At 39.3% G+C, this 134908-nt stretch overlaps 5 protein-coding genes across 5 annotated transcripts; 1 reads left to right on the forward strand and 4 right to left on the reverse strand.

Annotated features, from left to right (window-relative positions):
* The first annotated feature begins 7545 nt into the window (after positions 1 to 7545).
* On the forward strand, positions 7546 to 54773 carry LOC139709011 (amyloid-beta A4 precursor protein-binding family A member 1-like). The gene is made up of 10 exons (XM_071620978.1): positions 7546 to 7795; positions 22372 to 22517; positions 32038 to 32064; positions 37952 to 38038; positions 39145 to 39339; positions 41942 to 42121; positions 45334 to 45546; positions 46384 to 46503; positions 47656 to 47796; positions 48723 to 54773. Exons 1-10 carry the CDS (start codon positions 7546 to 7548, stop codon positions 48792 to 48794), a joined length of 1431 nt encoding a protein of 476 aa, XP_071477079.1. The 3' UTR covers positions 48795 to 54773.
* Positions 54774 to 57457: 2684 nt separating this feature from the next.
* Positions 57458 to 64380, reverse strand: LOC139709015 (S-adenosylmethionine-dependent methyltransferase Rv2258c-like). The gene is made up of 4 exons (XM_071620983.1): positions 64181 to 64380; positions 62975 to 63186; positions 62045 to 62167; positions 57458 to 61528 (listed from the first exon to the last, which is right to left on the reverse strand). Exons 1-4 carry the CDS (start codon positions 64372 to 64374, stop codon positions 60963 to 60965), a joined length of 1095 nt encoding a protein of 364 aa, XP_071477084.1. The 5' UTR covers positions 64375 to 64380; the 3' UTR covers positions 57458 to 60962.
* Positions 64381 to 72040: 7660 nt separating this feature from the next.
* LOC139709016 (S-adenosylmethionine-dependent methyltransferase Rv2258c-like) lies at positions 72041 to 80611 on the reverse strand. Its single transcript, XM_071620984.1, has 5 exons — positions 80467 to 80611; positions 78680 to 78882; positions 77313 to 77524; positions 76205 to 76327; positions 72041 to 75746 (listed from the first exon to the last, which is right to left on the reverse strand). Exons 1-5 carry the CDS (start codon positions 80536 to 80538, stop codon positions 75181 to 75183), a joined length of 1176 nt encoding a protein of 391 aa, XP_071477085.1. The 5' UTR covers positions 80539 to 80611; the 3' UTR covers positions 72041 to 75180.
* A 14133-nt stretch (positions 80612 to 94744) lies between these two features.
* On the reverse strand, positions 94745 to 97872 carry LOC139709012 (uncharacterized). Its single transcript, XM_071620979.1, has 3 exons — positions 97848 to 97872; positions 96065 to 96247; positions 94745 to 95028 (listed from the first exon to the last, which is right to left on the reverse strand). Exons 1-3 carry the CDS (start codon positions 97870 to 97872, stop codon positions 94745 to 94747), a joined length of 492 nt encoding a protein of 163 aa, XP_071477080.1.
* Positions 97873 to 104137: 6265 nt separating this feature from the next.
* LOC139709013 (uncharacterized) lies at positions 104138 to 107155 on the reverse strand. The gene has a single exon (XM_071620980.1). The coding sequence runs from the start codon at positions 107153 to 107155 to the stop codon at positions 104138 to 104140; it is 3018 nt and encodes a 1005-aa protein (XP_071477081.1).
* Between the last annotated feature and the right edge of the window lie 27753 nt (positions 107156 to 134908).

Below are 134908 nucleotides of genomic sequence, written 5' to 3' on the forward strand. Positions count from 1 at the left end.
TAGGAGAAAAATAAGACCTGATTGACCGGAGTATGTATGTATGGTGAAAGCCTTTCTGATGCTTCCTGAGTATTTGTCCTCAGGAAATGCATCCCATCTCTGTCAACATTCATATATTTCCACATTTGTCAGCTCACCATCTTATATTCTCTCTCTCTCATGTTTAAAAGGAAAGAGGAAAGATGCGGTTGCCAAGGGGATAACACTAAAGGGAAAAAAGGGGGAGGGGGGGGGGGCAGTGGGCTGGAGTGTACTTAGCCTGCAAGCAGTATATATATCACCTCATCAAAGGGTTGAACTGTTCCTCCAGGCTCTGATGTACAGGAGTAATAAGAAGATATTGCATTAAGGTTTAACGCCCATAGTATCTCGTGGCAATAATGTACTTGGAGACTGGTGGCATTTTGGACCTGTACATACCTGTGCTGGTAGTACACTGTATCCTAAACAAACCAGAGTAAACAAATAGATTGTATTTGCTCACACCCATTTCCTGTGGGAATGAATCAGGGATGATCTGCTTTTATCTGTCAGGACCCTTCCCTGTGCATAAATGATGTGTTCCTTGAAAGGATCCATGACAAGCTTTGTCTGGTAGTCAGTGTCAAAAGGACGTCCCTGCCTTCACTCTTACAGCCTTGTTTAGAGCAGAATGTAGACTGGCTTTGACTGACTCATAGACTTTTGCTGTTAAAACAACAACAACAACAACAAAACAATGCATGAACAGCATTTTTGGATTTCTGTTCTAGTTTGCTATGGAGTACACTTCTCCCCCCACCCCCCCCCAAAAAAAAAAAAAAATTGCTTGATGACATGAACTACAACATCTAAATCTGGTTGACAAAGACCAATCTCAGTTCATTAAAAGTTGCAGAGATACATGTATCTGTGTGGGATTTCTGTGAGATGAATAATACGTCATCGACTCCATGCAAAGGGCGTGTTTCTGTTATTTCTCTGTTTGGATTTGCTGGGATGTAGGGTTTTTTTCCCCTTGGAATGACTGTCAATTTGTCTCAGTTGACATCCATCAAGCATGCACAAGATCTTCTGACTCACCATGAAACATCTCATCTCAGCCACAATTTTGCAGAAGCCTGTGACCGGTAAACCGGTAATTTACCATGCAATGCCAGAGATGCTTACGTGGCCCAGTTTTGCAAGCTCTTCTGTCATGAGAGTTCCCAAATGATGTGATTTCTGAGAAACATTTTTTTTTTTGGGGGGGGGGGAGGGGGGTTTATTGTGCACATTCGGAGTTTTGTGCCATTTCAAAAAGAGAGAGGTGATGTGAATTGAAAACCAAAAACAAAAGAAATTGGGCATCATTCATGAAAGCAATTGACCATGTTGCCATTGTATCATATAAGTAGAATTGCAGTTACCTCAGAATCATAACACCCCCCGCCCCATGCACAAATGTCAAGATCATCAGTCCATGTGATGGCGCTTTGTTTTGTTATAACTGTGATGTAGCCATATGTACTGGGTTCCGCATATATTAGTGGCGTGATACTTGACCCTCCTTTACCCTCTTGAGGTCCTCTATCTCAAAATGTCATAGCTATTGTATGTGATACTCGCTTCCCCTGGCTATGATGGGGTCTATGAAATCCTACCTAAATGCTCCCTACTCCTCGAGGGTGTGGTAACAAAGTGATAAACCTCACGTCTCCTCTCAACATTGCAGTTCTCATAGGCATGAGCATGTGCGCCAAGTATATGTACAGTATATATCTGATTATTTATCTGTATCTATTCGTGGGTATTAAAGGAGAGACAGGAATTTATACAGGATGTATTTATAGTACATTTTATTCTTGAAAGGAGCCTAGGTTGTCGGTATGTTTTTGATGATGAGGTGGGCTAATACTCCAAATGCACTAGTCTTGTACAAGGCTTTTTTTCCCTTCATTTTTATCAACCATGTACATTGTACCTTGGCCATTGCACACCAACAAATCTGAGAGAAAATGTGTAGGGGAAGGCCTGCAGTTCATCCAGTGACTCGATATGGCCAGTGATTGTTGATCACTTGATAAGTGACTGCTGGAAGATACATGTACATTCGTTACCGATAATGTTTCTGTTTTCATGGGCTATAGGATATATATATATTTTTTTGTGGTCCTTATTAAAGATTATATACGGGCTTTGCATAGCAAAAGAATGAAATTTTGTTTACAGATAGTCCATTTGTATTTTGTTAATGATAACTCTTTTTTGGGGGGGAGGGGGGAGGTGGGGAGTTCCAGAGTTCAAAGGATTCAATTGGAGTGCAGGATGTGAAGTCTGTGAAATTTGTGGAGGATGAATATAATTAGGCTCCTGCATCTCATATCCATAAAAAGATGCCATGACAAGTTTTAGATAAAAAAGAAGCTCTATAGTCTCCCTGTATTTTGATTTCTCACTGTCGTATCGATTTATAGTGTGACCTGAGATTTGAAATACAGGGCTGTAATCCTGCAGTATCTTAGAATTATTTTTATCATCATTTTTGTGGGAATTTTGAAAGTATAAAAACAAACAACTTGATTCTATCCGGTAGATCCTTTAACTTGCTGTAAACATCTTAACTAGGATTCATGCATTCTGCTGCGCACAGAGGACTGGAAACTCCACAGCAAAGAAGAAGAAAAGGTCAATCTGAATAGCAGGCATCCATGTCACAAAGTCCGAGCTCAAGGCATGTATCACTTCTCGAGCCGGCTCCGTTTTGATAGCCCTGCAAAGCTATCATCGCATTGAAGGTATGTTCGCATTCCCGCATCGTCAAATGCGGGTGCTCTACTCGAGACGAGCGCTCCAACCCCGTTTACAACCTACATTGTACGTCGGCAGGGATTAAAAGCAATGATGAAGAGGAGTGGGAATGTAGAGGGAGATGAGTACTGACTAATTTCTTGATTCATCCTTCAAACTCCTTATATTAATAGGGAGGAGGGAGAGACATCTATATCTGGATGCAGATGGGAGTTAGTGGGGTTAAAGGCAAGGTATAGAGGATAGAAGCAGTGGAAAGGGGATTAAGATGGAGGACTTGAACTTTAAATAATTTCAAACTAAAATGTTCTGATATCAAAAAAAAAATATATATATATGGAGGTTTTGGATAGAGGAAAGGACAAAAAGAGGAGCAAGACAAGAGGGAAGTGGGATCAAGTAGAGATTAAAAGGCAGTCGATGAGTTAGATAAAGCCATAGAAGGATTAAGTAGGAAGAAAGGAGCACTTGATGATGTACTAAAATCATCTTTCAAATTCCCCACCATAGAAGATTAAAGGTCCTGTTTACCTTTGGGAGCAGTGATTTAAAAAATGTTCACACACTTTTGATGTGTGTAGGTTAGTGGTATTATAAAACATCCTACCATATAAATTTTTTGCAATAAAGCCTAAAATATAAGGAGATATCACTATTTTTCTCATTAAACCTTAACTGTAGACGGTTTAGTCTGGAAACATTTTTATAATAACTATTGTTCCCATGTTGTAGATTTCACAATATTTAACATCGATTATACTGGTTCAAATTTTTACATTGCTCGTTTCTATCCCTAACTCACATTTTAGAACTACTTTGAAGCACTAATGCTGGGTTTTTGTTTCATCTGCAAAGGGTAAATTATGCCTTTAAAAGTGGGGTAGATTATGAAAACGGTTGGGATAGGAAGTTTTGGAGTGAGTAAAAAGGAACTAGAGTAGAAAACTGGGCAAGTGGAAAAGGAAAAGGATTGAAGAGAGGGTTACTTGAGCGATAGGGATTGGGTTAGAGAAAGAGGCGGCATTGGGATAAGGCAGGTTGAGGAGGGATGGATTGGATGTGGGAAAGGGTGGAAGGAAAGATTGGAGAAGGTGGATGGGAGAAAGGAAGTTGTCTAGGGGAACCAGCATTTGAGGGAGGGATGGGATGAAGAATGAGCCAGAAAAGAAGAAGGGTGGAGAGGAAATAGGAGTCGGGATGAAAGAAGGTTGGAATGAAAGCCAAATAGAATTGGATGAGATGGAGGAGAAGGGGGATCTTGGTTGAGAGGTATGTAAAATACATAATGTAGAAGTCAGAGAGGAGGAAGGGTAGGTATAGAAGAGGAGACAGTAGCATGAAAACACCAGATGCGGTTGAAAGAGAAATCGAGATGATGGATGCTTATCAAACTGGTAATGGCTTTTTGTGTATACAACAGGCGACCAAAATATGATACTGTTAAAATATCTTTTTTGCTGTCATAAAAGGAAAAAGAAAAGGCTCAAGGAGATGATATGCCTTTGTATGTTTCTGTACTGAAAATATTATACTTTGCTGCTGCTTTTCCTAGGGCCATCATAAATTCGAGGGAAGAATGACATACAGATGATAAGCAGTATAAACATCAATGCCTCTTATTGAGCGCAAGAGTAAGCGAGCCAAGCAAAATTACAAAGTGAAGGCACCGTATCATTTTGCCTGATGAAGCATCCAGATAAGATCCAAGGAGAGACATTTAGACAGGAGAGTGGCTCGGAAAACTAAGCTTCTTAAAGCCTTCTGCCATGCCATACACCAGCGTGATGGCATTAGTACAGACAAATTCATCTGCACCGTTCCGGTGCCGTTGTTTCTCGTTGTCACCGCAGACACAAATTTTGGAGGGGCGCATCTCACCGTAGCAGGCATCTTTCTGCCGTGGACTGCCATCCCTCCGTTTCGTGCCATCTCCTAATTCGTATATTTCTGCCTCCTCTTATCTCTCTCATCCTCCTTATGTCTCACTACATCTCTTGGTCTGGTATTTTTGGCACAAGATGATTTAGGGATGAGATCTGTTGTGCAGATGGTTTCGCAAGAGCGGTGCCCACCAAGAAAAAAAAAAGTTGCAGATGGTCTATAAACCACATGTACCTGTCAGCTAAAGACAATTCTGAGACAGAGAGAATGCTGCAGCAATTTATGAAACTGAAAATATGAATTCCAGTAAATATTAAAAGCACTTTAAATGTGTCTTTTGATTTTTTAAAGTTAAGGTTAAAACTTTTTAACAGCATTAAGACATGTTTATTGATATTAGGAGTAGTACACATTTATTTTTCATGCTTGCCAAAGTAGCAAATTAAAGAAAGGGAAAATGGAATGTTCAAAGTAATTCAAAATTGTATGGGAAAAGATGGGAGCTAACATCATACAAAACTATGGAGTTCATACTTGGTTTATGGTTGTTAGATTTAAATGCCTGATAAATCAATTCAAATCAGTTCATTGTGCTATTTGAAGAACAGTTTTGTTGATGTTTGTGTTGTTTTTAGTGTCATGTTGTACAGTAGGCCTTTTTTTTTAAAATGCAGATTCAGATCGTATCTGTGATGGGAAATTGAAAAGTATTCATTCATGACGGCTGCACAGTGGGATGAAGTCAGCTGAGGCAAACCCAATTGTCTGATTGAAATATTGGTCAATTTTTATGCCTCCCATTGATGTTGGTCAAAGAAAAACAGAGTTTTGAAGAACAGCATTTATTATGATACTATATTTACCCAGTCATTGTACTTTAGTCTTTTGCCATTTGATTTGTTTTTTTTTTCTTTCTAAACACTTCCATTCCTCTAAGCTTTAAATCTTAGCCCTGACATAGGTGCCCTTTATAGAAAGGACAGTATTCAGAATTTTTTCACAACACACTCAAACTCTCGCTTTCTGCACCACTTCACGAACCATCAAGTGACAAATTCTTGTAAGCTCCTCTCCACAGCGCTCTATCTGCCACTACAATCTACCAGGAACCCCTTTAAATCACACTGACATTTAAGAAATATCAATACTTCAGGCTTCTGATTTCTGTACAGACTCAAAGTGATAAAGACAACAACAACTTCTTCTTTAGCACGAGTTGTGAAGCCATCATATTATAGTTACATGCAACCAGTTGCTTCATCTATTGCAGACTCCCCCTTTTTTGTTCAAGTGCAAACCTGTGTGCTAAAGTGCAGTGAGTGAAAGGAAATATTCAAGGCTGAAAGTGAGTCATTCGGTTTTCCACCAGTCTTTACTCCAACATCGATTAGCGCAAGAGGGTTTTAAATCAGTCCATGAATTAATTGACTTACGATGGGAATAGTCGGAGGGGGTTCTCTCTGTCATGTATGGCAAGTGGTGTGAACATACGAAAATAAACCATGCAAAATTTCTCTTTTGAATCTTGCTGCCATTATTACAGGGGAGAAGGGGAAAGAGAAGGGGAAAGAGGAAGGGGGGGGGGGGGCGGAGGGGTCACTGGACAGCACCGGTCCAGCACCCCAACTCCTTTTGACACTCCGCTCTCACCCTAATGCAGTCCATTTCTTATCACTCCGCTCTGATGCCACTGTCAGTGCAGCTGTATTATTCATCGACGACATCGCAGCCAACATTGTTATCGGTGCATCCAATGCCCCACCATCCCCGCTCGCGCCCATCTGTAGATCGGGGCGTAGCGCATCTCCTACGGGAGGGGCAGGGCAGATGCGGAGTAGTGCTAGGGGTTAGAGTGTGTGCACGTACTCCCCCCCAAAAAGCTTTCAGCTGCGTCCGCGTGCTTGTGTGGAGAGAAGGGCATAGAAGTGAGAGAGGAAGAGAGGGTGAAGGAAGGAGAGAGGGGACCCGTCTGTGTGTGTGCGCGTGTGTGTGTGTGTGTGTAGTAGGGATGCCGTGGATGAGTATAGCTCTCAGATGGTGGCTCAGTTCTGAAACATTGCGCTGCGATGCGTCCATGGAATGAGGAAGTGGTGACACAGGCTTCTGAGACTTTCTGAGAGGAAAATGATACCTTGGATGATTAGGAAAAGAGTGTTGCCTGTGTACTCGCCCTTTTCATCCCATCCCTGTTAATTTGGAGCGGTGTGTTTTTTCTTTTCTTTTCTATGTCTGCTTTTGAGGCATGAGCTTCGGTGAGAGATAAACCTGCATTTCAGTTGTGATGTGTGATATCGCGCTACTTGTCACTATAATGGAGGAGGTGCCATTGTCAGTGATTGGTGGATCGTATCTTTGGAAGAGCATTCATAGCAGCGTGTTGATGAATTTGGATTGCTTTCTCTCTTGAAGATGTGATGATAAGGAGTTCCTCCAGATCTAATGTGCCCATTTACCAGTGAGAGTCTATTGGAAAATAGAGATGGATGTCACATATTTCGGTTTGGAAATATACATTTTTGGATATATTACTCATCACTTGTGATTCACCGCAGTTTTCTAACAGAGTGTTTGGGCAGCAATTTGCATCCTACTGGGTAATTTGATGATATCAAATTTTAGGTCTGCTCTTGACGTACAGTGAACTCCATAAACGGAATCATCATTAAGTTGGAAACAAACTGTGAAATGAAAGGATATCTTTAACCAAGATTCGTGGAGGCCTACATGTTTTCTAGAGTCGCACCGATAGCTGGCCTGCTCGTCGGCAATGTGCCAGCAGTACTCAAGCAAATAGGGGAGGTGGAGGGCCGCTGGGCCGAGGTTGTCGTGGGCGCAGACCGCGGCGACACCAGCTGACAAACACCGGCTAACCACCGTACCAGCAGCATGCCAGCCATGAGTGCCAATGAGGTGATTCCCATGAGGGAGATCCCAAGTGTTAACAATAAGGACGGTTGCCTGGACGACGGCGTCAGCCGCAAGTCCAAACGAGATGGAGGAGATGGTGGGAGTGTGAAGAAGAGCAAAGAGGAGGAGGAGGGCGAGAACAAACCCCTGCCCTGGCAGAAACCAGTGCCTTCCAAGGCCTTGCGCACACAGGGCAACTACACCCTGAGGTACAAGTGCAGGAAACGACCTGGTGGAGGTGAGAAAGGATGTAACCTTGGTAACAGCCACCTTTTTTTCTTTCTTTTTATCCTTGACATTGTACAAATTTCGTCCTTTGATCAAATCTCCCTGATGATGTTCTAGAGCATGCAGGAAGATGTAGTAGAGTAAACATAAATGTCTCTTAAAGGCGCATAGTCCCGGTGGATTAGAGGGTGCTGTTGGATAATACTGCCAATCACCGTTAGCATGATATGAAGATAGCCGAAGTTGAGCTGTCATCAAGAGTAAAGCGCGTAGGTGTTGCTAGGTAACATTGCCTTTGTTGTCTTCTCTGCGCATCATGCAGTCTGTAATGATGCCAGGAAGCGTGCTTATGTGCTTCTTAGTATGACATCACAAAAGAAGTTTGCTAAAGCTGCCATCCCCCTCAGCCGAATCATGAGCCGAACTGTGATCGGACCCCTGACTACAGTGGATCGGACTTCTTCGGACTCGCGGAAATGGGCCAAAGCATAAGCGCTAAAGAAGAGTTGATAGCGTAGGTCTCTATAGGAAACTTGCGCCGTGCGCCCGCGTATGCATTGACTAAAACAACGGGACCGTGTGCCTTTAAAAGTACGGTAGTTGCACATTTACAGAATTAAGTGAGTTTTTTTTTTTTTTGGTTCTTTTGAGTGGATCTGGTACTATGCTTGTGAGGGTTGAAAAGTTGTACAATTACTGTGACTTGAAATTTGACAGGAACATTCTGTAAGTGTCATATTTACCATTTATTGAAATACATGTTTTTGTTTTGAACTTTGCAAAGTTCTGTCAGTGCTGTCATGAGTATGTATATCTAAACAACTTCAGTGTATAAGGTGAATCTGTCGGCTAAGGAGCTATGAAGCAGACAGAAGCATTGTGCAGTTTGTTGCTCACAGTAGTCTTGATCAAAGACTAGGCAGGAACTACTTTCAAAGATCAGAGTGGCGTGTGTCACGTGGGCAGCGTTAACTTCCTGTGTCAGAGACGTTGACTTGCGATCCTGAGATCTTCTGCAGCGTTATGGAAACACTGTATTGTGTTTTGTTTTTTGTCCGTCTCAGAGGAAGCGTTCTGTTGAATCACAACTATCTCACTAAGTGGGACTATTGCTACTTCCTCAACTTTCACTGTATCTGATGTGCATGTGTGTGTGTATGTATGTCTGTGCACTGTGTTGATTTGGAGCTGAAATTTGGCCAAACTGTGCATGTATTTCTCTTGTGTGGGATTCTCCCTTACGCCATACATCAACTCTTGCTTAGGATTGCTTTCATGCTTGCCTGTGTCGACCAGATGTTTTCCTTGTAACCAGCGAGTGAGGAATCTGACATCTGTGTTGCACATTCAGTACCTTTGACACTGAGGAAATGGGGACAGTTTGTGTAAAACTTTGGCGCTAGCTCAGGAGTTTGAAGTTCACCCGCTGGACATGTTGAAAACGAGCGACAACTACACATTAAAGTACAAGTGCAGAAAGAGACCGGGAGGTGATTATGAATTGAAGTACCTTCTCTTTGTGTGTGGGTGAAGATGCAAAATGAATGGAGAACTCCATTTTTCCTGCACCAATGTCATGGACTTATATACAGTGTAGTGATGTAGGTACAGCCAGGGAGGTGGCACACCTCCCTGGTACAGCCATAGTGGCAGTTCCAATTGTGTTCACATCTCTGTGTGATTATCCTGTAGTTATGTCTTTGAGTGCTTGTTTGCTTACGAGTATGCCAAAATTTGTTTGTGGCTGAAAATAGTGTTTCCTCTCACTCGATTGCAGTGACATAGTTAATATTCGGGGGAGAATATGGGATTCTGGTCACGTGTGATCAGCAACCTTGCACAGTTTAGTGCAACATGCCTTCTGGGAAATCCAACGCAGCGAAACTGTCATAGTCTGTAATGGACTGACGGAGGAAATGTCTGTCAGGCAGTAGCTGGATTGTCTTACCACATGGCACGTAGATCAAATGTCCCGTCCAGTCTCTCTATAGTCCTATAGAATGCCTGTACTACCGACAGCTAATGATAAATCCCATGTACACGCGTCATGGAAGGCCCCTTGCCAACTCCAGTGGTGTGGTACATGTTCCCCACTCTGTGAGTAGAATACACTGTACATTGATAATGCATTCTCTACAAGTTTTACGCAAATCGTGCGCAGAATGGATACTGTGTGTTCTACATTTCACTGTGGTAACGAAACCACAAACTTTCCAAAAAATAATTGTAAGATTGAAATGTGATTTTGCTCCGAATGAGAATGGCTACCGGTAATTTGAGAATGGAGAACTTGTGTGCCATGGGGAACCTCACTAAATTTGCTTGCAGGAAATGAAGTGGCAGCTCGTACTCAAACTTAGAAATATAAAATCCCTTTAATCTTTAAATTTGAACCAAAAAAAAAAAGTACCTTGTCGCATTATAGCAACTCAAAAAACAGTTTCTGTTTAGTTCTGTTCTGTTCATTTTTCATGCTGAAAATAAACTGGTAGGGTTTACTTTGGCTGGGAAAGATAATGCTTGGAATCTTCTCTTTTGTTTTGTTTTTTGTTTTTTGTTTTTTGTTTTTGAAAAAAAAAATGTTGAATGCACTTTGTCGTCATGTTACAGCAAGTCGATAAGATTTCTATTTGTTGTGCTCCATCACTGTTCCACGGTACAGGTGATGCATATCCTGTTTGACAGTTGACTTATCAAAATTCCTCGCCAAGCCGGCAGACACAGAGAGAGAGAGTTGCCAATTTTGTGAGGAAGGGGATACATTCCGACTGATTGAAATTCAGATATACAGCTGGTGATGTGAGGAAAGGTGGTGAAAGGGATGATGGGAAGACAGAGCATTCCTTGGACTATCCCCCCCCCACCCCAATTTGTCTACATTCATTAATGATTAAAAAAAAAATGACTGTCAAAGCAACAAGATATTTCAAGAAAGAATTGAAGAATATAGGTGTTGATATGATGTTTCTGTTTTACTGCTCTTCACTTACTTTGTGAGTATGAAATTTCATGGTTATCAACTATTTATCAAACCATGATTCTGACGAGTGTGCTAAGCCTGCAAAAACTCATTGTTGTGCTGGGCTTTTGTCTGTGCAACTACATACTCAGTTGCTTACTGCAGTCACATGTTCATAATGATGATGATGATCATCTTCATATCATAATTAAAATGTCAGTACATTATTTATCAGTGTGCCTCCAAACCCAGATTAATCCAAATGTTGTGAAGCTCCCCTGATGGTGACCTCTGTTTGTGCTCAGACATCGCAGCATGTTGTACGTGACTTTTTCTCTCCCTCTCTCTCGCGCGAGCGCTCTCTCGCTCTCCCTCGTGCTCCGAAGCTATTAGCTGCAATTACGCGTTGGGGCCGCAAGACGATTGTAGTCCATCTCATTAGCGTGGCAAGACCTTCCTTTTGTCACACGCTAATGCTTCATTTGTGAGGCTCATTGTGGGACATGGATGGATGTGGGTGAACAGCCAGAGTATGGGCTATAATATAAGATCCCATACCCCACCCAAACCCTTCCATACATCCTTTTGACGTCGGGAAAAATGTAGCATCATTTTTTTATTCCCCAATAACTTTCAGGATTCGATATATTCTGCATCCAGACAACCTTCCAAAGAGTTACAGAATTTCACCATGCCAAAACTGTGGTTGAGATATAATGTAGCTACCAAATAGAATATAAACAAGGAAGTAAGTATATCATAATATTCATTTTGGACAAAGTGACAACTCTACCTTCAGTGGTCAACATCCTCAGATTATAATGGAAACACACTTATTTTATGAGCACACAATTGCAAATTTCATTCCAGTAATCAGATGAGAAGTGTCTCGGTGTGCAATATATTTCTACTTTACTTCCTCTCCAGGCTATAATTCATAGCATGGTACTGAGTACATATCTCTTGCTATACTCCCTGTGTAAGCTATGATTTATAGTATGGTGGATCTTGTTATAGAAGATTCTGTGCAGTGATGTACCTTTGTATTCTGCTAGTGAATGAGTTGATAGTCGAAGGAGCTCCATATTTATTTAGGCATATGACACGCATGGGTTTCATCATGATATCTATTAGGCACTATGGCAATCTCTGACAACGTATAGCTCCCATCCCTGAGGGGAGGGATTCCTTGTCGAAAAACATTTCATTTGCCCTACAACTTGCAAGCAAAGCCCTGCTGCAGTCTTTAAAAAAAAAAGACAAAGAAAAAAAAGACAAAGAAAGAAAGGCCACCAAATATAAATCCATCCATGTCGGGTTGATTTGATGGAAGGCAGCACAGATCCTGCTGTTGTATTTGAATGAAGGAAAGCAATTTCCTATGCAGGATGGCGGGAGAAGAGATACCACTTGTTCATTCATATAGTCAGTCATATTCCTCTGCCCCACCCCCCTTTCTATTCCCTTATCCTTTTCCCTGTACACCCTATGCTGCTGCAAGCCACTGCCATTGGTGATCCGACAACCACTTTGAATCAATGGCACGGGCACCAAAGCAATGCCACAAATGCGTGTGCTTGTTAGTAGCCATTTGTGGCAAAAGGCCATTAGGCTTGATTACCCTGAAGATACTAAAAAGGAAAAGGGAGAGAGAGGGAGAGAGAGAGTGAGCAGAGTATAAAATAGAACCTCAAAATTGAAATACAGTGCATGCCATAGGGCATTTATAAGAGTCTGTTGTTGTTGTAGTAGTAGTAGTAATGATACTAATAATGGTGATGATGATGATGATAATAATAATAATAATAATAATAATAATAATAATAATAATAATAATAATAATAATAATAATAACAATAATAATAGTGATATCATTATCATTATTTTTATTAGTGTTATTATCATTATTATTATTATTATTGTCATTATTATAATCATTGGTAGTAGAAGTAGTAGTAGTAGTAGTAGTAGTAGTAGTAGTAGTAGTAGTAGTAACATTATCATTATTATTATTAGTTACTGGAGCTGGTTTTTGTTTGTTATCTGTTTGTTTTAAGCTGGAGAGAGTTTGATGCAGTTTGTCTGCCTACATACAACATGATACGTGGTTCTTTGTGTACATTGAAACAATGTTCAATACAGTTTTAATCAGCATAGTGTATTGACTCATGCCTTTATTGCATCAAACAAATTTGAGACGAATAATATCATTTATCTACCTACTGTATGTAATTGTGTCGAGTTTGCTGTGAAATCTGTACTACTACATAAACAATGTGGAATATGTGTACGAGATATGAAATGACATATAGGTTTGCTACTTCTGAGAATGCTCTGTCTCTTGTGTTTCTCATCATCACACATGCTGCGTGCAGTGGCTTCCGCAAATGAAAATATCAACGTCAATTCATCTGGTTAGCTTTCTCCCGCGCATCTCTCGCTGTAGACATTTGTGGCTAGAGGCAGGTACAATTCCCAAATGACCCTAAATGGGTGGTAATTATTAGCTGGCAAGTATTTTTGTTTGCTATTGTTCTCTGAACAGATTACAGGCAACTGAGATATCATACATCTCTGTGTGTCATAGGTTCGCGTCGAGGTCTGTCTGTACAGCTATTAAATGAGTGTAATGAGTGTATCAAAACTTTGATTTAAGACTGATTTCTGTACTTCAAGCACCCCAAAGGATGATTTTCACCTTTGTCATTTCTTAGAAACAGAAGAAAGGATGGTGTGAGCTGCACGATATTCATGGAATTGTATATAGCAAGAAAAACAAATACACTGCATATACTGGCGCCCACATAGTTATGCATACATACATACATACATACATACATACATACATATTTGCATGTGAATAAATGTATACTGTATGTATGTGTGTGTGAGAGAAAAAGAGAGAGAGAGGAGGGGGGAGAGAGGGAGACAGTGTGACATGTACTCTCTAAAAAAATTAAGTGAAAATATTCACTCTTAATGAGTGAATATAAAAAAGAGTGAATTTAGAGTGATATTGGAGTGAATTTTGAGTGAAAATGTTCATTTTCACTCATTTTGGAGTGACCTCAGGGATCACTCGAAGATTTAGGAGTGATCCCTGAGGTCACCCCAAAACAAGTAAAAATCAACATTTTCACTCAAAATTCACTCCAATTTCACTCTTTTTTGTAATCACTCCATTAAGAGTGAATACTTTCACTCATTTTTTTTTTTTAGAGAGTTATGATTTTTCAAAACTGCACATCCGTAAGTCCCAAGTAAAGCATATTCAAAATTGTGCTGTCTTTAGATATGAAGACAAAAAAGTCAGCCCTCTCTCAGTGATTATGAGGATGCTTAACCCAGATCTATCCCATCGGGTGCAGAAAGCAGATTTCGGGGGGGGGGGGGGGGGGGGGGGGGATGGGGTGAGGGAGTTTCTGTGAATTTCAGAGAAATGAATGACTTAAGAGAAGGCACTAAGCAGTGGTTGAAAAGTCATTCTTATGATCCAGACATGTTATTTAGAGATTACCTGGAGGTAATTCCTGGTAGACCATGGAAGTGATTGAAAAATGCAGTAGAGAGAGTGTCTTATTGCCTTGCCGAGTGTCAAGTGTTCGATTAATTAGCTCAGCATTACTTGCTGCGTGTTAAGAAGGATTGGGTTCTCCTGGTACCTGACAGCACTGTGGATCTGTCGATTAATGGCTTCTTGCTGTCTACATGATACGCCTATTCTGACCTTCCCCTGTTGTCATGGTGACCAGCATCCTGGAATTGTAGGAGCAAGGAGACTGGACAGGAGATAAGGTTCGCTAATGGCACGAGGGGCTCCAAACCAGGATTGGGGGGTAGTGGCACATTTACAAGTTGATTATAATGATTTGATGCGTGCCCAAAAAAGGAGGAGCTTTAGGGAATATGACAACACCTCAACCCATTTGGAGAGGATGTACAACCATTTGGGAGTTCTGGTTTCGCCTCTCACCATCAATCTATTCCTCTCTGTCTCTTACACAGACACACAGACACACAAATACACAGACACACAAATACACACACACAGACATACATATACACACACAAATGCACACACACACACACACACACACACACACATCATTTTTAACATATTTTATCTAGCAGAAACACGAGGGGGTGGGGGATGGACAAGCTTGAGTGCATATCGATTTTGGTCGTCTAAGAAGCACTTGTCAAACATTGAGTGTGATGGAGTTAGTGTTAGATGTATTTGAACTGGGGATGCTACTTTTTTTTTTATCTTCCCCCAGAACAGAAATCTGGGTTAGGAAATATTTGTTCGACCAGTTTGTCGTGGAGCAATACATGACATTTTCTGTCTTGGAGAACAGAAGGAAAAAAGACAACTTCTCCACAGTGCACTCCTTATATACAAAAGTTGTTTGTTCACATGTTCAAAATTTGCTTTATGAAAAGGTCAAGAGAGAATGAATGTAAGAAACGTCTGGAATGATGGGTAATATGAAAAAGAGATGAGAGTTGTTCATGTGTGCTAACTCTCAGATGATCAGCTTGAAGCCATGTAAAACCAACTTTGTATTAAAAACTAATCTCTGCTCAAGATGATCTCATTGGGTGCTATTGCTATGCTAAACTGGTCTATAATTGTTTTTTTTTTAAGAAGCAGGTGGAATATTGATATACTGTGCAAAAATATATAATAGCAGAATGTGTAGAGCAACAAAGACAAGACCTTGAGCTTATTCATAGCTATGGTGATTAAGTAGTCTTTCTGTAGGCAGGAAACAATTATCACTGTGAACAGTTAATGCAGATTTTTGTGAAAGTTCATATGCTTTAAACGTTAGGTCAAGTAGACAAGTTTTTGTCTTCATGGTGCATCATCTCTTGATCTTCGAAGAATTTTGCATCACTGGAAAATGTACAGCCGTGCTGCATGGTGTCCATCATAAATGTCGAAATTTGGAATGCAAAGTAGGTGACCACTTCAAGATTTTCATTTCACTGCCATATATCTCCCACTGCATGCAGTGGAGAGTTCCCTCTTACCAGTCATTCGGTGAGTGAGTATGGAGCAAAGCAGCGTTCACGTTATCACTCCTGTGGCCCATTGTATGCCCCACTGGCAACACGATACGCATCCAGACCCCGTTGTCACGGTTCTTCCCGTATCAGGGACAGGTGGCATTGGAATGACGCGCTGGCCTCTTTTTTCCCCCCATCTTCGGTCCCCAGGCACTCTCCATCAAGCAGCATCTCATCCAGAAAGGAGGTGTGTGATAACACCAAGTCTAGGCTGGGGGGGGGGGGGGGGTGGGGGTGGGGAGGGAGGGGCGATGGGGTGTACCAGAGGTGTTAACTACCCTTTGAATTATATAATAATTCTCATGGGTGCAGGGATATTACACCCCGAAACCAAAATGGTTGCCTTGCACCTTGTTTGGATGACAGCCCACTTCTCACAACCTCATTGCACAGAGTCATGAAAATTGCACAATTTGGGGTCCTTCTTGTACAGGTCATACATATGTATGATTGACTGCATCTTAAAATTGATACCTGTGCAGTATGTAGCTGGGAAAAACTTACACTAGTTGTAATGCATGAGTATGTATATATATATTACTGTAAAAATAGAGATTTTTGCGCATTTTGCGCAACCATAAGCTAGCGCAAAAATAAAAGCACGCGAATATTTTTGCATGCCATATGTTCCAGTAGTTGATGTCTTAATTCCATGGAATTAAAAACACGCGAAACTCTTTTTACCCAGCCAAGCGCGAAAAATTAGTCGCACGAAAATATCCACTTTTACAGTATATGAGTGTGTGTATTATAAGTATGTGTATGTATATATGTATGATAGTACATGGGTAGATAGATACCACACCTTGATATGTGAGACATATAGATGGCTGTATTGACAGAGAGAGAGAGAGAGGGAAAAAAAAGAAAGATGGAGAGATAAGGTGGTATAGATGATCTCATGTTGATATGTTATCCTCTTACCAGAACAGTAATGTGTAGGCAAATGTTGGGCACAATGATCTGAATTGCTAGTTTCTTAGAATATGACTCCATAAGAGATCAGTGTCCAATAATCCGTCATATATTTATTTGTAACTTAATAGCAGTTGGCCTGGGTGTCTTATGTACTCCTTGCAGAATATGTTAGCTATATACATTAACCCGTTGAGGACCGTTTGATTTTGCTACAACACGCATTTTCCATAGATGCTTGCCCGAGTATACTCGGAACTCGTCCTCAATAGGTTAAATTAAACATTGGGTTCACTCAGTGCTGAAAAAAAGAAGTAGCAAGTAATAAGGAATCCCAATGGTAAGTTGGATTTGACAGTGTTTTTTTCTTTCTTATAAACTGTTCCTCTTTTTTTTTCAGATTTTCTTAGTGTTTGCCTGTAGTAGGTAGTCTAACATAGTCTGAAAGTGAAAGCTAATTTTTAATACGTGAGGTTGACCTTTAACACAGGAAGAAAATGTGGTTGCTAGATGCTTTGAGGCTGAGAGAGAGAGACACATGGAGACAGAGGGACAGAGAGAAAAGAAATAAATGTGGTTTTGCTAATATCTACCTCCATCTTGCATTGAGCTGCAAAAAAAAAAGAAAAGAAAAAAGAAAATGTGTCACAAGCATACGATGAAAGGATGCTGCATTCGGACAGTCACCCCTGTTTTGTACAAGGGAATTTGAGAAGGAAGTTTAGCAAGCCAAGATGTTCTTTGGGAGGCCGCAGACATATTCCACGGCAAGAAATCTCATGTTCTCTCAAAATGCACGTACCGTCTGTTCCATATTGGTCCTACGGATGCCTTAATGTATTAAACATCTACCGCTGTGGGGGGGGGGGGGGAGGGGTCTGCCCATTTTGTAATGCCGATAACGGCATAACGCAGTGCGGCGTTATCATTTCAATATTCATCATTTTCAGCCCATGCAATATGGATGGCAAGGAGGGGAGAACGATCACATCCTTCCAGCCAATTGGCCGAACTCGACAAGAAATTCGTCCCCATATTCTGGGGAGGGTGCGCGGCTCTGGAGGGGTTAACAGAGAATCTGCGGCCAGTAATTGATGTCTTTATCGGTGGCTTATAATGCCTGACCCTGTCCATCCTATCGGGTTCCCGCCCAGGGGGATAGACGGAGAGTGAGAACGTGCAAAGGAATGAATTCAAGACGGAGAGATGCTGTGCCGGGAGGCCCGAGGCCCAAACCACCCCGTATTGAATCTTGCAATGTTGACAGAGATTTCTGTGTGGAGTTACCCATCCCCTTGGTCCATGTCCCTTTTGGCATCCCTGTGCACTATTTTCCTAGACCTGCCTCAGGACACATTGCCGTTTTGTAGGTCCCTTATGTTGAATGGATTTTGATAATGTGAGCTCCAGAATCCCAACGTAATTTCCTGGATGTGTATGGGCCTTGTACCCATAAAGTCATACCAGGTTTTTCCCTAAGGTATGATAAGGCATGATAAGACCTTTATAACCATTATTAGGTGTACAAATATGCATTTTTGTGTGTGCCTGTGTATGTGTGTGTCTGTGTATATGTATGTATGTGTGTGTCTGTATGTGTGTATCTGTGTGTCTGTACTTCTGTGGGTCACTTCGGTTTGCTCTTGAATTAGACATGTTTGTATGTAATGGGCAGATAGGTTAATGGCTCAGCATTATGAAGTGCATTACCTATTCAGAGGGCTATAACGCACTGTCAGACGGTAAGTTTATATATGAAGAATTTGAATGCAAAAACAGATGAACACTATTTTCAGAGTAAGATCATCATCAAATAGAGAAAAATTGAATATTTTTAATGATATTGCACTCATTACACAACATATTTTTGAAGATGTTATGAAAATCATCACATAAATTTTGATTACTTTCTTTGTATTTCAGCAGTTTGAATGTCATATATCTCAAGTTGATAAAAGTGAATATGTCGGTTTTTGCATTTAAACTCTTCACATCGCAATAGCTATATATATACTGCTATATACTGCTTTGACAAGGCAAGCTGATGGTAGATTTATAGCTTCCAAGATGATGCATGCTTATCTGTGCTTCAAAATGAGAGGTGGCAGGTGAGTCTATCCAAATACTCTCACATGATGGGAGAGATTCAGTCAGCCGATATTTCTTTTGTTGAGGGGACATTACGATGGCAAATCATTTGCTTTGGTAGCTCCGACTCATCCTTCTACATCTTCATTAGATTGCCATAAACATCTTGGCATTTACGGTAAACTGCCCTGGGTGCATCTGTTCATAGCACTTGGATCGGCGACGGTAAAGTATCATCATCGTCGGTTCCTCGATAACTGCTCCTCTTCCTACCAAGGACACGGCCGAGACAAACTTAACGTGGATTTTAAAAGGCTTGTGTGTGCGTTCAGAGCCATGTCCTTATAAGACATCACCTCATTTGTTCCTGCATTGAAACTGTGATATGGTTAATGACCACAACTTATTCCCATAAGATATGTCCACTTCACGTAACACATCTGCTGCTACCACAACTGCTACTACTGCTTCCTCTACTATGACAACAAGTACTGCTGCTACCACGTCAACAACTACTTCTCCTTCCTCTACTGTGACAACTACTACTTGCTACCACTACTGCTACTACCTCTTCTTTACTACTGCCACATGCAACATTACTGACATTTTCATCACTACTCTAACCGCAGTTACTACATTTATTTATTTTGCAACTTTTCCTACCAACTAGTTTTCTTTTTTAGTCATAACATGTTGTCGAATACAAACAATATTCATGCCACTTAGAAAAGTTAAGAACAATTATTGATGTGCCAACTTCATTTGCTGAGTAAAACTGATGATTGCTGTCCTGCTCATTGACATTGTAAACATACAATATTCACAATAAAAAACTCTTTCTTTTTCAGTCATCATAAAAGTGAAATTGACATTTAAAATGAAATTTGTTTAAAAAAAACACTACAACTTAAATCAATAAGGATGTCATTCACGCATCAACACTTTGTGAATGAATGTATCCAGTGTCATGCAGCGGGGTCTCAATTGAATCATGTCCCAGGTAGAATCGTTCCAGCGAGCGATGATTTGGAATAACCTTGTCACTACAATGTCCCTCGGCTCACCCAAAATGGTTGTCAAATTCAATCTTCGCCGTTTCTCGGCGATGGCGACACATCCTCACCATCACACAAGGTGCCAATGGCTCCTTATTTCCCCATTCATATCACATTTCTACCACTCCTGTTCTCACCCTTTTTTTTTTTCACACTCCTTTTTTTTTCTTTTACGTGTCGTGAGCAAACCACCCCTTCACCTTATTTCCCGTGGCAATAATTCTTACCCCAAGGGGGGAGGGGGGGGAGGGGACAAAATAAACAAGGGCCACAATAAAGGTGGCAAAAAATCAGGCAGGCTCAGAAAGTGCGGTGACATAAATGTCAGCATCATGTTGTTGTCTTTACGATCTGCACTCTCCTTTTTTTTTTTTTTTTGGTGTTATTCGAAATTTAATATGTTTTGTCAGTCCGCTATGCAGGAGTAATGTGGCCCAAATGCATTGACCCATTTACGACCCGCACACAACGAGGCGCCATCCGCACAGCAATACACGACTCTTGAGAACACCGCTCGTTCCACCACCCCTCAAGATGCTGTTTAGAGAGGATATGAAAATCTTTCTTCATCCGCAGTCCTCTTGATTCTCCTCCCTTCATATGATTTTGCCTTTTTATTTTTCTTCTCATTCTTGGAATTGATGTTATGTTTGTCTTTTTTTTTGTTCTGTTTTTTCTTCTTAAATGGTGGCTTTTTCATTTCTCTGTTCTTGTAGTGATAATGTGCATCATATTTTTTTTCTATCTTCTATTCTCTAGAGGATTCCCCTTTCACTCAGTCACATCCTGTTTGTGTTTATCTATCTTTTTAGTTCTCTGGGCTCTGTCTTTAATTTGTATACCTTGTATTCTCATTTTGCTTTTTAATTGTCATCTTTGTTTTAGCCATTCTTGTTTTGATTTTGATCTGTACCATGTTGTGAACATTGTTTTATTTTGGGGTTTGTTTGCTCTGCTGTTTTTTTTCCCATTTCCATATATGCAAGAATATACTTTCCCTTTTCTTCTTCATAATATGTTGGTGCTCACTTATTTCATTTGGTCTCCTGACCTTTCTATTTTTGGCATTCATAATGGTGGTGGTATTGTCAATCATCATAGATTGTGAATTAGATAGTCCCAAAAATCTATATGGTTTTGTTTTATGTTGTCTTCCTTTGTAACAAAAATATCATTTGTGTATGTGAGTGTGTGTACACAAATGATCCAAGATTACAGAGTTACTTGTACAAACAGTAGTCTGGCTAGGACATTCTAGAACGAGAATGTCAAACTGTTTAGTTTAAATGCATTGGAATCCGTCGAAATACATAATTCTGTGGGTCAAATATCTCTGGCATACTTTTAACTTGTAACATAGCATTTTCTTGCAGAAAACACAAGGAGAGACATGTAAAGTGAAGGGAGGGTCAAAACAAGATATTGTACTTGAAACTGTAGTGTAAAGAGACAAATGATATGGTCACCCGTCCAGCCTTGTTTAACCGTACTTCATGTGGGAACTGCATGATGTTGAGCACAAACTCTTTGGAAAATGACAATATCTCCACAGCAACAAGTTAAATTGTGCATCCATTGCACTCTCTTCCACCAAACGAGGACTAGGCTATGCACCATGAAGCAGATGTATATATATATATATATATTTTTTTTTTTAATCTCTCTCTCTCTCTCTATGGGCATCCCCATGTCCGTCAGATCACATTTGGGTATATAAATACTGGCCCAGAAAAGTGGGGATAGAGCAGGAAATTCACCCTCAGCTTTGTGCAGACAATTTCCTCCTTGCTATTTTGAGTTGGCCTGTAATACCCTCTTGCGTTGCCTAGCAAGTAGAATTAAGGGTGGGGGGAAGGGGGTAGTCTTGGAGAATCTCCATCCCTGAACTTTTGAGTGTTTCTTACTTGACATGAGGATGAAGATGATCAAGCTCCATATTAGCTAGAGTCAGTGTAGTTAAGTCACTGTGCTTGATATGTGCCCTTTACTTCCCATCTTGGTATTGTGTGTTGTTATTTGGAGGCTTTTGCATAGAGAAACTTTCATTAGATGCAGACATAATTTGCCGGCATGCCTCACTGTTACCGTGAAAATGTCTGCCCCCGCCGTCAGCTTTCACAATTCATTAGATCATCCCAGGCACTGCTGTTGCAACTGCAAGAAAGTTCATCTCACGTTGAACATCAGGCATAGAGAAAATGATGGTATTTGTGCACAGATGCACGCACAGCAAAGACAGCACAGCCTGATGATGTGATTTACACATTTCAAGATTTTCAGAGTTAACGCTGGGCCTCATACAGTGAATACGCTGATGAAAAACTAAATGGATGTCATTGCAAGTGCAAGCATTCAAGTTTGGTATTAGAATTCTGTGGCAGAATATATTGTGTAGACTTCTTGTGTCTTGTTTTAAAGCCCATGCAGTCAGATGATGACAATTTGCTTAGTAAACTTGGTATTCTTTTTCCCCTTCTCTCTCTATTTGTCCAACAGCCCGTGGCCCTCATGATGAAACAGCTTTGGGGCGGGGCATTATCTACCCAGCGGCCTACCTGGGCTCCACCCAGCTGGTCACGACCAAGCAGCCGACCAAGAAGGTCCGCATGCAGCAGGCACAGGAGGCCGTCAACAGGATCAAGGTGAGCCGTCAGTGTAGCTATGCTTATGCCAGGTGTAGGGCAAGGTGTCAGAACAAGACTTCAAGGTGCAATTCACCCTTGTGGGGTGTAATGCACCAGTGCTTGGTGTAGTACCATAACAAAAGGTGATGATGTAATACACCAACATGTTTTGTATTACAACTGATGCTTGTACTCAGTTACACCTTGTAAATGTATCTTGAAATATCATATACCTTTTGCAAGACTTTTGTTGAGGAAAGTGTGTTATGAGAAAAAATGAATTCATTCTTTCTATCCATCGCTCCTTCAGACCTGCAAATGGATGCTCATGAGACATCATGCAATGTTGTAAACTCATCCTATTGAAATGTGTTCCAATGAAGCTTTTGCAATACACATATTTCAAATTTAAAGGACAAGTTCACCTTACTATGTGTGTGGATTGAGTGAATGCAGCAATATCAGTAGAACACATCAGTGGAAGTTTGAGGAAATTTGGACAAGCCGTTCAAAAGTTATTAATTTTTGAAGTTTCTACGCAGTCACAGCTGGACGAGAAGACTACTACAGTTTATGATGTCACATGCGTAGAATAATAGAAGGAAAATATAACGAGAATTCAACAAAATTTAACATTTTGATAAAAAGTACACATTCCCTTGACTTGTTACTGACGTATAAGGGTAATATCATTCCCTATGCCTTCTAAAACAGGCAAGTCAAGTGCTGTTATCATGGGAGAAAAGTGAAAATGTTCAATTTTCTTTACATTTTCTTTATAGCGTTGTACGCATGTGACATGACAAGCCGTAGTAGTCTTCTCATCCAGCGATGTCAACAATGAAATTAAAAAAATTTATAACTTTTGAACAGATTGTCCATTTTTCCCCAAACTTTCACTGATATGTGATCTACTATATTGCTGCTTTTTCTCAATCCACATGAATATAAAGGTGAAATTTTCCTTTAATCAACTGAATGAAATGTAACTAGAAGTCCCACAGAGAAAACTGAAATAGACAGTCTGTGTTGCCAGGCTTTTATTTCATTTTTTGAATTCCAAGATGGATGAATAAGGAGAAGGCCTTTGCAATTAGTCCAAGAGTATTAGTTTTAACCTGGACATTTTTGGTAACAAGCTGATTTTTTCAGGATAAGTCCAGAAACATGTCTAGAATAACATACTAAAAGTCCTCATAAATCCTCCTTGAGCGTTTTCCGCAATCCAAGATGGCGTCCAAAATGGCCGCCATTTCCAGAAATTCTTGTAACTTTTCAACCAGAGAACCCAAATACAAAATTTGAATGTCTAAATATATGTTTTAAAGCATGAAGAACTCAATAAAATACGTATCAAGAGATGTTGATGCACGCAAGTACCGAAATCCAAGATGGCGTCTTAAATGGCCGCCATTTTCTGAAATTCTTATAGCTTTTCAGTCAGGTAACCCAAATACGAAATTTAAATGTCTAAATATATGTTTTGAAGCATGAAGAACTCATTGAAACACATATCAACAGATTTTGATGCACGCAAGTACCATAATCCAAGATGGCGTCCAAAATGGCTGCCATTTTCTGAAATTCATAACTTTTCAGCCAGGTAGCCTAAATACAAAATTTAAATGTCTACATATATGTTCTGAAGGATGAAGAACTCAATAAAGTACGTATTAAGAGTTGTTGAAGCTCACAAGTATCGTAATCCAAGATGGCGTCCAAAATGGCCGCCATTTCCTGATTTTTTTTTTCATAATTTTGCAAGTAGATGTCAACTGTACACACTTGGAATGTCGAAATATACGTTTTGAGTCTCAAGGAACCAAATATAATACTTATTCAGAGATTTTGAAACACAAATAAAGCACTTGAGCACTTCCAGAAATCCAAAATGGTGTCCAAAATGGCTGCCATTTCCTGTTTTTCTCATAACCCTGCAACTACGTAATTGCGATACGCACTTAAATGTATAAATATATATTTTAAGACATACGGAACCCAACGAAATACTTATTTAGAGATCATGAAGCACATAAGTACAAATAAAACCGCGTGAGTTCTTCCCGAAAACCAAATGTTGCCCAAAATGGCCGCCGTTTGTTCATCAAAATTTGCTGTTTTTAGCCTGTTTCAAGAGACAAAGAAATTCAACATAATGTTCGAGACTCAACAACTCAGAAGGTCCAGTGGAATCTTTCCCTTAAATGTGCACAAAACGGGTATAGGTTGGGTTGGATGCATCCCCCCCCCCCCTCCTCCTTGGGGAAGGTGGTGGCCTGTACAATCATTATTTTCCAAATATTCAACCTGAAGTATTTGCACTTTGTCATTCAGTTGCAATCATAAAAATGCTAAACGTCCCTCGCTCGGCCCCTTTTTATAGACTTTGTACACTTTTGAGATTAACAAATTTCCGAATCTGTCATCAAAAAGTGTGCACTAGATCCTTCACTTACAAAATGCAAAAGTTAGTTCCCTCATATTGAAGGGTAATTTGCCCTAACTCTTCAACCGCTCACTCCCCCAATATATATTAAATTCCCCTTTTGATTAACAATTCCCAAATATTCCATCAAATGTGTGTAAATGATATAATTATTTCATTTCTATTCAAGTGTATAAGCTCCTTCTTTTCGATGGGGGATGGGGATAATGAGACTATTATTATCTACTCTTCGAGAATGGATAATTTTCTCCATATAACACCAAGGGTGCATTAGGCCGTTTAATGACGATCATCGAAATGCAAAACTCCCTCCAGTCGAAGGTGATCCCCCCCCCCCCCACATCATCTACTAGCTCATTGCCTTGAATATGCTAGTCTTCATTCTACTTACACTTTTTAATAGAAACAAAAATCTAGTATTTCATCAACAGATCGCACCATAATAAAAAGGGGCTAGCACTAAATGTTCATCTCATGTGCTTAAGGTGACGAAAATAGACCATGTGGTAAACGGATATTGCCTTCTAGTAGGCTTTCTGTTTAGCAACAAATCTGTTGGTGAAATAATTTCTCTCGTAACAAGGACACACTCCTTGACGTTAACATGCAAATGCTTTTATTTGTATACTTTACACATAAGAACTATATCTTAAATAAAAAGTTTATTATAAAATATATTGACATTTATTTACATAATTGTGAGATAAAATTGGGACATTTTGCACCCCATTTTCCATATAAGGAAGAGCTCGAGCGTTAAAATCAGCACATTCGTGCGTCTAAATCTCTTAATATGTATTTTATTGAGTTATTCATGTTTCGAAACGTGAAAAGACACTTCATTGTGTATTGGGTTCTCTAGTTGAAAGGTTATAAAAATTTCAGGAAATGGCCGCCATTTTGGTTGCCATATTGGATTACGGTACTTGTGTGCGTCAACATCTCTTAATATGTATTTTATTGAGTTCTTCATCCTTCAAAACATATATCTAGACACTTAAATTTTGTATTTAGGTTACCTGGCTGAAAAGCTATAACAATTTCAGAAAATGGCAGCCATTTTGGACGCCATCTTGGATTTCGGTACTTGCGTGCATCAAAATCTCTTGATATGTGTTTCAATGAGTTCTTCATGCTTCAAAACATATATTTAGACATATAAATTTCGTATTTGGGTTACCTGACTGAAAAGCTATAAGAATTTCAGAAAATGGCGGCCATTTTAGACGCCATCTTGGATTTCGGTACTTGCGTGCATCAACATCTCTTGATATGTATTTTATTGAGTTCTTCATGCTTCAAAACATATATTTAGACATTTAAATTTTGTATTTGGGTTCTCTGGTTGAAAAGTTATAAGAATTTCTGGAAATGGCGGCCATTTTGGACGCCATCTTGGATTGCGGAAAACGCTCAAGGAGGATTCATGAGGACTTTTAGTATGTTATTCTAGACATTTTTCTGGACCTATCCTGAAAAAATCAGCTTGTTACCAAAAATGTCCAGGTTTAGGCCTTTTTTGACCTAATGCTCTTGGACTAAATGTATTCAGGGAATGAGTTGAATTTTAGTGCATAATGTATATTCTCTTGCGTGTGTGTTTGTGTGTGTGTGTGTGTGTGTGTGTGTGTGTGTGTGTGTGTGTGTGTGTGTGTGTGTGTGTGTGTTTTGTGAGGACAGGGAATGCAATGAAAAAATTCATTTCCATGGATAAATATAACATTAATGTGTATGTGCATGCGCATTAAATTTGTGTTGTGTGTGTGTGTGTGTATTAGAGAGTGTTGAAGTGAATGACTGTGCAAAGTTTAATCCTAAAAATAAAAAAAGATAAAAAAAAGGGACAAGAGACCTTGCAATGATTTGATTTGAGGTAATGCCGGTCATAGAAAGTGTGCAGAGTGATCTGATCAGCAGCAAAGGAAGATCAAAGTGACCACAAAAATATCTCAGAAATATGCCTGGCAGTAGTCGCATGAGGTGCAACCATACATTGTTGCGTTGAGGTCGGAAAAGGAAGAGAATGGCTGTTTGGGGTGTGATGTTTCCCCTTAAGCAAGCAGAGGATCACGGAGAGACGATGTGGGTATGTGCAGCCCTGTACCGAGCCATCTTGTTTGGATGCGCAGCCAGCCGTAGCATTCCATCCGTCTCTCTCGTTTTCTCCCACTCCGCCTGTCTATCACGCACTGAAGCTTGGCGTAAGTAAAATAGGAGCCGACACGTGCCGTGATGATCGTTAATCCAAACCCTCCACGGAGATGGCAATAGAAGATGTAAACAAACTTTGCGACTCAAAGTTTACCCAAGTTTACGCTTTTCGCACGTCCAGAAAGTGACAACAGTTGCCCCGCCTTTTAACCAGCAAATCCACCAATATATCCAAGAGCCAGTGAAAGACATCCCATCAGAGGAGAATTTTTCCTTCAACATTAGATTTGTATCTCGCCTGATATCCCGACAGTGAGTGTATGCATTTATTACATGTCTTTTCTTCCACCGTGCTGTGACTAGGCAGAATGACTTCTTTTTTTTCCCAAAGTGCATCAATTTTATATGAATAAAATTGGTATTTTATCATTTTCTTTCATGGATCTTTTATATCACAAAATATTGTGGGTAAACTTTACTAGAGAATTAAAGACATTTTTTAGAGGTATCTTGTAAACAGCAGTAGACAATCTATATTGTGCCAAAATTTGATTGTTCATTTTTTGTTTTGCTTTGTTTATTATGGACTGTGCAATAATTTTCTCATTCCATAGTAAAAAAGAACTTGAGCATATGATGTCCCATAGTAATACACTCCCTCAGCTGTATGCCTTTGTTCATAGTCTATCATGTAAAGATTAATACAAACTGACTGTGTGGTTTGTTTGGGGTACTTCTTTTGCTGTATATTAGTTCTCATTCTTTAGTTTCATACACTGGGCAATGTGTCAGAAACTATGAAAAATCATCTCAAACAGCAGATTGTTTGACTGTTTTCATTTTACTTCATTCATATCAATTGTGGCAACACATGAACTCCTACCCCACTGTCTAGTTTGACCTCAGTAAATCATTACACAGGGTTCCTGTGATCATGGAAAACATGGAAAAGTCAGTGAATTTGGGAAATGTTTTTCCAGTTCTTGAAAAGTCATGGAAAATGCAGAATTAAAAATATATCATGGAAAAGCCTTAGAAATTTGTGGATTTTTATACTTTTTGCCTTTTAGTGATCTTCTTTTGTGCAAAGTTATTTTGTTTTCAAGGAAAACATTTAATCAAATAAAATTTGACTACAATCGTGTAAGTCCTCTTCCGCATGTAGTGTTGATGTGTGGTATCAACATTTTACATCGGACACTATTTATCTAATAGTAATTTCCATTTATTCAACACCAACCACTTTTGTTCTTATGAAATTACTATCCAAATAATGGTCCTAGATTTCTCAATTTTTGCATGGAGAAGTCATGGGAAAATTCATTAAATTGAATTTTTCAAACAGTGCAGGAACCCCGATTAAAGTAGTCAACAAGAAATTAACCCCTAGTGCTGGTGTTTATCATAATCAGGATATGATTCCTGCATATACGTAGATATTTCTTTTTCTTTCAAAATAACAAAAATAAACTTTCCCAGAACATGCATGTTTTATATTGAAAAGAAAGAATTGAATGAAATAATGAATTGCTCTTTCTTGACATGAAAAAAACCAAAACAAAACAAAAAAAGGCCCTAACTAATAAAGTGACTAATGGCAACATTTGTCATAGCAAATTGCCCTGCCTGGAAGAAGCTATAGTAGCTGACAAGCTGATTGGGTTAGTTTATGCTATCCCCTCGGTGCCAGCCAAGCTAGGTTTGATATATTGTTCTCTCCTCCAGTTATTTAAGTAATGGGTTCAGACAGTGCCGTCAGCGAGATAAGATTTTTTTTCCCCTACGATGTACATAGATAGATACATTCTTCTTTTCCTATAATGTAATATGATTTAGTTGCCAAACATTTACAGAAACATCGGCCACATGAAAGGTCACATTTGGCAGATCGCAAGAAGAGCTGTTGGACTGCTCAGGCGGCGAGCTCATTTAGAATAACAGAAATTAGTCATTGGAAAGATAATGTTTTTCTTGCTTCTGCATGTGTACACTTAATGTCACAATCTTCCCTTGAGAACGGCGAGAACATGCTTGCCGAAACGTCGGGATTGGGTAGGCCCTTTTCAGGGCCACTCACATACTCCAGAAAGAATACGTGGTGCACCGTGAAGCCTTCTACCACCCAATCTTGCTGTCCCTTTTTTATTTCTTTTGAAGTCACATTATTCAATTCCTATAATGCATTGTTCGTACAATGTTACAATGTTTCTACAGTTCAATTTTAATTTTCTCAGTTGTTTTCAAGTATTATCAAAAGGGATTTAAAATATGAATAGAGACAAAGTATTATTCATGTCAAATTGGTTAGATATATAATTCTTCCCTGTGGTACAATGCTGCATAATTTCTCATAAAAGTCATTTATAATTCACCGCATACAGTGTGTCCTGTACAAAGTGTATTTGGCTTTCAGAATCCGACGGGGTATGGGTTCATCGTCACTCCCAGGAGTGATAAGGTAGAGGTGTTAAAGTGATTACTATCAGCATGACGTACTCTGAATAATGTCAAATTTGATAATTTTCATATTGTTTATAAAGGCTGGCAATTTCATGCACACATTTTTGTTTAATAAACCTGAACCTGAGTTTTGTTTTGTTTTGTTTGTTTTTTTTTTGAGGGGGGAGAGAAGTAATGACTGCTACTTTAAAAATAACATGCTCAAGCCGAGATCAGTCAATGAATCCAATGAATGTAACAATCACACAGTAGTCAATCTGATTGTCAGTGTGGCGTGACACTTCCAAGAATGATCCATTTGAAAGCTACTTCTGGTGTATCACTGTTTTGTTGTTGTTGTTTCTCTTTGGCGATTGAGAATCCAGTAGTGTGTCACATCCGGCTCCTGACGGTATTAGTGTAATAGTGCACTGACGTCAACGGGGTGGCTCCTATCAACATCATCTTCTTTAACCCTCTTACGACCATAAGCTGAAATATTATATACCATTGACGATGTGAATATGCAGGTTACCTGCCGGAATCCAAGGGTTATATTGGTGGCTGGTTTAATCTTATTTCTGCTCAGTGCAGCTGCAGTCTTTCTCAGATGTACAATTCATATTTCAGGTGGAGTTTTCTCTTTATTTTCCCCTACCTTTTTGATACGAAAACACACGGTTCTATTTGGCTTATGTTGAGAACTCACAAGAAATACTTAAGTTTTCTGTTTCCAATGTTCATTTTATCTTGTTGTCTTTCAAAGTGGAATTCATTCATGAGTGGGTGTATCCTTGCAACAGCCAAATTGTCTAAATGCCTCTAAGATTATGGGCTTCAGGGTTTACACATTTATGTATGAATGATTTGAGGACTATCAAAAGATTTGACTGCTGATGCTCACATCAATTCATCTTTTGGTCACTGCTGACACAGGTGGTAGTCATCGATTATTACCACTTTTGAGATGTGTTGCACATTATGTCCACTCATCTGTCTGTTTATGGTATACTCCACAAAGATTGAGTGTGACGATTGACTTCGGTTGATGCATGCTACATGCCTCGTCTGGTGGTATGCTATGATATTGGCATGACCAGCTATGACCAGTATGTACATGTGTATGTAGCTATGTATGTATGTATGTATGTACGTATGTATGTATGTATGTATATGTCCCCACCCCTCAGACTGCCAGCTTGTTATTGCCGTGTCCCACACTGACCCCAGGTGACAGTTAAAGGGAAATTCCAGGCCAGATTTGTTGGTCTGGTGAGAAAGAGTAAAATCTAACAAGCACAACAGTGAAAAATTTGATCGAAATTGGATATAAAGATTAGGGAAGTTATGAATTAGTGAAGTTTCACTAATTTCTGCAAAACAGTTCTCATACAGTTTGATATGAATATGCAAATGAGTGAGCTGATTGTGCCATTACCTCATTGATCGTGTAAAAAGAAATAATGAAAAATAATATTTTCTGGTACAAATGTAAAACAATGTTATTCCTGGCTGTCTACCTTCAAAATAATGATCAGTCAGATATAAAAATCGAGATTTGAGACTGGAGCATAATTGCAAATGAAAGGCTGGAAATTTCAAGTTTTTGTGTGCAAACTGTATAGCATGTTGTGAGGCTATGACATCATCATCTCACTCATTTGCATATTCATAGTAATTTAGGGGCAAGAACTGTTTTATGAAAATGAGCGAAACTTCACAATTTCATAACTTCCTTAATTTTTATCCAATTTTGATTAAGTTTTCACTGTTGTACTTCTAATATGGTACTCGCTCTTTTCAGACTAACTTTAATTGCTTCTTAATTCTCCTTCAAAAAAAAAAAAATCCCCTTAAAAAAAAAAGAGAGAGAAGAGGGTTTAGAGGGGTGGGGCATTGCTGGTAGTGGATGAAACTCTTTGTCTGCATCGTGGCTTGGGATGTGATGGTGATCCGATTGAGTCTTCTTTCACAGTGCCCTCCTACTCTTCAGAGATGCATTTTTCGAGCAATCAATACCTCACATGATGGGGGTTCTCAATATCAATAAAGTATACATCTGTGGGAGATGTCTGAAGCATCTCTCTGATCAAGCAGCAGAAAAATTTGCTTAATGTCTCTAAACAATGTTTTAGTTTCTTTCAAAAATAAAATAGAACTATAGTTGATTTTTTTTTTTGGTCAAATTTAAAAGCCATGTTAAAGTGAAAACTTGCTTGTTATGACAGTTTAAGTAGTCATATTAACAGACCTCCAGTAAGAGTTTTCCATCTGGACAGTTTGAAATAATCCAGCATGTTTTGCTCTGATGCAAGCATGATGCTGGTTGCCATGGTAACAGCATTATTCTGAGAGACAAGGGAGTGGAAGGACTCCAAAACATCCATCTCAAATTTAAGCCTTGTCATTTCCATACACTCTGTGATGTTTCCATAATATTGTGGCATTCCTGTTTTCTTGTTTTTTACCCCCTTCTTCCACCCATCTCCTGCATCGTTATAGACTCGCCTTAGGAAGCGGTGGTACAAGGTTGGAACTCCTCACTTTGCATTTTTGAGCTTGTCTCTTCACCTCCAGTGCATACTACCCCATCATGTTTTCACTCCATACACACACACATTTTTGTGACTTGGTACAGGGCAGAAGGGTGTAACTCACATGCATTTAGCGTCACTACAAATGTTGATGTGTAAATCTTTGATGTACATGTACTTTCACTCCGTGTCCTCATTTGATGATTGAGTATGTGTGTGTTTGCTGTGTGTTGCTTTTTTGTGTCGTGATGGCATTGGCTAAAGCGTCTTTTTGAAAGTGTCGTCGCTGTTCAGTTTTTATCTAGTGGCTGAAACAAGGAAGAAGCCTGGTTTGACCATGAAATCACATACATGTGCCTAATTCTCTCATTATATCCTTGGAGGCCACTGAAACACCGGGGATTTGATATGAAAATGAAAAAAGTACGATTTCACTTTTGCCACATTGGTAAAATTGGCACAAGTCCTAATTTGCCATTGCCATTGAATTTTGTTAAGGGTATATTTCATTTTTAACTGCAGATTGACTACTATTGAAAATAGTGAAAATCAGTGATATGAGTAGCTGCTCTTTCAAATTATTGCATGCTTGTACAAAAGCAAACAAATACTTCGTAACGTTTCATTGCATCCCAGCTGGTGTGAGTGGCATCCAAAGATTTCTGTGACGAAACGGATCTTTAAAAAATAACATAATTATATATAGGCGTCTTACTCTATTTGCACCAACTATGTTGTACTCGGACACATCTCCTATAACGGTTCTTCTATTCCGTGATCCGTGGATATCGTACCGCGGTCTTTCTCCGTCCATTTCCTTCCATCCATCGTCTGACCTTATACACTGGGTAGACAAATCTACAACCGTATGTATGTTCATTCATGTGACTGACAGTTGCCATGTTGTGTTTTTTCCTTCTCATCATCTCTTTTTATGTCTGATGTCTCCATCTCTCTCTCCTTTCTGTTCTCTCTTTCTCTTACCTCCCCGTATTCTCTCTCCATCTGCCTGCTTCTATAGGAGAGACCACCGCCAAAAGTTCCTAAATCTAAGACAAATGTACGCCCGTCTTTCTTGCGTCAAACATGTACTACTAAATGGCACCTCGAGTCTTTTGTGTCCCTTCAACTGGTCTTACATGTCCCCCAGTAGCATGCTCTGTCTTTCAGGCATGAGTCTGGTTCACCTTACTATGTGTAGTGGTCCCGCTCGAACTCTCTACTTAAACACCCCATTCACACTCGAAAAATAAGAGCGTTCTTGTCGAATGCCATCCAAAGGAGACCAGGTCAAAAGCCGTATGTTTTGCATGTGCTCTGCAATACTCGTGGGTCAGGTGCACATCTGTTTAAAAGTTTTGACAAGACCAAATGGGAATGTTGATGGCAGAGTGTCAGATGGCATTTGGTGTCAGAACCGGTGCTGTGACGGGTGCGGAGGGTGGCTACGGCAAAACGCTCTTAACGCAGATGTGCCCCTGCACTATCTGTGTGTAAGAGTGCTATATATGAGACACTATCATGCCAAGACCGCCCTTATTTTTGTGAGTGTGAATGAAATCTATCCTCCATGCCCTCTCTGTGTCCTAGAGCCCAAACTACATCATGGCACGACCCTGAGCCTATGTAACCCACACCACCATGAACTGACATCTCACAGACTGGTTCTTGTTTTCAGCGCCTTGCCATAATCTTGTCAGGGCAAGAAAGTAGCTCTGTAGTTGTCGTTGGGAACACTAAAGGCAATTCCAAATTCTCATTAGATGAAGCTACTATTCATTACATTCTTCCGTTCTACTTGAGATGCGAGGATGTTTTGTTACGGTTTTGTTGTCTAGCGTATCTAATCAGAAACTAATCAGGGTATTAACTTCACATGACTCACAGGTTGGTGCATATTACTAGTATATACCATGGACATTTCATGGGGGATTTTTCCCACATTTTTTCTGTATTATCTAATATCACTGCAATGACTGTAGTCTACAGCAGCAGATCAAAATTAACATATTATCCAAGCATTATATCCAGGGGTGGTGTGTGCAGCATGATTCATATTTGTTAGCGACAACTCTGCAGAAGACAATTATTAGACGTCATAATCATCACGCATAGATAATTCTTCTGCGTGTCATCCTGTATATATCAGTGTCACTTCACTGCAGAGAACGATGCCACATTTACAGTGTGAACACTCCACGCGACATTAGGAGTATTGAAGAAACTTATGACCAACAGTCTACGTGGGGACAATCTGGCTTTGTGACTATGCAACTTGCATGCACATTGAATTGTGGAAGAAATACAATGCATGTCTTCGATAAAAACAAAAAAAAAAACCAAAAAAAGAAATGGAAGGGAAGAATGTTTCATTGTAATCATGCTAGTCTCAATACTGAATATGATGCAAGAAATTTGATTATATGATAAGTGTATTTGGTAGGCTGAGATGAGTTAGATATAACTCAGTGTTCAAATCAGTATGTGATTATATGGTGCAAATGATGGCTTCAAATATACTCTTTTGTTTCATGATGGACATTGTGAACCTTTTTTCTATATCATTATATTCTTTGTTCCTGCAATGCATGTCGCCCTGTTTGTGATATCGTGCGTCGGTGAATAATTGCTTTGCCATATGATTCAAATTCTTGCAATGTGCCTGTGCAGTGTTAGTGATTCAGTTTGCTATATGTGATGCATATATACTCAATATACTTCAGTTCTTTTCTATCTGTGTGTATATATAGCTGTAGAATACAATTTATGTCTATTACTTTTAAAATGGGATGCATTCTTCCCTATAGGTGTCTTACAGCTCTCTCTGGCTCAAGCTGCTTTCATAGTGAACACTTTGCCTCTTTCTCTCTTTTTTTTCATTGAAGAGATTTGAATTCACTGAATTTATAGGAAAAATGGTAGCCCTAGAGGATCTACTTGCACTTGCAGATATCTCTGTCTACAATTGAAGTGCAGTCATTAATGTGGTGAGATAGATGGTCCAGTTTGTGAGGGCACGTCAGAGTGACCTCGTCATCAAGTTTAACCCGTTGAGGACAGATTTATTTTGCTAAAACATGCATTTCCCATGGAAACCTGCGCGAGTATACTCAGGGACTCGTCCTCAATGGGTTAATACATCAGTGGTCCTTCATCAAAGAAATGTGATTGGAGATCACCTCGCCATTATGATTTGTAGTTTGCATGAGCCGCACACATATTTGTTGGTAGTTTTGTTGTACAGCTGTGTCAAGATATTTATGTTGCGTGAGATCACATTGAAAAAGAAAGGAGGATACACCAAGTTTGTGAAAGTGTAAAACAGTTTGAAAGTTCACCAAACAAACAGTGGTGGAAGAATCATTAAAATCAGACTAGTAAGAAAGATCATAAACATTATATACCGGTACTGAAGTTGGAGTCAAACTTTTAAAGTTGGAAATGTTTTCAATAGAACATTGGTATTCGGTGCAATCACGTTTATAGCACATTAGCTGAGTCAAGATGCATCACAAGTTTCAACTTACCATGGTAACGTAGCATACAAAGATCTTTACCATATTTCCTTCTTAGGCATGAAAAAAAAAAAGCACACACACCTTCATTTGGAATTTTTTGTTGTGCTGTGAAATGTAACAATGGTGATGAATCAAGTAGAAAATGTCATATAAACCAGTCGGAAATATTCAACCAAAAAACAAAACAAAAACAAAGCATTTTAAGATGTTTGTATATACAAACACATTGAATTAATCATATCACCTTTCGAAGGTTTCTGTGCATCTGCAGAACTTTATGACCAATATTACTGCAGAGTGCCATGGTGAAACTGTAAAATTTCATGACATTTTCATTTTGTGTCCAATTTTGATGAAAATTCTGCAGTTTTTTTAATGACAGTTTTGCAGTTCTGTTCATCCAACTTTGCTTTTTTTAAAAAAAAAAACAAAGTCAACTTGGACATGTCATGGAATTGTAATCCAGCAAATTATTGTTTTTTTTTTTCTCCTGCACTGCATGTTACATTGATATACAAGAGAAGAGTTGTACTCGGTGCTAAAGAAAGAAACATACAAACATTGTGTTGTTATATCCATAATGGTATATTTCAATCAATGCGTACATATATTGTTCACTTATACATCTTTATAGGCATTACATATTGTGCCCAGTATGAGAATTGTTTTGAGTGTATTTTCATTTCATTTTAAGTTTGTTTGGTGATATACTGCTATTTTTTTTCTGAGTTTGTAGCTTTCAAGATGATCTCAAGTGCACATTTCTTCCTTCTCCCCTTCAATATGCTCCAATTATCATTTGTTATTTTTGCTTTTGAAATCGATGTTTTACAAGGATATATGCAGTATTAGTACATTCTTTATTATCTGAAGCTAGTCCAAGCAAAACAGATATATATGCAATGAAAATGCCATGAAAATTTGTTCACTGTTTATCCAATATGCACTGGAGATGTTTGAGCAGGCTGCTCACATGTTGTACATTGTATGTCATACAAGTTGATATTTTTCATGTTTATACAACGACAAGCAGTTAAGCGATTTTAAATCTCACAATTGTGTGTTTGTTCTTATTTTTTTTGTTCTGTGGGGCATTGTTTCTTTGCACACTGATGTGTACCAGTGATGTTTGCGTCAGTTTGTCACAAGTTACATCCCCATGTTCTTTGTACCCTCCTGTTGCCCCCGGTAACAGTCACGTAGCCAGTGAGATTATTTGCCAGTGTAGTCAACTTACTGAAGGAGTAGACTTAATGCACAGACATTTGTGTATATGTTACAGGATTACTGTCTATGTAAATACATTCAAGTGCTTAAAGGGAAGGATGAAAGATATTATATATATGACTCATTTAAAAGAAGAAAGAATATATAATATATAAGCCTCAAAGCAAGGTAGTTTCTCATTACCCTTTTTCCTTATAGAAATGCATGCGTGTATCTTAACTAATTCTGCTTATAAAATGAATCAATGATGGCAACTTCTGCGCAACCCAATTCCATTTATCACCATGAGAATAACAACTTCTTCTTTTTTGAGGGGGGGGGGGGGCTGCCCCTTTCTTCCTCTTACAAAAGTCATGCAGTAGCAAACAAGCCTCCAACTTTTAACTCATTGCCTTAAGCCCATACTCCATCAATTGTTCTTGGTCATCCACCCTCCCCCTTCCTTTGGTGTATTCCATTAATCCTTTTCGACACCTCGCCTCCTTTTCCTCCTACCCTTCTCCTCCCTTATGGTACAAATATCTGGTAATACCTCTTTCTCACATCTAATGATGGATCTCCCCCCCCCCTCACTTCTCAATTGAAGTGTCAAAAAGAGAGTTGTAATTCTTTCCTGATATTTTGCTTCCTTTCTGCCCCACCCCCCCCCCCCCCATGACTGATGTACTAATTCCCATGATTCATGTTTTCTCGATTGTGTACCTCGCCATCCTGACACCTAATCTTTGCCCACCATCCACGAGTCACCTGATCCCTTCTTGGATCTCAATCCACCTGATACTGTGCCTTATTTGTAATCTTCTCTCCCCCCCCCCCCCATGGCTCTCACACACAATATTTTGTGTTTCATTCAAGTGATTGTAACCACATTCGCCTTGGTAGGCTACGTTTTCATAAATCGTTTGAGGCATAATTTTCAACAAGACAGACCAGAATGTGATTCATTTTGTGCATATGCCAAGCATGGTGACGCAGATTATAGAAGAAAGAATCCCCTCCAAACGTACCTTCTCCATTTTTTTTAGTCTCTACCCCTTAGAAGTCAGTTATATTCAAAGAGTGATGAGTTAGTCACCTGATCAGTCTTTGTAGCCATTTTGTTACCCAGTCATGTGACCCTTTCTTTTGTCTCACCAGTCACCTGACGGAGAGGAGCAGCCTAGTACAGAGGTAGACCTGGCCATCTCTAATGAGAGGATAAGGGTACTTAATGCAGACACTCAGGTGAGAGCAATATAAAGTTGTCAAGCCTCTGAGTGCAGACACTTTTAAGGGACAACCTATCCTCCACAGGATCATATTGTATTCATCTGTAGTAGTTTGTAGAGATTCCAATTACAGGCACTCCAGAAAGGGCAACCTCTTCTCCATAGAACCATACTGTGTCTGTGTATAATTATTTGTAAGTGTTCATATCATACACCATTTAGATTATTAGCAAAAAGTTGGTTTCTAAAGCTTCCTCATGTAGATTCCAGCAACCTTTCAGCTCAGTGTAAACAGACAGAACCACTTACCAGGGGGTTGTTTCAGAGCATCCAATAAATGCTCTTGGTTTTGAGAAGAAGCTTTTTGCTGACCCGGAAGTTATTCACTGCAGGTCATCACTGACATAATGGACTTCTGCTGATAAACATTGCACGTGGCAGATGGGGATAGAGAGCTAGTGAACAGAGGTCATTTTTTTTTGTGTGTGAACATGGTATTCAAAAGTGTGCATCATTTTATAAGAGGGGAACTTAGTTACCAAGAAAATGGAACCAGTCACAGCCTGCTTGGGTGAAGTCTGAGCAGGCGGCTGGAGCGGTATAAACAGATAAGTATTTGGTTTTTCAAAGGGCTTTCGAAATGACCCAAGGAGCCTCCAAATTTTGGCTGCATTATAAATGTGGGTATCAGACACTCTGGTGAGGGTAAGCTCTTTTCCATGTTATTCTGACTTGGTGCAGTTGAAGTAGTTTTTTGAGATGGCAATACACCAACTTGCAAAGGGCAACTTGTCTGCCATAGAATCACAGTGTGTTGATTTTAAATGGTAGGTGAGTTCCTGATGTATGGATAACCTCAGCTCTGTAGACTCACAGCTGCAGAGCGTTATTGGGGTTTCTCATTGCAAACAGTGAAGTAAGGACATTTCTGTAGAATCACAGTTTGTTCACAAAGATGGTATTGTGATCTTGTGATAGCCAATGGGATTATAAAGACAACCTCAGCTCCAAAGACTCTGGGATGTACATGTACCATTGGACATAATGGATTTATCATAAACCGCATTCTTGTCTAACTGTGAAGTATGCATTCTGACACGACTCTTCAAATGTTTCACACAGGAAACGATGATGGACCATCCTCTGAAGACCATCTCGTACATTGCCGACATCGGCAACATCGTTGTGATCATGGCGCGTCGTCGTCAGATCACACGGACACTGGACGAGGCCATGGAGGAAAGTGGGGTGATGCTCGATGCAGAGGGTCGTCGCCAGCCCAGGAAGATCATCTGCCACGTCTTTGAGACAGAAGATGTGAGTCATACCAATCCTCCTCCTCCTCCATTTCCTCTCCTTCCTCCTGTTCGCCCTTCTCCTCCTCTTCCTCCTCGCTCTCCTTCCCCGTTTCCTCTTCCTCTTCTTCCTCCTCCTACTCCTCTTCCTTCTCCTCCTCCTCTCCCTCCTTCTTCTCCTCTTCCTCCTCCTCCTCCTCCTCCTCCTCCTCCTCCTCCACCTCCTTTTCCCTCCTCCTCCTCTTCTTCTACCTCCTTCTCCTCCTCCTTCTTCCTCCACCTCCTCTCCTTCCTCCTCCTCCTCCTCTTTCTCCTCCACCTCCTCCTTCCTCCCCTCCTCCTCCTCTTCCTCCTCCTCTTCCTCCTCTTCCACCTCCTCATCCCCTTCCTCCTTCTCTTCCTTCTACTCTTCCTTTCCTCTTCCTCCTACTCCTCTTCCTCCTCCTTATCCCCTTCCTCCACCTCCTCCTCTTCCTCGTACTTTTCCCTTTCCTCTTCTCCTCCTCCTCTTCTTCCTCCTCCTCCTCCTTCTCCTCCACCTCCTCTTCCTCCACCGCCTTTTTCCTCCTCCTCCTCTTCCTCCTCCTCTTTTTCCTCCTCCTCCTCTTCTTCTACCTCCTTCTCCTCCTCCTCCTCCTTCCTCCCCTCTTCCTCCTCCACCTCCTCCTCTTCCTCCTACTTTTCCCTCTTCTCTTCTCCTCCTCTTCTTACTCCTCCTCTTTTTGTGCCTCCTCTTCTTCCTCCTCTTCTTCCTCCTCTTCTTCTTCCACCACCACCTCCTCCCCCTCTACCTCCTCCTCCTCTTCCTCCTCTTACTCCTCCTCCTCTTCCTCTTTTGCCACCTCTTGCTCCTCCATCACCTGCCCTTCCTCTTCTTCCTCTTCTTTCTCCTCTGACCATCATTACACCTGTCCTCTTTATTATGACTATTCACAAATTGTAAATAGCGGTATTATGAAGGAAGCCTCAAGTCTCAGAAATCCAGCCATCACGTTTTTCTGTCTTTAGTGATCACCAGGGAGAGGGCTTGGGATGGTATATTTCACCCAGATTAGTGTTGGGCTCAATTCAACCAATCTTGTGATACTGTTATACAAAGATTTGACCTGGTCTGTCAAGGTCATGAGACAAAATGTCATAGATCATTTGTAGACAGGACACAATGTTGCAAAAGGAAGGGCAGTGCTAGAGGGCTATATGAGGGGCATCTCATCATTGTCACATATAACACACTTGTTTTGTAATGCCTCAGCTGATTTTGTAAAACCTCATCTGAAAGTGCGCAGAGAACATTATTCTTATATATGTATATATATTTTATTTCATATATGTATATTATTTATTAAAAGCTTACAATCTTTCCTGTTTCCTTGTAACTGTTGTGTCTGTGCCTTGCTCAGCTGCTTACAGCTTGTGTACCAGACAGTATTTGGTGGGTGGGGGGAAGGGGATGTAGTCTTGGCAGCTAATGTCAAAGACTCGGAGAGATGATAGCAAGCTGTGATAGAAATGGAGCAAGGAGCCGGTAGTGTGGCGGGACATTGAATAAACAAGTCTAAATGCTGTGTCTACATGTATGTGATGACAACAGCCAACAAGTGCTTTTTCCCCCCAGTATAGGAGATGTCCTTCAGCCATTATCCATGTTTTCCCCCCATCCAAGTCGAGATAGGACATCACCACGGAAAAGGGAAAAAGTGTTATTTTCTCCGAGCCTATTGATATAGCACAGCACAGCAGAGGATGTTGCCTAGGCTCTGCTGCCATCATGGCATTGGTAGCGTGTGTGTGTGTGCCATTCATTAAGAACCAGACGTCAGTTCCGATCGGGGGCTCGTGGCGTTGTTTGGTGCAAACTCCTGCCCGGTGGGATATTAGCGAGATAAAGGTCACCGCCACTCATGATTGCCAGTACCTGTGACTGAGCAATTTCTTGCGTGCCAAGAGATTTGAACCTGATTTTTCAAATCTTCCATCACTCAATCAAAATGAACAAGCTGCACATTCTGATAATGGGCGTTTTAAAGATGCGTGGATAGGGTTTATTGTCAAGATTCCTGTTTGCATGTGTTTTTCACTATCTTGATTGCAAAAACTACTCTGATGGCAGACACTGTAATGTCCAAAGAAGACTAAACAAGGTATTGGTGAAACAAAAAGCAACACATTGACATTATACAGTATACCCTGGATTGAATGACATCCAGTGATAACACAACAGTGCCAATTACTCTGTAGGCCACAAAGTTCTTTTAGGGTTTTTGTTTTTGTTTTTGTTTTCTCTCTCTCTGAGTTAAGCAAACAAATGATCTAAAAATGTGCAAGACAACACACCAACAGCTCTGTCTGTTTGTAAGAGACAGGAAACAAATTTTGGCAACACCATTTGTATTTTACATTTTACTCTCTTAGAAGTAGTACTTTACAAGTACATTCATCAAGTAGGTCTTAGGAAATACACAAAAAGTATTCATGTCAAAAGAACTATTGCTTCGATGCACATGTGCAGACTGTTAACTGATGAGCACTGTAACATCTCACGAATATCAGAAGTAACTCAACTTAAAACGATATAATTGAAGTGTGTTTTTTACACTTATTGCTGATTTGTCCCCCATCACCAGGCCCAGCTAATAGCTCAGACAATAGGCCAGGCCTTTGCACTGGCCTACCTAGAGTTTCTCAAGGCTAATGGCATCGAAGACCCACACGCCCAGGAGATCGACTACCATGATGTTCTCAACTCGCAGGAGATCTATGGAGACGACCTCATGCTCTTCTCCAACAAGGAGTGCGAGAAAGAGGTAAGAGCAATCGTGACAACATCATCGTTATCGTCGTCATCATCATCAGCATTATCATCATCATCTTCATTATCATCATCACCATCATCATAATTATTATCATCATCATTTCATTATCCTCATTATGATCGTCATCTTCATTATCATCACCATCATCACAAGTATTTTCATCATCATCTTCATTATCATCATCACCATCATCATCTTCACTATCATCATCATTATCATCGTCATAAGTATTATCATCATCATCTCTTGCAAGTGACACAATGTGTTTGGTTGAGGTGTTATGAAGGCTGTCTCTAGCTTACTATCCGTCCATGACGTCACCAGAACAAATCGGCAGACATGCTAGACCTCAAACTAATGTCCAGCACCTCTGTTTTAGTAATCCGTTGTGTGTTGAGTGCTGTTGGCACAGAAAACCCCATAGTGTGTTACCCACTGTACCTGGGATAGAAGGGGTCAAAACCCCACCTACCCCCCCCCCCCAAAAAAAAAAACAAAAACAAAAACAAAAAACAAAAACAAACCAACTACAACAAGAACAACAAAATCATTACAAGTCTTTTTTGACAAAATTAATGTACTCTTCACAGCTAAGGTAGGCAACTTGAGTGAACGTCATCAAATATTACCCATGCAATTTTACATTATCCCCGGAATTTGCATGCCTCTAAACATGCATATCAGTTTATTTATATTATAGAATGGGTAGCGAAAATCCTGCAATCTCATTGGTCGAGAGCTATGTGTTGATTTTGTACCGGCCGCACTTGGTAACAGAGTCACAGTGGTAAACATGTTACCGCGCACTTGTAGCAACCTATTCGCGCACTCAGTACGAGACGCCTATTGGCTAAAACAATCATGCATCAGTTTTTACTGAATGTATGGTTCTGAAGAAAAACCATGCGTCCAGTAAAAACTGATGCATGGTTTTCGGGCTCTCGTCTATGGCAAGCCAAAAGGAAATGCATCCAGTAAATTTGTCATCGGGTAACATGATAGAAAAATGGGTTTTTGGCAAGAAAATTACCCATTCTATAGCACAGATGACACACGTGTCTTTTCGTGCGTCAGGCGGAATATAGTGTGCATGCGGTAACTATGGAATTTAGCCTAAACCCACTCGGCTTCGCCTTGTGGGTTAAGCATTCCATAGTTGTCCCCGCCGAACGAGTTCGAGCAGGGGACTATGAAACGGGCTCCGTACGTGTGTGTGTCCGTGTGTCCGTCCGTCCGTGTGTCCGTCCGTCCGTCCGTGTGTCCGTGTGTCCGTGTGTGCGTCCGTGTGTGATCAAAATCTTCAATTTGCTACTTCTCTGTCATTTATGAGCCAATTTTGATTCTGTTTGCTTTATATGATAGCACTACATGGGAGCTTTGAAACTTCTACACAGAATTTCAGTCGTGACCTTTGACCTTGACCTTTGACCTATATTGTACATTTTGCTACAAAATGCTACTCCTTCGCCATTTCTAACCCGATTTCGATTCCGTTTGCTTTATGTGATGGCACTAGGTGAGGGCTTCAAAACTTCTACACAGAATTTTGACCTTTGACTTCTTTGACCTTTGACCTTGATTTTTTGACCTATATTGTACATTTTGCTACAAAATGCTACTCCTTCGCCATTTCTAACCCGATTTCGATTCCGTTTGCTTTATGTGATGGCACTAGGTGAGGGCTTCAAAACTTCTACACAGAATTTTGACCTTTGACTTCTTTGACCTTTGACCTTGATTTTTGACCTATATTGTACATTTTGCTACGAAATGCTACTCCTTCGCCATTTTTAACCCGATTTCGATTCCGTTTGCTTTATATGATGGCACTAGTTGAGGGCTTCAAAACTTCTACACAGAATTTTGACCTTTGACTTCTTTGACCTTTGACCTTGATTTTTGACCTATATTGTGCATTTTGCTACAAAATGCTACTCCTGCGCCATTTCTAACCCGATTTCGATTCCGTTTGCTTTATGTGATAGCACTAGGTGAGGGCTTCAAAACTTCTACACAGAATTTTGACCTTTGTCTTCGTTGACCTTTGACCTTGATTTTTGACCTATATTGTACATTGGCTACAAAATGCTACTCCTTCGCCATTTCTAACCCAATTTCGATTCCATTTGCTTTATGTGATGGCACTAGGTGAGGGCTTCAAAACTTCTACACAGAATTTTGACCTTTGACTTCTTTGACCTTTGACCTTGATTTTTTACCTATATTGCACATTTTGTTACAAAATGCTACTTCCGGCGGGGACATATGTTACGCACCGCGTAATTTCTACTTTTCCTTGTTACCTTATGCACACAATTCTGACTGACGCATTCAGACCTGTGCGTCATTTGATTTGTATATTGAGAGGAATGTTTAAGGATTTAAAAAGTCTGTTGTACACAGTTAATTACTTAAAATGCACATAAATATGTTCCTCTGTAAGTATTTGAAGAGTGAAAGTCATGTTTATAGATGATATCAAGTATTAGGGCATGAAGAGAAATATTACAAGAGTTTCTCATCTGCTTCCGCCCCATGTAATGCAGGACGTGGGAAGGACATCCCCATGTCCTAGAGAGTTTCCGCGTGACCTTCATTAGCTCATGAAAGAGTGATGAAGGATGGGGGCAGGAGTGTGAATTGGTGGAGGCAACCATTCCATGCCAGGGAGACTCTGTAATTGCCTGCTGAATAGCCAACTGGTCAAGCGTTGAGTGGGGGAGAGGGCATGGTGTGAAATTAGCTAATGACTCTCTCTTTACTAGCTTTCATTAATAAGCCACAAATTGCACTCTGATCCAACCAGGAGGGGAAAAATATGACGGGGGCTTGTCATTGTTGACCTTTGTAGGTGTTGTTATGACCAATAGATCATCTCTTTTCATAGGCAATTTTTACCCTGATGGCTTTGTGTGAGAGTGACAAAAAACAAAACACCATCAATTTTTTAATGCCATGCCATGATCTAGCCGCAACATGATTTTTTTTTTAGCTGTTGTTGTTGTTGTTGAAGACTCTATTATTATCAAAGTATTGCAGTTGTTGTTATTTTCTTTATCATTATCATTATTGCCAACATTATTGTTATCATAATCATTATCATCATGATAATCATCATCATTATTATCATCATCATTATCATCATTATTATTGTCAGCATCATTATCAATGAAGACACTGGTGTTGTGTTTCTCTCCCGTTAGGTCCTGATCGAGAAGGAGCGTGGAGAGATCATGGGGATGGTGGTGGTGGAGTCAGGGTGGGGCTCCCTCATCCCCACGGTGGTGATTGCCAACATGTCTCCCTTTGGTGCCGCCGCCCGGTCGGGCAAGCTGAACATCGGCGACCAGGTGATGTCCATCAACGGCACCAGCCTTGTAGGGCTTCCACTGCAGCAGTGCCAGCAAATCATCAAGGTAAGATTCCTATAATATTCTAGACCCTCTCCAACCCACCCCCCCCCCCTTACCCCCACCTTTGATTCTCCTGTTTAGGTAGCCTGTAATCATAGGCGGAGGATGCAGCTATTGTCTTTGCTGTCACACTAAACATGTGATGTGGCGAGACTATTGTCTTTGCTAAGGGGCATGCTTGATGCGGCAAGACTACGAACAGCATCCACCACCTATATCCACTTGTCTTGCTTTATTTGTTGTTTTCTTATTACATTGTATCAATATTGAATTGGTGGCAGTTTTTCGTACGAAAACTGCCACAAACTGCCACAAAATCAGTAATAAGAACGCAACAACCACCAGTGGATATAGGCAGTGGATGCTTTGCATGCATCCACTGTCTTTAGCCTTTGAGTAAATAAGGCAATTCAGGGACTTTGAAATAATCAAAGAGTCATGTGACCAGGGCCCCGTTTCATACAACTTGATCATTATCAAGTTTACGATAGTTGTTAAAGCTACTGAAATCCGTGCATCTGATTGGCCAAGAGCATATTTGTCATAGAAATGTGGCAGTTGTTTAATACTGACGACAAGTTATATGAAATGGGACCCTGGCTGGTCAGTTTGGATTCTCCATAGGAACCCTGACAAGATAACTTACTAGCATAAACGAGTGAGAACTTAGAGTAAGAGCAGAGTGTAGGTAGATATTTTTTTCTTTTCCTTTTTTTTCCTTTTTTTATTTTTTTGCAAGTAATTTCATGAAGGATGAGTTTTGTGTGTTGATGGCATTGCCTCAATTCAGTGGTGGTCCTAATGAATGGCATGTTATATCTCCTTGTCTCTCTGTGGCAGAGTTTAAAAAGTCAGTGTCTTGTAAAATTCAACGTGGTGTCCTGCCCACCGGTCACTCAGGTGCTCATCAAGAGGCCCGACACCAAGTACCAGCTGGGATTCAGTGTCCAGAACGGAATTGTGAGTAGCCGCTTGACCCTGGTCATTCATCTTTGCATCCGTATTATTCTGCACATCACTGAGAACAAAAAGCAAACTTGATTACTTACGTAGTTATTCTCTTGTCCTTATGGAGATGAAATATAGACTTAAATATATATGCATTTTTTTTTTTTGTGTTGTTTGTTTCGGTTTGTGTAATAGATGGGCAGCAAATTTTAGGTCTTACAGGTATAACGTGAGAATGATTATTTACCTGTGCAATGGATCAACAAATGATCTGTGAAAGTTGCACACCGATGCTCCCCATAAATCCACAACTCCAACAACACCTGAATTTTGAACCAGCGAAAGCTTTCTGTGCAAATGAATGACTGAAATTTATTTTTCATGTCATTCTTTATAGTGTTCATTTGATTGTTAGCACTCTTTGTAGAAGTTGACACAGTTCCTATAATGTCTCCTACATTGTAAACCTGATCAATTTGATGGTGTACAGGGAGGTACTGTAGCACACAGATACATGTAGTTGCATCTACACTTCTTTAAAGGTTACATATCCTTTTTTTTTTGCCAACATCACAATATTTTGCATGGTTGAAGAATGTCTCCCAACATTGTGTATGAAATCTCACAGTAATACACCACCAAGAATTTTTACAAAGAAATTGAAAACTAATCACCATGTCACTGAAGATATGCACCCCTTTTGTACCGGGAATAACAGTTTGCATTTTTCAGGGTTCGAATAAATTTTGACTGGAAATTTAAAGTATTCATTCCCCATCCATTTTAAAGAAGTTTCCAAATTCTATTATTCTGAGGAAAGGTCTGATTTACCTACCTCTACAACTGTGCTACTCAACCTTCTTCAACGTGAGGCCCACTTTTATTGGCTCGCTACAGATATTTTGGAGGCCCAGTAAGATTGAATACAAATCTTTTTTATTTCTTTATTGGCTGACATCGCAGCCCACCTGCAAGAGCTACACAGCCCACTGGTTGAAAAACAGGGCTCTACAATATACATACAATATACCAGCTTATACATACAATATACCAGCTTATGAAAGGAATCTAATTTTCAGTTGTGCAAAAGGGACGCACGAACTACTCTGTGCCACCTGTCTTGCTTCCCCTGTTAATTCTTTACTCCTTCTTCTCAACCCCCAGATCTGCAGTCTGATGCGTGGAGGTATTGCCGAAAGGGGCGGAGTCAGGGTGGGGCACAGGATCATCGAGATCAACGGCAGCAGCGTCGTGGCCACCGCTCACGAGAAGATCGTTGAGATGCTCTCTACTTCCGTCGGGGAGGTAAGGGACTCGTGCACTCGCTGCAAGGAGGCCCTCGCGCAGCATGTCAGCAGTGAGCTTTAGATCTGTGACGTGAACGCTAAGACTAGAAATGTATTTTGCACGTGCGTGAGACAGCCATTGCCATTGTCCAACCCCGGAGGCAGCGTCATTGTAGCGTTGGCGTCACAAATCTAAAGCTCGCTAGTACAGTTGTGGTGGTGTCACATACAATATTTGACAGCCGCAAAATTTTAAGTGCTACACAATGGTTTAGCATTTGCATCTATCAGCAGCGAAAAAAATGGTATATGAATGAGTGAAAGTTCCATATCATAGTCAAATAGCAAAAGAAAAGGAAGGAAAGTGAAGTGAACCTTGAGATTTTACGTAGGATGGATGTTTTGACTTTAATGATGCAAGACAACATAACTTGATAAAATTGGTATTGGTACCCATGTAAAATTTTCACAAAGTAAATCAGGGCAGAAATTCACATGCGTTGTTTTGGCACTCATCATAATAAACCCCGAGCTTGATATTGTTTAGCTTCAAGAGCCCCCAAAATTTAGCTGCAGCATTTTATACCGAAGTCTTTTTCATCTGTAATGATAATTCAGAATTCATGTTATTATACTTAATAATAGAAGGCATGTAAATTTAGCCAGCAGTTTGGTGTGGTAAAATTCCCTGTGAAATATGATTAGAGAGATTGAAAGAGGCAACAAGTGTGCTTTTTTTTCAACCGGCACAAGTTTTCTCCCAGCAAAGTTGGTCTGCCTGCCTACTTGAGATCTGTAGATGCTGTCTGCCTTTGGGAGGCACATCACCCATCAAGTGATAGCAAAAGATGTACGTTGTTTAATAGGACAAACAGAGAGAAATGAGCATGTCATTAACCAGATCACAATATTTTTGTCCTGTTTTGCATCAAATTCGACATCCAGATCCGTATGAAGACCATGCCCCTCTCCATGTATAAGCTGCTAACGGGACAGGAGCAACCAGTCTACATATGAGCGCTGGGAGTGATGACGCCGCCGCAACTGAACTCAACAACATCCACTCCGAGGATTTTGGAGATGACTCTCCGTATGATTTGATTGACATGTCTCGATAAGATCGCATCCGATCTGGACCAAAGCAGCATGCCCAGATGATAATAATAAACAAATGTACGGGTGGCATGGCTAACACTAGATTGACAGTGGATGGAAATATTGAATTCAAGGACAAGAATTTCATTAAACTTTACTGTAAGAATATGGAGTTAATGCTGAACTGGTGCAAGAATCAATGGTCCAAGCTTGCAGCAGTTTTGTGTTTTTGTTCATATGGCATATTCAACTCTTGATTGTAGACTTTTTAGGGAGGAAAAGAAAAAGAAGAAGAAGAAAAGATATTTGGATGTGCAACACCGGATTAAACAATTGCGTTTTGCAGACACATTGTAAAAAGGCATATGTAAAAGGAAGTACAGATGTTTAGGAGTTTGTAGGAGCCAAACCTCAAGAGAGTACTAATGCTGCGGCAAAACGTGAGTTGGAGCATCCCGCAAATCCAAGCATCCCAAGCTTTTGTAGGCGGCTCGAGTCGACGGAGCAGCTTCCAGGTTGAGGAGGGATCGTATGTCGCTTTAAAGGGACGCGGCGTAAACCAAAGACGATGATGGAGAGGAGTGAGCAAATAGCAGCTTGCACGCGAGGCTCAACTTCAAAGCTTGAGGCCTAGATTGGCAACGGAAAGATAGAGAGAGTGAGATGAGAGAGAGAGAGAGAGATGAGAGAACAAGAGAAGATGAGCGGGTTAAAGGATGATCATGTTGGAAGAGACCAGTGAAAGCCAAAGACGTCGGGGAGTCCCCCTGCAAGGAAAAACAGGGAGGACGACCAAAAGACTGGTGGGTGTTAGAAGGAAGGGCGGCAGCTGCTCGCATTGAACCTGGTACCCACGCTGCAGCCAAGGAATCAATAAGAGCCGGAGGAAAATGTAATTACCACGGCAACGGCTTGCCAACAGTGTAAGAAGACCAGGCAGGCGCCATGGTGGGACCCAAGGGCGTGGAAATGTGTTCAGACGTAAGGAAAGACAAATCTTGCAGTACTTGTGTTGTCACTTCTAGAGAAAAATTAATGTGTATCCTATATTAGGGGATCAAACGGCAAAAAAAAAAAAAGAAAATGGAGAAAAAAAGGAGATGAATATAAAATGATTAGGAGTTGAGGTTTTCAGCTTCTGAGCAGGTGTGGCATTTCCTAAGCTGAAAAATTACAATGGAATCTGTACTTTTTCTGTGAATGGAGTGTTTGTATCGAGGCCTTTTACTGTAGATATCTGTTCTAGAGAGAATTGTGAAGATTGTCATTATGTATTGCTTCAGCTTGGAAGAGACTGATTTAAAGTGTGTTTGAAAATATCCAGAAACTAATTAAGAGAGAGAGAGAGAGAGAAAGAAAGAGAGAGAGAGAGAGAGAGATACATACATAGACAAAGAGAGAAATGAAAAATATAGCAGAAAGTAGAAGTGGAAGAGAAATATAGCTCTAATGTACATGCAAGTAACTGTGTGTTTGTCCATGTCGTGTTAACATCTTTAATTACAGTCCTTTCTAGATGCGACAGACCGACTAACCATTACGCAGGCAGCATCGAGAGACATTCCCGGCTGCTTGGTAGGGAAAGGAGTGTTTGGGATCGTAGGAGGAGCCATTGGAAGTGGGTTCATGGTTTCTAGGAGGGGGTGGGGGCATAGCAGGTCAATCATCAACTTCAAATTCCTAAACTTCTGGTCCAAGATTGGACACTGCAAAGTGTATAGCATAAATAGGTCTTTATTGTTATGGCCTTTTAAAATTGTGTGTGTTTGTCTGTGTGTTTGTCTGTGTGTTTGTGTGTGTTTGCATTTGTAAACACCTTCAGATATGATTTGTTTCTGGAGCATACATTTAATGGCTATGAAGATATTCCGGTGGTGGATGTCTTACAGATGTAGGTCTACTGAATAGACGCTTCCTAAAAATGCACTCAAAATGGGTTCATGTTTGTACGGAAAATGGGACGTCACAGTGTAAGGGTGGAAATTTTACTACAAATGCGTGCAGCGCATGGTCCCAGAATAAATGCATTGCCTCTGGGTCCCTTGGTGAGCAGTAACAAAAAATGGGCATCAGAACCGATAGGTCCGTGTCTGAAGGCCTTTACAAGTGCATTTGTGTGCTGGTATGTGTGTGTGTGTGTGTGTGTATAATTGTGACCTGAGTAAAAGAGGTGAAGGGACATTTGATGACATTACAGTAAAAGGTCAGATGTTGCATCCATATATAGATATCTTTCTCTTTGTCAAAATATGCATCTTTGAATTTTGATGTGCTGCACTTGATGATGCTAAGAAGGACAAATTTCCTGGACATTAGCTTTGGAAAACAATGGGTTGCTCCACACAAGTTTCGTAGCTCTTCATTCAGTAATGTGATGATTATTTTCCTGGGTTTCTCACATTACACTGGAGCTAAATGATAAATGAGGAGAGTTTCTGTCTGTTTGTGGTGGTTACATGAGTAATCTCCGTTACATTCTCAGTGAATGATCATCTCTTGCTTCCAAAGAATCATTGATTTCCTGCTGTGTGATTGTGGTAGGTTGCTTCCGCACTCACACAGATACTGTATACGCCGAATATTTCGCGAGGTTTTTATTTTCGCGAATGTCGCGAGATGGGTGCTATTCGCGAAATTAAAGACACGCGAAAAATATTGACTCTGATCCCAATGTGAATGATACGTACGCGTGTACATTTCTCCGTGCAGTACAGGACTCCACGATGGCAAATTTAACCACTCGCTAAATCGTCGGGAATTCCCGATTTGCGAAAAACTTGCGAAATATATGGCGTATACAGTAAACCGTAAATGTTTTGGTGTCCGTCATAGGTATTGTGTCATCTATTCGCTGCGTTTTTGTGCAGCATTTTAGAGCAAAAAAAAAAAAAAGCATGAACGTTATTTTTTCGAGTCGGTTGTGGCGACTCTGTGCGTGGCCATCCTAATTTCACATGTGACCCCTCTGTGACCTTCAAAGTTTTTGAGGACATCTGTTGAGAATATACAATGAATGAGCGGTCCACGCAAGATATACGGTAACCCACGCCCTTATAAGAAGTTGTGAAAATGTCTGATATATGTTTATTTTATCTAACTAGTTTTGAAGGTCACTAACAACAACAGGCACACTTGATTAGAATGTATTCTAAACTAAAACCATTTACATCTGAAAAGGCCTTCTTTGATCACAAATGCAGCATTTCCATGTATTTTGTTTGCAATTGGCCAGCCAGCATAAGAAAGTAAAAAGATATAAGATTCTGTGCCCATATAGACCCTGTAGTCTCCGAGGAAAGTGTTTGAGCTCTATTGTACGACAAAACTAAAAAGTTTCAACTGAATAGTCAAATCAGCAATTGTTTGCTGGCTTTACGACTGACCATATATATATATATACATTTTTAAAATTTTGTGTGAAAGTTTCGTATTTGGGAGTGAGGGATTGTATGTTTGCCTGTATGTTTATTTTATAGTCATGATCATTTCTTATTGTATTGATGAATGTGAGAATAATACAATGTCCTTTAAAAGTCTTTTGTTATTAAAGTCATTCACCTCCATTTCCAAACACAGAATACCGAAGATTCCAAGCCACTTTTTTTTTTCCTTCAAATTATTGTTCAGTGTTGTTTATAGTGCTCCATTTGAAGCGATCACATCTTGCTGGTGTATTCAAAATTGCTGCCTACTGGAACTCGTGTTTATGTCCAGTCAAAGACCAGTTCACCGTTCATGATTTTTACAGTGCATACTCCTTAGAGGAGCAGACAATGTGATGTGATTGAAATGAAGATATAATCCTATTCAAACTTTCTATGTTTCACTCTTCCTGTACGACGTACTAGCGACTCTGATTCCGTGTTTTGCCCATGTTGATTTGAGACTAAAATGGTGCTTATGTACATGACAATTGATATTTAAATGTAAATTTCAGCTAGAATAGAAAGGGGAAAACTTGAGAAAGTAACAAGAGAGTCTTGCAGATTTCTATCATTTTCTTTTTTTTCCATGATAGTTATGACATGTACTCTGTAGAACTCTGTTTCTTTTTTGTTTGTTTTGTCAGCACTTACTAACTATAAGTGAAATCATTTCTTATGATGTACAAATTTGTATATGAAATTCATTTAGCATCGTGCTGCTGTGTCGATGCAAAGCTAGCATACAGTGCTTCGGATAATAAGTTGCGACAATTTCATCACTACAGTTGATTTGTGTTATGATCAGGACTTTCTTTTGTCTTTACATCGTAGCTAGTAGAAAAAGAAAAAAGAGTAAGAGCATGTATTCACATATTATATAGCCACTAGTACTAGTAGCACAGTTATACTTTTCTACATTCTGTGTTTGTCCCTGTGTATAGTAGTGTTTTCTATATGACCTGAATAAGAGATTCTGATTGATTATTGAGAGTATTTATGGACTGGCTGTCAGCCTCCCAGATCATTATTTTTGTAATTACTGCACAGTTGTAGCTGTATGATTTTGTAGATGAATATGAAGGTTTTGTTTCCAGGAGCACTAACATTTTTTTTTTCACTCCAAAAAAATATGGAAATTATCTCATTGGATGGATATACATTGTGACTTCTACTGATAAACCTCAACTTAGAAATGAAAGTTTCATGCATTGCTCTTGCTTTATTAAGTGATATGTGGCTCCCTACTGTCACAAAATGCGCATCTCCATTGTAGATCATGAAACTAAGCATAATTTTGCTTGTGTTTTTACGTTTTCATGTCAAAAATGATGAATGTCAAACTGTAGTGTCTTGCACTTGTAAGCGAGATAAAGCCCTTTGATTATTCTTTTTAAAAAAAAGAAAAGAAATAGCAACTGTGGGTATAATGACGTTGCCTTGCCACTTGAGATATATAGAAGGTGAAGTGACCCAACAGTAATGTGGTAGTGCTCATCTGAGTGACAAATGTTAACCCGTTGAGGACTAGTCCCAGGTATACCTTGAGCTGGGGTCTATGGGAATGCGTGTTGTGGCATTAAAATCAGCCCATCTTCAACGGGTTAAGTTTGGGAGTTGTCGTCGTTCATCCGTTGCTCGCGAGATGTTAGAGAGAGTCATACTGTGAGGGACTGAGATGCTATCTGTCCCATCAAAATATCAATGAAACAGCATCAATAAGGTAAATGGTTACAGTTGTCAGAAACGATTGTATGATTGAAATACGGTATCATTTGAAAAGCATGCACTGTTTGTTTTTGTTTATGTTTTTGTTTTTTTAGGATGAAAGTTGAAATGATTTGACCATGCTGATAAGCATTGTGAAGACATTGTGGGTAGTCTGTGAATATTGTAGCTGGTTCAGCTTTGATATATCTCTTTTCTAGATGTGTAAAAATGACTGGTAAAAATATATATAGATCATAACTTTCCACACTGTGAGTACCATTGCAAGACAGAGAGAGAGAGAGAGAGAGAGAGAGATAGAGATAGAGTGAGCTGTAGCAGATATATATATATCTTGCACTATGTCCATTTTCTACAATAATACTTGAATCTTTGAATTCTTGTCTTTTTCTTTCTTTTTCTTTTGGGTCATATCTCCATTGTAGAAAATAAACCCATGAGTGTTTGTCTTTAAGCCCAATTGTGACATGTACACAGAAGATGATAGCGCCAAACCCCCCTCACAAACTGATTCGCTTGTATGATTTCTGCTAATCGTCATTTCAGGATTTCTGCGACACGTCTAGGATGTGACCTACAAAAATAAAATCCGCTGTCTCACAGAAAGAAAAGAAATGAAAAACTTTTAAAAAAAAGGAAAGTAACTTTCATCTCGAAATCATGAGGCGGGCGAGATGACGGTTTCTCGTGTAGCACCATTGTTATACAATATTATCATTGCATATTACGATTATGAAAATATCATGCATATTAAAATTATTGATGAAAATGATTTATTCCATTTTGTCCACTGTTCCTCTCTGTCGCTTACAGTGTGCTATAGTGTGAGTGTACTGAATCGGTGAAAGAAGAGAAGGGAGTGGTTATCTGCGAGACAGATTCAGCGATGGAGATCACTCCTTCTTCAAGGACAAGTCTCTTCCTTGATTAGGTGATGTGTACAATATTGAAGACATTGTGATAGTCCTATTCCTTTGTGGTGCTGATTTGCACAGAAAACCCCATATGAATAGTACAGTATGTCCCAAAGAAAATTAAAACAGGACCCTCTGCAATGATATCTTTAAAAATAGTAAATCAATCTAAATACAAACTTAGGGTATGAAACTATACCCCATTCGATTTGCTTCAGTGGTCAAAGAGAAATGAGGAATTTTGTAGAGGGTTTTGGGAATCTCTTCCCTCCAAGTTCTGTCTATTATTCATACACAAGAGCATTGAATTGCTAAATTGGAAGAATCCGACTCACGACATGCTTTACAACAATCTACATTTCTCTGTGACTGCTAAACCAAATTGAACGGGGTTTTCTGCAAAATAGAGCGAAGATGTTATACTTTAAGACCCTGAAGTAGCATCTAAAAAATTTAATCATATTGGGTGTTATCAATTTGAAAATCTGATTGTAATTTTTGGGGGACATACTGCAGTATGTCCCCCTCCCCCCCCCCAAAAAAAAAAAAATACAATCAGATTTTTGAATTGATAACGCCCAATATGATTACATTTTTTAAATGCTACTTCGGGTTCTTGAAATATAACATTTTAGCTCTGTTTTGCAGAAATCCCCATTCGATTTGGTTAAGCGGTCACAGAGAAATGTGGATTGTTGTAAAGCATGTCATGAGTCTGATTCTTCCAAGTTTAGCACTTCGATGATCCGTTGTGTAAATAAGACAGAACTTGGAGGGAAGAAGATTCCCGATATCCTCTACAAAATTCCTCATTTCTCTTTGACCACTGAAGCAAATCGAATGGGATTTTCTGTAAGATGTGGGCAGTGAGTTATAGTTTCATACCCTGAATTTGTATTTAGATTGATGCAATATTGTTAAAGGTATCATTGCGGAGGGCCCCATTGTAATTTTTTTTTTAGGACATACGGTATTGTGCACAAGTGTCCACAGTCCCTGGACACTGAAAGGGTTAAACTGTAGACCTTCATGTTCAGTGTGTACCTGCCCAGTTAGCCAGAATTTTCATTGATGGATGGTTGTTGACAAAAGAGCAGTCTCCATCAAGTTTTGGCTCATACGACCTCATGCTATTAGACTAAAAAGAATTCAAATCAGATTTGGTGATTTCTGACCTTCACATGAACATTTTTTTTCACAAATAAATACAAGCAAGATACTATTCTGCCTTACGTCGTGTCAAGAAGGAAAATTTAATAAAGGTTTTATCCATGTTTTAGTGTATGGGGGCCTTTACAAACACCTTTTAGCAGGATAACTGATGGCAATGACTGCTGTGAATATATCTCAAGCTTGCTTAAAGGACAAGTCCACCTTCACATACATGTGGATTGAGTGAATGCAGCAATATTAGTAGAACACATCAGTGAAAGTTTGGGGAAAATCGGACAATCCGTTTTTACAGGATCTGCGTAGTCACTGCTGGATGAGAAGACTACTACAGTGTATGATGTCATATGCGTACAACCATATAAAGAAAATAAAAAGAGAATTTCACAAAAATTTACTTTTTGAATAAAGTGCACATTTTCTTCGACTTGTTACTGACATATGTTAAGGGTAATATTATTCCCCCTGCCTTCTTAGAGAGAGAAGTCAAGTGTTCTTTTGTTATGCGAGAAAAGTGAAAATATGTTAAATTTTCTTTATTCCTTTCTTTATATCGTTGTACTCATGTGACATCACAAGCTATAGTAGTCTTCTCATCCAGCCTTGAGTGAGCAGAAACTTCAAAAATTCATAACTTTTGAACGGATTGTCCGATTTTCCTAAAACTCTCAATGATGTGCTCTATTAATATTGCTGCATTCACTCAACTCACATGTCTATGAAGGTGAACTTGTCCTTTAATGTGGTGTTTGGACTGAAGAAATAGCTTTAACTTAGAAAAAAAAATATTGACATATGAGGGATTAAAATCATTAGAAAAAAGAGGAGACTTGAAAAGACCTTTGACTTAAGGCAATTATTCAACTTATGCGAGGTTGACTTGAGCAAGGTTGACTGTACATGTAATCATACATACATACAACTGTATAGCGTACATGTATACATGCTGCACTGTACACGATACACAAACAGATCACTTTAAAATATCACACAAACATCATACACATACTACATATGCCAATACTGTATACATGTATGTTTAGTGAGTGTAATTTTTCTCGAATCAGGACTTGTCAGGCAATTTTGTGGGTGGTTGAAAGTGCAATCCAGAAGTGAGGCTATAGAATAAGAAATGCACATCTCTTTATCAACAGTACAGTAAGCTGCTAGTATTTCTTACCATGGTGAAAATGTACATATTGCAACATTTTTAGTGTTCTTATTTTCAAGAATATCAGTCAAGTCAACAAATTTAGCCAAAGTACAACAGCCCACTATATGGCATATACAGTGGACTCTCATTACAACAAAGTCCTCGGGACCGCCAGATTTCTTTCGTTATACCGAAATTTTGTCATAACCGAACAAATAAACAATAGAAATACGTAGAGTGGATAATGTTGCTGCCTGAATTTCTACTTCGTTGTAACCCAAATTTTGTTATAACCGTAACAGAGTTCACTGTACATGAACAGACACTGAGACACATTCCATTATCGATTAAAAAATTGACAGCAAAAGACTCAGGTTTCCAATTTCAATAGAGAATTTATTCATAATCATTTGAAACGTTGTCCACTAAAAACACATGCTTTCAGGATCTGATAAATTACATAATTTATTTTCAAAAATAATTTTCAAGTAAAGAGAAACAACTCCCTTCTGTTCGTTGATTGAAAGCCTGAACATGGCCACTGCAGCTGTTTCTACACCACAAATATGAATTATTATGAAAATGTTTCATTTTCTTCTTTTCAAATCAATCCTCACAATAACAATGATTGCTGTTATAATATACATTTAGATTATTATAATACTGATGATCATAACTTTGGTGTCTTTTAATGAAATGTTTTGCCTCATATTACTGAACACTTGGCAGTGTGATGAAATTCAGATTTTTCCTTTAGTTACATAGCTCACCTTTCAATCACAGATGATTCATTCTTTCAAAGCACAGATTTCAAAGAAAATCTTCTCACAAGCAGGCCCTACACATACTAAGAATGTCTATACTCACCTCAAATAGTTTGGCTGTATGTACTACTAGCTTACACTATATGGCAGCAATGTGGTGCCCATAGTGTGAACAAAGAACATCGATGGGGCCATTTTACGATGATGTTCACCAGTAAGTAAACATTTTGACCTTCAATCAAAAAAGTTGCAACATGTTTACAATATGCCTCCCATCTCACTGCTTTTACCTATTTTGTGCCATGGTGTCAACCCCATGTGCCACAATTATTCTACGACCGTAACGCACGAGCACTTTTGGAAAAACACTCTGTTTTCCAGAGCTATGTCACTTTTTATTCAAGCGTTTAAGCTAGAAATTTTAAAAAGCAAGGTTGTAGAGAAAACTTGCACGCTTTGTTGTGATGTAGATTTTATGACAAAGCTATCGCTATTTTTCTTGTAAATGGCCAGTATTCAGAACACAACCCCAAAACAGAAAAAAGAAGGGGTTCTTGGTCATGATTACACAAAATTTTATGAATACTGGCAGGTCTGGAAAGCAAGACTTTTGAAGACAAAACCTCTACAGAAAATCAAAATTTATAGTACAGTGAAACCCCGTTATAACGAAGTCCGTGGGACCGGCGATATTACCTCGTTATAACCGGTACCTCGTTATAACCGTACGCATCAAAAACAAAGAAAAACATAAGCACGACGTCATTATATCCATCAATGAAACTTAAGAACATCCTTTGCGTTGTTATTAAACAATTATAGATCGTTATTATTGAGAGAACAGAAGGAAATTATTTGTGAATTAGACAAAAAAGTAGAGGTTGAAATGAGTTAATTCTTTATTTTTTCTTCCAAAAATTTCTTCGCATGATACAGTAGTTGCACATTATGTTCTTGAGAAGTAGGCCTATATCATATTCGTGATTCTTTCTACACCTATCTTTTCCTCTTGTGTTGAACCATTCTAAAAGAATGATATTTTTTCGTTTGTGAAATACAGTGCAAAATGACAATGGACAAAATCGGACTGTATAAAATGCGTTTGTTAAAGGGATGGTACAGTATTTGTGGAGATGAGAATTGGGCTTTTAACTTTTTGCGAGATACCAAGAAAACACTTATGAAATAGTATAGGGCATACCGTTTTAAGAGCAATTCACAGTTTATTTGATGAAAATCGGGTTTGGAATGACTGAAATATTAAAAAACAAAGTAAAACAAAGCGATTGTAATGAAAGGTGGGTCCCACACTTTATTAGAATCGCTCTGTTTTGGATATTTCAGTCATTTCAAAACCCATTTTCATCAAATAAACGTTGACCTCCTCATGGAATTACACGCTCTTTAATATTTCATAAGAGGTTATTATTTCACCAAAAATGTTAGAAACCTGAAATTAGGTCTCAACCAAAACTATACACTCCCTTTAAATTTTTTCTTAACATCAGCGCAAATAGCGTAACATACATGCGTTGTTTACCGTAACTTGCGAGGTATTTTTACGCTGTTTGTGCCCTGCGGGAATGCGATAATTTCATGAATTATTTCGGGTGTAATCTTATACAGTACAATGTATGATCGTTTCGCCCGAAGGGATTAAAAATGCATTCTTTATTTTCTTCCAAAAATCTCTTTGCGTTTTGTACAACCGTTCTTGAAAAATATGCGACAGGATTGAATTTGGAAGGTTGTGATCCTTTTTACGCAAATCTGTACCTCTTAGACCATTCTGAAAGAAAGAAAAATCTTTATTGTGAAATGCAGTGTTAAAATTGTGATAGTTAACAAACCCAGATCTATTCAAATTGTTGAATGCGTTTGTTTCTTTTTCTGAACACCGATTAAGTAAGTTAACATGCGTTATTCAACTATTTTTACGCTACTGTCACCAGGCGAGATCGCGATTTCATTAATTATTTCGGCTACAATCATACACACTCATATTTGCTAACCAGAAGAAGAACTGGAAGTTGGAAATAAAAATGGAAATGATATAATGATGAGTTTCACACGCTTTCCAATTTTCCATTTTGGCCACGAGTGTCGCTACATGAAAAGTTTGTGAATGCGTTATCTTTTTGTTTTATTCTCGTAGCGCTGTGGTCTGATCTAATATCACCCACGCGTATCTCACGAAAAAGAAAATTGAATGATTATGTTCAACAATTTAGGAGGAACATCGGAAGGTATTCATGTGTCCTATCACGTGGTATTAGAAGAAAACATGGAAAGAACTGTTCTCTGCAAAACGGCAAAAAGACATGGATAGCGTGAATTTGGTTTTCAATGTTTCGTTTGTCGCGTGTTTGAAAGCGGCAAGACAAGAAATGGAACCTCGTTATATCCGATCAAATTACTTATGTTTTTCTTTATCATGATGCACTGAAATTGTCCTCGTTATAACCGATTCGTTCTGCCATAAGTTTACACGCAAAGGAAAACGGGACCGACGCGATCATAAGCGGTTCCTCGTTATAACCGAACTCGTTATAACGGGGTTCACTGTACTTGAAAATCCATATGGAGCACTGCTATTCAGTCACTACGTACCAAAATGCTGCCATGTACGAGTATGTGTGTGAGGAATAGAATTGCACATGAACCTTCAATGTACTGTGGCATAATGTGATTTATTGATCGTTCGTACATGGTTGTGCATTCAAGTAAAATATGCACAGTTGGCAAGCTGTAGACTGAGTTAAGTATGTGATCATGGTACACAGCGAGTTAATCTGTACAACACAATTTCTTTTCTTTTCCTGACACTAAGTTGAAGTAAAGTACTGTACACCTACTTCACTTGATAGGAAATGCTTAAAATTCTGAGAAGCCATAAGAATTTTCACATCCATCCATTTGAACAAGTCCAGTGGTCACTGTCAGTTTGGCTTGGAGCATATGTAATGAGCTTGCACACTGGCTGGAGGCTTCACTATAGCATCTATACTTAGACCTGCATTACTGATGTATTCCTTGGCTTTGTCCCGACCCCACGCTGTGCCCAACCCCACGCTCCCATCAAAGTACAAAGAAATCGGTAAGCAGTGAAAGAGACTAATTGCGTACACTCGAGACAACCTGTCGAGTCCAACATTGCTAGACTGCTTCGTCTCGCAGTCCGGTTCAATCATGGAAAAGACACCGCCCGGTTTCAGGATGCGCTGAATCTCTTTCAAAACTTTGTCTGCCTGGGCAAGGTCATGAATAACGTCGTAAACATAGACATAGTCCACTGAATTGGACCAGTCACTTGGAAGCTCTGCAGCATCACACTGAACGAATTCCACATTGGCAAGCTTCTTTTCCTTGGCTTGCTCCCTAGCGAAGCTGACACACTCCTCTGAGATCTCAAGGCCGATGACCGAGCTATTTGGATAGTTTTCCGCAAAGACCAATGTGGATACACCACGACCACAGCCAAGGTCCAGCACCTTTACTCCTGATTCTGCAAGGAATAGGAACAAGTCATAAAGCATAGTCCTTGATTTAATATGGAACAGAAAACTTTGAAGTTCACACAGTTCAAACCGTTGCACAGTTTGGAATGGTTCACCTCTGTACACGGTACTAATAGATGGTAGGACCTGGAACAGAAGTCACTTTCAGAAGTTGTATGCAGTGCAAATCATTTTTTTTTTTTTTTTTAATAAGTTCAAGCAGACATGGGTGGTACTGAATCACATCTGATACCATTCATATTATGGAGGTTCCATGACATTTGCTTCTGCGGCAATTGCTCCCATGAAATATATGCAAGCTAAGCAAAGCATAAGTTCTACCCACAAACATAACCCTTACCCTAATCTTAATCCTCACATCCACCTAAATCTGAAACCCTATCACAACCTTAACCCTAACCTTAAGACCTTGGAGAAAATTCATAAGACTGGAGCAATTATCGCAGCAGCAATTGTTGTCATGTGACCTATACAGAAGCCAAAGAAATGGATATACAACTTACTTAGTTTCTCCTCAATTTTCGGCATCGATGGTATGAAGTCTTGAACAAGGTGGTTGTGAACCCATCTCCCACTAATGGATGCCATGAAGGAGTGGAAGAGTGTGTAGTCAGAGTATGGTAAACCTGAAGAAAAGCATACAAGAATCAGCAAATATTTGTGAGGTTTTTTTGTTTTTGTTTTTGTTTTTTGCCTTACAAATGCAAGTCATGACAACTAACCTCTCAATTCTGTAACAGGAATTAACAGAATCAAATGTTTATAACACTAACAGCACGTTTGTCAACATTCTAAAAAGACAAATTATAGAGCACTGTCCGATGAAATAGACTTTGCTACCAATGAATATCCCCTCATACTCTGTTTCTATGACTGGTAATGGGTTCCATCTTGTTTTACATGTTTTTTCCTTCAGAAATACACATTTTATACAAAGTTTACATTTTGCTTGAATATCCAACAAAGAAATACTAATTTATAGCATATAATAATTCAAGTGCAACACTGATTCGGTATGAAACTTCCCTCTGGGGGTAATCAATTTTTCACAAACACACACACACACACACACACACACACACACACACACACACACACACAGAACAAAATAAAATCACATAAAAAGTTGAAAAAGATCTAATACTGTATATACGACAAACATTTTGCAAGGTTTTTATTTTCGCGAATTTGTGAGTCAGGTGCTATTTGCAAAATTAAAGACATGCAAAAATATTGACTCTAATCAAGCTATGAATGTGACATATGCATATATTTCTCCATTCGGTACAGAACTCCACGATCGCGAATTTAACCACTCGCGAAATCATCGGGACGTTCTGATTCACGAAAATTTAGGCTCACTAAATATATGGCGTATACAGTATGCACTGCCCCCCCCCCCCTCCTCTGTCAGCCTTCCCAGCATGCCTCACCAGATGGCCCATCTTTCTTGAGGCATTCCGCCAGTTTGCTGTATACCTCAGACAGCATGGGCAAGGCATTAGAGAACAGGGCGAGGTCATGTGCATCGGTTCCTCTCGTGAAGAAGGGTGCACGGTGCTCTGGCAGGCGGTACTTCTCTGTCTCAGGGTTGATATCAACGAACCGGGCAACTGACATGCAGCCGAGCCATTCTTTCACATACCTGAAGTTTGAAGGAAAAGAATCAAAGAGTGTCATCTTGATTTTGCCCACAATTCAAAAATATGGATGTGTCAAGCGAACCAAGATACGTAAGTCTACTAAAGCACAAGGGAAACAACAAAAGCTTTTCAGAAAGTATACAAAGTAGCTGTTGCTCATGGTAGCTACATGTGATATAAAATATAGACACCCTCCTGCCTGTCTTGGTTTGCTCATCGCATTGGTCATCAACTCTGGGAGAATAACGTCAAGCACTCATACTGTCACAACACCACTGCAAAATACAGTAGAACTTTGGTTTTGTCTCATTCTTTACACACCACTTTCACTTAATTTGACTCTTTCACAAGAAAGCTTCTTTTCCAATGTTAACCTCCAAACAAGGAAGTGTATGAACCAATCATTCACAATTCTAGAATTAAGAGCATAGTGCAGTGCATTACAAGTTTGATGTTCAGTGCAGAATCTGTAACCTTGTATTACCAAACTCACAAAAGGTCACACAAATTGATTTTCCAGTATTTTAAAGATACATATTCTGGGTGGTCAAGAATTTTGTTTCTATCTCTTGTTGATTGAGGGAAGGATAAGTGTGTATGAAAAACTCTACAGAAACTTTACTAAGTACACAGCAGCAAGCAATATTATATACTTTTGGTATATTCATGAATCAATTATTTTTAAACGAGCGTGCTGAATTTTCAGTTTATCTGATAGTTCCTTTCACAGTTGTTCAAGGTTGCCGCTGAGTTTCAAATCCCATAGTTGTTCCACATATGACACAGGAGCAAAACATGCCTTGAATAGACATTAAACTTCAAAGCTCAATTCACCTATAAAAAATTCAAATTTCAACATGTTTGATTTCCATCATTTATATTTAATGGGTTAGGAACATCCATTTTATGGGTTGTTTATCAATTCAGCGCCAGAAAATCTCCTTTTTCAGAATTCAACTCATTCTAAAAAGCAGCCATTAGATATATGCCCCATACCGCTCCTTGAGTCCTGCAGCATCGGCGATCTCCTGTGCTGTGCTCTCTCTGTCCTTCAAGTGTACCAAGGCATCAAAGATGCCAGTGTCAACTCCAAGGGACACGGCCAAAGCGACGAAGCCATGTGTTAGGATAGTGCTGAACCTGTTTGCAAACGCCTCGCTAGTTTCTTCCTGAGCCCCCGACTCAGCCATGATGAGATCTACTGAAACAAAAACAATCAAACATACAAAGTCAATTGATCAATCAATTAACCCTTTCGCAATGGATATTCTGTAGATAATGGCCAGTGGTTCCCTGGAAGGTGCAGCAATATTGCTCTCATTCGAGAACTTCCTAGATGACATAAACTAGTTCACTGAATGTTTATTTTTGTCTGTTACAAGTTATGTTTATTTGAAAGCCTAAAAAGACTTAACCACGAGAATGGTGTGTCACAGAAGTAATTGACATGCTTTTGCTGACCTTTGACCTCTCTGAAATTACATACCTATATAGATGATAACCTATTCTAAATGAAAACGGAACAAAAAAATAGTACCGCATAAAACATCTTCTTCTTTTTTTTAACGGATGGGTGGTTTATGGTGTTTTTGGGAGTTACGGTTTCTACATTTCAGTGGCTAATGGGTTAATAAAGTTAGAAAAATCTGCTCTCACTGCTGTAGGGGACATCAGAAGGGCTGCCAACATTGAATGTGTTAATTATACAGCATTTGAAAAATGCAAAGGAGCTTGTAACTTGGGGGAGGGGATAGTATATCAATGTGAGAGTGTGATAAATTGGTGAAATGCATGAGAGTTGGCAGCCCCGCATTGGTCATCTTTGACTGCACACCCGCATAATCACATAGGCTGGTAGCATCTCTTTTCTCTGATACACCTTTCTGCTGGGCCACAACTTCCTTAACTTTGAGAAGGCTTTCGGATATTCCTGATTGGTTGAAGATGGGGAAGCTTTTTCTCACTAGATTTAGTTTCCTTGCACCGTCGGCCAATCACAAATGAGTTTTAGTGGTAGCCACCAAAGCCTTTGTAGTAATCTGTCAATCAAAATTGTGCTGAATAAATCGGCAGGGGCTGGTACGAAATTTTACATACAGCCTACGTACAGGCTTTAACAAATTAGGGCCCTAAATCAGCCTGTGACAGAGATGGGGATACACTCATACAGGCCAGTTTAGACATATTGCATGCTATATAACTTATCATAGGCCTAAGAGCCCTCTAATACTAAGTATAACTAGTAAATTCCCGTAAACTTCTGCCATATGCCTCCGCCTAAAGTAAAAATAAAGTGGTTTTCACAAAACAATGCTTTAATATTCCTGGAGGTGCAGGTGCGGATCGAGGCACTGATCGAGCGATGTCGGATTGGAGCTGAATGTGTGGCGGTGCGGTGGATGCAATTAAACGTTAGAGTCTATGACTTGCTATGTAACGTTAGTAGAGATATGGTAGAGCATGATGAGTAGGGACCAAACTGCCAAGTCCAGTCATACTGTCATACCCACTTCAACTCTGGAGGTTCTGCAGATCTAACCAGTGCTATGTAGCACTGGTTAAATCTATTACAGCGACATTATCTCTAAAACACATCATGGTTTTTTTTTTAATACATACCACAAGTGAACTTTCCTAGCGACCCGTATCTCCCTGCAAACGATGCACTGCACCAACGTTAGATTCTCGCATGAATTACCCAACCACTCTGATCTACGTACATAAACGTTCGTGGGTCGTGCACGTGAAGGTTCCGTCCTATATGAGAAGTTGGCCGCTACCGGACACCGGCATGGCAGATATTGCTGTACGTGTACAAAAAAAAATCAGCCTAGACACTGGAGATGCGAATGGTCCGCTGTATGTGATGATGCAGAAAAGTTTCAGGAGAAAACCAGCTCTACGATGCGATGCAGGCAACTACTATAGTAGCCTCCCTCATACCTCGACTCATTCCGCATTCACTAAATCTGTTTCAATCGCTACACTGTATCATATTTATTATAATGTTCGGGGAGTGCTGGCATAGATAGGGTCTGTCTCAAAATCTGTTTTATGACAGCGATAGCACACGATCAATATTGCATAGTTTGAGGTATGTGGGAGAGAAACTTCCATCTCCCTCGTTGACAGGAGGATGCTCATACAGTATAGATAGAGCTTAAGTGGGATATGAATGAAGTTGATTTATATGGGCGCCGGCGAGAGGTGAACGCAGAAAGGGAAGGGAGAAGGGCTTGGTTTCATCCCATTTTTTTCTTTTTATTTCTTTTGTTTTAACATCAAATAAAGAGGGGGCGCGGGCCCGGTGCCTCCCCCCGCCCCCCCCCCCCCCCCCCCCCCGATCCGCCACTGGTCGGTTATATCTATTTATGGCATTATTGAGTATCATCGCCAGATAGTTTGAGTGGCTTGAATTGTTTTTATACCTCCGTCACCACGACGTGTCGCTGGAGGCATTATGTTTTTGGGTTGTCCCATCCGTCCGTCTTCCTATCCGCTCTTCGATTAGATCGATAATCGATAAAAGAAAATCTATGTGATGATAAAAAAGATAAAAGAAAATAAACAAAATAATCCCGTCCGCAGTCGATACGTGCAATGGACAGCGTAACTTTAAAACCATTCGAGTTATCCAAATAAAATTTGGCAATAAGTGATAGGCCTACTTATTTAGTGGATGAAATTCGTCTTTCAACCTTTTAGGGTGCACATGCTCAAGGTTAAAGGTCAAAGGGAAAAAAAATATCAAGAGAACGTTTCAGGCCACCGGGTCAACCGTAATAAGTCAAGTGAAATTGCTAAAACTTCACCTTTTTTTCCTCCATATCTCGGAATGGCTCAAGGTGTCTTCATGAAACTAAGCCCTATATAATATAGGCCTATACTTGAATATAAAAACGACACAAGTCCAAATTTGTGGCTGTCGTCTGGACCCTTTGCAAAGTCATGCAAAGATAGCTAATCGGTCAATGACTGTTTCACATTAAAAACATATATAAATGATATTTCATTAACTGAAATGAACTAAAAGCATTAAAAAACTTCGTGTATTTAATGATTTCTTTTTGTTTCTATTTTATTTTTTTTGTAGTGGATTTGGGTCGTCACAGTATTCATATTGTATTTGTCCATAATTATCATAACTGAGAAAGGTTGATTCTCAGGTAGATATTCTTTAGATTTGAAGATTGAAGTTCGAATTATAGGTCATTCCATCAAATAAGATGCACTATCATTTTAACCGTCATGCAAGCGCATTAATACAGCTTAGGGTTCGGGGCTAGGACGACGTCCCAGCCTACTCCCAGGCCTATGAAAATAGTTTCCTTTCATACAAAAATTATTGTTCTTATATCAATTATTGTATATACATCGTTTGAACGGTCAGTGGATGTTCAAGCGAGTATGGAAAAATATTTGGAGCTTCGTGATTGCTAAACAGGCATCATTATTTTATAGTAAACGCTAGACCAATAAGTTTTAGTTTCAATGAGCCATAGTTGGAGCATTGTGTATTTAGTGATAATAAGTTATGGTTGATGCCAGTGCTCTTGTTCTATCAATATTTCGGCAAAGTCGTTGTTATAGCAATCACCATGCCCTAGGGGAAATGTGACTTTGTATAACCAAGATGCTCATGGAACAAAAAACTGAAAGAGATATTTTCAGACACTTATTTCAAGTTTTTACATTATTTCATTATATACATGGTAGTTTCCGGAACTTTTAAGTGTTACCATGGCATCATCCCCATTTCGATTGCATTTGAACAGGTGGCTGTAAGTCCATGAATATTTAGTTACTTTTGGCACCTTTGCTACTGTAAAATGAGTAAAGGTGTATTTTTTTTTCAAAAACAATGTGTTATCATGGCAACATGAGAAGAAATAAGGGAATATTTTGGACTTTCATCGCAATAATTCCAGTACTATGAAGTGAGCCACTTTTCTTGAACAATGGTATATCATTGGAAACACGCGATTTTTTTAATGTTGCCATGGCAATAGGAGAAGACGCCAGATTTCAGATAGGCTCATTAGCAAAATCTGTTTGAATATTATAAGCCGAATGTGGTGCTTTTACACAGATTGAAAAACTTGTTCATTATGTTGGCAGGAGAGGGGGGGGGAGAAGAGCGCGTTCTCGTTAGCACGAATTATGAGGGACTAAAGATGGGAAAATAAAGGTAATTTCTTAATTTTTTATAGTAACAAGCCGAAATAAAACTTACCTATGACATCATGAGGTTTTCAACACATCCATTTTTCACCTTAAAACTGAAAAAAGCTGAAAGGGAGGAAGAATTTCCTTCACAGCGGTTTACATACTATAATGGCCGCCGATGGACTCCACGGCGTACTACGTCCGTTCACGAGTAAAAACTGGCGAGTAAGCCCTTTAAGTGCCATTATCCCCAGATATGGGGCAAGTTTGATATTACTTTTGTTAAATTTGCTTCGAGTTTCCCTGAAATTTTACAGTGGATTTGTCGTGTTTTCGTTTGCATAATAAAGTTCATACAACGTGTATCTCAAACTGTTAATTATTTTACTGTCAATGAGGACATCATTTTGTAAGTTTGAAATTAAGTGCTCCATTCCATGTCCCACCTTCCCCATATTGTAGTCGGGATCTTCGACATGCAGCGGTTCATTATGAGCTCACATCGTCCACCTTCATAATGGTTATTTTTAGCACTCAGAATCATGATTATGATTGGTCGTATGATAACGACCAATATAATCGGCAACATCTATACGTACATGTTTTTTTTTTTTAATTGTACCAGTATCAAATGACGTCTTGTATATATAGACTTTGAAAGAGATCAACGAACCTTCGGAATAACGAGCCTTGTTTCATTTTCGGATTAACGATCCTTCGGAATAACGATCCTACTATTATTTTCGGATCAACGGACCTTCGGAATTACGAACCTTATTTCATTTTTGGATTAACGTACCTTCGGAATTACGAACCCTATTTCGTTTTCGGATGAACGAACCTTCGGAATAACGAACCCTATTACATTTTCGGATTAACGTACCTTATTTCGTTTTCGGATTAACGAACCTTCGGAATAGCAGACCTTATTTCATTTTCGGATTAATGAACCTTCCTTCGGAATAACGAATCTTATTTCATTTTCGGATTAACGACCCTTCGGAATAACGAATATTCGGAATAACGAACTTTCGGAATAACGAACCTTCAGAATAACGAACCTTCGGACCAAAGAACCTTCGGAATAACGAACCTTCGGAATAACGAGCTGTCAATTTTGAAACTGAATACTTAAACACTATGGAAGTTATTCAATCTACAAGGTTTTGGTAAAATTATGGTTACCCTGGCAACGCATTATCCGACAAACACAAAAACCATATCTTGCACAATACCTCAATATCATCATGCCTACCAAATCTGATTTCAATTGCTTCAAAACTGTGGAAGTTGTTCACTCCACAAGATTTCGAAGAAAACATGCGGCTACCATGGCAACGCTTTGTCAAGTACAAACACAAAGAGTGTCTTGCATAACTATACACCGATCATCATAGATACCAATTTTGAAATTGATTGCTTAAATACTATGGAAGTTATTCAATCCACTAGGTTTTGGTAAAATTATGGTTACCATGGCAACGCATTGTCCAACAAACACAAAAACATGTCTTGCACATCTATACCTCAGTATCATCATTTACCCTAAGTTTCATTTAAATTGCTTCAAAACTGTATAAGGAGGAGTTCGCGACGCAAGATTTTGCAACAGACCGACCGATTGCCCGCCCGCCCGACTGCCTGCCCGCCCGACCACCCGACCGCCCGACCAACATCGCGATGATTCCTATATATATACCCCCTTCACACTAAGTGTGGCGAGGGTAAAATTACACTATTTTCTCCATACCTTATCCATGGCTCGACACTAACTTTTTTGTTGGTGGCCCGATGGGGCCACTAAAATCCTAAATTTCAAATTTTTGGTGGCCCGAGAGAAAAATTTGGTGTCCCGAAAAAAACAATAAAAACATTCAAAGTCCTTTTTTTTTAATGAGTCCAATATTTAAGTTTTATGATAGTAAGAATTAGAGGTTGGACATAATTATCTCAAGTACTCATCAATAAACTTCAACAAACTTGCAACACTCACTCTCAGGCACTCATTCAGTCCTTTTTATCCATCCTTTAAACAAATTTAACTGCTAATTTCCGTCGCAAAAAGTTACGAATTTATTGACATATTTTTCAAAAAAATTTGGTGGCCCGAGGCGGGCCACCAAATTTGCCCTTTTTGGAAATCTGGTGGCCCGACTTTCATTTTTGGTGGCCCCGGGCCATCGGGCCACCGTTAGTGTCGAGCCCTGCCTTATCGGAGATTACGCAATGAATACACTAAATCAAATTAGGCATATAGGTAAGTAGGGCCTATACTTGTACATCAGTCAATACTGCATAATGATTTTGTAGAGAAAGATGTGAGCCATGAAATGGGTCAAAGATTGAGTGAAAAAGTTCAAATCTCAATTTCTTCCATATTTTGAATACAACTCAAAGTATTGTTGTGAATTACCAAGAAGTAAATGACCATTGGGGAGGTCAAAGGGCAAGGGTCAAAGGTTCAGTGAAAATACTAGAATACTTGCTTTTTGAAACAATTTCTTATTAGCCTTCCAAAATGAAACCTATATGGTTCAAAGAATAAACGCTCAACACATTTGGGATTTCGTCAAAGTTGTACGTGTCATTTCAATTTTTTCCAATCATGTGAATTTGTCTCATGATATTGTCAAAACGTACAGACCTATTGGGAGAACCATGCGATATGGCGGAGGCATACCATAGGCCCTGCCAGTCGTCATAGTGACATTTTTTTTTTTAATCTAATATATTGAGGAAGGTAACTCTCACCTAAATGAATCAAACACAGAAACACACGGACATCGACGCTCGTACACATAATAATACATTGCATGCACCAAATGCATACACCCCTCCCCACCCCCCCCCCCCCACCCCCGTAAGCCTACACAGTGATGTCGCACACGCGGAACAAGAGCTGAGATACCATGATTCAGTCATTCGATTATCTGTGAATACATGTACAGGTATCTATATTTTTCTTACTTTTTGTGATAGAAAAAAAAATCCAAAACTTTTACCGAAAGTGTGCATCAGATCGCCGAATTTCAGGCCTGACAATGCAAAATCAAAAAAAAAAAAAAACTAAAAAAAAAAACTAAAAACTAAAAACTAAAAACTAAAAACAAAACAATATATCACGGTTGCGCCGGTCCTGTTATGGGTTTGTAATCGTGATTGCATGTGATGCATATCGCTCGGATTTATACGCCGGTGACTGCTAGTATGTCTAACCATGGTGATAATGTATACATGTATCGCAACATTTTCAGTGTTTATATCTTTATGAATATCAGTCAACAAATTTTGCAAATGAACAAACAACCCACTATCATGGCATATAAATGAACAGACATACCTCTCTAAAAAAATCGAGTGAAGATATTCACTCTTAAAGGAGTGAATACAAAAAAGAGTGAATTTCAAGTGAATTTCGAGTGAATTTTGAATGAAAATGTTCATTTTCACTCGTTTTGGAGTGACCTCAGGTATCACTCCAAAATCTTCGAGTGATCCCTGAGGTCACTCCAAAATGAGTGAAAATGAACATTTTCACTCAAAATTCACTCCAATTTCACTCTAAATTCACTCTTTTTCGTATTCACTAATTTAAGAGTGAATATTTTCCCTCGATTTTTTTTTAGAGAGTAGGGACACGTTCCATTGTCGATTCATTAACTGAAAGCAAAAACCTCATGTTTCCATTATTCTTTTTCATGGAGAATTTATTCACAATCATTTGAAAATTCGCCCACTAATAACACATTACGCTTTCAGCATCTTATAAATTACACAATTTATTTTCAAAAAATTGACCGCAAAAACCTCAGGTTTCCATTTCTAATGAAGAATTTGTTCATAATCATTCGGAAATTTGCCCACTCATAACACATTATGCTTTCAGCATCTCATAAAGTACACAATTTACTTTCAAAAACACTCTTCCAATGAATAGAAACTCCTTTCTGTCCATTGATTGACAGCCTGAACATGGCCACTACAGCTGTTACTACTCCACAAATGAATTATTAGGAAAATGATTTCCTTCTTTTCAAATTATTCGTCGCGATAACAATGACTATAACATACATATTTATGGTCATAACATAGGTGTCTTTTTTTAATGAACTGTTTTGCCTTTCTAACTGATTTACAAAACACTTGGCAGTGTGCTGAAAAATCAGATTTTTCCTTACATTCTCGCTTTTCAATCACGCAGATGATTCATCGATGATTTGTCCTTTAAAGCAGAGATGTTAAACAAGATCTTCCCACAAGCACGCCCCACATATTCGTAAATTAAACACATATCATAATTATCTTATCAATTGATTTTAATATACAGAAGTGACAAATATAAATATCATATTTCAGCTGTATAGAAATATATCATATTTCAGGTGTGCGGAAATAAAACTTGTCTTAATATAACCACACAAAATAAAAAGAACAAAATGTTAATTCAGATATATCTTGGTATGAGAAAATGCAAGCTTTTACTTGTACTAGCTAAAAATTACAACTTCTCATGAGAATGTCATTTGTAACAAAATAACATACACTCGGCAAAAAAAGAAAGTAAACACCTTTTCGAGGTCATATTTTTCATAGAAGATTTTGATGAAAATCATTGTATTATACCAAATTAAAGGTAATTTAATTGGCTGTTAAGCTAATAGATTGATTAAAAAGAAAACTTTACGCATGAGTGAGCACATTCGTTTGTAAAAATTGCAAAAATTGACATGTTCTCTCTCATTTGCAAATGCCCTTCACGATAACATCGACAACAAAAGACAAGTTAAACACAATGAGGGACATAAATGGAATAGCAAAAATAAGCTTTCGTTCTCTTTATCTCTTTATAACCTCTAAGAAAAGCAACGAGGGAAACTAAAGGGGAAAATAAGAATTTTCTGTCAAGTCAAACTTCAAATGACATAGGGAATAATAAGCATAAAGATGATCAAATGAGCAGAATTTCTTTAAATTATTTCTTTTAATCTACTGATTTAAGAAGTCATGAGACAAATTCAAGAACCAAACATTATTTACAATTTCCTAATTTGAAAAATGTGTGCCCTGGAAGAGAAAAACAAAGGTGTTCACTCATGCATTAAGTTTCCCTTTTTGCTGACATACCAGGTTAATAGCCAAATATTCTATGAGAAATATACACTTGAAAAAGCGTTTACTTTCTTTTCTTTCTTTTTTTTTTTTGCTGAGTGTACATTAAAAATTGTGAGGGTATGACATCATCAACCCGCTCATTTGAATATTCATAAGGATTGGTCAGGAAATGTTCATTGAAAAAAAAAAAATATGAATTTTCAAAATATCATTTCCTCCTTATTTCTTATTTCTAGACACTGCGCATGCGCACTTAACTGTCTACAGAAGACGACAGGATTACAATTAGACCAAAATCTTCCCTTTTTTATAAAAACGGATATCTATTTGATATCTACCGAATTTCAAGTCATCCAACTAATTTTTCACAAAAAGATACAAAGTCAAAGGCTTAAATTTGAAAAATTGCACAAATTTGGTCAAATTTTGTTCAAAATGTTGTCCACATCATTGCCCATTTCGTTGTCGATGACGGCAATCTGAGGGCTTATATTGCCAAACTTTACTTTGCATCATAATTTCCCATATTCGGAGAAATCTAATAGAATACCAAAATGATCGGTCATATTTGAAAAATAAAGGCACGGGGACACTTTATTAGAATATTACCCAAATCATTTTCCCCATACCTGGTATTCGCTAAAAGGTCGTTCCGGAAGTGATGTCACAAACCGTCTCGGGGCGGGTCTTAGACCCAACTTTTGTGTGTGTGTGTTAACATCACTTTTCTGACCATCCAGAGCAAGGGCTACATGGAAACAAAAATAAATGTTAGGACTGGTCTAGATGGAGTGCAGGTTGACCGACACTAACCCATGGCCTAAATACTAGTATAGGTCATCGTTTTGAGAGTGAAATATATACGATGGATCTTCAACAGTAAGTTAACATGTTCACCTTCAATCAAGAAGTAGCAAAGTTGCAACATACTTACAATATGCCTCCTTCAACCTCACTGCTTTCACGCTACTGTGCCATGGTGTCAATTACCCCCTGTGTGCCACATTATTCTAAGACTACAATACAAGCGCTTTTGGGAAACACTGCATGTTTTTCAAAGCCAGGTGGCTTTTTAGTCAAGAGTCTATGCTAGGATTATAGAAAAGCAAAGTTGTAGACAAAATTTGAAAGCCTTATTTTGATGTAAATTCTAAGACAAAGCTATTGCTATTTTTCTCCTATAAATGGCCAGTACACTGTATTCAGAACACAACCCCCCCCAAAAAAAAAAAAACAACAACAAGAACAAACAAACAAACAAACAAACAAAAACGAATGTATTCTAGGTCATATTACACAAAATTCCATGAGTAGCATGACTTCTGAAGACAAAACCTTTACAGAACATCAACATTTCTTTGAAAATTCCTATATGAAGCACAGCTATTCAGTCGTTACGTACCGCAAGCTGGCGCGTATATAATGTATGTAAAGAATGGAATTGCAAAATGATGACTATAACTGTGGCATACTATGTGATTTAGTAGTCGTTTGTATGGGTGCACGCCACTGTGCCTTTGAGCAAAATATGCACAGTTGGCATAAGCCGTAGACCAAGTTGGGTATGTGATCATGGTACTTGTATAGAGAGTTAATCTGTACAAGACTATTTCGTTTCCTGACAGTTATGCTGAAGTCAAGTACAACTGCTTCAAAGAAATCACATAATTTTCGCGCCCATTCATTTTGACAAGTCTAGTGGTCATTTTATATCACTGTCAGTTTGGTTTGGAGCATATGAAATGAGCATGAATACTAGCTGGAAGCTTCACTACAGCATCTGTACTTAGACCTGCATTACTGATGTATTCCTTGGCTTTGTCACGGCCCCACGCTGTGCCCAACCCAACGCTCCCATCAAAATACAAAGAAATTGGCAGACAGTGAAAGAGACTAACTGTGTACAACAGAGACAACCTGTCGAGTCCAACATTGCGCGACTGCTTCGTCTCGCAGTCCGGTTCAATCATGGAAAAGACACCCCCGGGTTTGAGGATGCGGTGAATCTCTTTCAAAACTTTGTCTGCTTGGGCAAGGTCATGAATAACGTCGTAAACATAGACATAGTCCACTGAATTGGACCAGTCACTTGGAAGCTCTGCAGCATCGCACTGAACGAATTCCACGTTGGTAAGCTTCTTTTTCTCGGCTTGCTCCCTAGCGAAGCTGACACACTCCTCAGATATCTCAAGGCCGATGACCGAGCTGTTTGGATAGTTTTCCGCAAAGAGCAATGTGGCGACACCGCGACCACAACCAAGGTCCAGCACCTTTACTCCTGATTCTGCAAGGAATGGGAGCAAATCATAAAACATAGTCCTTGATTATAGAACAGAAGATGTTCCCACAGTTCAAACCGTTGCACAAAGTTTGGAATGGTTTGCCTTGTATATGGTACGACCTGGAACAGAAGTCACTTTCCAAAGTTGTACGCAGTGCAAATTATCATGATTTTTTTAACAAGTTCAGAGAGACATGGGTGGTACCTATTCACATCTGAAATCATAAGTTATGGAGGTTCCATGACACTTGCTCCTGCAACAATTGCTCCCATGAAATATATGCAAGGTAAGCCAAGCATAAAGTCCATCCAAAAACATAACCCTTACCCTAATCCTAATCCTCATATCAAACAGAATCTGAAACCCGATCACAGCCCTCACCTAATCTCAAGACCCTGGAGAAAAGGAAAACAAAAGAAAAAAAAACAGAGCACACAAGCCGAAGAAGAATACAGCTTACTTAGTTTCTCCTCTATTTTCGGCATCGATGGTATAAAGTCTTGAACAAGGTGGTTGCGAACCCATCTCCCACTCAAGGATGCCATGAAGGAGTGGAAGAGTGAGTAGTCAGAGTATGGTAAACCTGAAGAAAAGCATGAAATAACCCGAAAATATTTGTGAGGGTTTTTTTTTTTCATTGCAAATGCATGCCATGTTAATTAACCTCTCGATTCTGTGACAAACTTTTGACATAATTGACATGATCAAATGTAAATAACAGCATGTTTGTTAATAGTCTAAAATGATAAATTATGGTTCACTGTCCCTCATAGCCTTTGCTACTGATGAATATTCCTTTGCAAACACCGTTTCTTTTACCGGTAAGGGATTCACTTTGTTGTATATACCTGTTGTTGTTGTTTTTTTCAGAAAGTCAAACTTTAAACAAAGTTCACACTTTGCTTGAATATCTGACAAAAAAAAATCCTGTTAGTGTTTCATTACCAAAGTCAAACTTGTGCCATATAGTGGAAGAAACATAAAATGTGCCCTGCAAATGTTGCAGCGATATCATCCTGTCAACATGATGTATTCTTGCGCATATCAGAGTTCTAATTAAACCATGGCAGGTTATTTTTTTTCAAATACACATAAGGATCATTATAGTCTCGCATCCACACCCTCTGCTAGTACTATTTCGCTATACAGGACATTGACGTCCTTAACTGGAGTAGGTTTAGGTGGATTTTCCGCGGAGTATGTTGGCAAAGGTTCTGGAAACCATACTGACAAACATACAACATCTGCCACAGGGAGACATCTCTTGCTTCTTTTATTTTTTTTTCTCTCTCTCTCTCTTTCTTGTAAATTTGCATAATATCATGATACAGAAGTTTTCTCATGCACCATTTTTGTGATTCCTTGCAGGATATCTGGTGGGCCCTACACATGCCATGCCAAATGCAACATTGCGATTTGGTATGAAACTTCCCTCTATAAAGGGGTAATATATATTTTACAAACACACATAAACACACACACAAACAGCGAGGAAAAACCCAGATAAATAGATGATTATAGGTCTATACTCCATCCCCTTTTCTGTCAGCCTTCCCAGCATGCCTCACCAGACGGCCCATCTTTCTTGAGGCAATCCGCCAGTTTGCTGTATACCTCAGACAGCATGGGCAATTCAGTAGAGAACACGGCGAGGCTATGTGCATCAGTCCCTCTCGTGAAGAAGGGTGCACGGTGCTCTGGCAGGCGGTACTTCTCTGTCTCAGGGTTGATATCGACCAACCGGGCAACTGACATGCAGCCGAGCCATTCTTTCACGTACCTGAAGTTTAAAAGAAAAGAATCAAACATTGCCATCTTGACTTTGCCCACGTTTCTTTCTTCTTTTTTTCCCCATTCAAAGCTCAACTTCACACGCTAAAAAGAATACATCACATTTGCAAGATAAACGGAAGAATATGATATATTATATGCATGTATACAATCAACAACATCGAAAGGAACATCACACCAACCGTGAAAAATGTGGCAATTTATTACAATCCCCCCCCCCCCCCCCAATGCAGCTATGGCGACTGGAATGCCTCAGCCATAACGCATGGCTTTCATAGGTCTGCGTATTGTACAATGTCTTGGCAATGTGTGTGACAGTTTCACATAACTGGCAAAATATTGAAATGACTGTTTTTTTCACAAATATGTTGAATGTTCCCTTTCCTTGAACTAGGTTTGCTATTAATTGTCTAACAATGCAGGTACATGTATCTTTACTTGACTTTCGACCCTTTTATAAGTCTATGCACTGAGTAATTTTTGAGGTATAGAGAAAAGTATGATTTCAGTATCAAATAGTAGAACATTAGCATTTTAGCTTGGCCTTTGACCCTTGGCCTTTGACCCTAACCCTATTAAGCAAATAATCAACATTGGTGAAGGTGATGGGACAAACTATCACTTCCAAGGCGATCTGGATGTATACATAGCTAACTTTCCTAAGCGCAGCTGAGAAAAGATAGCGTACGCATTTGTGGTGGGGAGGAGAAAAATCTCTTAGGCCACAGTGCAGGTTTCCTTCTCAGGTGATGTGATGGGCAAAACTATACGCTTTATCACATGATCAGCATTTAGACTTATCCTATATTAAGATTCTTAGTATGTGGAATATAAATGACACTACACGTATATTAATACTAAGTATTTAAATCACCAACCGCATAACAGCTTTACTTCATCAAACTCACAAAAGGTCACATAATTAATTTTCCAGCACATGTATATTTGATATACATGCAGATGTATATACACTGGGTCAAGGACGAGTTGAGGTTTTAGGCATTTTCTGACAGTGTATACTGCACGAAGAGATTAAATTAGAACACAATGGTGTTTGCCAGCATGGCAAATGGTTTCATTTTAGATGACTAGTACAGGTGTACAGTGTATTAGCTATACAGTATTATTACATGCCCCATCATACCGTTCCTTGAGTCCTGCAGCATCAGCGATCTCCTGTGATGTGCTCTCTCTGTCCTTCAAGTGTACCAAGGCATCAAAGATGCCTGTGTCAACCCCAAGTGACACGGCCAAAGCGACGAAGCCATGTGTTAGGATGGTGCTGAACCTGTTTGCAAACGCCTCGCTAGTTTCTTCCTTAGCCCCTGACTCAGCCATGATAGAGATCTGCTGAAACAAAAACAATCAAACATACAAAGTCAATTGATCAATAGCAACTGATATTCTGTAAATAGCGGTCTACGGTTCCCTAGAAGGTACAACAATATTGTCCTCATTTCAACAGCTTTCTAAATGAAGTAAAATAGCTCTCTGAATGTTTATTTTTGTCTATATTACAAGTTGTGTTTATTTGAAAGCCTAATAAGACTTTATCACGAAAATGGTGTGTCACAGAAGTAATTCTGACATACTTCTGTTGACTGAGTGACCTCTCTGAAATGACATAATTATAATTATAGTCTAGGCGTCATGAAAAAAAAATGGTAAAGTATAAAACTATCTTAAAAAGGGCAAGTGGTTTTGGGCATTCAAGGGAGTAATTGTTGCTTTTTGTCGTTACCAAATGTAATGTAATATGGGGTTTTAAACATACCTGTCACGCTTACAGAAACTGTTTATACATTGTACCAGCAGAAAAAGAAAATCAGGATATTATCTGGGTGGCACTATAGTGCTCATGCTGATTCCATATCGAGAGCCGAAGTTATCAAAGTTGTTAGATGTCAATGTGCTCCACCAATGTGATAAATTTCAACCAGGATATTCATAGGCACAATACAAGGTTACATGATCTCATAATGCACATTCCCTGGGGAGTCCCAGAAATGAACAGCTTTCTTTCTTTCAACAAACCATCCCTTTTTAAACGTTCAAACTGGTCACAGTTTAGGGCTATGCCGACTTATATATCCCCTAAAACCTAGCTATAGCCCTATATAAACACAATACTGTACTATCTGTCTGTTTGTCTCGCTTTCTGCCTATCTACCTGTATCCATATTTCAACTGTTGTATACACTTTCTGTACACAACACAAAATAATTATCTACCTCTCCATCTATGTATATAATCCATCTTTGCCATTTACATACACTTAATGCACATAACATAAGATAATCATCTACCCCTCCCAAATTTATACTGTTCCTTCAAGTGGCAAACTATAAAGACAGGAAAATCTGTCTGTCCGGAGGAGTAATGTATGATACTAATAATATTTCTCAATAGGGGTTGGATTCCGTGAATCCAGATGTAGCCTGTGTGGAACCACGGTGGAACATAATACTCGGAACGATGTCCCCAAAGCTTATCATACACACTGAAAGTCTATAAGCTAGACGACTACTCTGGGTAATCCCCCGTTCCACCATCATGATCTTGACCCCGATCTATCCCGAACTAGCAGGTCGGGAAAGCAGCGTTTGGAGGAAGGGGTGGGAGCGGACATTCTTTATTTTCAGATCGGGAAAAAATTGAAAAAAAAAAACAGTTCAAAATTTCTTCCGATCTCTCTTAGAGGCTTACTTCGTTTCATCGGGTGATGCGTTCGGGTCGGGTGGTTTGAATAGGGCATGATGAGTACTTTAGTGAACAAGCTGCAAAGTCCAGCCATACCCCCTTCAAACTTTGGAGGTTCTGCACCTGAGAGTGAGTACTATATTTATAGGCCTATAATGTAGCTAGACGTGTAGCATATACTGAGATATTATCTCTAGAAACATGACGTGATTTTGTTTTTATGATACATACCACGAGTGAACTTTTACACTTTCTTTTCTCTGCCCTTCCAATCCGCCTGACGAAAGAGTAGTGCCCCTGCATATACGATGCACACACTAGCAGTATTAAACAGTGCAATGGGCGAAATTGCCTTTCGAGTATATATAGCGAACAGTATATATACCAAGCAGTAGGAAGAAGGCTTGGGTATGTGGATTGCTCGCTACATGGTAAAGGTCAGTTTGAAAATCAGCTCGTAAACAACATTTATGCACGTACACCACTGTACCGCGACCCCGATATAGGCTAGATACCAGCATGACTGAGTTTTTCATTACTCGTTTTGCATTCACCTATACTTTAGTACCTATCAATTTATGTTTCTTAATCATAATTATATTATTGATTTTGATAGTTTGACTCGGACGAGGGGCTTCCCCGGTGTTTGGCAAAAGGATGCTCATAAATAGTGCAATACGTGTGTAAAATAAGGTTGATGTGTGCATATGGAGAGAGAGAGAGGGAAAGGGGGGGGGGAGGAAGGGAGAAGGGCTTTCCAGTTACTTTGAGTTGATTCGATGATGTTTTCAAAGGATAAGTTCACGTTCATGTACATGTGGATTGAGATAATGCAGCAATATTAGAAGAACACATCGGTGAAAGTTTGAGGAAAATTGGATAATCCGTTCAAGAGTTATTAATTTTTGAAGTTTCTTTGCAGTCACTGCTGGACGAGAGGACTACTACATATGCGTAGAACGATATAAGGAAAATATATATATTCCATTCGATAAAGAGAATTGGCATGAAATTTCATTTTTTGAAAAAAAAAAGTATGCATTCCCTCAGCTTGTATCTGACATAATAATGTTGAGGGTAATTATATCTCTCCCTGCCTTCTAAAAGGGGCTAGTCATGTGTTGTTCTTTTATGCAAGAAAGGGGAAAATATGTTGATTTTTTTAATATATTTTCTTTATAGACCGGGGGCCCAGAGCATTTATTCAGCTGAAAAGGGTCACACTTTTTAATGGTCTCATCGTATAAGGATGTGGCCAAGGGTCAATAAAATGAATTGCTGGCAAGTCACATCCTGTACCGTAAGCCTAGGGGCCACAAAAAGGGACACCGAAAAATGGATTTATTCAGCCGAAGGGGGTCACGGACAAAAGTTGGTGGATATTGTTCCTTTGGGTGTACTTATCATGAAAACAGCAATGCCAGCTATTTTATCCTGTACGGGGCCCCAGACAGTAGCCCCAAAGGGCCCCACAAATATGGTGTTATTCAGCTGAAAAGGGTCACGGCTAATTTCTTTTGCAATGGAAGTAGTTCCCATCAGAGATATCCAAAACACCAAAGCCAGCTATTTTATCCTGTACGGGGCCCCAGACAGTAGCCCCAAAGGGCCCCACCCCCATAGGCCTACGTACAAACACACACAAACATTGATTTTATTCAGTTGAAAAGAGTCACGGCTAATTTCTTTTGCAATGTAAGAAGCACCAATCAGAGATATCCAAAACAACAAAGCCACCTATCTTATCCTGCACGGGGCCCCAGACAGTAGCCCCAAAGTGCCCCACCCCCTATAAGCCCTACGTACAAACACACACACACACACACATTGACTTTATTCAGCTGATAAGAGTAACGGCTAATTTCATTTGCAATGGAAGTAGTACCCATCAGAGACATACAAAACACCAAAGCTAGTTATTTTGTCCTGTACGGGGCCCCAGCTAGTGGCCCCAAGTGCCCCCCCCCCCCCAACACACATACTCACACAATAGTTTCATTCAGCTGAAAAGGGTCACGGCTAATTTCTTTTGCAATGGAATTAGTACCCATCAGAGAAATCCAAAATACCAAAGCCAGTTATTTTATCCTGCATGGGGCCCCAGACAGTAGCCCCAGACAGTAGCCCCAGACAGTTGCCCCAAATTGCCCCCTTACCCCCTCCCTCCCCCCTCCACACACATTGATTTTATTCAGCTGAAAAGGGTCACAGCTACTTTCTTTTGCAATCGGAAGTAGTACTCATCAGAGATATCCAAAGCACTAAAGCCAGTTATTTCATCCTGTACGGGGCCCCAGAGCCCCAAAGTGCCCCCTACACACACACACACACACACACACACACACACACACACACACACACACACACACACATATATATATTGGTTTCATTCAGCCGAAAAGGGTCACGGCTAATTTCTTTTGCAATGGAAGTAGTATCCATCGGATATCAAAATACCAAAGTCAGATATTTTATCCTGCACGGGGCCCCAGACAGTAGCTCCAAAGTGTTTTGCTTTATTCTCTTTATTGTTTGCATCTCTTCTTCTTAAATATGCGCTCCTTCGTCTTCATTTTCGCGACAACGACAACGCGTCCTCCTCATCATCATCAGTTTTGCTGTTCTGGCAAACATTTTCCAGCGTATCGCATAATTGCATGCATAATTGAGTCTGGGAAAGCGTAGGAACAGCGTAGCTAAAGCGGCCAACAGCGTTATCGAAGCAGGAATGAAGCGTCGTAGGAACAGGCCTTGATTTTACACGAGAGTAGAGAACTAAAGGCCCCGTCACACTACAGCGTATTTATAAATCAGCGAATGCCTAGCGGATGGGCAAAATTTGGCAAAGTCCAGATACGCTCGTATCCGCTCGAATTCGCAAGCAAAATGTGGTTTTCGAACGTTCGCCTGACGAATGATCAGCATATGCTGACCGTGTAACGAGCGGATAAAGTAACGAATGAAAGCGAATGCGTACAGTCCATCCAACGGATGCTGAGTGGACAAAGCGAATGAGCAGCGAATGCCCAACATATGCAGAGCGATACTGCGGCAATTACGTGACGGATCTCGGATGACGCACACTTTACCAAATCATTTTGAGCAGTGACAGTGTCAAGTAATGTTGTCTCTCTAAAAAAAAAGAAGAGTGAAATTGTTCACTCATGAAGGAGTAAATAAAAAAAAGAGTGAGTTTCGAGTGAAATTGGAGTGACTTTGGAGTGAAAATGTTCATTTTCACTAATTTTGGAGTGACCTCACGGATCACTCGAAGATTTTGGAGTGATCTTCTTTTTTTAGATAGTTGTGACTGTGAAAATGGCCCCAAAAAGAAGGAAGCCGAAGTAACCACCAAGTACTCCTGATGTCACTCATTCAAGATTCCCCTAAAAAGTGTAGGCCCTACTTCCTTCTGATGATCACGTGACGATGATGTTGGTAGTTCAACATCCTCCATTGCGTCTGGTGCCTCCAACTGGAGTCGAACTTTCACAATTCCCAATTTCCATTCAGAGATTCCCATTTACTACAGGCTGACTTATTCCCAATTTCCGTTCAGAGATTCCCATTTACTACAGGTTGACTTTTATAGCAGTGGTTTAGAATAATGTTCTCTTATACTTAATGTCAGAATACGTATAATGAAATGTCATGTGGGGGGCTGTGGCATAGTGGATCCGACTCCCGAACCGAGGACCCGGGTTCGAATCCCGCCTAGTGCTTACATCCTTGGACAAGATTTTTTTACCCACGATGTCCTTCTCGACCCAGGGGTATAAATGGGTACCTGGCAACGCTGGGGTAATAATAATGGCAGGGCCCTCTGGTAGAGCAGTGACAACACTGAAGAGGCTACCCTGGGCAAATAAGACCCTTTTTTTCTTATTATTATAATTATCATTATTATTATTATATGTGCTATATGAATATCTATTTTTTATCTACGTTTGATTAACGTGTGTTGCTGTGCACATTTGCTGGGCGAATTTGGACGAACGGCGGACGAATGAGAAACGTATGCAGAGCGACCAAAACTTTCAATCAGCGGATGTTAAGCGTTCGTCATCCGCTCAAGATGTTGGACATGTCCAAAATCAAAATTTTGCTCCGGCGAATCTCTGCGAATTTCTGCGAACAGCTAGCGGATACAACGAACGTCAAGCGGGTCACGAACGACGCGCAACAAATGTGAGCGTATGTCCAAATTTTCGGATCCGCTGGGCATTCGTTGGCTCGATCCGCTCTAGTGTGACGGGGGCTTAGTGAGAGCGTCGTTTAAGCTGGAAGGTCATGCTTTGATCAAGAAAGCGGCGCAGCAGCGGGACCATGTCGTCGGTGTCTAGTTTAGACTACATTTCCCGTTCTTGTGCCGCTGTTACTACGGTCAGAAAAACCTGGAATTGTTACGTTCATCCCGCGGTGTTTACACTGTCACTGCTCTCTCCCCGTTTGAGCTACGATTCAAAATAGGTCAATCTTGATGGGGAGATGAGGAAGAAATTTTGAACCAGTTCAAAATTTCTTCCCGATCTGTAAAATTGCCAGATCCAACCCCATCACCCAAACGCTGCTGCTACGATGCTCCCGGTCCCCGTACACTTTTGCCGCTCTCTCCCGATCTGACAGATTGAATAGATCGGGATGCAGATCTTGATAGTGGAATTACATGTGGGGACACTTTAGGAACACTCCGTGGGGCCCCGTACAGCTATATAACTGGTTACGGTGTTTTTGATACCTCGTTGAGTACTACTTCCATTGCAAAATAAATTATAGCAGTGATTCTTTTCACTTAGAATAAAATAATACGGGAGCACTTTCCAGCTACTGGCTGGGGGCCATTGTGTTTTACGTATCTCAGCTGTTAATTCCACTAGCTGCCAAGGAAAATAGGCATACATGACTCTTTTCACCTAAAACATTTAATTCATATGGGGTGGGAATACCTTGGGGCTATACCTGTCAAGGGCCCTGCATCCGGGCCAATATCGCACCTCTTTTAATCGAATTCTTTAATGTTGAATTAAATTTAGCAAAAATTTCGCCTAGATGACATGGTAGTTCAATGTCATATTAATCTCTTCATTCAAATTTATTTTGAAACATTCACATTACCTGTAACCTTATATTCCAAATAACAGTTTTTCAACTGAAGACAAGTACCATTCCACTATCCGTTCATTCATAAATTCATAATGATATAGTCACGTGATTACATGCTGCGCTCGTTCATTCAAATTGATTTGTGGCCATCTAATTCAACATGTTCTGCAGTCAATCAAACAGATATGTTCATGCTTGGCCTCTTTCCTTATTTTCTTTCATCGTAGTTATTGTTTTGTAAGCATCATAGCATTTCATGTTTTCGTATTCGTTTAAGAGACTTTGACACCATTTTTTAACGTGCTTTTTGAATCCAAAGAAGTAAGAAGCCACAAATTATCTGGCCGTTACGAGCGCTTTATTACGAGCGGTCGGCCAGTTCCAAGAAGTCAAGGTTATGATCCTCAATTTTTTTTTTGATAATTCTTTCTATGTCTTCTAGAGATATACGTCTGTATCTATTGTGCTGTCATGACTATAAAAAAAATGAAGTTAATCTGCATTACTGGTACACGTATAGGCCTATAATGACATGTATATGAAAGAGAAGGAGCGTTACCAGTCTGGTTACAGAACAACCAAATCCAGTTATACTAGATAAGAAATTTAATTATGATACTTTTACTGCTTTATAACAGTAATTCATAGATGAAACGAAAACACACATAGAAAGACATGTCAAAATGATCTGAAAGAAAGAAATAGCATGATTTGAATTTGAATGAACACGTTTGGAATTTGACTGTCTTTCGCGAAATTTAATGGCTGAAATACCCTTTTCGGCAAGTCAAGGCGAATTTGAATGAACGTAGGGTACCAGCCAATTTGAATACCCATTTTACGAATTCGAACCTTCTATCAAATGAACCAACAAAAGTGCGAAATTGGCTGGGAAAACCTAACTGGTTTTGATGTTTTGGGTATCTATGATGTAAACTAAGGCCTACTTCGATTGTAAAAGAAAAACAACTATGACTCTTTTCAGCTAAATGATGTCATAATAATTATGTGGGGGAGGGGCACTGTATGGCTACTGTAACCTGGGCCCAGTACAAGATGAAATGACTGGTTTTCGTAATATGGTCATCTTGGTTGTGCACTATACAGAAGTATGCTTCCTTTGCAAATTTCTTGTGTTTTGCTACTGTAACCTATGGGACCCCGTATACAGGATAAGATGATTTGCTTTAGTGTTTGTGATATCTCTGTTCAGTAGGCCCTGATATTAACGCTACAAAAGAATTTGTAAGACCATTTTCAGCTGATTCACAGTACATGTATAATGGATGGGACACTGTGGAGCTACTGTCTGGGGCTCTGTGCAGGATAAAATAACTAGCCTTGGTGTGTTGAATATCTCTGATAGGTACATGTACTTCTTCCAGTGCAAAAGAAATTACCCGTGTTTGGGGCTATACTGTGCGGGGCCCCGTACAGGATAAAATAACTGGCTTTGGTATTTTGGATATCGCTGATGGGTACTACTCCCATTGCAAAAGAAATTAGCCGTGACCCTTTTCAGCTGAATGAAACTAATGTGTGTGTGTGTGTGTGTGTGTGTATGTGTATGTGTGTGTATGTGGAGGGGGGGGGCATTTTGGGGCTATACTGTCTGGGGCCCCGTACAGGATAAAATAACTTGCTTTGGTGCTTTGGATATCTCTGATGGGTATACGTCCATTGCAAAAGAAATTACCGTGACCCATTTTGGCTGAATGAAACTAATGTGTGTGTGTGTGTGTGTGTGTGTGTGTGTGTGTGTGTGTGTGTGTGTGTGTGTGTGTGTGTGTGTGTGTGTGTGTGTGTTGGGGGCATGGGGGTGGGAGGGGGTGCACTTCGGGGTTACTGTCTGGTACCCCGTACAGGATAAAATAACTGGCTTTAGTGTTTTGGATATCTCTGATGAGTATGCCTACTACTTCCAATTGCAAAAGAAAGTAGCCATGACCCTTTTCAGCTGAATAAAATCAATGTGTGTGTTTGTGGGGGGGGGGGGGGGGGAGCGATTTGGGGCTACTGACTGGGGCCGCGAGCAGGATAAAATAGCTGGCTTTGGTGTTTTGGATATCTCTGATGGGTACTACTTCCATTGCAAAAGAATAGCCGTGACTCTTTTCAGCTGAATGAAACTAATGTGTGTGTGTGTGTGTGTGGGGGGGGGGGGCTCCTTTGGGGCTACTGTCCGGGGCCCCCGTACTGGATAACAATAGCTGGCTTTGGTGTTCTTGGTATCTCTGATGGGTACTCCTTCCATTGCAAATGAAATTAGCCGTGACTCTTCTCAGCTGCACGAATGAAATCAATGTTTGTGTGTGTTTGTACGTATGACCTATTGGGGGTGGGGCACTTTGGGGCTACTGTCTGGGGCCCCGTACAGGATAAAGTAGCTGGTATTGGTGTTTTGGATATCTCTGATGGGAACTACTTCAATTGCAAAAGAAATTAGCCGTGACTCTTTTCAACTGAATAAAATCAATGTTTGTGTGTGTTTGTACGTAGGCCTATGGGGGGTGGGGCCCTTTGGGGCTACTGTCTGGGGCCCCGTACAGGATAAAATAGCTGGCATTGGTGTTTTGGATATCTCTGATGGGAATTACTTCCATTGCAAAAGAAATTAGCCGTGACCCTTTTCAGCTGAATAACACCATATTTGTGGGGCCCTTTGGGGCTACTGTCTGGGGCCCCGTACAGGATAAAATAGCTGGCATTGCTGTTTTCATGATAAGTACACCCAAAGGAACAATATCCACCAACTTTTGTCCGTGACCCCCTTCGGCTGAATAAATCCATTTTTCGGTGTCCCTTTTTGTGGCCCCTAGGCTTACGGTACAGGATGTGACTTGCCAGCAATTCATTTTATTGACCCTTGGACACATCCTTATATGATGAGACCATTAAAAAGTGTGACCCTTTTCAGCTGAATAAATCTTCTGGGCCCCCGGTCTATTATGTGGTTGTATAATACACATATGACATCACAAGCTGTAGTAGCCTTCACACCCAGTGATCACGAACTGAATCTTCGGAAATTCACAATTTTTGAACAGATTATCCAATTTTCCTCAAACTTTACCTATATGTGTTTTACTGATATTGCTGAATTTTCTCAATCCGCATGCGAAAGTGGACTTGTCCTTTAACTCCGACACGAAGTGTCGTCGGAGTGTATATTTTCTGATTGTCCCGTCCGTCCCCGGGTCCCTCTTCCAGTCCGCAATCAATACGTGGACAGCGTAAGCTATTCGAAGTATCCATATGAAACTCGGCAAATGTATGTATATTTATAGGGAACGAAGTTAGCCTATCACCTTTTGGATGCACAATGTCAAGGGGAAAGCTCAAGATTAAATTCTTACAATATTTCCGTCATTAATCTATATGCAACACCTGAAAGTATTTTCTTGAAACCTATAGTATGTTGAGACCTGTCCCAGAAGAAAAAAAGAGCAGATTCTCCAGGGAACGTTTTGTCTCAGGGGGTCCAAACGTCACGAAAGGTCAAGAGAAAATGCTAAGATGTCACCTTTTTTTCTTCATATCTCGGAAATGGCTCAAGATATCTTCATGAAACTAAACCCTATACGGAATATAACTATGCATACAACTGCGATTCTCTTGGGCATGTTAGGGCCATGGGGTCAAAAGTCATGGATCAGATTAGTGCTAAAATTCCACTAATCGGTGCTACTATTCTCTCCATGCCTTGAAGATTACGCAATGCATACACTAAATCAAATTAGGTATAGAGTGCCTATAGGACATGCATTACTACTCCATGATTCCACAGAGAAAGATTTGGGCCAATGGGTCTACGGTTGAGTGAAAATGTGAACATTTGCCCATATTTTGAAAATAAATCGAAGCATTTTCATGAAAATTGAATGTTACCACATAGTGAATATTTGAAGAAAGTTGATGGGGGTCAAAGGTCAAGGGTTAAAGGTCAAGTGAAAATGCTTAAGTCTTATCATTATCTAAAGTTGAAGTGATCTATAATTTAGCCGAAGTTACAAACTTCATGTCACGTCATGTAGGACAACCTGCCACATTTCTTACCTTTATCGTCATCTTCTTCTTCTATTATCAATATTACTTTTTTTTTCTTTGCTACGCACACGTGGAGTTACTGGAGTAGCCTTCACGTGACTGAAAGTCTCAGTGATTTGACACTCATGGGAACTCCATCCCGGTTTCATAATGATTCGTAGATGTATTTTGTGTTATATAATACAAATCGTATGTATATATATATCTAACCCTCTACTCCCGACCCAGCTCACCGCCCTGGGCTGGGGCTACCAGCGGCAGGGGATGGCTGGGCTCGCGCCCGGTCTGTAAGACGCGAGGGGATTTGGTTAGTGCACTCGTATAAATAGACACACCTGCCACATCATCAGCAATTCGTCAAGTTAATTTACGGACAAAAATTAAGAAAACGTTACATCAACTTCATAAAATTATTTGCCTTTTATTCAAGGGGAAAATCTCCTCTTGTTCAATCAATTTCTATCAATGATTACTTAACACTGGCGATTTAAACACTATTACACAATTTAACTGGGCATGCGCATTACAATCTCATCTCGGTTATCGTACTTACATACAGCTTCGGGTGCAAGTGCAAAAGGGGGGGGGGGTTAATTGGGAGGGGAAATTGTCCGTGGATAACTGCAGTCATGTACGGAAGTCCTTCCTTCGCTCAGTCCTTTTCGCTGGCACTACATGTAACTCTGCTGATGGCTGCCTTCGTCGCCTTCGACCCGTATCGCTTCCGTCGCACCGGCGGCTCGTCGCAGCATCTCCCTGACGGCTAATATGCGGCTGCGTCGATCTGGCTGTCTGGGCTTCGCTTCACCTGTTCCTCGGCCTCATCGGGATATTAGTGGGCAGCAGGGGTGGGGGTTGTGCACAATTCACAATCACTTCTTACACGGCAACTCGTCGGACAGTGGCACGGACAGGCATTACCATTCGGATCAGATTCCGATTTTTCCGCTAATTATATTGTCATTCGAAATTACAAGCCGTTCCCCACGTCAGAAGTTAAAGTTCGGCCCACGGCACTATAATATTAATAAATAGTCTGGCAGAAATCAATCATTGTTCAGGACGACACACCACTATAATTCAGTTCAGTCCACCTGTGTATTGCCAAACTCGGTCTTTCCCCACCCACGTTCAGAAGGAAATTATGCCAACGGCTACATCTTCAAATCTGCTACTCTGAGGACTTCATCTTTGCTAAACTTTAAATATCTGACAAAGTTCTCTCTCGAGCCGGGCAAAAGTTCTCGCAAAAATTGCTCGCAGAAGTCTCTCCAAAATGTGTGCGGAAATCCGGGCGAAATTTCCCCAAAAGGGGTGCCGAAAGTTCCGTCCACAAAATCTGTGCAAAATCTATCTCGAAGTGTGCAAAATTCTCCTGAAATCTCAAAATCTGTCTTCTCCCTACAATGCATGCCCTTTTAAACTAACCCTTAAATCCCTCCTACAATTCTATTATCCAATCATTTTGATTAATTTCCCACACCTGAATTATTGACAACCCTCTTTCGACCAATCCGCTTACCTGTCCCCAACTTGACCCTCTCCTCTCACCTGCGTAACCTACCTGCGTTTCGAACCCAACCTGACACTCTCCCTTCCTCCTAATATTTATAAAACAAAACCTAGCTTCGCTACGAGCCCTTTAACTTACTCCTCCAGCAGGATTCCCGATTTAACTCGCACTACCACAATATTCTCATTAAACACCTCAACTCCTCGTCAAACATCTACTCCTAACATCCTGCCGGTCCTATCTATTTCTTTATTCCCTTAAAAATCACCTGATGTCTATCAAATGTCCTTCTTCTTTATTCCCTTTGTCTGATTCCCTACACTGTCCTACCATGCCCTAAGCCCGCTGTCTGAACCTTATTCCCTTCCCTTTTATTCCCTTTATTCCTTCACCCTGTGCATTGCCCTATCTTCTTCCTGACCTTCTAAATTTTTATTATTCTCTTTATAATACTCATCCTATTCGGAAGCCCCCTATTTTCAGCTCGTTACATATATATATGTATATATATATATATATATATATATATATATATATATGTATATATATATATATATATATGTATATATATGTATATGTATATGTATATATATATACATACATATATATATATATATATATTTATATATATATATATATATATATATATATATATATATATATATATATATTACAATTGCATAGAATTGCAAATTAAACGTAAAGCAGTCTGAAAACTAAAAGGTAACACGACACGAAAAATTCGGGATATTGTCTTTTGATATAACACAGAAATACAGAGAATTTTGCGTAGGCCTACAAACCAAGAGGAAACTGGTTTGGCTGTTTTGATGATTGACGGAGCAGTAATGCGGGGAAACAGTCATATAAGCCTACTCAGTATAACGGCGTGATGGGATTAATGCTCCGTCAAAAACAAACAAACAAAAACGGTGAAATTCAATTCAAGTTTCCAGCTGAATGGCTTCATGGTACTGTGTTCCTATGATAAAAAGTGTGTATATAATATTCACATTGAGATCATTATCTTTGTTGCGATAAAGAGAAAAGTGGCCTTAAAGGAGACCTCCGGATGATTTTCAGATTTTTGCATTTGAATAACTATAGATTAGTTATAGTGAGTACAGAGTTTCAGATTTTATGATGACTGGGATGAAGAATAAGAATATTTTCAAAATTTAGAACAAATTGCAATGAACAAGGATGATGACATGGCAGAGTCACCATAAAGTATGCATGAGTTGGGGCTCAAGGAAGCAGAACAAAAGAAGAAGGCATGCTTAGATTGTACACAGATGAACCCGAGAGCAAGCGGTATCGTAAAAGAATTACACTGCTACATTTCTGAAATATGTGAACCTCCTATGTCATCATCCTTGTTCAGTGTAATTTGTTTAAGGTTTTTCAAAGTGTTGTTTCTCTGATCAAAAACCACAATAAATTCCACAAATCTATACATGGAGTTGTCGATTTAGGTACTACACGATGTGAAATTATGAAAATCGTCTGGAATGTCCCTTTAACTTATAAAGACTAACTTCCCACTTGTCAGATGAAAGACCTGTCATACATCCAGGACGCTTCTCTCTGATACGCTTCGAACGATTCATCAAACCAGGCTACCGAGGACGGCGCAGACGAAAACGTATGTTCACAAAACACTCGTTAGACAATGTTGTTTCAATGAAAAAGTTGTTTTATTCTTATTGCTTGTCTTATTGCTTGTTCAATTGCTATGCACAATGAGTAATTTCGTATAAATGTTTAATATCATAAGTATTCAACTCACAAACATCAATGATCGTTTTCTTTTCTTTTTTTCTGCGGTATGTTATTATGGGAACAATAGAGTTGTCTTGATAAACAGAGGCAGGTAAACATTAATACTCGCAACGAAGATCCTCGTATATACTTGTACCATCTAACTGTATATATACTTAGCATCATTGAGAAGGAAATGCTATACTGGTTCTGGATCAAAACAGTAATATCATTCTTTTAATCTTCTTGTACCTGTGAAAGACTCGACATCTGCTTTAAAAAAAAATGTGAAAATGACTTTACACAAGATGATAGAGTGAATAAAATGAACTGTCTACTCAGAGAATTCGCGAAAATGACCACTCTGCATTTTGTATAGTGAAGTCGATTACTTTTCAATCCGATTTAGGCCAGCCAAACGCAATGCACTGTATACAAGCAACAGTTAAGCGACGCATTCAAACAACTCTTAATCGTTTGGTACATCAACTGGGCAAAATCAAAATGAAGAGAATTCAAATATCAGTCATCATAATCATTATGACAACACTATTCTTTCGCCCTCTTTCCCTCTAAACTTGTGCAAAGATTCATGTTAACTGATCGAGTCGAAAAGTGATCGTTGGACTTTATATACGCGAATTCAGAAGAGCGTCATTCAGCCATTGCGAGTCATAATCATGCATCTTTTTATCACAGAGAGCAAGTCAAGTTATAAATCATTTAACCTCATGTCTTGCGAGAGTTCATTACGCCGGAAATGGCCTATTTTGTTTCCTCTACAGGGTATAATTCTGAATGTGAACTCCCTTTTCATTATTGACAAGTCAGGACTCACAAAATTATTACAAGCACGTTCTGAGCTATACAGCTCATTAGAAAATGTTGATGCCTTGGCAAGTTTGGGAGTGAAAAAGAGAGTGTACGGATTTTTTTTTTTGAAGCAAGTGATCTTCGTCTTCAGGGCTGTTCCTTAAATACATGTTTCTTGTCACCACTTTCACATGACAGAAAGCAATAGCATTTTGACAACCCTATCGATTGCGTCCTCAAACAATGAGGTTCTCTTGGAGAAGTATAATGAAAGAGGAATATTGTTATCATATAAGAGGTCATGAATGATAGTCATTAGTTCTGCTGGTTATGTGAAGGTTAAACGAAATCGATAACCTATATACCAATAGCTCTGAAGATAATACAAGAGTCTCTATATGTGTATCTACATTGGTGCTGGGAACAAAATACTATAATGCTGAAGGATTCATGATAAACTGCATGTTTATATACAAAAAGCATTTCATGATATAAGAAATGATAACGCAAATTCAGATTATTAGAATCACAAACTTCTATACCTTCACTGTGTTCACAGTCGAATATAAGCAAAAACACAAGCCGATCTATCTACAGAAAATGTAGATATTGCAATAATCTTCATTATGACAGGCAGTAAGCCATAGTATATTATACAATCAGTCATAAAGTATGGGTTATAGGTATGATCAACTTCACATAACTCTTCAATAGCCGATACAATACATGATATATTTCTTCATTTACTATAAGGCTACGTTTTTAGAACAGACGAAAAAACAAAAACAAGCTATTATATCTTATAAGAGAGATTTAAAAACGCGGAAATATCATGGCGAGTCTCCTGAATCATGACAGTGATGGGTTATGTCCCCAACTCAAACTATTTAAAGACATACACGTCGACGTCATAATATACAAACAAGCCATCTTCCCACTGCTCGCCCCCACCCCGCATACCGGGCCGACTAATTCACAAGGACTTGGACTACAACTAGTGTGAAGAGATTTAGGCTGTTTTAGCGTTGCCATATACTGGCTGCATAATTATTTTGCAAGTTACAAATAGTATTGTTATCACCGGAACAAAGCCCTGTTAAAATACTAACGTATTTATACTAAGACAAATTATTGTATTCGTGTTATACTATTTTTCTCGCTTTCTTTTATCACTCCATACCCAAATCCTCCTTCCTCTCCTTCGTCTTCATACCGTCTCGCTCTCTCTCCCTCTCTCCAACTTTTTTCCTTCCTCTTTCGAAGTTTACTCCGTTATTGTATTGACTTAAACACCATAGACAAAGCCAGACAAGCAACTAACAGTACGAAGCTAGTCTTTGCACAAGTCGTCGCGGAGTTGCACAAATTCTGCGCGCAGAAGCACGCCTCGCCTCTCATGGTGTTGACTCGACCGCCGTAGGGGGCGACGACATTGGTGGCTTGCTGCCGGACTTCGTCGATGTTGGGCAAGGTGGAGAAATCTTGGCAGCCGTTTCTCCGGGCGGTCCCCCCGCAGCCCATGTTGACATAGTCCACTTCAATATTTGGCATATTTGCTGTACGAGAGAGCGTTGAAGTCATTAAAAAAATTAAAATGTCATAATTCTATTGTACACAAGGTTTGATACACATTTCTCTCTGTAGAATCATTACAATAGCATTGGTATACTTGATCTTCCCACGTGAGTACGAAGCGGAACGTTTACTTTTCTTATGATCGGGTTTCTGACGTATAATTACAAAATGTTACATTGGGTAACATGAATGATATCAGAAATGTTACAACATTAATACTCTTAAAACTTGGTATTAACATTGTTAAAGCTGCGTTTACACCATGTTCCCGGCAACCACGGCATAGCCCCGTTTCAGGTCACCATGGAAAAAAAAAAAAAAAACGGGATGGACGTGAAACAACGCGGTGAGACTGGATTGTCAAACATGACAGGCCGTGATTGCCGTGGATGCCGTGTCAGATTTTTAAACTGTCAAAAAAATTGCCACGGCACTCCCGGTGCTACTGAGGAATTTTGTACGCCATGATAAAACAGAGTGAATGCAACGAAACACGGCGGCACGTGTAGAGCGTAACAAAACTTGGAAGCGACGGAAAATATTGACAACGTCTGATAGCTATAAAAATGTTTACCGGAGCGAGGACTGCAACGAACAAGACTAGAATGCGAAGGGGGAGGGGGGACAGGAAAATGTCTCATCTACCCACGACGCACTGCGCTTCGGGCAAATGGGGCTGCCGTGGCCGCCGGGAACATGGTGTAAACGCAGCTTAATGGAATCAATTAACACATTTGTTGTTTTTTTCTTCGAGTCATGTATATTGTAACCTGTATACTGATGATATTACTGAAAATAATCTTGATTTGTGTATTAAATTATTTTGGAAGAAAAATGACTCAAACAAACAAACAAACAAACAAACAAAACTTGACCTATCCCGTTTTGTTTGCTTTTTTGTCCTATGTTTGTGCACGCTATTTAGTGCTCAACACTAAGTGTATTGGAGCAAAGTTATATGCCATCACAATTTGATGTATGCATGCCTGTTGTTCGCAGAAAGACCAGGGAACTTACGTTGCTGGAAAGCGTAGTTCACAGTGAAGTTCTGGACGTAGCACTTGCCGGTACAGTCCACCTTGTTAGTGCGAGCTCCAATGTCGTAACAGCTGGAGATGGGATACTGGCTGGCGGCCTGGGCGAGTAGAGGGTTCTTAGCGCCGAGTCCGAAGCACTGGTAGCACTTAGTCTGTGCCGCCACTGTAGAATACGATTTGGCATACAGAAACAACAACAACAAAAGTTGGAAAGATTTTAACGCTCGATATCATTACTGTTTAAACGTGCAATTGCTTTTGTATATACATAGTCTATTTAGCCTTGAATAAGCCAGTTCAAGGATGTGTTTTGCATAATTATGTGCCGTAAAACGAGGGCAATTTGAGAATGTTTGTAAATTTGCTATTGACTTGATAAAACAGAAAAATGTTCTCAGGCAAGATCTATCCAGAATGTTAATCTATACGTGTTGCACTGGAATATATACAGGTGAAGTGATTCATCAATAATGTTTAACAAAAGCTCTCTATGCATTTCGTCTATACAACGATTATAAAGATCGCATAATGATAATGATAATGAATAACACTTATATAGCGCTTAATACTGATGTTTCTAAGCGCATTAATCCGGAAAAAAAATGAATGCTTCATCACGAGACCTTTTCATGTTTAGGAAGTCTGCGGTGCATGGGTCATTTTGGATATACACCAATCGTGAACTGGCGAATGGGGTTAACAATGACGTTCGCATTCTCATTTGCTTCTTCTGCCCCGATTTGGCCAAAGAAATTGCGTCCCTTCCAAAAGGAGTTTCATACCTTCTTAGACGATCCCATTCCTGAATCTTTGTTTTTGACCCCCCCCCCAAAAAAAAAAAACGACTTAAAAAAGATATTCAATTCAATTCAAATAACACATATTTGTTGGCGCACAAATTCAATGAAAACAAAACGTAAAATATATGCGTGGCACAATATATATATATATATATATATATATATATATATATATAGAGAGAGAGAGAGAGAGAGAGAAAGAAAGAAAGAGAGAGAGAGAGAGAGAATATATGCCAGACACAATATATCAGTGATCGTTATAATGAAAACGATAACATGGATTTTTACCAAACAAGAAGAAAATTTTGACATCAATCATTTATAATATTATGTTGTATGATATGAATGTTTTAACATACAGGCATGATTGTCTTTATACTGGTTTTTTTTTAGGGGACTTTCGTTTTGCTTTGTATCATGTTGATTTGCTTTGTTTTGTTTTCTGTTTTGTTTTTGTTTGTTTGTTTGTTTTTTTTTTGTCAACAGATATCGGTCTTTGATGCCGGCTTCTGTTGTCAAAAGAGGTCTACACGAAAGTCAAGCTTTCGTTTATGATGACGGTCTCCCGCGTTTCTTTCTTATTATATGTTTTAATCTAACAATTTACAAATTAACTGTTTACGTTCATTAGTAAGCTTTAATTAAACATACAGTTACAGTATTGTGATCTGTTTGATGTCTAATTTTTCTTGGTTGGACTCTTGGTAATGCTACATTTTATCTAGAAGTACAGAGATAAACTCAGAAGATCATTCAAAATAAAATCAGTTGCTTAGAATCGTATAAAATATAGAATGATACAGTGTACAGCTATTACGCCGAAATTTGATTTATATAAACCTGTCTTTTTTTTAAATTCATTTATTCATGTTTTCTTTAAAAGCAGGGTTGTCCCGTTCAGAACCACAATGGCCTGCTTTGCAAGGGAGCCCTGCATCAAATACGTGTTACAAAATCAAATACAATTACAAATAATATCGAGTAACATAATTATATACAAATGGAAAATAAAACGAAAACATATGAAAATTTATACAACATAATACAAGTGGTGGTCATACGAAATGATAACTAAATCAAAAGATAGACTGGTGAAGCCGGAGGAATTTCTTGAAATTTGTAATGAAGGGGATGATTGAAAGGAATATTGGTAATTAATTGAACACTTTACAAGCGGAGTATGAGAAAGAACGTTTTTTTTTTTTTTGTTATCTGTTTTTGGCTTATAGGTAAATATATTTGGAAATCTCCTGTAAATTTTGAACTCAAGAGGGTCTTTATTTGTTGAGTTAAATTGACTGTTAAGATTCAAATAATTTTTTCGTACTATATACGAAAAAAATTACAAATCTAAAATACCATAGTCTAGTTGAATTGGGATTTTGCGATAAGGGTCTAAAAGAAATATACTTAAAGAGAATAAGGAAGTGTCAAAAAAAAAAAGGATCGCACTTTTTATACATCAGTGAAGAGAAGGAGATTATGTGGGATAGAGCACCCCTTTAAGAGCTGTCTGACTCATCATCTCAGGAAGTTGATGTGTGTGTGTGGGGGGAGGGGGGGGGGGATGGGGGAGGGGAGGGAACGAGGAGGGGGAAGTAGCACGGCGGAGACAAAATCCGCGATACAAGTTTTCAGGGGCTCCTTTATGTAAGGCACCCACATGCACGGTCGGTCGCTCCTTCGCATTATCGCGCGTGAATATCAAGCTATATATATTGTGAGCTCTATCATTCTGATGTGCCGACGTTGTCAGACACATGCAGAGAAACATGACTAGTGACATGCTACAAAAGTGCACAGTTTGATATCCTCTTCAAGTCGTGTCACGTGATGCGTCATCACTGTTTGAACTTCATTCCAAATGGACTTCAAGGGGGGGGGGAGAGACTCAAAAAAGAGTAAAAAGAAAGGAATAACAACAACGAAATGTCTATACGATCTGGGCCCTGTTTTATGAAGAGTTATAATTTATAAAAATGATTATATAGTCGATTTCTAAGGTACGTCTATGGCAGTCTGTGTGGTAAGGAAATTCATAGTCGATTATATCTTTTGATAAAGCGGGGCCCTGATTTTGCAATTCTTGCTAGAGGGAGTTCTTTTTTTATATCTGTAAAAAGTTTTAAACCTTATCGTTATCACCTTCAGTAAATTACTATGATTATTCACAAGGTTTTTTTTTTAGTTTTTTTTTTTTTTTTAATCAAACACTATCCGACGCCTAATACTTTCGCCATAACTTTAGTTCACTCGAGCCAAAATAAATCATACTGGAGCAGAAAGTATAGTCTTGTCCTGCTGTAGAGACTCGTTTTTCTTTATACAGAAACGTATCTCATAATTTTATGCTTGATAAAATGTAGCCACATTAATCTTCGATTTTCTCCTTTTTCCTCAATACAATTAGATAATGCCATTATGATTAATGTATGACTTGAATAAAAAGGGAGAGCATGCAGCAAAGAGCGAATGCGAGTTACTATATAGGCCTAATGCCATGGCAGAGGTGAATTATCGTATATAGTTTTCACTGTATAGATTTTAAACCTTGCCGTATACTTGATTAATGACGAACGTGCAAACATTGTCGCTTATGATATCCTCCCTCCTCCCCAACATCACCAATGAGTTTGCAAACTAGCCAAATCCCTGGCTAAACTGGCTTAGTCTATGCTGGAAAGATGTATCCATATTCGCGCACTTAGAAATCTTGGAAGGAAGCAACTAGATTTGTGTAGGTATCGGGTTGCATTGACAGTGATTTTTTTTTTTTTTTTTTTTTTTGGGGGGGGGGGGGTGGGACATCAGCAAGCAAATTGCAGCGTGAATCGAATGCGCGATGATCGAGCCGAGCTTCATGAAGTCCTGCCTATACACCTATCTATACCGAAGTAACATTTTAATGCCAATTTGCAGTATTGTATGTGGTTATAGTATTTTCATGACAGTACTCGCAGGTTCATAAAATATCACCATATTCCGGGCTCTTTGACTTGCTCTTTGCTATTCCGCAGAAATTGATTAAGTATATAATACCAAGAAGGGTGTGTGTATGTGTGTGTGAGTGTGTGCGTGCGTGTGTGTGTGTGTGTGTGTGTGTGTGTGTGTGTGTGTGTGTATGTAAGAGAACTCCTTGGAAAAAGGCCAAACATTCAAAGACACTTTGCCAAATATAATTATTCAAATGTTAACCGTTTCATCAATGCATATTGAGCTGCATGAATGGACAGGGATCATTTTTTTTCTATAGATGTTTCGATTCGTTCATTTATTTTGTTTTATCGTATTTCCCGATATTTGTGCATGTACGTTCACTTACTTTTCATATTTAACTGTATTATATGTCCCGTTGTTAATTTGTCACGAATATTTATCTTTAAACAAATTGATTTGTTGTTATTGTTGCTTTTGTTCATGTTATATGGATTTTTATCAACGACAGAGCCCTGAGGAAGACCGGCAGCTAGTCTATTCTAAATCTGCATGATTGTACAATTTTATTTTATCTTGACTACTTGATGTGATACTTCATGTCGTTTTGAAATTTGTTTTTCCATCTTATGCTGTTTATATATTTTATGCTGATCAGGCCACTCTGTATAAAGATTCGCAATAAATGAATGAATAAATGAATAAATAAATAAATAAATAAACAAATAAATAAATAAATAAATAAATAAACAAATAAACTAACAAACAGGGTTCTCCTCTCGGCGAGAGAATTCCATACAACTTTACTGCGAACACCTTTTGATCAACTATCGGCTCTCGAGAGCATTCGGCATGGTTCTCGTGGACAGGATTGGATAGCCCTGAGCGCCGTGACTAACAGCTCCCGCTGACGATGACGTACTGCTGGGTGTTTGTCCATTGTAGCATGTCTTCGGAACTTTGTGCCAATTTTGATACAATCCCAATTTCACAATAGAGTCTTATGCAGCAAAGTGTTACGGGAGGAAATTAAATGGGGTTTGATAGATGGTGAAGGGTACAGTTTTCTGTCTGTTGATTTACGGAGACGTTAACTTGCTCATCACTTTTCGCTCATCCTTCCCGTAAGTGTCCACTGTGTGCTATATATTCTACATCTGTGACAACTTGTATTGACCCATGTGCGTTTGGTCATTGGCCCCTGGGATTAAATGGGTTGACTATCTAGTGACTAAGCGGAGGTGTCGTCGTGTGGTCTTCATGCAGCACACCGTGTCTGCACGTGTCTACCGTGTCTACACACAATACACGTATCTACTCAACCACTTCGTACAGGAACCTGGTGACCTGTGTATTAAGTTTATGGGGGTTTCAGAATCCAGTACTGAACGGGATAAAATCACTCCCTTTCTCGGATATGTGTGCAATGAGTAAAACCTATAGTAATAGGTTCACATGCAACTAATGCATGCAATCGTGAAATCACAACACAAAAATACCCTTATGCAGGAAAAAAAAAAAACTTGAATGTGATTTTTTCATAGAATCTTGATTCATATACATTAGTTAACCATTCGATGTCGTTGTCGTGTTTGTTAAAAGCAAAACAAATTTGTTGGTAGGTTTGGTTCATGTTTCTAGATGTTATACTTTCATTTCGACAAGTACGACAAAAACTAACGAAAAAGATCATGACACGCAGTATCAGTTCACAATTCGTTTGAGTCGATGTCAATGTACATTAAAATCACCGGAGTTTCTCTTTTTACCACATTTGGATTTCATATTGATGGTGAATATGAATGTGAAAATTGTGATGTTGCAGACTAAAGATGTAATCGACAGAAAAATAATAGAACAGAAATATTTTCAACGTCTAATTTCAAAGTATATGCCTCTCATAGTTGTGTATACTTGTGTATACCTTTAAAGGTAGGGAATCCCATTTGCATGCCTTAAATGAAGAGTTGTATAAATACAGTGGTATGTTAAAGAGAGTATCATTTTAGAAACTCCCATAAAGCATTGAAAGTGGAAGGTAACAGTACATTTTTATTGACCGTTAGATTTTGAATTGAATTCTTCTCGGGGCTCACCGTAAATTCCAGTATACATTATTAGGCTACCTTTGCAGACCCATGCACTGCATGTGTGTCCATCATGTATATTTTGTGAAGAAAGTTCATCAAAACTTACAAACATTTCCATATACATTCTTGCCACACACTCTATATGTTATTACATCAGCTCTTATACTTTTAGATTTGAGTTTATATAGATAAAAAATACAGAAGACTGCAACAAAAAGGCTTAAGTGTGGCTGACACACAGAACTACTGAGTAATTGACTTTTGTGCATTATTCAAATTGTAGATAACTGTTGACTTCCAAATTTCTCAGCAGTGGCCTAAACAAGTCCCATGAGGTTCATATTTAATGTTTTGCTGCATTTTGGGAGGTCTGTAAAAGGTATCCCCTACCTTTAACAAGGTTTCGGTCGCCCCGGATTTATTTTCTTAGTTGGTTCAGCAATTTAATTTCATGCAACGAATAAAGTTGAAGTTATAAGTACATTAAAAACTTTTGTTAAGTTATTATGCAAAGCTAAAATCTTCGGGTATTTTAACTGAGGAATTATTGTTACATTTTACAATGCTTAATTGCTCCTGGAGTTAACAACATTTAATGACAGATAGAAAACAAATCAGATGATCTTTTATATCTTTTATTTAGTTTAATGTCTGCTTACTATACAGAAAACTTCTGCTGTCAAATATGACATCAGTTGTACAGTAATTTACAACCGTTACAAAGTGTTACAAAGTTGTACTTCATTTCGTGTTTCCATAAACAACTTATAAGTATGATTTTGATTACAGTTTTTATGTGCTGACGAATGTCTATGCATTTGCTAAAGTTTGATAAGAACTCAATTCTTTATGGACTCATATTATTTGATTTAAACAAGCGAGATAATTACATTTCATCTAAAAGTATATGTGCCTGCTTGTACGAGATCGATACGAGAATATACGAGAATGATAAATCACTCGGACTCGGGTTTCTACGGGAGTGTCGTAATTTAATCTTGTCTTCTTTCGTCGCAACTCATTCCAATCCATTTCACTCCCGTAGAAACCCGAGTCCGAGTGATTTATCATTCTCGTATATTCTCGTATCGATCTCGTACAAGCAGGCACAGTGAAAACTCCGTGCCTATATTTGTCGCTTTGGATTTACCAGGATTCAGGATTCTCAAGATAATCCTGGATTTTCTCGTTGCAAACAGGGCGAGTCGTTCATTGCGACATCACGAATTTCAGTCTCCGTAGACGGCGCTGTGAATTATGCGTATCTCGTAATTTGCGAGATAATTAAATTGATCAAACTTTACATGGCTCCTTTAAATTAGGTAACTAATTTACTCTTTCGTGAAAATTGATAAATTAAGAGTATGACCTGGCATACATGTATCATGCAATATACCAAACAGATTTTACATCCTAGACTGAGTTGTCACATGATATCAATTATGTAATCCAGCATACAAATACAGTTAACTCTGCATAAATCAACGTTTCATGAGTCGAACAATCGTCCCAATTGCCCTTTTACAAAGGCAGTTGAATCATCATTTTGATATCCTCTATAACGGTGACCTGGTATACCTTTTGTGCAAATGTACATAGTATGCAAATGTGACTCATTTGCTAGAAATACTAAATGCAATGGAAGCTCGATATAACGAGGTCCTTAGGTGGACCGAATTACCCTGTTATAGCAAGAATATCTTATACATGTATCAAATCATTACATAGAGAGGTAGGACCAGAATAACACTGCGGTATCTCAGATCTCTTTACACTGGTTTTCCACTGTATACTCGTATTTCAAATGCAATTTATACCCATAGATCAAATCTGTAGTCTTGAAACTAGTCACTATCTCAAGCAATCTCTTAGTCTGAGCTTCAGACCTTGCTTACCCCTTTTCAGATTAAATGATCAATTAGTCTGTACTTTCAGACCAGTTTTACATTTACAATTATAAAAACAAAACGAACCATTAAGTTTTCGATAGTCTTTCAGGCAGACTTCAGATGTAGAAATTTGATCAATATTTAGTTAGTGCAAAGAAATTAAATTCTGACATCAAACGATATTTAGTCTTACTTGACAATCAACACAAAGTGGTTGATATTTTGAACGTCTCAAATTCAGCATACTTAGTTTCTTGTGACATATTGCAATAGTATATAAATTCAGACCCTAAATAAGCAATAAATAACATTTCATTGCTTTCAACTGTCTTAACTACATCTATGGCTCCTTGGTAGGGAATTCTTCCTGGTCTTCCTGAGCCAATAAAGTTACTAGTTTATGTATTGGTCTCTCTAGAGTCTGCATAGCTTGTGTGCGCTTTCCAGTTCTATTCAATTTAGCGTCCGCGATGACCAACTTTACCTTACGCACAAGTCCATCTTCAGAAGGGAATGTTTCGGTGATTCTACCGAGTAACCACCGATTTCGCGGAGTGTTCTCATCTTTAACTATCACGATGTCACCAACCTGGGCTTCGCGTTTAGGATGCACCCATTTCTGTCGCGACTGTAGATTCTGCAAGAACTCTTTCTTCCAGCGACACCAGAACTCGTTTAACAGGTGCTGAACCCTTCTCCAGCGCTTTCTGGAATACAAGTCCTCTCGAACGAAATGTCCAGGCGGGGGTAGAAGAACCCTTGTTTTCATTGTCAACAGATGATTTGGCGTAATCGGTTCAGGATACCCAGGATCATACAGGTTATCGACTGTCAATGGTCTCCCATTCACTATGGCGGCAGCTTCACACATGAACGTCCGTAGACTCTCATCATCAAGCTGATGGCCAGCTTGATGCATCAACCCATCCAGAGCTTGTCGTATTGAGCGGATCTGCCGCTCCCAACTGCCTCCCATATGACTGGCGGAAGGCACGTTGAAGTTGAAGTTGATAAAGTCACATCCCTCTCTCATCAGAAAGTCCTTCACCTTCTCGTGGTTCGTCTGAGCCCATCGTTTGAATTCTGCTTCTGCACCAATGAAATTGGTACCTCTATCAGACCTGAGTTGACGTACTGGCCCTCTTGTTGACAGGAAACGTCGTAAGGCGTTAATGAAGGCGTCTGTAGATAAGGAATTCAATGTCTCGATATGCACAGCCCTGGATGCCATGCATGTAAATAACAGGCCATACCGTTTAAGTTCCTTTCTGCCCTCTCGTATGACCCATGGTCCAAAGCAGTCCATACCACTATAAGTGAAGGGCGGGGCTGGTTCTACTCTGTCTTTAGGTAGATCTGACATCTTTTGTGACTGAGTTACACCTCTTAATTTGTTGCATATCACACATTTTCTGATCAACCTGGACACCACTGTGCTGCAACCGATGACCCAGAAACCATTGAGTCTGAGTTGATTCACGGTAATACCTCGTCCCTGATGGGCCGTTTGCTGATGGCAGTGGCGTATGATCAGATCAGTCACATGACCCTTCTGGGGTAGGATGACGGGATGTTTGACCTCAAATGATCCCTCAGCACGACATAATCGTCCTCCAACTCTGAGAAGGCCATTTTCATCTATAAAGGGATCTAACTTGTGTAGACGACTAGACCTCTTAACTCTCCGTCTGTGGTCCCTTTCATCTCTGCATGGATCCCTATCCGATGACAAATTCCTTAGAATTTGTATTTCTTCATCAAACCATTGTTCCTGTACATGTTTGATGATTTCAGTTTGTGCCTTTTGGAGGTCATCTACAGTGAGTGGTCGGGGTGAAATTACTCTCTCTGTGGTAGTTGAAGATTTCTCCTCACAGCGCCTTCTCAGTTGAGTCTTATAGCGTTCACAATTAGCTACAGCTCTCTTCAGTTGATGCCATGAAGAAAAACGATTGAAGCGTTCCAGATCAAATGAAGAAGGCTTGGTCTGTGTTGTGGCTACGTGAGACCTCTTTACCTCTGGATCATCCTCAGATATCTCATGGTACACTGATTCCGGTTCAGGTAGTTTGGCATCTGATAAGAACTTTGGGCCATCAAACCAGTCCGATGCCATTAGCTGCTCAACTGTAGCACCTCTAGACGCAATATCAGCTGGATTGTCCTTCGAATTAACATAATTCCACTGATCAGGACTCGAGTGATTTCTTATCTGTCTGATCCTATTTGCGACGAACACATGAAATCTTTTCTCGTCATTACTGATGTAGCCCAGTACTACATTGCTATCAGTCCAGAATAGATGTTCAGCTTGGAGAGTACCCAATTCCTCCTCGAGAAATGAACTTATGGTAGAGGATACTACTGCAGCAGTCAGTTCCAATCTGGGGATGGTTACACGTTTGAGTGGCGTGACTCGAGCCTTCCCAATCACCAGAGAGCAGTGTACTGATCCCCTAACATCCTCTAGTCTGAGATAGCTGCAGTTTCCATAGCCACCTGTACTGGCGTCTGAGAAGTGGTGAAACTGTGCAGATTTCACTTCTTCAAATTCTTCTGGTTTGAAGCACCTACGCACAGAAATGTTCTCCAGACTGATGATGTCTTGACGCCATCTTTCCCATCTCATTTGCAGTTCGTCTGTCAGTGGATCATCCCAACATGCACCTTCTCTGCACAAATCCTGTATGATCTGTTTTCCCTTCAATGTCACTGGGGCGATGAGACCTAGTGGATCATACAGTGACATAACAGTTGAGAGCAAACCTCTTCTGGTGCATGGCTTATCTGCAAATGTGACACGGAATCCAAAGGTGTCTGACTCAATACACCACTGCAAACCTAAGGCTCTCTCTATGGGCAGGTCATCATGTAGAAGATTCAGTTCCTTCACAGCTTTGGCTCGATCTGTCACAGGTACTGCCTGCATAACTTCTCTCGAGTTCGAGACAAACTTATGTAGATGCAACTTTCCTGCATTGCATGTCTTCTTAGTTCGTGCAATCATATCAATAGCTTCTGCTGACGTGGGAACAGAAAGTAGGCCATCATCTACATAAAAGTTATTATGGATGAATCTTGCAACGTCATGACCAAACTTATCTGCATTATCTGATGCAATCTTCTTGAGTCCATAATTCGCACAACCCGGAGATGATGCGGCACCAAAAAGGTGAACTTTCATTCTGCAGTGCTGAACAGGATGCTGATACTCTCCATTGGGCCACCAGAGAAATCTCAGATAGTCTCGATGTTCTTCGTTCACTCGAAATTGATGAAACATTTCTTTAACATCGCACATGAAGGCCACTCTCTCCAGTCTAAATCTGCTCAGGACCCCAATGAGTGTGTTTGTCATGTCTGGTCCTGTCATCAGGTGCTTGTTGAGAGACTCATCCTTATACTGGGCACTGCAGTCAAATACTACCCTCAGTTTATTCGGTTCTTGTACACCATGGTGGGGGATGTACCATCTAGACTTCTCGTAGAGTGTAGGATTTGGAATGAACTCAGCATAGTCATTGGCGATAAGAGAATCAATGACCTTCGTTTACTCAGCATGGTATACGACGTCTCTGGAAAACCTCCTTCTCAGACTCTCTAGTCTCTTTTCAGCCTGGAGCTGATTGTTGGGCAATTCCGGATCATCCATCTTGAATGGTAATGGCATTTCATATTGACCTGTCTCTGTGACGTGAATGCCTTCTCCCATAACCTTCAAGAACTTCTTGTCGTTTTGTGAGTATGGCTTTTCATGACTGTCTGGGAGAAAGTCTGCTTCCATGACCTTAATTACCCTTGAGGGGATAATTTCTTCCTTCACAGTCACTCTCTCAGAGAAAAGGACTCCTTTCCTTTCCGTTCTTAGGTTGACAGGAACTTCGCTGACCATCAAACGGTGACTGATGCCAAAACGGTCTTCACTTCTCCTTTCATAGTCCCGTTGCACAGTACCTACTATGCTCCATCCTAAGTCTGTCTTGATGCCATATGGACCATCATCATGTGGGCTTGGAATGACATCACGAGGCATCAAAGCTGTGGCACAATCGTACCCAATCAAGAGTCCAATTTCGCAATCTTGCATCGGAAGAAAATACTGACTAAGCTTATGAAGATGGGGTATGGATTCAGCCATTTCACAAGTAGGTATGTGTCCTCTGTTCGCAGGCATGATGTCTCTTGTATAAGTGGGTGGTAGACTTATCCTCTTCTCACCATCATGTGCTCTTACAAAGAGACCATCTATACGCTCACTTGGGATCCGTTCATCTCTGCTCGACATTGTAGAAAGACGAAGATTCACATCTACTCCTCGCAATCCCAAGTCGTTCTTTGTAGACTCCAGTATGAATGTGGTGTCGGATTGGGTATCTAAGAGGGCATAGATCAACCTTTCCTCTGTCGAACCTACATGAGACAACCACACTGGTACGATCATGGAACTGGCAGAACTTAACTGGTCTATCATTGCACAAGAGCTTGTGGACTGATGTTCTTGTGCCTCACTGTTCTGTGTTGATCTACCACTCCTTATTTGCTCAGTCTTATCTCTTTCATTACTGCTGGCTGGTTTCCTCACATCACCATGTAGAGGAGTGGGATGTCGTTTCTTGCAGACCGCACAAGTACTTCTACGTCTGCATTCTTTAGTGATGTGTCCTTTCTTTAGGCAGCCATAACATAGTCCCTTCTGGACGATGAATTCCTTCTTTGCAGTAAGGTCCTTTTGAGCAAAGGTATTGCACTCATCAAGGCGATGTTGTTCATTGCAAAACACACAGAAATCTTGCTTCCGCTTAGATCTGTGGTGTCCACTGCCAGATGAAGCTGTTGTTGACAAGGTACTTGCACTTGGAGATGACTTCTCCTTCGTAAGTCTCAGTTTGTCATCTCTGAGACTGCTAAGCGAGACAGCAGGATCGCAAGCAATGGTCGACTCTTCGTCTATGAACTTGGAAAAGACGTGAAAGGGCGGGAATCTACCTTGATCCTTCCTCCAGCTCACGACACATCTTGCCCATCTGTTGATCAACCATTCAGGCAACTTGGTTAGAAGCTTCCTGTTCTCTCGTTCGTCATCAAGATGATGGAGGTGGTTTACATACTTCATGGCTGTGCAGCACTGACGCAAGTAGTCTGCAAATCTTCGCAAACCTTGAGAGTCCTTGGCACCTATCTTCGGCCATCTTTCCAGCTTCTCTCTAAAAGCATTAGATACTATGAACTGGTCACCATACCTGTCATCCAAAGCAGACCTGGCTTCAAAGTAAGCACCTTCACCACCAATCATCGAAAACCCTTCTACTAGTTCCCGCGGCTCTCCTTTCAGGAACTTCAAGAGATAGAAGAATTTCTCATGAGCTGGAATATTGCAATGCTCAATCAACAAGTCATAACTGTTCTTCCATGTTGTGTAGTGAAGGGGATTGCCTGTAAAGATAGGTGGTTCAGGCAAAGGGAGTCGATTCAGGTGAAGCTGGTCCCGAAGACTGTCTGCAAGAAGATGAAATGCATCCTTCCTTGGATTTGGATCAGGCTCTTGATTCTTCGCAGGTATTTCATCTTCAGAGCACTGTGATTTGCAAGCAGTCTCAGGATGAGATGTACTCTGAGCGGGTTCAGAATGTTGAGGGCAAGAATCGGCATGACTTAACTCAGCTTGAGAATGATGAGAAGTAGACTCATGAGCATCCTTGTTCGCTGAACTGTTGACCCATCTCTGACACTGTTCACGTCTGCCCTTTGAAGACAGTGAAGATTCCAGTACTGATCTTGAGCTCAAAACATCTCCTTTCGCAGCTTTAAGAACATGATGGACTTCCTTCATTAAAGAAGCATGTTCTTCTTCAATCTTAAAGAGCTCTATCTCACTATCATCCTCAGGCTTAGATGCAAGAGGTAAGGTAACAGCTGCCAGTTCCTCTTGGACTTCGATGGCTCTGTCCATTGCATCTTGAAGAACATCTCTATGTTGCTTCATAGTACTAATGTCTACTTCATCTCCGACAATAACTGACCTAAGCTTGTTCGCTCTACGCCTCCATGTCGTCAAAGAACTTCTCCAGCTTTTCAATTTCATCTCCAACTGATACTGTTCTCCCTTTTCAGTAGGTCGACGAACTCGACTTTCGGACTCCTCTTTATGTGAAGACATCTTGGAGATTGAAGATCACTCACCACAGGAAAAGGAAGGAGTTTTCACTGTTTTTGTGTTTTTCTGTGAATTATGCGTATCTCGTAATTTGCGAGATAATTAAATTGATCAAACTTTACAGTATATTTAAAGCCAATGTTTACAGCTAAAGTTCATGATAGCTAAAAGAACTTAATCACACACAGTGGTTGTCATCGTTACCATTAGTCTCAATATTCAAATAAAGTGCATAACATGTCGTACTTCATGTAAATGAATGTTGAATTGCTTTTAATGACAAAAGAAGTACTTCTCGTCCTCCTCCTCCTCCTCCTCCTCTTCTTCCTTCTCCTCCTCCTCCGTGTGCTGGTATACCCTTCCCCCTCTGGATAAGCCAGTCTTCGTCATAGATTTTTCAATATTCGGATTAACGAACCTTCAGAATAACGGACCTTCCTAATAACGATCTTTTTTTTTTCCATTTTAAGATTGACAAACCTTCGGAACAATGATCCTTAGGCCTATTTCATTTTCTAATAAGCGAAACTTCGGAATTCATTCATTCAGTCATTTACTTTATTTTGTCACGGTACCGGGCTCAGCCGGAGGCTGTTTTTCAGCCAGTCCGTGAATTAAAAATACACGATAGAAAATGAATTGTACAATACAAAAGTTACATAACTGAAAATGAGTAAAAAACAAATCAAATCAAAACAAAACAAAACAAAACAGCATAACAAAAGTACAAAACTTAAGACCTACAAATATGTATACGGAATAAATTATCAGAGATTATACAAAATTTAAGATAATAGAATGCTTGATGAAGTAAAAGTTACAGAAATACTTACCAGAGCCAAAGCAGAAGATAGCCAGCGTGGAAAGGATGACTGCATGCCCTAGGCTTGCTATAACGTGTGAAAACAAAGAGACCAGATAAAGGAAATTTAACTTGGCGGTTTTCTGATAGTTTATCGTACGGAAGCATGTGAAACATAATTACACGAATTCAAAGCATTGAAGCAATGAAATATTGACATTATTGATTGATCGAATGTGGCTGGATTAGGTTTTTGTCTGTAAATGATTGAAAATCACGGAAATACGTACAGTTTTCCTACCAACGCTATGAAAATGTCATCCTCACATCTTTGATATGTAAAGTGGACCTACGAATTAAGTGCAAACATGACTTTGAAATTTATTATTTATTGTTAATCCATTTCCATGTTAATTATTTCATTGTGAATAGATTTTACACAACCAAGTTAAAAATCACTGCCGATACAATGTTAATGTTTTACATGTTGATGTTACTGTTGTTTTACTGTTTAAAAATGATAGCTTATTATGGCTGATCAAACTCAAGAAGTAAAAAGTTCGTCATATAACCTTAAAAGTTTTACTTAAAGGGATGGTACATTATTGGTGGAGATGAGAATTGGGCTTTTTGCGTGATACCGAGAAAACACGCATGATATAGTACAGAGTATACCATTTTAAGAGGAATTAAAAGTTTATTTGATGAAAATCGGGTTTTTGAATGACGGAAACATCCAAAAACAAAGTAAAACAAAGCGATCGTAATAAAAGGTGGGTCCCACACTTTATTAGAATCGCTCTGTTTTGGATATCTCAGCCATTTCAAAACCAATTTTCATCAAATAAACGTTGAATTCCTCATGGAATTACATGCCCTTTCATATTTCATAAGAGGTTTCTCATTGTCTCATCTAAAAAGTTAGAAACCTGTAATAAGGTCTCAACCAAAACTATACGATCCCTTTGAGGTCTAGGATGCACGACTTGAAATTGTTAAGCACTTTAAACGGAGTTGTATTCGCACATAAGGGGTTCATTGGTTGCCAAAGTGCTGGCTGACAGACCTTCTCATATGAACCGAGGTATAGGGACTATGTCTCATTTCGGTGCTGTGTGCCAAGAACAGCTTGCTAGATGCATGTACGCGTGTAGGAGTCAATCTGATTCTTGGCATCTGGTGCTCAATTGCCAAGCGTGATTAAAGTGCCACTCCACCCACGTTTCAACTACTTTCATAAAGATCGAGTGAAACGAGAATTTGATACAGAGATGTAGGTCTACCACTTGGATTCAAATCGGATTTGAATATTATTGTTTAAAATAGATTTTTGTAAAGTTGTATAATACTTTCCCGAAACAATGACGTAAATTGAAACCATAAAATTATTAGATAAGATGACGACGTCATCACGTCACCAACACAAAAAAGAAATGTTCTTGTTCCTTAATTGGTTAGCATAGGCCCTACATCAATTTGTGACGTAATAATGGTAAAATGGTGTTTAGGGTGCAGAGGGTTGTATAGCCACTATAGGTGCTTTATCATGAGGAAATAATAAACATGATAGGGCCTTGTTATGACATGTTTGTGTTTATACTATGTGAAATCAACTCTAATTTGTATAATTAGGTGATACGCTATCAGCGTATCACCTATTGTGATTGTCAAAATCTCTCTTTATTTCTTTTTATTCTTCTTTCTTTCTGGACAATTTTGTGTCATCAATATCTCAAGAATGACATTACGGAATAACATGACATTTTCAGGGAACATGTCTCATGACAAAATCTAGCCACAATAAGGTTTTCATGACAGTAACATATCTATGACGTCATCTAGGCGCCATTTTGTGATTTTCGGACCATGTTACATGATCGATCATAACTTCATATCTAAAGGTCATGTCTGTATCATTTTCGGCGGACATTAAGTTCAGGTCACGCTCTATCATACATTTTAATGCTAATTACCTAAGACATTATTACGCGCGCGTACGCGCGCGTCAAACTTTTAAAAGGCTCAAAACAACTTACCAATGGGAAATCTCGAAGTTTCAGACAATTTTAAGCGTTTCGCGCGTTCGCGTCCGTCCGCACATTTTCGCGCGTAGTGCGCGTAAGCAAACTGAAAATGCACATTTTTTGACAGATTTGGATTCCTGATACATTAAGTAACAATATCCATTGATTTCCGATCAATTTTGACCTATAACAAAGGAATGCGTTGGCGTCAAAGTTGAAATTTCGTGTGCGCGTCTTTGTGCAAATATAGCGAAAAACATGTCTTTGTTTATTTCGCCATAGCTCTTTAAAACGTCTGGTTACCCTATGTTTTTATTGCATATTACAAAAACATATGAATTGGAAATAACGTTTCAAGTATTAATATTTCCATAATTACATTATGACGTCATCATATCATCATCTGAAATCAAAAAAGTGGAATTAATTTTTTTGAGGTACTGTTTCTGACATTCATTTGCTCGTATCTCTGTTGTTTAAGCTCAATATTATCCCAAATTCAGATATGTTGTACTTTGAACATTTGCCTTTCAGGTCCATGTCATGGTTTTGAAATTTAATGACGTCATCATACTTTAAATTGTGATTAAAGGTAAAGACGCAAAATCGGACAAGTTTACGTGTTATGTCTATGGGAGGGGATCTTTTTTAAAACCATGCATTGACTTGACAACGTTTAAGCACCTTTATCTCAGCTGATTCTGCTTCATTTCCTCTGAAACTTAAGTATGTTGTAGCTGAGACAATAAGCTTCAGTAATCATGCATTTTATTTTTTGAAATCTCATCATCAGGTTGACAATTTTGCAGTTTAAAACTGAAAATGAGAATGGAATGTGGACAAAACGATTCCCGATTCAGCTTTCACATACATAAGTTTACGTTCCTCATATTTTTCTCGCCGAGACGTATGGCCGAGTGGTTAAAGGCGACGTCTCAGAGACGTGAAGTTGCGGGTTCGAACCCCACAAGATCACGAAACAAAATACTTAGCTATTTTACTTTTTTTTCAATTTTGTATCACATATTCGTCCATGTAGAAATCACGTTCGTATATAAACGCACCTATACACACACACAGACACACAGACACACACCATATCCCTCTTTTTTGTGTTGGAGACCACATTGCTTCGACTGCTGGAAAATTTTGCAGGCTGACTTTGTCAAACCGATCATAGTATGTAATGACGACGACGGAGGTGTTGTACTTTGAACAATTGTCGTTCAAGACCATGTCATTGTTTTGTACTTTGATGACGTCATCACATTGAAAATTGTGATTAAAGGCAAGGTATCAAAACCAGCCGATTATAGGCTTTATGTCTACGGCGCGTATTTTTCCCAAGTTGCCAGAAATGGCATAGCGACATCAGTCGTTACAAGGCCGCATTTCTGTCTAGCAATGCAATACATGTTCACGCGGCCACGATTGTTGAGTGGGCATTGACTTTTCCCCCTGTAATATCTATACATTTCTTTTTTCCCTTACCATTTCCGGGGATGTCCCGTGGCCGAGTGGTTAGAGAAACGGTTTTGCATGCACGCTCAATATAACTTCAAGGTGCCTATATCACATTCTTTTCTTTGTCGATCACAGATGACCGACACCTGATGACCACAAGCGTATCACCTAACTCGTCAGCGTGACGAGTTTCATATCTCGTATTATTTGCTGTTGGAACCATGTCACAGTTTTGTTAATATAATAAATATCACAAAGCTGACGTCCACAACTTTCTCTGGAGTGATGTATGAGATTTCGATAAAATCTTTACCCTTCTGTTTGATATAATAGACTTTTAAAGTTGTATACCGAGTATATGTACAAGTTCAGGGGCGGATCCAGGAATTCGTAAAGGGGAGGCGCCTTTGCAAATTAAAGGGGGCGCACCCCCTTCCCCTCCCCCATTTTTTCATTTTATTTCTTGTGTTTTAACCAAAAATAAAGAGGGGAAGCACCCGGTGCGCCCCCCTCTGGATCCGCCACTGAAGTTGCTATTGAACACTGTGTGGCAATGCACGTTAACAGTTAATGACATACATAGTACATGTCTAGGCCTATACAGCAGACCGGCGAGTCCAACCTTTTAAATGGGGGCTACCTGTTACCTTCCCCTAGAAAGTGTTAGTCATGCCGATGGTTGCTATACCTGAACGCACAATATTAAATAACATCCGCTCCAAGAGCTGTGCCTTCTTGATAAGCCTTTCATGCACGACTTTTTGTTATCTCTTTATACATCACTGTCTCGCACAGTTATAGTAGAGCACAAACAAGAACTGGTTCATCCGACATTAAAGAAAAAGTCGTTTACAGAAGATTATAGATGCAAGATTTGTTTTTTAATCCGTTGGGCGGAGTATCTGATATATAAACATTAAATGGTTCAATGGTTGGTTCAATGACATTATTTCCAGCAAATACAAATACATTGTACCACCAATGATTTTTTTTGTAATCAACCAATTACATCGGTTCACGGGTTGCCTATTTAAAAGAGAGTCACATACAAAACATGTTTGTTGGTTTTTCATTGCCTACTCAATTCTGTTCCTTATACTTATCACAGCTTTTGCATTCCAGTCCTCCAGATACCATGCGAAAAAACTAAGGCTGATGAGCGTAATTTCTCATTTTGCGGGCCAGTGGCATGGAATATCTTGCCCAAAGAACTTGGCTCGTCACCCTCGGTTTTGATATTCAAAAAGAATTTGAAAAAGTTCCTATATTCTTGTTGACTTTGTCACTAGAACGATTTTGGATGTAATGATGCCCATTGATCAGTATATTTATTCATATCTAATATCATATTAAGTACAAGTAGCATGCGATCAATTCGAAAATGCTGTGGCACATCTCTGGAAGTACAAAAATTGAGCCCTTAACACAAATGATTACGACATTCCATCATGTAATTTATCTTACTTTTATCTTACTTTTCGGACGTACAACATTGCGAGCTGCTGGATTTTCTACTTTTTTTAACAAGAAGAATAAAGCAAAGTCGCGGTTATGCCAAGGATAATTATAGGGCCAATTAGGTCGACCTTACAAACTCGTATAAATGCATGCTCCTAGAAAAATAGGTTCAACTTTGCACCGATACGTGTAACACAATACTGTATAGCACCTTTCAGACCAGAAAAGTGCAAAGTCGCATTTTTAAAGGTGCTCCCTGTTCTGAAAAGTGCAAAGTTGCACCCACAAAGGTGCTACAATGTCACACGTGAATGTGCAAAGTGATGTTTCTTAAAGTGCAGACATTCCCAACGTATTGTACTGACTGGTTTAGACCCTGATTCAAACTGAATGTGACTTTAAAAGATAGATAGATAGAGAGAGAGAGAGAGAGAGAGAGAGAGAGAGAGAATGAGGCGATGATCCAATTAGAATGTATCATAAATCGTCAAGTGATGTCATAGATTGAAAACTGAGATGGTGAAATCTATTATATAGCTTTGAAATTGACTGTTCCCGTGCGGACTATATACAACCGCAACTTTGGAGAGAAAATGGTCTGTGTTCCAGGCCGTTTTGAGACGTATTATGCTGTCCTCTGATGATGTTATAATTATTTCATTTCGTCCATATTCCGGTTCTCTTTCTCATTACTTTAGTATGTATTCTCCATCTCAGTTGATGAATGAAAGTATCGATAAGCACGTGAGTTATATATCGATTGTGATGATTATGGACCGCTTTCGTAATCATTAATGTATGGCTGCTGATGCTCCACCCTAACTTCCCTTATAGTAATCAGCCGCATTTTCCTTTTGTCTGCGTGGCCTGTATAGAGGAGGTGTTCTAAGCGAGCCCAGTATCCCATTGATTGAACCGAAAACTGCTAATCAAGCAATTAGACTAATGACTCCTATAGAGTAGAACCCTGTTTATGGGAAATAAACGGTTAGCAAGTTCTAGGTTAATAGTGGTACAAGGGATGTAGCAAATTCCCACTCCACGATTCCAATCCAGCAACATGCAATTTTTTTTTTTTAACACCGAGTTCTTTAAACTCTTTTTAGCAAGGGTGGACTAGAAGTTCTGTTTAAATCTCACAGAGTCTTCTTGTCATATTATCTACCCCTTCCTACTATGGCAGAAAGGCTTCCCGCCAAGCTGTTCCGAATGGGAAAAAGAAAGTAGGACGAGACCTTAACCCTCGGGCTATACGTTACGATCGCTGCCCATCTCCGAGTATCCTCTTCTCTATACTGTTACCCCCAACTCTTTGGGGCAGCGACTTTTGCCTTTGCTCGAGCCTTTTTCACTCGTCTCCCTCCCCATGACTCCCCCTCCTGCCCCGAAACTCGTCAGTACAAACTTCCGCTTCTACTTCTGATCAGATTTTTTGCCTGTACCGAGGAGGAAGGGCCGCTTATACGTGAACGCAATGACACAACACTCCGCCATGATGACTTATTCCGCCATGTTGAATTACTCCCCAACTTTTCCCAAGTTTCGACCCTGCCCGTTTACTTGTCGTTGCTTGTTTCGTCAAACGGTCATTTCACTTAGTTGTTTAGATGACTGTTTGTTTTGCATTGAGACCTTTGTAATAATTTTGCAACATACACAAACATATCGAATGCAGACTACTTTATTCTTTATACTCGCAAGGACAACTTATGTATGTGCCTCTAACATTCAAGATCCAAGACATCTAGCTAAGTATAGACAATGATGAAGTATATGCCCCTGACGACTTTTAATGACAGGTGTATTTTTGTGTTCAAGTTGTATAGAAGGGTGTTCTAGATACCGATGCCCTCGGTCGTAGACATGGATTGTCTGTTTATGCAAAAAAAATAATAATAATAATGATAATTCAAACAACATTATTTTTGTCCATTCGTAAAATCAAGCAAGTATATTCTCTCACAAGATCAAACGAACTTTCTATTCTCGCAAAACATTTTTCAGAGAATTAAAGAGGAGCTAAAGGCCGACGTGGATAAAATATCGACTCTCAAACACACTAAAACAATAACAGTCAATGAGAAAGCCGAACGTGACTAAGTCTCTGACTAACACGCAAACAGTATGATGAATTTAATTATTCCCCCTGATGTCACAGTACGAGAGAACAATCCTGCGCACAGACATATTGATTAAGACATCAATGACTTTATGCACACTAGTTTGATGGTGTATGCAGCTGATATTACACTATTTCTTGTTTCATAGATCAGGCTGTTTACATTACAATGAAAAAAAATTCTATGTATCAGAGAGAGGGGGAGGGAGGGAGAGAGTTATATAAAGGCATATTTCGATCACAAAGTTAACGATAAAACTGAACAGCTTAACTTACCCATGATAAGTATAGAAGTATCGCTGTGAAATATGAGAAAGTTATGAGTGTCAAGCAAAGCAAATCGCAGAGCTGAGTGACGACGTTGAGGATGATAAAGAAGTATGGGACTGTCCACACACAAAGGCTGGGACGCGTGACGTGTCACGTACGAAACTTTTACTGTCTCGCTTATCTCAACTTTGTAACTGAGTAATTGTGTTCAGTATCTGAGACTTGCAACAAGGAGGTGTAACCATGCACGGACGTCACGAATTTGCAACGATTGATCCAGCTTTTTACTGAAGAGGGCGCTAGCACTATATTGTACGCATTGTACGGCACTGATTGTAGCTCAAGCTGTGTTGCTGCTGTGAAAGTCGTCTTGTTCATGGGAATAGGTCTACAGTGTCACACTTGACATTGTTTGCATGGTAGCTTTCGTGACGTCATTGTGATATCATGGACCACATTTGAAGAAAATTTGGTGTGCAGATGGAAAAATTATAACAATAATAGTGACAATATCAATTTGTAGGGCACAGAATCTATGTATTATATTCTTTTGCGTTGCAAGGGCTTCTGCACAGTTAAATGTTTTTCTTTTTTAAGTGTTTTGAGTCTTGATTTAAACAGTGTACGATTGGGGGTTTTCTGGTTTATATTGGAAAGATATTCAACAATTTGAGAACTGCACAGGTAAATGCTCGGGCTCATATTATTTCTTTTACATTTTGTTTGAGTGTATTTTAACAGATTTCAGGGGCTTGACCAAAGAGTGTTTTGCATATACAATCAACAACATCTTACATGAAATTCGTTGGCGAATTGAAAGCCGGTGTAGCTCTCTCAGAAGTGGAGTGGCCCTATACACGGTTAAGATATATCATAAATCAGCAGATTTTGTTTTTATTCACATCGCAAGTGTCAAAATCTCAAATGTCCATTAGTTTTGTAAAAAGAATAGGGCCTCATATAGGCTTGCATAAAGTCTCAAAATTACAAATTAGCAATTAAACGTCGTAATAATAATTTAGATAAATAGATAGATGGCATTCTATCGAGGTATTCACGTCTCGTGGTCATGAGACTGAATTGCACAAAGAATTATATCGTAAAAGAAAAGACAAGGATTACAAAACAAGTATTCATACAAAAGAAACAAGTGATAATATTATGTACGAGGTCTTATAACAGGACATGTAGGCCTATAGACTGGCCAAACCGTAAACTGTTCCTTATTAAACAGTACATCACAACAAAAACACAGGTAACCAGCTAACTCCGGTATTCGCTCTCCTTCCACCTCTCTCACACAAACTTTCACTCGCTCTTTCACGCATGCTGTGGCATACACACCATTACGCAAAATAGGTAGGTAGCCCTGCATTACTTAGTCTAGTGGGCGACGTATTTTTAGCCTAAATCAGTGATTGGCTGTCAATAGAGGGCGCGACGATGTGGAAATCAAGTTGGCTAAAAATCCGTCTAGTAAGAAACCTCCGAATAGAGGCGTGGAACCGGGTGTGGCAAGACAGTTGTCAGTCGTCAACTCTCGAAGTTTTATTGGCTGAGCATCGGATGTCAATCAAAACACGTCGCAGAGCCCGAAGAAATGCTAGTCTACTCTCCTAGGTATACTACAGATAATCTTTCAATAAAAATACAGTTTGCCTGTCTCTTTCAGCTTACTACAGTATTTTTCATTCTTCTCCATTCTTTTTAAGGTGTATTACATCTTACCTTAGTTCAAATAGAAAAGAATAATGGTATTCAGTGCAACTGACTTCAGTTGTAAATCTATGAGGGTTTTGCAAGTGGAAACTACACCCAAACTACTGCCGAATGCAAACCTTCAATTATTGGAGTAAAGTCTACTTGATATTTACTTCAATTGTATGTTTCGGAAATGTATTTGATATCGCCACTCCCCTTTATCATTTTTAACCTTGAGTTGCCATATATTTTTGTATTAAACTTTGAATGATTTTTGCTGAACATGAATAAAGCTGCCGTCAATACATCAACCCCTATATCGGAGCAACGTAGACTTTAAACAGGCATTTTCTGTCGTGTTCACGCATGATCACACTGTCACGGAAGAACTCGTCCGCGGTAACATGGGCGTCCAAGGAGAAAACAAAGAGGAGCTGCGACACAAAAAGATTCCTGCAAAGCCAAAGGCACAGGTGGAATATGGTGCATTCTTTGCAATCATGAAATTACGAGATGCCATCTACGTGGTCCTGGCAACAAGTAATGATAAACCGATTGAATCTGATTCACATTTCATTACAAATGCATATGAGGACATCTTTGTGGCCATTCTGTATGCATACGTATGGCTAAATTGAGTATCATCAACAAGCGAACAACTGTGGGAAAATACACATACAAACACGTGTGGCTCTGCTAAATAGTCTTGTACCATTTTCGCCTGGAACCTCTCGTTAAGAGGTGAGGCGTGGTTGTTGTAATAACACTCACTTGATTCGATCTGTCAGAAATAAATTACACTCGTATTTTCTGACAAGATTTTAGAAATGATTATGTTCCTTCATGTCCTTTCTGGGATTCATCATTCCAAGGATCGTTAATCTGATAATAGAATCAGTTTCGTTATTCCGAAAACGAAATATTCTTCTTTTAGTTACAAAATACGTTGATGTGACAGCAATAATAAAAATGCTGAATATTATGCTGTAAAAATTGAATGAAAACACGCACACGTACTCATGCCTACACACGTGCACACACACGCATTGACACACACAAAGACAAGCATAATGACAAACATACACAAACTAAAAAGGTCAAAAATAAAGCACTCGTGTATATGCTGATAATCCCCTTTGAAATACGGCCCAAATCATAGATCAGCCCCTTCCCACTCTCATAACTTAAATGCATCAGACATGCAGTTGTAAACCAAGGACGACAGAAAAAGGCAGCAACGGCGACGAAATTAAATCAGCCCACAATGTGCTTAGCTAATACCTCAACTTATTTTCCACTTAGAGTTTAGAGTAGCACGCTTCTGAATGTGCTTTATCAAGACGTTTTATCCAAGACACACGTGCTTTTGATTGCAGGGGTCAAATACCTCAGACAGTTGTAGATAAGGGGTGACGAAAGAAGGCGGCAACGGTAACGAAATCGATTCAGCCACAATATTCTTAAATAATCCATCAACTCGTAATTCAACATTGCTGAGAGTTGCATGCTTCTCAACGAGCCAAATCAAGACATTTTATCCAAGAGACGTGCCCTTTGGATGAGAGGCTCAAATACTTGAAGACGTTGTAAATACAGGATGACGAAATATGGCAGCAGGGTTACAAAATCGATTCAGCCAACAATATGCTGAGCGAAGATATCAAATCATTCTGCCACTTTGATTAGAATTGTATGCTTCTCAATTTGCTGTATCAAGAATTTCTCTCCAAGTGGCATGAGCTTTGAATTAGAGGGCTGAAATGCATCAGACAAGTAGACAGAAAGGGTGACGAAAAAAGGCAGCAACGTGACAAAATCGAATCAACCTACAATGTGCTATGGTAATACAGTATAATACCAATTTGCTAAGGGTTACATGCCTCTCAATGTACTATATCAAAAATATTCTTCTTTTTTTTTCAGGATACATGTGATTTGGATTAGAGGGCTGATATACATGACGATGTTGTAAATAAAGGGCGAAGAAAAGAGAAAAGGAGAATGCTGACGAAATCGATTCAGGCAAACAATACGCTTGAATAATACATCAAATCGTTTTACGACTATGATCGGAGTTGCATGCTTCTCAGTGTGCTTTACAGTGCATTAAGAAGTTTTCCCCCAGTGACGTGTGCTTTGCATTCTAGGGCTCAAATACATGTACATGAAACTAATTGTACATGAAGGGTGGTGAAATAAGGCAGCAATGGTGTCTAAATCGATTCAGTCCACGATACGATTAGCTAATACGTCGAATTGTTCATTTTGTTCAGAGTTGCATGTATCCCAATGAGCTTTTGATATGGGGACTCAAATGCATCAGAAAGTTATACATAAAGGACGAAGATAAAGGCAGCAACTGTGAGAAAATTTAACTAATCCTAAATGCGGTTAGGCAGTATATCAACTCGTCATACCACTTTGCTGAGAGTTGCATGGTTCTCATTGTGCTACAGCAAGACGTTTTCTCCAAGAGGTATGTGCTTTAGATTAGAGGGCTCAATTGTATCAGGAAGATGAAAATAAAGAGTGACGAAAACAGACAGCAACGGTGACGAAATCGATTTGGACCAAAATTTACTCAAGTACTACTCCTCTTTATACCTTTCTACAGAGAGCCGAATGGTTCGTATCATGCTTTATCAAGGCGTTTTTATCCAAGAAGAATGTACTTTGGATTACAGGGCTGCATGCTTCTCAATGTGCTATATCAAGAAATTTATAAAAGAGACGTGTTTATATTAGAGGGGTCGAAAATACATGATGAGGTTGTAAATAAAGGGTGACGAAGAAGGCTATCAGGGTAACGGAAGCAAACAATGTGTCTAAATGATGCTTCAAATTGTTATACCAAACTACTTAGTGTTCCATGCTTCTCAATGTGCTACATCAAGACATTTTCTCCCAGAGACATGCTCTTTGCATTCGAGGTCTTAAATACATGATGCCGTTGTACACGAAGGGTTACGAAAAAGGCGACAACAGCGACGAAATCGATTTAGTCCAGGATATGATTAGCTAATTCATCAAATTGTTATACCAATTTTTTTACAGTTGTATATCACAATGTACTTTATCAATATTCTTTTCAAGTGGCATGACCTTTGGATTAGACAACTGAAATGCATCAGAAAGCTGTACATAAAGGTTGACGAAAAATTCTCCCAGAGACATGCTCTTTGCATTCGAGGTCTTAAATACACGATGCCGTTGTACGCGAAGGGTTACGAAAAAGGCGACAACAGCGACGAAATCGATTTAGTCCAGGATATGATTAGCTAATTCATCAAATTGTTATACCATTTTTTTACAGTTTTATATCACAATGTACTTTATCAATATTCTTTTCAAGTGGCATGAGCTTTGGATTAGACAACTGAAATGCATCAGAAAGCTGTACGTAAAGGTTGACGAAAAATTCACCAGCTATGACGAAATCAAATAAGATCAAAATGTGGTTACGTGATATATCAACTCGTCACGCCACTTTCTTGGGAGTTGCATGGTTCTCAGTTTGCTAAATCAATACGTTTTATCCAAGAGACGTGTGCTTTGGATTAGAGGGCTTAAATGTATCAGACAGTTGTAAATAAATAGTGACAAAAACAGGCAGCAACAGTGACGAAATCGAATCAGCCCACATTTTGCTCAAACAATAAATCCACTCGTCATATCACTTCATTGAGATATGCATGCTTCTCAATGTGCTTTGTCGAGATGTTATATCCAAGAGATGTGTCCTTTGGATCAGAGGGCTCAAATGCATCAGTCATTTGTAGATAAAGGGTGACGGAAACAGGCAACAGCGGTGACGGAATCGAATCAGCCCACATTTTGCTCAAGTAATGAATCAACTCGTCATATCACTTTACTGAGAGCTGTGTGCTTCTTATTGTGCTTTATGAAGACATTTTATGCAAGACATGTGGGCTTGGATTAGAGGGCTCAAACGCATCAGATAGTTGTAAATAACGGGTGACGAAAACAGGCAGCAGCGGTGACGGAATCGAATCAGCCAACAATGTTCTTTATTACTTGTACATCAACTCGTTATACCGCTTTACTGAGACTTGTATACTTCTCAACGTGCGATATCAAGACGTTATATCAAAGAGAAAAGTGTTTTGGAAATATGGCTCAAGTACATCAAAGAGTTGACAGACAGGGGAAAACCCCACAACGAAGAGCTGTACGGTTCATATGCAGTGACTACATTTTCCGCGATCCAGACTGTACAACGTGCATGAGGGAGAAACTGAACTTGCCAACTCTTACCTTGGGATGCCAGGTCCGGAGATTAAAATCATTCTTCAAAGTGGTAGAGGGGTTGGTCCCAGCCCTACATTCTGGAATTGTTTTCACTAAAGTAAGACCCAAGCGAAATATTACAGCAAAGAAATATAAAGAATGTAACGTAAGAAAAAAAATGTCGAAAATTACGTTACAAATCAAACTACATGTAAATGTTACACAGTAAGGCACTGTAACACATCAGTATACCGACCGAGTTTCACTCTTTTTTTTTGTGAAACCGATCCTGGTTTGGAATTAACTTCCAGCTGAAGTCGTTAACAGTATATGCAGGAGGTTTTCAAAGCAAAGATTGAGCAAAGTCTTCTTCATATCAGGAGGTTTTCAAAGCAAAGATTGAGCAAAGTCTTCTTCACTTTGACTACCAACGCTCCCAACGTGCCCTCTCTCACCCGGTGCCTTATACCGCAAGGTCCTGCACCGTACTACATCCAGAACCAGACAGGATGACGAAAAAAGGCAGTAACGGTGATGAAATTTAATCAAGCCCCGATGTGTAGGTAATGCATCAACTCGTAATACCACTTTGCTTAGAGTTGCAGGCTTCCAAATGCTCTACATCAATATGTTTTCTCCAAGAGACAAGTGTTCTAGATTATAGGCTCAAATACATGATGACGAAGTGAATAAAGGGTGACGAAAAAGGGCAACAGCGGTGACGAAATGGATTAAACCAACAATAAGCTAAAATATTACATCAAATCGTTACACCAAGTTGTTTAGACAGACATGATTCTCAATGAACTATTTCAAAACGTTTTTGTCGCAGAGATATATGCTTTGCATTCGAGTTCTTCAAGGACAAGTTCACCTTGCTAGACATGTAGATTGAGTAAATGCATTTCTATTTATGTATAATATTATTTAAGCATATTGTTGCCTCAGTCGATTTTGTCACCTCTGCTGCTTATTTTCGTCACCCTTTACTTACACCTCATCATGTCTCTTGGAGAAAACGTCTTGATATAGCGTATTGGAAACCAGGCACCTCTCAACAAAATGATACAACGATTTGATGCATTACCCAACCTCATTAATTCATTGATAAACACTGCAATTTTGTCACTGTTGCCTCTCATTTTCGTCACCCTATAGGTCTATGTACAACTGTTTCATGTATTTAAAGGACAAGTTCACCTTCATAGACATGAGGGTTAAGTGAATGCAACAATATTAGTAGAACACATCAGTGAAAATTTGAGGAAAACTTGACAATCCGTCTAAAAGTTATGAATTTGTAAAGTATCTGCACAATCACTGCTACATGAGAAGACTATGATGTCATATGCATAGAACCATAATTATGACGAAAATAATAACAGAATTTCATAAAACTTCGCTTCTTGAATAAAGTGCATATTTTCTGGGCTTGTTACTGACGTATGTTATATGAGTAACACTATCCCCCTCGCCTCTAAAATAGAGAAGTCGATTGTTCTTTTGTTATGCGAGAAAAGTGGAAATATGTTTGATTTTCTTTATACTTTTTTATATTGCTGTACACATGTGACATCACAAGCCATAGTAGTCTTGTCATCCAGCCATGACTGAGCAGAAACTTCAAAAATTCATAACTTTTGAACGGATTGTCCGGTTTTCCCCAAATTATCACTAATGTGCTCTGCTAATATTGCTGCATTCACTTAACCCACATGTCTGTGAAGGTGAACTTGTCCTTTGAATACATGAGACAGTTGTACATATAGGGTGACGAAAATGAGAGGCAACAGTGACAAAATCGATTCAGCCAACAATATGCTTAAATGATCCACTAAATCGTTATGTATAAAAGTTTTCTCCAAATTACAAATGCTTTGGATTTGAAGGACACGCATGAGATAGTTGTAAATAAAGGGTGGCCAAAAAGGCGGCACGGTGACGGAATTGAATAAGCCGACATTATGCAAAAACTAAGCATCAAATCACTATGTAACTTTTTGGAGAGTTACATGCTTCTCAATGTGCTACAAGAAGTTTTCTCCCAGAGATATATATTATGCTTTGCATTCGAGAGATCCAAAACAAGAGAAACTTGTATATAAAGGGTGACGAAAGAGACGACTACGGTGAAGAAATCGATTCTGCAAACGATATGCTTACATACATCGCATTATTATATCACAGTATTTAGAGGTGCATGGATCTCAATGAGCGTATCAAGAATTATTCTCAAAGTGACATGTGCTTTAGATAAGAGGACTCAAGGGCATAGGACAGTTGTACATAAAAGGTTACGAAAAACGCAGCAACGGTGACGAAATTGCAGTGTTTATCAATGAATCAATGAGGTTGGGTAATACATCAAACCGTTGTACTGTATCACTTTGCTGAGAGGTGCCTGGTTTCCAATACGCTATATCAAGACTTTTTCTCCAAGAGACATGTGCTGTGGATTAGAGGCTGTACTACATGATGAGGTGCAAGTAAAGGGTGACGAAAATAAGCAGCAGAGGTGACGAAATCGATTGAAGCAACAATAATAATATGCTTAAATAATAAATCAAATCGTTATACCACTTTGCTTAAAGTGGCATGCTCCTTAGTGTGCTTTAGCATAAAGTTTTCTCCCAGAGACATGTACTTTACATTTGAGTTCTCAAATTCATCAGTCAGCTGTAAATAAAATACATGGTGACGAAAAAAAAAAGCATCAACGTTGACAAAATCTATTCGGCCCACAATCTGCTGAAGTTACACGTCAACTCTTCGTACCACTTTGCTGAGGGCTGCATACTTCTTACAGTGCTTAATCAAGACGTTTACTCAAAGAGATAGGTGCTTTTAGAAAATTGGATTAGACGGTTCAAATACATGATGAGGTTGTCAATAAAGAGTGAAGAGAAAAGACAGCCACGATGACGAAATCGATTCAGTCAACAATATGCCTAAATAACAAATTAAATCGTTAAATACCACTTTTCCAAGAGTTACATCCGTCTCAATTTGTTATATCAAGAAGGTTTCTCCTAGAGACATGTGCTTGCATTTGAGGGCTCAAATACACCATACAGAGGTAAATAAAACAACCTCAAACCCTTTTGGAGATATATTTTATTGAAACGTCAGGACAGAACCAGCATCCCCATTCAAACAAATAGGAAGACCGAATTCATGACAGCAAAACTAAGGCTCAGACGTTACTTAAAGAGTTCAAGTCCTTCTTCACGAGAGTGTCTTATCTGATACCAGACATAGTTACTCCACCCTCCATGAACAGCACACCGCTACACAGTCAACGGTGTGGAAACCCTGTTCGGGAGAATAGAGGTTTCGAAGCCACAGGTCTCGACCCATTACCTAACACAGTGCAAAAAGAGTGTGCAAAGGAGCTGGCTCCAGTGCTGGGGAATATCTTTCTCTTCAGTTGTCAGTAGATACAGGCAACTTGTCATCTAACTGGATGTCTGCTCATGTCACACCAGTGTCGAGGAAAGGAGATACACATCAACCAGGAAATTACAGAACTGTTTCCCTGACATCCGTGATGTGTTCAAAACATGAGCAGATGATATGTAAGCATTCTTGCAACATTTGGAGAATCACAACATCCCGTCGCCCTTTAATTATGGTTTTAGAATAGTGATTGAACAATTGCCCAGCTCCTCACAACAATGTATGATCTTTTTCTTGCCCATGGCAAGAAGATCCAGACTGACACCACCTTTTCGGGTCTCCAAAGCTTTCGATACATTACCGAACAGTTCTCAGGCGGTTACTATTTTTGTGCTGAATAAACGACCTACCAAATACCCTCAAGTCCCGACTCATTACGCCTTTTGGTAGATGACTACCAATTTAAAAAATAAGTCAAATCTCAGCGCGATTATCTCAATTAAAAGATTTATTTCAACTGAAAAAAAAATGGGCATCCGACTGGGGAATGAGGCTCAATGGTGACAAATGCCAAGTTGTGAGCACTGACGACAAATCCTCATACTTGCCCCAGGCCACCATAGACAAAATTATCACTGAATGCAATGTACATATGACCAAGAATGAATTTCTCAGGAGGTATCACTTTTCATGTGCTGATATAGCGAAGTATACATGGACACCTCATTACACTTGTCTGGGAAGAAGTGAAACTGAGCTTTTATCAACAGAGTACATTGAACTTGATGATCTCACGTCTGAAGATGGCTCAGATGTTTGGCCTATGAACGAGTATGCTGATGCACAAAAGGGAATAGTGACAGTGATGATGATTAGATACGGGAGTAGATCAAGTTCAAGAAACTTTACTGAATTAAAGGCATTATTTACCATGTGCAGATGAAACAAAAACCCAGCTTAAGTGCTTCAAAATAGTTCTAAAATTTGGATTAAGGATAGAAACGACAAATGTAAAAATTAAGTTCTATACTACTATGTATTGTTGAATATACAAATTGGGTACGTTATGATAAAAAATTTAGCTAAGTTATAGTTTATTGAGAAAGGCTTTATTGGTTGGGGCTTTTTTATACAATGCATCAAAATTGACATGATAATTCGAACATTTTTAAATCACTACTCCCAATGGTAAACAATGTCTTTAATAATCTGCATCGCCTCGTTAAATGTTTTTTACTGCTACTAATAAGTATTTCGTCTTGTGCACAACATCCATCTCTTTGTCTTGGATACACAGCATTTCGATAACATTTTCTATAGTTTTGAGGACTCCTTCCAAATCATCTGTTCTTATCGTCAGGGTTTGCTCGCATCTTAATAAAAACCACGTTTAATTGGTCTTCTTGTTTTTGAAGGGAATATAAGCAGCATTATTATGAATTATGATCAGTGCATTTCAATACACAAGGCCAGCGCACTTGAGCAAACTGCAACCCACTGGTAGAATTATAACTAACTTATCACATTGTTATATGTACTATGACTGAACTGCAAACCGAATTTGGTTCACGTGAGTGAACATGTTTTGCACATTATAGGCCTATTTGAAAATGTAGGCCTATTGGCATAAATTTCCAGTTTAGAAAATATGAGCAAAAATAGCAAGATTGAACAACCTTATTGCTTTTCTCAAAGCCAACATAACTTTAATCCCCTTTGCTTTCTAATATAAATGCTATCTCGACTATATCATGGCCATTTGAGATGAAATATTGGTTGTATGGATGATTAGACTGTAGTCCTATTATTATTATACTGACCCATTCGTCTTGCACGTTATGGTAGTACAATACAGAAAGCGTTTCAGCGCCTCTGTCACAAATTTCCATCATTTATCCATAAATTACAAATATATTCATCTCCCAAATTCATATGTTATAATGATTATCATAGATTTAAGTCATTTTCACCATGATCATAGAAATCGTTGACGCTATTTCTCCATAGTCATTAAACGACTCTTGGCGTTTTATGACAGCATGTTTTACAGCATAGTCCATGGGCCAAGACCCGAAAAATGGGTTGTTGGTACCATCTGAGGTGGCACAACCTTTTTGGTGTCAGTTTGTTCGTCGGGCATAGGTATGCTTATCAAGCTATGATAGCATTTCCAAATGAGTAGCTTAGTCATAATAAATGAATTTTTAACCAATTTGGTCTCGTTTTTATATCCCTATACTTCTGAATCGAAACTAAACCGCTATACAAAGAAGAGCACTGCCTTCTGTATGTCCACAGGTGTTCTGTTGTAAACGCGGTGCGCTTAGTCTTTATTCAAGGCAGCGAAGGGAATATCCAAAGGGTTATGATGTCCACAGCTGTCACGCGGTGCGCTTAGTCTTTATCTAGACCAATGTACCGTTATCATATCTAAAGTTCCTTATAAAAGGGATTATCTATACTGTTTTTATACTACCCTATCAACAAATACATCAGTTTTAAACAAAAATCACTCTGTTCATTTACAATATCATTAATTATAATGTATCGTAGTGTACCGGTACATTGTTTTTGCATTATCTTATATTGCTGGAGGGAAATAATGCGACATTGGCGTGGTATAAGCGTTTTCACCGTAGCGTTTTCGCCGGAAAATGATAAATAATTGAAAGATACGGTAAAATTCACGAGGAATTGCTTTTGTTGTTGTTGTTGTTTTTAGATAAAAGGATATACACTGTATCATACGCTTTGGATATATTGAAATCGTTCGTCACTGCATTCAGAGCAACAATTTTGAAAATTCCAATTCAGATGTCCTCATGCTCACTCGAGGTGCATCCATATTTAAAGAGTATGTTTTACCCATTTACGCCTATACTTCCTAGTCATATTTTACACTTTCAACAAAAATATAAAAAAATACCGCTGGCGCTCGCTCATTTCCAAACATTTACCTAATGTTTATACTTTGTGATGCCACGTTGACCTGTTGTACACCTGGAAATATAACTTTAACTTCTCAACCAATGTATAACGTCCCTCGAAGCACTTTCTGAGATATGAAAACCAGGAAAATAAGGAATATGAATTACCATGAGCTACCAGCTATATAAGCATGTAAAAAAATTATTCGTGGATGTTTGATTTGACAACCGTGAAATTGGATAAAAAATGACCATCACTTGTCTTTTCCGGCGCTTTGGCCATGGTCACATATCGTGCCTGTTATGCTTCAGTTTCGTAAAGTAGGTCGTGCTTTCTTTTTTCTTCCTTTGCGTGTGTGTGTATATGCATCAGCCACATTGGTTAGCTTAATTTGCTGCATTGGCATGCATTCGAAGTGGTCAAAAAGATGTCATCATTTGCATTTGTAAAGAAATGTGAATCAGATTGAATCGGTTTCTCCTTACTTGTTGCCAGGACCACATAGATGGCATCTCGTAATTTCATGATTGCAAAGAATGCACCATATTCCACCTGTGCCTTTGGCTTTGCAGGAATCTTTTTGTGTCGCAGCTCCTCTTTGTTTTCTCCTTGGACGCCCATGTTACCGCGGACGAGTTCTTCCGTGACAGTGTGATCATGCGTGAACACGACAGAAAATGCCTGTTTAAAGTCTACGTTGCTCCGATATAGGGGTTGATGTATTGACGGCAGCTTTATTCATGTTCAGCAAAAATCATTCAAAGTTTAATACAAAAATATATGGCAACTCAAGGTTAAAAATGATAAAGGGGAGTGGCGATATCAAATACATTTCCGAAACATACAATTGAAGTAAATATCAAGTAGACTTTACTCCAATAATTGAAGGTTTGCATTCGGCAGTAGTTTGGGTGTAGTTTCCACTTGCAAAACCCTCATAGATTTACAACTGAAGTCAGTTGCACTGAATACCATTATTCTTTTCTATTTGAACTAAGGTAAGATGTAATACACCTTAAAAAGAATGGAGAAGAATGAAAAATACTGTAGTAAGCTGAAAGAGACAGGCAAACTGTATTTTTATTGAAAGATTATCTGTAGTATACCTAGGAGAGTAGACTAGCATTTCTTCGGGCTCTGCGACGTGTTTTGATTGACATCCGATGCTCAGCCAATAAAACTTCGAGAGTTGACGACTGACAACTGTCTTGCCACACCCGGTTCCACGCCTCTATTCGGAGGTTTCTTACTAGACGGATTTTTAGCCAACTTGATTTCCACATCGTCGCGCCCTCTATTGACTGCCAATCACTGATTTAGGCTAAAAATACGTCGCCCGCTAGACTATGCATTACTATAAGCCTGACTAGTATCCGACTTTTAATCAAAAGAGGGCGCTACGAAATTGGACATGATCTAGGGCTGCGCTTCTCAACCAGTGACACAAAGCTCCCATGGGTGAGCAGCAATGCCGGCCAAAAAAAAAAAAAAAAAATGATAACAAATGAAAAATGTATGTATATGTATATTTATATTTAAAAAAAAAAGAAAAATGTATGTATATGTATATGTATTTGTATATGTATATGTATATGTATATGTATATGTATATGTATACTAGTATGTATATGTATATGTATATCATATTGTATTGAATGCAAAAAAAGTATGTTATTTGAAATAATTATGATGTATTATGTGTACAGATGAAAGAGAATAATAAATATCCCAGTGAGGGGAAAAATAAATGAAAAATATTGATATGTTTGTGATCTAACCGTTTGTTTGTTTGTTTGTTTGTTCGTTTGCTCGTTCGTTCGTTCGTTTGTTTGTTTGTTTGTTTGTTTGTTTGTTTGTTTGTTTGTTTGTTTGTTTTAAGTAGGAGCCAAAGTGGGCCTAGGGTTGGAAAAGTTTGAGAAGTAAGAGACGTTACATTCAAATCATTCCGGTGATATTCATCAAGTTTGTGACACCCTGCAGAAAAACAAACACCAAATCTAAGTGACGTACATAAGATTAAAAAAAAAAAATCTTATTTGATTTTGATATGTGAACAGAATAGAATTAAATATAGCTAGAAGATTGAATTAAATAGAAATTTATAGTTCATATTTAACACCGTAATACATATCGATCGGGGCAAGACAGTTCCATGATTGATATCATCAATTTGCATTTCAAACCATGGAAATTAATTTCTATAGTACACGCATTGATCCATGCATAGGTTAATAATACATGACAATTTCTTCACATGAGTGAAAGAACCAAAGCTTTTAAGGTAATTAAGTAATATCGAGAAACTTGTGACAAAACCAGCTAAAATATCTTAGGCGGAATAACTACAACAAGGGTCCTGTAGAATGTTCATTCGGTGAGATGTTCAAGTGCGTTTTTCCAAGGAATATTCATCAAATTTTCTTTGTCTGTAGTAAGATAATGAATGGGGATAGCTTGCAGTAATAGGCCCTACTTGTAGCTTCAACAAGCATGATATATCGTGTGCGTCATGGAGTAACAACAGTCTCATTCCCTTTGATCCCATGTTTCATGCCGCCACTCAGAATTATTTGAAGTGTGTGCTAAACTGGAGCTGCCCCACAAAATAGGAAGACAATTGATTCATATGTCATTGCATCATGACTAGTCACTCTCAAAGGAAGATATGTCTTTATGATGGTAATTACTTTTCGCCGTCCCTTCTTACAAAATTAAGCGATACATTAATATGTACACACACGGGGATTTGCGAATGAAAATTGTTCAAAAATTGATGAAATAAACATCAAAATTACTCAAATTTACATGACTTTGCACTAAACTTACATATAAATAAATAAAGAACTATATTCGAAAATTATTCCATTTCAGTTTCATTTGTCGGAGGTGATCGGAAAGATGATAAAATCGGCTTTGTAGTGAGGGTACAGTGTCAAATATTTTCACGACATGCAGCTCAGGTTTACAATTTTGCACATAATCCTGGGCGGGATTTACTTTTGTTTTATATGCTTTATCATTAAGTAAATATTCATTCTATTTAACAAATAAACAGAATATAGTCGATATTAAGTTAGAGTTTAAAATGAATCTTCAGATTGCTCAAAAAGACGGCGGCATGGAACCCCGGTCACCAAAGGCACAAGAGCACCTGTGGAATTCTTTTGTGCATCAATAGAAATGACAGCTGTTTGAATAATTACAGTCAGTTGGAACTCCATCTCTTAACCTCCTTGGTCAAACTAAGGAGGTGGAAGAGCTCTTCCACCTCCCTGTGGTCAAACCACCGTTCACGAACTCTTGTTGTTGAATAGAGGTTCTTCTGCGCAGGCGCGGAGATTTACTTGGGGATTCCCCTCCCGTTTTTCTCTTCGCACAACGAAAGAGCTCGCTGGCATAGTCTTTGCCTCAGGACACTATACATGAGTACCACGGTTGCAGCATTAGAAATCGATTGCCTTATTATAGTTAATACGTGTAATGTTAATCTATTTTAATGTTACTAGATTTTTAAGTCAAACTGTCATAATGAACTGCAATACTGTCCACACTACATTTATTTCAAAAACTTACGTTGTCAAAGAGTACATGATGGAAATGCGTATACAATAGTAGGTCCCACTGAGAAGAGGGTTAAACAATTAAAACAAATATTGCTTGGGCATCAAAAATCTCCAGACAAACTACATATTTTATCGAATGACGATGCCCAGAAATGTACTGCTGAAGCTATTAAAACAAATAATGTTGCTGACACTATAACTTCTCCCATTGATACTAATACTACGTTTTCTGCTTTGGACTCCGGGCTAAAATCCTAGTGCCCATTCAACTCACGTTTCTAGCAGATCTAGAATCTACTTAGTATTACGTAATGCATCCTTTGCATGCTTTACACTGCTAACTAGTAATTGTCTGTGTTTGTAAATCATAAAGTTATCCCGCCCATATAGGCTACTATCTTTGTATAGAAAAACCCATCGCGTGTGTTTTGAAGGGGTTGACATCGTGTGTTTGTTGTGTGTGTGTCAGTTTTGTTTTTCTCGTCAGTTAATTGTGTCGGTGAGGGGGTTATTATTGAACAGGACATGAATAAAGTATAGTGAGTATATGGCTACAATTCTGACAAATGAGCAGAAGGAAAGATGGTTTCTGAGGAAGCAGTGCCGGTGCAACGGGGGGGGGGGGGGGGGGGGGGGAGAGAGATGATTTCCACAGAAGATGACGAAAAGGTCTGACTTTTGTGGCCCCAACTTTTTTGTCTTTTTTTGTGAGTGCAGAAAATAGGAGTTTTTTGTGCTGCTTCTCAGGGACGTTGCTACCGATTTTGGTAGACAAGTGAAAGCAAAATGTAGCTGTCGGGTGGAAAACACTTTGTATCTTGGGCATTACGGGCGTCTTGCAAATCTACCGAGTACTTCCTGTTTAGGGGGAGAAGGAGGTAGAGATCACAGGACGCGCTCAAGTGTTCGTGGTTATCAGTTCGAGAACAGGCAACGCAAGGTGGTTGCAGTCTTCAGTGATTCTTACTCCAAGACTACGAGCAA

The sequence above is a fragment of the Diadema antillarum genome, unplaced genomic scaffold (genome assembly GCF_040938485.1).
Source record: "Diadema antillarum isolate AM-2024a unplaced genomic scaffold, OU_Dant_1.0 seq00001399_RagTag, whole genome shotgun sequence".
Classification (NCBI taxonomy): Eukaryota; Metazoa; Echinodermata; class Echinoidea; order Diadematoida; family Diadematidae; genus Diadema; species Diadema antillarum.

Bases quoted from the DNA above. Each gene is read 5' to 3' on its own strand.
- LOC139709011 (XM_071620978.1), top strand. From the start codon at position 7,546: ATGAGTGCCAATGAGGTGATTCCCATGAGGGAGATCCCAAGTGTTAAC. The intron at 38,039-39,144 runs GTGAGAGCAATA...TGTTTCACACAG, and splicing joins TACTTAATGCAGACACTCAG to GAAACGATGATGGACCATCC. The intron at 46,504-47,655 runs GTGAGTAGCCGC...CTCAACCCCCAG, and splicing joins TCAGTGTCCAGAACGGAATT to ATCTGCAGTCTGATGCGTGG.
- LOC139709015 (XM_071620983.1), bottom strand. From the start codon at position 64,374: ATGGCTGAGTCGGGGGCTCAGGAAGAAACTAGCGAGGCGTTTGCAAAC. The intron at 63,187-64,180 runs GTATGGGGCATA...TTCAAACTTCAG, and splicing joins GCTGCAGGACTCAAGGAGCG to GTATGTGAAAGAATGGCTCG. The intron at 61,529-62,044 runs GTAAGTTGTATA...TATTCCTTGCAG, and splicing joins GAAAATTGAGGAGAAACTAA to AATCAGGAGTAAAGGTGCTG.
- LOC139709016 (XM_071620984.1), bottom strand. From the start codon at position 80,538: ATGCAGGGGCACTACTCTTTCGTCAGGCGGATTGGAAGGGCAGAGAAA. The intron at 78,883-80,466 runs GTATGTATCATA...TTGTTTCAGCAG, and splicing joins AGTGTAAAAGTTCACTCGTG to ATCTCTATCATGGCTGAGTC. The intron at 75,747-76,204 runs GTAAGCTGTATT...CATTCCTTGCAG, and splicing joins GAAAATAGAGGAGAAACTAA to AATCAGGAGTAAAGGTGCTG.
- LOC139709012 (XM_071620979.1), bottom strand. From the start codon at position 97,872: ATGTTACTCGATATTATTTGTAATT. The intron at 96,248-97,847 runs GTATTTGATTTT...CGTATTCTACAG, and splicing joins ACTCGATATTATTTGTAATT to TGGCGGCACAGACTAAGTGC. The intron at 95,029-96,064 runs GTAAGTTCCCTG...TCTCTCGTACAG, and splicing joins GAACTACGCTTTCCAGCAAC to CAAATATGCCAAATATTGAA.
- LOC139709013 (XM_071620980.1), bottom strand. From the start codon at position 107,155: ATGACAAACACACTCATTGGGGTCCTGAGCAGATTTAGACTGGAGAGA.